Here is a 119,699-nt window from a genome sequence, read left to right as displayed (position 1 = left end):
AAAGAAACTGATTTTAACCCCATACACAAAACACTTAAGAATTTTTTTTCAGACATTACTGCTGTTAAAAATAAGAGCATACAATATAGATCTAAAATAAGTGCAATATTGTAATCACTTGTCTCAGTCCACGCCCTGTATATCAGTCTGCTTTTTCAGACTTTACACATCACACAGCCCCCCTTCCCCACACAATCACATTCTACAGGAGGGGGTCACACACTCACTCCTCACAGCTTCTATTCTCACAATCTTAACTTCAATGCCAGCAAAAATTCTCCCATACAATGAACCCTCAAGAGTCATACATCTATACAACACAAGATAACGTACATATCTGAAATCATTCATCACACTATTGTATAGGAATTATCTGCGTTTTAAAACATCAAACACATAATCTGTAACAGTGTCCAATCTGTTGGCCACTATCTCTATATTATGATGACGTGTCTTTTCACCAGTGCACAGCGTCCTGCACCCCTGGGATGGAATCTAGAATAGAAGAAAACACTGCAGCATGTGTTACGGTCAACTCTTTACTGAGGGGAAATGACAAAATTAACAAGGTTATCATTTCATACTGATTTGATTGGGCCGGGCGTGACCTTATCAGGGGTGGGGGGGGGGGCAGCCTCTCCCACAGGAAGCACATTGCTCAGCTGTGAGGGGGGGGTTTTGCTGCCCACAATGAGGACACTCAACATGAGGGACGGCTGCCATTACAGGGCGGCGGCTGGTCCTGTGGTTTCGAATACATATAACATACAATACCTTTCTTATTCCTAACTTCCCTTCGCTTCATACGAATCATACGAATAGGATAGTCCGGGTACGGGTGATCCTGAGGCTTTGAATATGGACCGTAAACCATCCATTCTAACCCATCTATACTCTTCACATAATTTATATAACAATGTTTGGTCTGAAACTCTCTGGTAACCGGTTTCACCGTAGTCTGGCCAACGTATTACAGTCTCCCAGTCTGTTATATTCCAGCGAGATTTTTAAAAAAATGCAATCTCCCAGTCTGCAACTCACAGGTCTTGCTGGAAAATTACTCACGACTTATCGTGCCCCTGTATAAAACAGGTTATATTTTCTATCTAGTCCCTAATTACCCAGAGGATGGTTAGTCGGGCGCGACTAATTTCTTACGGGTTCGTGACCACACAGCAGGGATGTCGCCTGAGATAATCCAGCCAACCGACCAGGGCTATACATATTCCCACAAAACCGTCCACTAACACAGATAAGTCGAAGATTAATAAAATCAACTGACTTACCGTGTTATTGTGGAGGTGATCAGGCTCCTTCAGTGGGCAGTCCTGGGTTGTCTGTTTCACCCTGTGATTGTCGGTTGTCCGGATTCAGAGATCCCCTCGAGTATGGCCCCACATTGGGCGCCAATTGTCAGGGTAGCTTTCTTCTCCCTGTTAACACACACCGAATAACCACCTTCGTAAGTTGGAATCTGAGGGCATGCATGGAGAAAAAATACCAGGCAGACAAGTTGGTACAGATCCTCCCTCAGTCAAGTAGGAAGTAAGAACTAAACTTTTTATTGAGCAAAGAAACAAACACAATCCCCCCCCACCCCCCTCCCAGAGATGTGGGACGTGCTTAAGCCCCATTGGCTCCTCAGCTGTAAGTTCTTCTGTACACTCCTCTTGCATTCCAGGGGCGGTGTCTTCCATAGGCGTGTCCCTCATGCAGGCTCCTTTGTGTTCCATAGATTCGATTTCTTTGTGAAATATACTGATATATATATGGATAATATTTTTGCAAACAATATACATGGTAATGATCCCCGACACCTTCAGCTGCAACACAGAGCGGTAGAATGGATTATGGGGACCCTGTTAGAGATAGGTGGGCCCCAGAGGATATCCTGTGGATATGTCAAATGTCCCTGATTAGGGGGCGGGGCTTAGCCATGGCGGAGTGAGCACGCGTTTCGGGGGAGCTCCGTGCAGTGGTGCCGCAGAATCCAGGCTTAGCCCGTCCTGAGTACCGGGAGATGCCAGGAAAACGTAGGGGACAAAGCTCTACACCCTCCCGCTCCTTGTCCCGATCTCAGACACGGAGTACAGGCATGGATCGCTTCCTCTCAGCGTCTCAGGCCGTTCCCGAAGTACTGGGTGTCATGGCGCCTGCAACACAGATAACAGACACGTGGAGAGCAGAGGATCGCATGAGCGCGGCTATGGCCGGGGCGCCTGGCATGCAGGGGCAGCTGGACAACCCACCGAGGCCTGCTTCACTCCTAGGACTCAGGAGTAATGAGGTACCGCCAGTATCCCCTATCACTTCCCTGTGTGCCTTGCCATCAACCACTGCCCCCAGGCCTGGTAGCTCTGAGGGCATCCCCCTTCAACCTGCCCTGCATGCAGACTTTCACTTACTAAGGGAACTAATACAAGCTCTCCCTACTAGACAAGACTTAGACTCCCTGGTGACCAGAATTGAACTATCCCACCAGCAAGATATAGCAGACTTGAGATGTGAGGTAGACAGGGTGGACACCAGGATTACAGCCACTGGCGGTGCGGTCGACGCTATTGACAGCAGGGTTCATGTATTGGAGCAGGCGGCCATTGTTAATAGAACACATATGCAGTCCCTTGCACTTCAACTGGATGATCAAGAAAACAGGGGCCGCAGAAATAATATTCGACTGAAGGGCCTCCCGGACTTAGGTCCCAGAGACGACCTCCCTAATAGAATTACTGCCATCTTTAACATAGTTACTGACAGACCCCTGGAAGCGATATTCCTATTGGACCGCGTGCACAGAGTCTCGAGACCCGGTCCGATCGACCCTTCAAACCCGCGGGATGTGCTGTGTCGGTTGCACTATTACTCTGACAAGGATTTGATAATTAGAGGAGCCTGGTCGCATGGTCCGGTTGCGGTTGATGGAGGCAGGGTTGCGATTTATCCGGATGTATCGCAGCGGACACTTTACATGAGACGTCTACTGCATCCGCTGCTAGAAAAAATCAAAGCGGCGGGAGCCACTTATAGATGGGGACACCCATTTCACGTGGTCGTCAGAAGGGATGCTGCCTCCTTTATCCTGCGCCATTCCTCGGATTTAGAAGCCCTATTTCGGTTTTTGCAAATTGCTCCGTTCCCGGTCCCGGATTGGCTGTCGTTGGAGCGGTCTGAACCGCCTCAACGTCGGCGTAATCGGCGCCCGAGTCAGCCGCTCAGCAGATCCTCATTACTGGAATCAATAGGAACTCAGCCTGATCTCTCACAACGTTTACCGCCCGAGGCCTGATTGGTCTCCGGATCTACGAGTTGTTATGCTGATGACATATCAATGGCTTCCTACGGCTATCGGGTTTCCTAAAGTACCAAATGGTTCTTCTTGTTTGCTCTTTATTTATCTTATTACCTACAGGTACTCTCTACATCCTACTGAAGAAGTGTCCATGCTCACGGGTCCTAGTGAGCAACTCCGTTACGTTTATTTCTCGCCCATGATTGATTGGACTTTCCTGGAAGAGGGTCGACACTTCTGATCCTTTGCTACCCACAGAACAGTAGATATACCCAGTCCTCTATATTGTCTACATCCTTTGTGCCTAACTTCTCCCTCCCCCCCCCCTTTACCCCTAACATGGTGGTTTGCTGTGGTATACATGCTCCCCCCATTTCATTACTTAGAGCCCGTTTACGGTCACGTACATGAGGACAATCAGGGGGCGGTGTGTGTATTACTATGCTAACGTGACAGTATTTTTGCCTAGGGTCCTATTATATTACATGTTATGTTATATGTGCACTGTAACACTAGTTAAGGGGCTAACCCCTTTCATTGTAGTTTTTCATGTGGTCTACCGTGTTGTATATCCATATAGCGGCTGTTTATTTGTCCGGGGGGATACCACATGTTCTAGCCTTCTATTCATATCTCATATGCATATCTTAATGTTCTTATGGAAGGGGTTTCTGGTGATTATAATGGGTATATGTACTGCGGTATCCCCTACTAATCTTATGGCTCACCTTTTGGCGGGCATCGACTGTATCTGTCTGCTCTTCCCTTGTGCCTGCTTCTCACATTCCTCCTCTTCCCTTCCATCCCCTTTCTCTCCCCTCCCTTCTTTTTAGTTACTACAGACGAGGCGGCGGGTATTTTCATGTGGCGGGGCATCCGGGCAGGGTTATTGTACTGGCTGGCAGGAAGCTACGTTAGGTCATGTGGTGCCAGACGAGGCCTGCTGGTTTATTGGCCCTCTATTAAGGACCCGGATAATATCTTGAGCTCGTAGTCCATCGGTGGCCCTGCCCTGGTGTCCCTCTATATCTCGCTCTTAGGTGTCTCAGTAAAAAGGGAGAGTACTGTTTGTTGGGCCTTTATTGTTGGGCCTGGTTATATGTGATGTTCCGGCCTCCCTTGTCCTCCCCCTGGGGGGCATTGGACGAAAGTTGTATTGTTCATTTAATATGCTGCTCACTGTGCGGGGCTCCCCCTCCGCTTTGCTTTGGTTTTCCTTGTTCCTGTTGTATCACTAACTTTTTCTCCACAGGTTTTCTTGCCACGTAGGAGTTGGCCTCGGGGCCACCTTTTCTGTATATTTTCTTTTTTTTTTTTCTGTCTGATCTTTCACTTCTTCCTTCCTTGTCCTCCCTTCCCTCTACCCATTCCCGCCGGGGACATGGCCCGTCATTCCCAGATAGACCTACGGATAGGCTCATTGAATGTTAAGGGCTTACATAGTCCTGGGAAGCGATCCATCCTGCTCAACATGCTGAAAGGCAGACAATTACATGTAGCTTTCCTGCAGGAAACGCATTTGAGTGAACAGAAACCCTTTAAGTTATCCAACTTATGGTTTCCTCACTCATATCATAGCTTTTCTCCCGACCCAAAATCCAGAGGGACAAGTATACTTCTTTCCCGCTCTATCCCTTGGGAATACCTGGACGCTCGCAGTGATGGAATGGGGCGAATGCTTTTGGTCAAGGGTAGCATCGACTCACAGATTTATACCTTCGCCTCCTTCTATTTGCCTAATATGGGTCAGGGTACAGCATTGAGTGGTTTTTTAGACACATTGGAGGAGTTTGGGGAGGGTACCATTGTCCTGGGAGGTGACTTCAATGTAGCATTGGACCCAACCATGGATGTTTCATCAGGTTCATCATCAATCCCCCACTCCCAATTGCGTCGCATTAAACGAGCCCTCCATGATCACAACTTTGTAGACACGTGGCGCCTTCTTCATCCATCGGATAGGGACTTTTCCTTTTATTCCTCAGTACACGACATTTATTCCAGACTTGATTTGTTATTTATCAAGCACAGCGCTCTACCATCGCTACAAGCGGCTGACATTGACTCGATCTCTTTCTCAGACCATGCTCTTGTCACAATGTCTATTTCATTGCAATCTCCGTTATTGTTCCAATCCCAGTGGAAACTCAATCCCTCGCTTCTTAATGACTCCCTCGTCTCATCAGACGTTCAGCGAACGCTTGATGACTATTTCATCACAAACACAGCCGTTGACACGAACCCGAGGGTGCTATGGGAGGCACATAAATGCGTTGTTCGCGGCACTTTCATCAAACATGGAGCGCGATTGAAAAAAGAGCGCGCCGTGACTATCGTTCGGCTATTGTCGGAGATCAAAGCTCTAGAAGTCACACATAAGCGTACCCATGAAGTTGAATGTAGATCTGCATTAATTCAGAAGCGGGAAGAGTTACGCACCATATTATTATCCAAAGCTAAAGCCACCCTCTCTAAATGTAAGCGTCATTTCTACGAGTATGGTAATAAATGCAGCAGATCGCTAGCTAGAGCCCTGCGGATCCAACAAGCGCGCACTTATGTCCCCTTTATTACATCCTCCCCCAACGTACGAGCCAACATGCCTCTGGATATAGCGGCACAGTTCCGTAACTTTTACGCTGCTCTTTACAACACCGACGCCACTAACCCGGCCACGGCATCAAACGACTTTCGTGCACATATCCAATCCTATATTGCGGACTCAGGTCTGCCATCCCTGACAGAGGAGGTACTCACTGCCTTGGAAGAACCGATTACCATGACCGAACTAACTGATGCGCTCAAAAACTCGGCTGCGGGGAAGGCCCCGGGGCCTGACGGCTTCACGTTACCCTACTATAAGAAATTTATCTCCTGCATTGGGCCGCACTTGCTGGCATCCCTGAATTCTCTATCCTCCTCCTCACGCGTTCCATCAGACGCTCTTAGAGCCCATATAGCGGTGATTCCCAAACCGGGAAAAGACCCTTCTCAGTGTGCTAGCTACAGACCAATCTCACTGCTTAACGCAGACATTAAACTCTTTGCCAAGATATTGTCCATGCGTCTGGCCCCTCTGCTTGGTGGGATAATCCATCTTGACCAGGCGGGGTTCATGTTGGGACGTGAGGCCCGGGATAACACCACAAAGGCGATCAATCTCATATATAAATCCCAATTGTCTCGTGTACCACTTATGCTCCTGTCCACTGATGCTGAAAAAGCATTTGACAGAGTCAATTGGACTTACATGGAGGAAACACTTCTCCGACTCGGTTTAGGTCCTCAAATGATGGGATGGTTAATGTCATTGTACTCCTGCCCATCTGCCAGAGTCAGGGTGAACGGTATCCTCTCGGATGATTTTACAATCCATAATGGGACACGACAGGGCTGCCCTTTGTCCCCCTTGATCTTTGTCCTTACCCTGGAACCCTTCCTCAGACATGTTCGTGCAAATCAGGATATTAAGGGAATAGGAGAGGGATCCCGGGTCACTAAGGTGGCAGCGTACGCAGACGACCTGCTATTCTTTCTTACTAACCCCACCGTCTCCCTCCCGAATCTAATGCAGGAGTTTAGTCGATTTTCCAACCTCTCTAACTTTAAAATAAATTTCTCCAAATCCGAGGCCATGAGTGTCTCCCTTCCCCCTTCCCTGCTGTCTTCATTGGAGCAATCTTTTAGTTTCAAATGGAACCCGGTGGCCCTTAAGTACCTGGGAGTGCGCATACCTGCGGACCTCAAGGAGCTCTACAACTTAAACTTTCCAGGATTTCTCGCGGATGTGAAAGCAGATTGCGCCAGATGGACGGGGGGCACATTTACTTGGATGGGACGTTGCACGATCTTTAAGATGAATATACTTCCTCGTCTGCTGTACCTCTTCCAAGCCCTTCCTATAGCGGTCCCCCCTTCATTTTTCAAAGCGATTAATACCATTCAAAAGTCCTTTGTTTGGAATGGCAAACACCCACGTCTCAGTCGTGCGCTCCTATGCCGCTCCCGGGAGACGGGGGGATTAGCACTCCCTGACATTCGCTCGTACTACATTTCAACGCATCTGACGCGAGTGGTTGACTGGTGTAGGCACGCCCCCTTTAAGGCCTGGATAGGCCTTGAGCAAGGTTTCTCGGAGATTCCTTTAGAGACGATTCCTTGGTTGAAACAGGGACTTCCCACGTCCCTACACCGTCATCCCACGATAGGCCCCACGCTCCGTTGTTGTGCACTTCCAGTGGCCCGATCGAATCTCCTCCCTCTCTGCTCTCCCATGACTCCGATTCTGGGAAACCCTTCCTTTCCCTCTGGAGTGACAGATCCGGTGTTCAAGTCTTGGTCGTCGGCAGGGGTATTTAGGGCAGAACACTTCTTGAAGAACTCCGAGTGGCTCTCTCTCGCAGAGTTGACACGGATGCCTGACCTCCCCCCATTGGGTTATTGGCGTGTATTCCAACTCCGTCACTTCTACTCTTCATTGCCCTCTTCGGCCCTATTCCACGCCCCTAAATCTCAGCTGGAAACGATATGTGCCGAGGATGGGTCGGCGCGCCATACTCTGTCCACAATTTACCGTCTTCTACTAAACCCGCCGGACCTACCGACGCCTGGGTACATTTCGGAATGGGAGGCTGACTTGGGAATCACATTTACCACAAGCCAATGTTCCCGAATTCTTACCCTAGCTCATAAAACATCAATTAGCTCACGATATCAGGAGGCTAGCTTTAAGTTGCTCTCACGATGGTATAGGACCCCGGTCCGCCTTCATCGCATCTTCCCGGCTGTCTCACCTCTCTGTTGGAGATGCGGTTTGGACAATGGTACCCTTCTACACACTTTCTGGTCATGCTCACGACTAACGGGATTTTGGGACGGGGTCAAAAGGGTGATCCTCAAGGTTACAGACGCTACCTGTAACATGGACGCGGCCTTCTTCCTCCTCCATCACTGTGACATTCCGGCTAACACATACAAACGCTCTCTCCTTCACTTTTTAGTGATGGCTGCACGACATTGTATCCCTTTACGCTGGAAGAAATCCTCTCCGCCGTCACTGTCTCTGTGGATCTCGAAGGTCAATGACCTTATGCATATGGAGGACCTAACCTCCTCCATTCACGATGCACACACTAGGTTCTGTCGCACGTGGGCCCCGTGGATCGTGTTTCAGGACTCCGACTTCTACACTGACATTCTTGGAAGTGTGGACACTGATGGATAGCTCGTGGGGTCCTGTTCGGGGGTGGTGGGGGTCTCCCCGGTGGGAGTTACTACTTCTCCTCCCCTTCTTGCTCTTTCACTTCATTCTGTACTTTTAACTAAATATGTCTTTCTTATGCATAGTGGGGAAGTTCATGTTTATACCTTAAAGATGACATATAATACTACCTCGTGGTAGGTTTACATTGTAAATTTCAAAAGCATACATCTTGGTTTTTTGCAAGTTGATATATTTTCCCACATGTAACTGCTGTATTGTGTATTCTGAAAATATGTGGCTGTTGTCACGAAAATAAAGAATTTCAAAAAAAAAAAAAAAATGTCCCTGATTAGAAAACCCCTTTGATGTATAAATGTAGGCCATGAAAGATTTATGTTTTTGACTCACGATTGGATCCAGTCTAATCGTAAGGAACCTCCCTCTGTGCGAGTTGGAATATTTTTTTCCCAGCTTCTAAATATTTCCACTCACTGACAGCAATCAGAGGTCTTATAAAGATATTGGAACCTTTAGTTTCTAGGAAAAAAAAACAAAACTTTTGGATACCGTATTACGATTAGTCCTATTGCCTGAATGGTGTCCACGCCGAAACGTATCACAAAATGCTTTTTAATATAGAAGAGCAGGAAACAGAACAAATATAAAACACAGAAAGGGCCGTGCACTTTGTGCGTATAAACACCCCCCAACCCCCTGCTTAAAACGCAGAGTCTGAAGGAATTCTCATCGCACATTCCTCGTCTCATTCCTCGGCCGCTGTCTGATCCGAGAAGCAATAAGCGGTGCTATTCAGCAGCTCCACCAGGATATACAGCAGCTGGGAATATTGTTCCTCCTCCTGGGAGGACGGTGGAGGGAGCTGATCCTGCAGATTCCGCTCCACCATCCGGGACAAGGCCAGGCGCAGGTCACCAAGAAGTGCGATGGTGCGGTGGTTACTTTCCAGCTTGAGGAGGTCGGTGTCAGAAAGAGCAACCACCATCTGTTCTCCATGATCTGGAAGAGATGAAATGCAGCACAAAAAAAAATCTGAGAAATTGGCATTTCAAATCATGCATTGGAGCAAAAAGAACAAAAAAACATGTTTTAGTTTTACCAGTAGCGGCCCCGTCATCGCCATTCGGACGATCTAAATCCCATAGTGTCTGGTGTAGGAACAGGATGTCCATCTACAAGACTCGCATTGAGCCCCTCAGACTTGCACTGGGCGACTGACGACCTGCTCCTACAGCAGACACCATAGGAATTAGATGGAGGTCACATGACCCCCAATAGTGGCCAGGAATGAGGCGGCTACCGGTAAAATACCACTACATTGCATTTAATCACGTATAATTTGGGGGGGGGGGGGGGGGGGGGGTAATTGCAGGACTGCTTTAATGTCAATTTATTTTTTGTCCAGTTGCAATTGTTAATGTAAGTGAAGTTATTGATGCAGTCAAATTATTAATTTTTTTGTAACCATTATTTATGTAATTTCTGTGTTATCTTCTCAGCTCCACGTTCCTTTACTTCACTCGGAGGTACGGACCGCCTGTTGGCTGTATTTCCCGGACTGACCACTACTCAGGCAGCCGGGCTCCTAGCATCATAGTTCTAGTCACTGCCTCCCCGTGAGAACACTGTCCTGTACAAAAACCGATGACTGTACCAGCCGGCAGGGACTCGCAGCATTATAGTGAACGACGATGCTAGGAGCCCAGCTCCCTAAACTGTGGTCGGCCTGGGGAAACGGCCAACATACGCTCCATATTTCAAGGACCGAACACGACCGTGTGAAACAGGCACCAGTCAGCGCTGAACTCCCCGTCACTCGAGCGCCGCGGATTTGAATGTGTGCACTCCCACATTGGGAAAGCCCAGCTAGGAGCTCGGCAGCCTCTACAGGGGAAATGAATCATTATATCGCAACTATTCACATAACACATAGACAGCTCGAGTCCACCAGTGCGGCTCTCCATTCTGGCACAAAGAGGGGGGCCTGGAGGAGAAAGCCCCCTTCTATAACAGTCCACGCTCTGAAATTTGTCCCTTCCCTCAATGTAGCCATTATGTTTTATAAGAGTGGTTCTGGCGGACTCGACCGGACCATATATTACATAATTGTCCATTGATTTGAATGGGTGCTATGTAATACTACATTCCCCCTGCAGTGGTGCCCACGGCTGATCTCTGGGGCAGCTTCAGTGTAAGGGTATGTTCACACTCGTTTTCAGACTTGTTCACCCATCAGTCCAGTAGGAGGCGACGTTTCAGCTGCTCAATGCAGCCTTTTTATGCACTGATGGGTGAATAAATGTATCCTTTTGACACGACTTTGAGTGCTGCCTCTTATCCTATTTTTTGTCTACAAACATTTCCCATTGAAATCAAATGGGGAAAAACTGCATCATGTTCAGACGGGGCATTTTTTTTTACGCTGCGGTTTTAAAAACACACCCCGTAAAAAGGAGCATGTCACTTCTTGAGCCGTTGTTTGGAGCAGTTTTTTCATAGAGAAACCGCTCCAAAAATGTCTGGAAAACGAAACAAAAAACGTTATCACTTTCAAAAACAGCTGAACATCAGAGGCAGATTTCTCTGAAAACAGCGCCATCATTTTCAGTCGTTCTTACTCGCACGTGTGAACATACGCTAGTGAATCCTGCACACGGCTGTATCGGTGTCTACGGTCCATAATTATGCCGGGCTGCCACAATCACGGACCGCGCACACACAAAATGTGCATTCATTTCAATGAGCCCGGACCGCGATTGCAGACCGTACAATAAGTCCTATTTTTTTTTAGGTCTGCGCTTCGGGCAACGGATACCACAGTTGTGCGCACTGGCCCATAGGTTAGCATGTGTTTTATATTATCCTCAATTGCGTATAGTATACGGCTGTAGAACTATGGTCGTGTGCATGACACCCAAAGAGGGTGTTAAGACCCTTTTACACGGGCCAATTATCAGGGCAACGAGCGTCTATCCGGACACTCGCTCCCGATCATTGCCCTGCGTAATCAGGGCAACGATCAGCCGATGAACAAGGAAACGTTCGCCCATCGGCTGATCATGTAGTTTACGCAGCATGAAATATTGTTGTCCGCAGCACATCTCCCTGTGTAACCAACGATGTGCTGTCAACATGATGGTAATGTATGGGGACGAGCGATCATAGCAACAATCGCTCATCCACATACATAAGTTCTCATTGCTGTGGTGGCAAACAAGCAGCGATCAATGAGTTGTCTCGACGATCGGCGCTTGTTTACACGGCCCATGTCAGGTTGTGTACGAGGACCCTTACAGTTACTAATAGACTGTCCCTTATCTTCTGTACTGAACATGTATTAACTTTATTACAAGCGGTCAGTGCTCCTCCCGCAGCTGTGAAGAGTCTGACGTACTCACCTCTCACAGTGACAGCGCTGGCTGTCATCAAGAGAACCGCCAATGGGTGAACCATGGAGCTGTCCCGTACAAACACCACACCAGTAGATTTCACCGCCTGGAAGTAGGTGAGCCACGGCATACTGAAATTCTTCACCTCCCTGTAAGACAAAGCATGTGGGTGACAGAGAGTCCTTCTACACCCACTAAGGAGCATGAATACATGTATGCGTCATACCGAGCTTGCTGCAAACACTACATCTCCCTAAATGCATCGCATCAGAGCATGCTGTGTCCAAAGGCTTTCTGTAGTAACTGCAGTAGGGAGTGACAACTATAGAAAGCCGAATACACATTATATTCGTCTACTGTGCCCCGGTCATACGTCTATGCATACGGTATGGAAGACGGTGACAGAAGCCAATAGACAGCCGTAGCGCTCAGCGCGGGTTGGTGATTTGCTCGGAGTGGAACATTTTTGACAGACTGGTTGCTATGGTTAACAGCTTCAGCCTATTCTGTGGGGTTAAAAAGTAGAAGTCCTTAGCAACCAATCTGTGAGATGTCGAGTTTTTACCCTCAGCTCATTGCGCTCGGCGTTCTTCACCATTTCAGTGGGGAACCTTTACATCTTCCAAGTCATTTTAATATCTTAAGAAAAAGGCAGTCACCTGTTTACGGTACTCTTGTGGAGAAGAACGGGTCCAGATTTGGTCTTGTACATGAGATTATTGGGCCGGAACTTCCCCCGGACGACATGTCCACGCCTCACCTAGGAAGGGATGAAGAGAAAAGAAGATGAATCACTTCATTGCGTTTGACTAAAGGGCCAGGATGGGGGCGACTGACCACTAGATTAAATATCTCCCCCTGTGCATATTCTGGAACCCCCCCGTTACCTGTATGAGTTTGGGGTACAGTCCAGCCAGTAGAACTCCTTTCACCAGCTCGTCATAGTCACTCAGCTGGTTGCACTGGGCGAATCTGTTCACGCATTCATTGGCTTCATACACCAGGGACGCATCTAACACATTTGAGGAAAACTGCGTGATGAGGCCTGGAGGATACAGATCCAGAGTGTGAGGTCAACGCTAGATCAGTCCTCACTGGGGTCATGATCTCTAGGACGTGGCTCACCTTGGATAAAGCGCATGGCAGATTTGGAGAGCATGTGATCTTCCATGAAGTCACCCCGAGAGGCGCTGTTCCCCATACTGAGAACCTCTTTCCAGGCTTGGTAGACCCGGGTGAACACCAGGTGGTCGCTACACGACTGCCCATTGAACATTGCCTTCACCTGGACACAAAAACGATTGCTGCTTAGGATTATGGTGACTGATTTCAGAGACCTGTCACCTGCTTTCCTGCAATGTCTCTCCCCTACCAGCAGAGGTCCTTACTGTGCAGCCTGCAGGCTCACCGATCTCAAGAGGTAAATGTATGTATGTTGTAGGTTTCTACAACTCAATGTCTACGTTATAAAGGACTTGGAGGACATTGGTATTTTTACTTACAAGAAGTCTGACCACATGGCGCGTTGTGAGGCTGGATTCACACGAGGATGTTCAGTCCGTAATGGACGAAACGTATTCCGGCCGCAAGTCCCGGACCGAACACACTGCAGGGAGCCGGGCATCATAGTTATGTACGATGCTAGGAGTCCCTGCCTCGCTGCGGGACAACTGTCCCGTACTGAAAACATGATTACAGTACGGGACAGTTGTCCCGCAGCGAGGCAGGGACTCCTAGCGTCGTACATAACTATGATGCTAGGAGCCCGGCTCCCTGCAGTGTGTTCGGTCCGGGACTTGCGGTCGAAATACGTTCCGTCCTTTACGAACCGAACATCCTCGTGTGAATCCAGCCTTAGAGGGGAAACCTTAGCAGGTGTAGTAGCCACCTAGTGGTAGAAAGGATTACTGCCGTATACTGCAATAGCCATGGACAAACAGTCTCTCTCTCACCTTATTGACCTCTGACCTGTTCATTATTCCACCATTAAACGGGTCCTTGGTCAGACAGGCCACAATAACCAGCATGGGGTGCAGGCAGCGGAATATAGAGGCCAGGACGATGGCTTTAGCTAGGCTGGGGTCAGTCGAGATGCTGGCAACTCGTTGGCCTAGTAACGTCAGTTCTTCCTTTTGATCCAGGACCTCTGAAGCAGAAACCAGTAATAAAGCTTGTCAGGTAATACGGAGACGCAGAGTGGCGGGGATGTGAGATTTGAGTCACAAGATTTCCTGCCCTTATATCGCACGTTTATAGAGATCTATGGTAACAGTCACAGAACATTTACTACTACTGTAGCGTTATCTGTACTGAACTAGAATACTGTCAAAACTGTTGAAAAAAAAACATGCTGCCCTGTCCTTCCTGTGCTTTATACTGCAGCTCTGCTCCATAAGGACACAGCTATGATCAGCAACTCCACCTTAGCTGCATTGTCTATTGAGAGTTCAAGAGAGCCGAAAATACAACTGCTGCCTGCCTCTCTAGAGACGCAGGTTGCCAGTCTGTTCATCCCCCATGCTTTACATTGCAGCTCTGCTTATAAGCGCAAGCTTAGCAGGGAGACAGTACAAGGAGAGATGATTTCCATTACAGCAAGGACAAAAGATTATGTGGAAAAAAAAATAAAAAAAAATAGGGAAATTGTTGCACATGTACGGAGGGGAGGAGCCTCAATAAGGGGTGGAGCCGGGATATTCGCTTTAGTGAAAAAGGAGAACAGAATGAGTATACAATCGGTCATTACATAGATACTACAAAACATCCCACTCCTCCTAAAAAGTCAGGTCCCTGAGGATAATCCGTTACATACTGATCTCCTGAAGGAATCGCACGGCGTCCGTGATAGCGCAGCGGTCGGGACTCTCCAGGGCTTGAGAGAGAAACTCTACAGCCTAAAATCAAGTGAAAACTAAAATTAAATCTTCTCCACAAAAAAAATATAAACAAGACAGGAAGCCGCACGGGGCAGGGACAACTCACCGTCATCTCCGGGGTGTGAATCTTGGCCTGAACCACCAGATTCTCTAATGGAGTCCGCAGAATCTCTGCCACCTGGAAGGTGGGCATGGCCCGGTGCTGCTCGCGGGTGAACAGGTGGTAGGAGAATCCTGGCTGGCAGCGGCCGGCTCGTCCACGTCTCTGGGTCACGTTGGATTTTGACACCCAGGTGGTCTCCAGACACGAGACCTGCAGGAGACGGCGGAGTCTCAATATATAACGGGACATCCATACATTGTTGTATATTATGAAGCAGAAGATCAGGGAGAACATGGAGCGACAATGCGGCCCAATGATCTGGAATCGGATCGTACGCAGGTCTGATTTAACCCCCTAAGTTCCGGTCTATTTTGTCTTGAAGACCGAGCAATTGTTCTCTTTTCATTCCGAAGTCATGACTATTTTAATTTTCCAGTGGACGTAGCCGTATAGGGGCTTATTTTTTTGCGGAACGAGTCGTTGCTTTTACTACACAATTTAGTAATTCACTTTTATGAAAATATTTTTTTAGGGAGAAAAAAAAAAGAAAAGAAAATCCGCCATGTTTTTTTACCCCGGGCACCGTATGGTATAAATATTTTAACTTTGTTCTACCGATCGTGGTGATAACCCATGTGTTATGTTTTTTATGGTTTACCATTTTTAAAAAACATTTTTATTTATTTTTTTATAACAAAAAACATTCGTTTTGTTATGAAAAAACTTTTGGTCATCCACACAGCCCCTCCTTGTAGATACTGCCATGACCCCCACCCCCTTGTAGATACTGCCATGACCCCCACCCCCTTGTAGATACTGCCATGACCCCCACCCCCTTGTAGATATTGCCATGACCCCCACCCCCTTGTAGATACTGCCATGACCCCCACCCCCTTGTAGATATTGCCATGACCCCCACCCCCTTGTAGATACTGCCATGACCCCCACCCCCTTGTAGATACTGCCATGACCCCCACCCCCTTGTAGATACTGCCATGACCCCCACCCCCTTGTAGATACTGCCATGACCCCCACCCCCTTGTAGATATTGCCATGACCCCCACCCCCTTGTAGATACTGCCATGACCCCCACCCCCTTGTAGATACTGCCATGACCCCCACCCCCTTGTAGATACTGCCATGACCCCCACCCCCTTGTAGATACTGCCATGACCCCCACCCCCTTGTAGATACTGCCATGACCCCCACCCGCTTGTAGATACTGCCATGACCCCCACCCCCTTGTAGATACTGCCATGACCCCCACCCCCTTGTAGATATTGCCATGACCCCCACCCCCTTGTAGATATTGCCATGACCCCCACCCCCTTGTAGATACTGCCATGACCCCCACCCCCTTGTAAATACTTGGTTTTTAATATACTCAGTTTTCTACTGACAGGCAATCTATTAAGCCATTCCTCTGGCAGACCTCGGGGCCTTTGTTAAGCCGCTGGTTGCCATAGTAACCCATCAGAATCCACAATTGCGCCAAGAGGTACTTAGATAACAAGTGATACCCCTTCACTGCCAAGCTCCTTAGATGCCACGGTCACTATTGATCACATCATCGGAGATAAAATGGTTTGGATCAGAGGTTTCTCTCATCCGGGCCATTAGGAGCTGCACATTTACGTCAAGGCGCCTTAAGGGGTTAATAGAGAATTTGACACATAATATTCCACGTTGTGCGCCGCACGGTCACCCATACAGGTCTATAGGCTGCGCTGTTCTGTATAGTCACCCCCGCAATCTCGTCACCAGAGCCTCTAAGCTGAAGAGCCGGCAGAGATTCGTGTCGTACCTTTGTCCGGAGGTCGTATCGCTGTTCTTTGTGCATTCCCGTGTCGACCACATGTACAATGTCATCGATGGTGACCGAGGTTTCCGCGATGTTTGTAGCCAGGACGATTTTACGGATGCTGGGAGGAGGGCGCTCGAAAATGGCCTGCTGGTTCGTCAAGGGGACGTTGGAGTGAACTGTGGGAAACAGAAGTGAATTTTTATACTGCAAAAAAATGTAAATGAAAAAAAAAATTTTTGCAGCCTACATAAAATTCTCCTATTCGGTGTATAAAGCTCCTATGCAATGCAATGTGTCTCCATGGTTATAGACAACCCCCTACGTCTTGAGGACTCTGTGGTCGCTGCAGGTTATATATCCCTGAGGAGACTTCTGAGCTGCATGGACTCCCAGAAATCCCAGCAGACATCTCTGGAGTATGGAGATCTGGCGTAGTCACACGCAGGACACTTACACTATTACCGTGGACGGCTCCGCTTTGGAGACCGCGCTTAATCCTATTGCACATGGTGCAATGTTCTGCAGAGCATTATTACCAATTTCCACTCACCTGGTAAGATCAAGTGCTGTCCGTTCCCAGCAGCCAGAACCTCCTGCAGAATCTCTTGAACGCGGCGGATCTCCTGCCATCCGGGAAGGAAGCAGAGGATTCCCCCTACAAAGAAGGCAATACAGAAATCCATAAACCCCTGTGAAATGTGGGATTACACGGTGAGAGCGAGAGTGTGTGCGCGAGAGCGAGAGCGAGAGTGTGTGCGCGAGAGTGTGCGCGAGAGCGCGAGTGTGTGTGCGCGAGAGCGCGAGTGTGTGCGCGCGAGAGCGCGAGTGTGTGCGCGCGAGAGCGCGAGTGTGTGCGCGCGAGAGCGCGAGTGTGCGAGTGTGCGCGAGAGCGCGAGTGTGCGCGAGCGCGAGTGAGAGCGTGCGCGAGAGAGAGCGCGCGCGAGAGAGAGCGAGCGCGAGAGAGAGCGAGCGCGAGAGAGAGCGAGCGCGAGAGAGAGCGAGCGCGAGAGAGAGCGCGCGCGAGAGAGAGCGAGCGCGAGAGAGAGCGAGCGCGAGCGTTTCAGTCCTGGCAAAAAACTCTGGGATGCAGGAAACCTGAAAAGTGTAATGAACTATTTATAGTCCTGACTGCAGTTGGAGTAGACTTGATCACCACATCCAAGGGTATGTTCACACGGCCTATTTACGGACATAATTTGGGCGTTTTAACCCCCGAATTACGTCCGAAATTACGGCTTTAAAGCATTGACAAACATCTGCCCATTGAAAGCAATGGGCTGACGTTTGTCTGTCCACACGAGGCGTATATTTACGCGTCGCTGTCAAAAGACGGCGCGTAAATAGACGCACGCGCCAAAAGAAGTGTCATGTCACTTCTTCAGACGTAAATGGAGCAGTTTTCCATGGACTCCATGGAAAACCAGCTCCAGTTACGTACGTAATGGACGCGGCGGCGTTCAAGCGCCTGCACATGCCGTTACGGCTGAAACGACGGGGCTGTTTTCTCCCGGAAACAGCCCCGTAATTTCGGCCGTTAAGGACGCTGCCGTGTGAACATACCCTAAGGGTATGTGCACACACACTAATTACGTCCGTAATTGACGGACGTATTTCGGCCGCAAGTCCCGGACCGAACACAGTGCAGGGAGCCGGGCTCCTAGCATCATACTTATGTACGATGCTAGGAGTCCCTGCCTCGCTGCAGGACAACTCCTAGCATCGTACATAAGTATGATGCTAGGAGCCCGGCTCCCTGCACTGTGTTCGGTCCGGGACTTGCGGCCGAAATACGTCCGTCAATTACGGACGTAATTAGTGTGTGTGCACATACCCTAAGAGTTAAGCAACCTGTCTTGCGCCTCATATCCCACTTCACCAGGGAAATGAGGGTCTCTCACCTGGAGGTCCATACTTGTCAATGTTAAGGATGACGTCACTGATCAGCTCCAGGTCCGGGGCACATTCATGAGTCTGAAAACAAATAAGGAGAAACACTAATAAAACTGATTCATATCCAAGTGATCAGAAACCTCAACAGGGTGACGGTGCCTGGCGAACAATAAACACCTAATGTGTCAGAGATCTACTGCAATACCACATACAACCAGCGGACAGGTGTGGCGCTCTTTTTGGTATAAAGCAGCCATGTTTTTATAATCCAGGACTACCCCTTTAAGGACTGTAGAAATGTAAGTTTTTGGGTACAAAACAAGTTAAGGTTTAAACTTTGCCATTTTAAAATTTGATATATATGATTTATTTTTGAAATACAGTTTTCGTCTATTTCAAATTGACTGAACAATAAATATTATTCTGACACCCAATTTTAAAAATGTTTTTTTACTGTCTTACAAGTTTATTTAAAAATAAAACTTTTTATAAATCGTGTTTATTGTATTTTTCATTTAGCGCTCTCTTTTAGAATCAATAATTTTACAATTTTTAAAAAAAATCCCATTAGGGGACTAATTGCCTCCATTAGAGCATCCCTAAAGTGTAGCCGGCATTAAGGCCTGTATGTATCCGCGTCGAACGCTCGGTCACAGATTCCGCCATATTTGACCAGAAAAATTGCGTTGCTTGCACTGCTATTTTTCCCGTCAAAACGATGGAGACCACGCTGGAACCAGACTGTCCCCATTAGTAGTCAACGGTATCGGACGGGTGCCAGATGTGTCCGTCGTACAACAGATCCAGGAAAGCGTTGTGGCATACGGCATTATTGGAAGCCTCAACGCAAATGTAAACAGAGCCGAATACGGTCGAGCTCCGGGCTGCGAATATAAAACCCTTAACCCAAGCGATTGCAACGCCAGAAGTGACGGGAAAGAGACAAAGGGAGCCGACCTACAGCTGAAGGGGTTAAACAGCTGGGATCAGAGTTCTCTCCGATTCCAGCCATTAAGGTGCCCATACATATTAGGTGAACCGACCAACCATCTAACGAAGTTCAGCTCAGTCATCAGAAGAGGGGCAGCGATGGGGTACACGAAATCTACGGCAAAGGCCATGAGGCAGGAAAGACGACAGAAAACAAATCATCGTTCCAGTCTCTTGTAAATAAAGTTCTGCCACTTTCTAATATACTTAAAGTCTCAAATTCTCACCATTTTCAAGACCACAGCTTGCTGTCAGTGAACAGAATTTCTCTTCCTTTCATCCAGAGGCAGAAAATGAATTCTGACCTAGTCCCGCTCACACAGTTGAAGATTTTGCTACAATTCTATCACATCTAGGGTATGTGCACACACACTAATTACGTCCGTAATTGACGGACGTATTTCGGCTGCAAGTCCCGGACCGAACACAGTGCAAGGAGCCGGGCTCCTAGCATCATACTTATGTACGATGCTAGAAGTCCCTGCCTCGCTGCAGGACAACTGTCCCGTACTGTAAACATGATTACAGTACGGGACAGTTGTCCTGCAGAGAGGCAGGGACTCCTAGCATCGTATATAACTATGATGCTAGGAGCCCGGCTCCCTGCACTGTGTTCGGTCCGGGACTTGCGGCCGAAATACGTCCGTCCATTACGGACGTAATTAGTGTGTGTGCACATACCCCTAGACAGACGTCTGGAGTCCAGGCTGTTTTAAACTAGACTAGTGTATTATCTAACCCAGATACAATTGTAGCAAACCCCCCCCCCGCTGTGAGGACAGTTTCAGGTCAGGGCAGGTTTTCAGTGTCTGAATGTTAACAAGATAGTTTCTATCCACCAAAAGCATGCAGAGATCTTGAAAATGATGAGGAATTTAGACACATGGAGCTTTTCAGGACACAATGATCAAACTGCATGACTCCTGGAGTCAGATGAATATCTCCGGTCTTTACCTGTGGTTTTTGGTAGGACGTCCGCCCCAGCATGGGTAAGATATCTTCTAAGTAATGCTCCTTCACAGGGTACATAAATCCCGGCACCCTCACAATCGGGCAGCACTTAAAATAGCTGGAGATGCGTTCGTTGTCGCCGGTAGCGCTCATCAGGACGACCTTAACGTCTGGGTTTAAGTGCAGCACCTGCTTGAGTAGAATCAGAAGGAAGTCGGTGTTCACATCCCGTTCGTGCACCTCGTCCACCACCACGTGGCTCACCCCCTCTAGGGCTGGGTTGGTCTGCAACTTCTTCAGCAGCACCCCAACAGTGCAGAAGAGGAGGGCGCCCCCACGTGGTGGCAGACGGCTCTCCAGTCTGACTTGATAGCCCACGTTACGTTGAAGGTTCGGCCCCAATTCTTGGCCCACGCGGTGAGCCACGGACACGGCACTGATCCTGCGGGGTTGGGTGATTAACATGTTACAGTGGGCGCCTTGCCCACTCAAGATGGCGTCCTCCATGATGTAGCGCGGGATACGGGTGGTTTTGCCACATCCTGTGTCTCCAGCGATCACAACCACTTGATTTTGTTTAATGGCGGACAGAATAACCTCACGATGACTGTCTGCGGGCAACTCCTGTAAGGCGATACTGTTGTCCCATCGTTCTTCCAGCGAGCGGCTCACATGGAAAGCTTCAGCCTCGGATAGGGAAGTGTACGGCCGACCCGTGATTGGATCAGAGAAATTGGAGGACATATAGGACTCATCTGGCGGCTCCATGTACGGGGCCTCATCGTACTCTTCTGCGTAGCGTGATCCAGTATAAGGTGCTAAAGGAAACTGAAACGCGTGGAATTCAGTATCAACCTAAAACAATCATTTTGTCTTAAACTCTAGTCACTCATAGAGCTGCTGTCACAATTCTGCTGGTTTACAGTTACCAGAGAGCAGTGCATTGTGGGGGCTCAGATAGCAGTAATATAGTTAATCTACACATAGTCATGTGACTAAAAACGCTAAACTACCAGTAGGATTCTAAAAGCAGCTCTGGATGTGACCGGAGTATAACAGATATCCCAGTGTGAAAGTCTGCATGGGGGGACCCGGTAACGCACCCCTCAAACTGGACTCTGCAGACTTACCCGGAAGAAATAATCCTCGATCCTCTGCAGCAGGGGCTCAGGGACCTGGAACCTTTTCGCATGTCTCTGCTGTTCCTGAAATCTCTGCACAGATGAGATGTTGTACATCACGTTGGTGAGGGGTCGGTTGTGCGTGTCCAGGAGTCCGAGATCCTAAATATAATAAGAAGGGATGAATACACCGTCAATTTTTTTCATATTACAAGAGGGGCTGGTTCTACTTAGGGAGAGCAAGCAGGAGGCTAACAGTGCATGCTGGGATAAATATGCAAATGAACGTTCCCTTAAAGGAACAAAAGTTGCATGAGTTTACTGACTTAAGTCAATGTCTCATCCCTTTGACACCGATTTTCAGGGTAAAGCATACATAGGTGGCGCTGTAGAGAGCTATTTATATATAAACAATCCTATCCCTGAGCTTTGCCGTCACTCCCTGTAAAGGACTAATCAATCTCAGCCTCGAACCTTTAGCTTCTGACAAGCAAGGGCAGCAGCTTTCCTCTCCGCTTCAACCCAGCGCTGACCCCTAGCAACAAAGGTCATAGATTCCGGCCAGTGGACGGTCAGGCGGCACGTCTTTATTCTTCCTCCAGAGCGCTGATAACGTACAGAATCCTGAAGGAGAGAAATAAGCAATGATAATTCATACAGTGCCGGAGTAGAGGTCGTGTCACGTTGCATCACACACTGCTGGTCAATGCTCCTGGGTAATTGCGGAGCTTGCATTGAATAACCTGGAATCTTTGGGGGGGGAGGGAGGCCAGAGGAAAAAATGTGAAGAGTCCAGTGTTAAGTAATATCCTGCTAATCCGGAACGGGATTATTTTCTTGCAGGATCTCTAAACCGCTGGGTGCCGGATTAATTGCATTTAACTGCAATGTGAATATTAAATACAAAAATAATAAGAACAACGCGCGTCGGCACGAGTGACCTACCTTAACGCTGGACGAGGAGGTGGCGGCTTGGATGACGGAGCACAGCAGGTGTTTGGGACTGGAGAATACACGCAGAGCCCTTGTAGCTTCAGCATCTTCAGCCGCCAATTCCGCAGGGACCATCCTGAAGGGACAAAGTGACATAAAAGTGATGCACCGACTACGGTCACTGACCAACATGAGAAGCGGAGGCAGGACGGTAAGAACGGCCAGTAGTGGCCTTATGGCAGGTAGAGCGGCTCTGGGTACACCTTTTCCACTGCTGGGGTGCACATGTAATATTAAAGGGGTGTCATGGCTTTGGGGATGCTCATTACCTGCACCGGGAAAACAGAATTAACCCGATTGGCTACTTATGAACCAATGATCTCATCTGATGTTTCTACGAGAGGAAGAGAACTAAAAAGGTGGGATACCTCTTTAAGGAGCTGTATACAGGATTACATGGTTTGACTATTACACCTCGTGCTGATGGAGCGGTTTAGTTGCACTGCGTAGTCAGGACAACACGGACCAGAGGTAAGGGCAGGGGTCACTGCAGTGTGATTGACATTTACTCCATATAAACCCTGCCGTTATACCTGGACTGGCTAGGGATCCTACAACTTTGGCGTGTCCGCGAGGCGACAGGTGCCGAATCAAACCGCTCCTGATCGCCCCTCTCCTCTAGATTACAATTTTGATCCTCTAACCACATCTGGTTCGACGTGTCCTTGGGTCTGAAATTGCTATTTGGCTCCAACAAGCCAAGATCCTGCAAAGAGAAACATGAAACAGGTGCTGGACTCGTCCTCTGACAAAGCTGGGTGACAAACATGAGGTCACTCCCACAAGGGTTTGCCACCCAGTTTTCTCAGATCACTGAAAGGCACATATACATCCTTAGCCGCCATAACTAGACAGGTCTGCCATTCAGGATCAATAAGAAATGTCCCCCAAGAAACAGCAGATCAAAATCCAAAACTGCAGATCAGGAAATGTGAGCGCTAGACATGATCCCGTCTTATTCTAGTGCTATTTAGCAACTTAAAAGGTCAACTCCAGGCAAAGCCGATAGACTGTTATGTCTAGTGCAGGGCCTGAAGGGGTAGAACATGACACAGATTCAAAGAACATCAAAAGAGAGAATCCTGAAGAAAAATCAGCAAATTCTCCCATAGGGAACAGCAGAAATTTTCATGCCATTTTTAGCTGCCTGTAGCCTAAGGGGCTCAGAATAAACATCATTTATTTACAAATGGTTAAAATATTTCTGCCTTTTAGAACTGCCACACAGTTTAGTGGAGATCCAGTTGCAGTCTCAGAATGACCACCAGATGGCAGTGTGCCGAGATCATCCATGAGCTGGGGATTTCTACATTGTTACATTTTGTATTTACCTGAAAGATCTTACACGCCATGGCCGCCGCCTGCCGCTCTGCGTCAATCTTTTTTGGTCCATAACCTTCTACTTCGATAGGTTTGGGCCAATTTAGGCGGAGAGTAACTCTCTAGAAAGAGCAGAAGATCAGAGTAATCCGTCAATAACTGAAAAGGTTCTCGAAAATGTTACCATGTCTTGTAATTATTCAAGATCCAAGAAATAACCTGAAAGCACTTCAATGATCCTCGAGAATAATTTTTCAAGATCATTTTATTATGTACAATTCGTAAGCGATTTTTCTTGACGTTTCGACCTAACCTAGGTCTTTATCACAATCGCTATAAATGAAGAAATAATAATAATCATCATCGCCCCTTCCTGACCATTTTGAGAAATTGAATCATAACCTTTATTCCAGGTCATCGAGCAGGTACACAGACCCAGAAGGGGTGGTAATCACATTAAATTATTAAAAATGAGAGCATCATATTGGATACACACACTCGAGACTCTCGCACCTAAAAGGTCTCAATAGGGAATATGATCTTCTTTTCTGACCTTTGTTTGCATTCCCGTTTATTCTCTACATTTCCGTATATAACACTTGTATTCATTTCTTTCAGGCACGCTAGGAAAACATCCTCTGGGATTGAGAAAGCTCTTTACCATCACAACAAGGTTATCTCAGCGTCACCGATCTCGTTCTGCGTAAATTCTCGATCACGTCCATATTGACATCCTGTACTTGATCTCGCTTGCGTTCCAATTACACAGCGTTGCGGTGTGTAGTGCGCTTGCACTAGATGCCGTGTGCGTTCCACACCCCGGATATCCGGTGGTGTCGCGCTTTATTTAAAGACCTCTTCGGGGACATTAGCCACAGACCATAATCGGAAGAGCGTCTGGTAGACGACGTTACAATACTATCCCTAAACTACAATCAGGTATGCTGACTCTTTAGATTCTCTTTTCTTCTTCCATTCGCCTCATTCTGTGCACAGTATATGTTTTACCGGTATTTTATGGTATGGTCGGAGGGGACATCATAGCTGTACCCCTTATTGATATTATCATTCTCTTTGGATACTTACCATCATGAATGCTTTTGCCACATTGTTTTCTTGAGTATCCTGTTATCTACATCACTGGTGAGGTAGTCCCACCTTATTACTAATTCGTATCTCTATGCCATAGCATCAATATACTGTATGGATCTTTACTTAGTATGACATATGTATGGTCAAAATACTTCCAGTTGACACATCGCAATATTGCTTTAATCTTATATGACGAATTACCGATCTGTATGCATGTTTTGTTGATAATGTCCGCTTTGTACACTATATATCATGCTTGGACATATTTTTTGTATTTTGTATTACTTTGGATATTTTGTTCAGTTTTCCATTATGTTACTACACATGATGTGTATGTCATATGAGGATTATTATTATTTCTTCATTTATAGCGATTGTGATAAAGACCTAGGTTAGGTCGAAACGTCAAGAAAAAAATCGCTTACGAATTGTACATAATAAAATTATCTTGAAAAATTATTCTCAAGGATCATTGAAGTGCTTTCAGGTTATTTCTTGGATCTTTATTGTGGGTTTCCAGCCCGAACCTCTACAGCACTACTATAGCGCTTATTTGAGGTGTGCATCCTTACATATTGGAAAATATTGTAATTATTCAAAACGAAAAACCACTGACAACATGCATTTAAAGGGTATGTTCACCTCTGATTTTACGGTTAATAGAATAGCCACAAAAAGTTCTGTGTACATACATTACATTACTTGTCCTGTACTGATCCTGAGTTACATCCTGTATTATTCTCCAGAGCTGCACTCACTATTCTGCTGGTGGAGTCACTGTGTACATACATTACTTATCCTGTACTGATCCTGAGTTACATCCTGTATTATACTCCAGAGCTGCACTCACTATTCTGCTGGTGGAGTCACTGTGTACATACATTACATTACTTATCCTGTACTGATCCTGAGTTACATCCTGTATTATACTCCAGAGCTGCACTCACTATTCTACTGGTGGAGTCACTGTGTACATACATTACATTACTTGTCCTGTACTGATCCGGAGTTATATCCTGTATTATTCTCCAGAGCTGTACTCACTATTCTGCTGGTGGAGTCACTGTGTACATACATTACATTACTTACCCTGTACTGATCCTGAGTTACATCCTGTATTATACTCCAGAGCTGCACTCACTATTCTGCTGGTGAAGTCACTGTGTACATACATTACATTACTTATCCTGTGCTGATCCGGAGTTATATCCTGTATTATACTCCAGAGCTGCACTCACTATTCTGCTGGTGGAGTCACTGTGTACATACATTACATTACTTATCCTGTACTGATCCTGAGTTACATCCTGTATTATACTCCAGAGCTGCACTCACTATTCTGCTGGTGGAGTCACTGTGTACATACATTACATTACTTCTCCTGTACTGATCCTGAGTTACATCCTGTATTATACTCCAGAGCTGCACTCACTATTCTGCTGGTGGAGTCACTGTGTACATACATTACATTACTTGTCCTGTACTGATCCTGAGTTATATCCTGTATTATTCTCCAGAGCTGTACTCACTATTCTGCTGGTGGAGTCACTGTGTACATACATTACATTACTTATCCTGTACTGATCCTGAGTTATATCCTGTATTATACTCCAGAGCTGCACTCACTATTCTGCTGGTGGAGTCACTGTGCACATACATTACATTACATGTCATGTACTGATCCTGAGTTACATCCTGTATTATACTCCAGAGCTGCACTCACTATTCTGCTGGTGAAGTCACTGTGTACATACATTACATTACTTATCCTGTGCTGATCCTGAGTTATATCCTGTATTATACTCCAGAGCTGCACTCACTATTCTGCTGGTGGAGTTACTGTGTACATACATTACATTACTTATCCTGTACTGATCCTGAGTTACATCCAGTATTATACTCCAGAGCTGCACTCACTATTCTGCTGGTGGAGCCACTATGTACATACATTACTTCTCCTGTACTGATCCGGAGTTACATCCTGTATTATACTCCAGAGCTGCACTCACTATTCTGCTGGTGGAGTCACTGTGTACATACATTACATGTCCTGTACTGATCCTGAGTTACATCCTGTATTATACTCCAGAGCTGCACTCACTATTCTGCTGGTGGAGTCACTGTGTACATACATTACATGTCCTGTACTGATCCTGAGTTATATCCTGTATTATACTCCAGAGATGCACTCACTATTCTGCTGGTGGAGTCACTGTGTACATACATTACATGTCCTGTACTGATCCTGAGTTACATCCTGTATTATACTCCAGAGCTGCACTCACTATTCTGCTGGTGGAGTCACTGTGTACATACATTACATTACTTGTTCTGTACCGATCCTGAGTTACATCCTGTATTATACTCCAGAGCTGAATTCACTATTCTGCTGGTGGAGTCACTGTGTACATACATTATATTACTTATCCTGTACTGATCCTGAGTTATATCCTGTATTATACTCCAGAGCTGCACTCACTATTCTGCTGGTGGAGTCACTGTGTACATACATTACATTACTTGTTCTGTACCGATCCTGAGTTACATCCTGTATTATACTCCAGAGCTGAATTCACTATTCTGCTGGTGGAGTCACTGTGTACATACATTATATTACTTATCCTGTACTGATCCTGAGTTATATCCTGTATTATACTCCAGAGCTGCACTCACTATTCTGCTGGTGGAGTCACTGTGTACATACATTACATTACTTATCCTGTACTGATCCTGAGTTACATCCTGTATTATACTCCAGAGCTGCACTCACTATTCTGCTGGTGGAGTTACTGTGTACATACATTACATTACTTATCCTGTACTGATCCTGAGTTACATCCAGTATTATACTCCAGAGCTGCACTCACTATTCTGCTGGTGGAGCCACTATGTACATACATTACTTCTCCTGTACTGATCCGGAGTTACATCCTGTATTATACTCCAGAGCTGAATTCACTATTCTGCTGGTGGAGTCACTGTGTACATACATGACATTACTGATCCTGCGTTACATCAGCAAGTTTGCGGACAAACGTCTCCAAGCTTAGATAAGCCCCTATAATTCAGGTCAGAGGGGGGGTAGTTAGTTTTCCCCAAACAACATCACTGTACAGGCTTTATACTTCTCACAGCGGAGGGTTTGTTACAATGTATCAGTGTAGACAATCTTTTGTAGCCTGCACTACAGAACAGATTAATTCTGTAGCTTCTGTATTGATATAATTCATGACATATTCAATGACAGCAAGCAGATATATTGAATAATGAGGAATGAAACAAATCAATCTTTATTGACATCAGACTAGACAAACCCTTTAAAGACATTTACGGGGGAGGTGCTGCAGCCACTGTTGTACTCACGTTTTTGCCGCCGCTGCCGCTGTGGGTATAGCTCAGCTGGTCCTTTATTTGTGACGTCCGCAGGGCTTGACTGATGACGCAGTACAGTAAGTTCTTTGGTGACGGGAACTGTTTTAGAAGATTTGGTTCTGAAGATGAAGAAAACAAGGATCAGTAAGGAGAGAACTACAACTCCTATCAGCCCCATCACATAGCAGCAGAGCAGGCACATTAATAAATCACCAACATGTTCTGCAGCGCTTCCCAAATGGGGAAGTAAAACAAAACAAGCCGCAATAAAAACGGTGAGAGGCCCTCGCCCCCGAGAGCCGCCACTCTACGGCGCCCCCGAGAGCCGCCACTCTACGGAAGAGAGAAGCGCCCCCGAGAGCCGACACTCTACGGAAGGAGAGGGCCCCCGCCTACGAGAGCCGACACTCTACGGAAGGAGAGGGCCCCCGCCTACGAGAGCCGACACTCTACGGAAGGAGAGGGCCCCCGCCTACGAGAGCCGACACTCTACGGAAGGAGAGGGCCCCCGCCTACGAGAGCCGACACTCTACAGAAGGAGAGGGCCCCCGCCTACGAGAGCCGACACTCTACAGAAGGAGAGGGCCCCCGCCTGCGAGAGCCGACACTCTACAGAAGGAGAGGCCCCCGCCTACGAGAGCCGACACTCTACAGAAGGAGAGGCCCCCGCCCACAAGAGCTGACACTCTACAGGAGAGATGATCTGGTTAGGTTGTGTATGGGCCATGGCTATGTGGAATTAGTCTTCTTGAAGAAATTACGTTTTCCAGGCCACACTTAAAACTGGGAATTTTAGGAGCAAGTCTGATTGTCCGGGGCAGTGAGTTTCACAGAATGGGTGCAGCACGGGAGAAGTTCTGGAGAGGGGGTGGGATTTAATACAGGAGGATGTAAGTCATTGGCTGAGGGAACTAAACACGAGTTGGTGCAGACATAAGAGCGGAGATGTAGGACGGTGCAGCGTTGTGGAGAACTTTGTAGACAAGGAGAGTCATGAATAAAATTCTACAAGAGACAGATGAGCAGCGTTACCGCAAGAGAGAGAAGCAACGGCGTCAGCGTAACCGCTAGAAAGAGAGAAGCAACGGCGAGCCTGCCAATACACTGTATGTGAGAAGCGGCAGAGGGCACACTCCTGTGGCAGAGCAGTTGCCACCTTAGCGGGTTTGTCCATTTTCAACAAATGAATTTCTAGTTACAGGGCCACACAGCTTGTTACAGGGTCATGTGATGGGCACACGGGCTGGAACCATTATAAGATACAGCTCTGATACACATACTGTAACGAGAAGTGCACCTGCGTGTCCATCACATGACCATGGAGAGAATTGTATCCACTGGAAGTGAACAATTAGATGTTACTACTAGACAACAAGCAGTGATCTTGAAAACCGTAAGGAATTATTACAGAAAGTATATTGGAAAATTATACAACTTTTAAATATATAAAGACATTTTTTTTTCACGAAGCTGGACAATCTCCTTAAAGCGGCTCTGTCACCAGATTTTGCAGCCCCTATCTGCTATTGCATGTGATCGGCGCTGCAATGTAGATTACAGTAACATTTTTATTTTTAAAAAACGAGCATTTTTGGCCAAGTTATGACCATTTTTGTAATTATGCAAATGAGGCTTGCAAAAGTACAAGTGGGCGTGTATTATGTGCGTACATCGGGGCGTGTTTACTACTTTTACTAGCTGGGCGTTGTGCATAGAAGTGTCATCCACTTCTGTTCGTTAACGCCCAGCTTCTGCCAGATCACGCTGTGACATCACTCACTTCCTGCCCCAGGTCCTGCATCGTGTCGGCCACATCGGCACCAGAGGCTACAGTTGATTCTGCAGCAGCATCAGCGTTTGCAGGTAAGTAGCTACATCGATTTACCTGCAAACGCCGATGCTGCTGCAGAATCATCTGTAGCCTCTGGTGCCGGTGTCCTCGCTCGTCTGACACGATGCAGGACCTGTGAGTGACGTCACAGCGTGATCTCTGGAGAACACGGCTGTGTGTCTGCACTGCCAGAAGCTGGGTGGTAACGAAGAGAAGTGGATGATACTTCTCATCAGAGCGCCCAGCTAGTAAAAGTAGTAAACACGCCCCGATGTACGCACATAATACACGCCCAGTTGGACTTTTACTTTTAAACACGCCCAGTTGTACTTTAGAAAGCCTCATTTGCATAACTACAAAAATGGTCATAACTTGGCCAAAAATGCTCGTTTTTAAAAAATAAAAACGTTACTGTAATCTACATTGCAGCGCCGATCTGCTGCAATAGCAGATAGGGGCTGCAAAATCTGGTGACAGAGCCTCTTTAAGGAGTGGTACCAGGGTGGTTACCCACTGGAGGAAGGGGGCATCTGATGATATCAAGTATCGGATAGGGGCATCTGTATCAGATGACCGGGGGGAAGTGGGGATCCACGGCGGATGATATTAGTGGGGGGGGGCAAAGTAGCTCCAAGGCAAGCAAAATTGGGAGGAGTTGTCTACAGGGACAGAGAGGGACACTGGACAAGGGGGGAGGGACGACATCCACATGGACCAGGAGGAGGCACTGCAGGCAGCGATGCGACCAGAGGTCATTACACGAAGGGCAGAGCTCACACATAACACTAGGACATCACACGGGAGGCTGTCAGCTCAGAGACATCATGGGAAGAGACAGCAGGGGGGACCGTGACTTGTAGGTCAAGGACTAGACAGCCGCCGGAGGTCACTCACCTGCCCCAATTTTCCCCGCAGACGACTGCTCCTGTTCCTCCTCCTCTGCCATGAACCGATTAACACGGTGTCTCCTGGAACAGAGCGGCCGAACAGGGTTCCGATGCACCCGGCATAACAGCCTGCAGAGCAGCGGCATGACTACCGAGGGCGCCGCCATCACTAATGAGCACTGAGATAGAATGACAGAAAGGGCAATAAACGAAGCAACAGCGACACTGGAGGACCAGCGGCGACCAGAGGAACTGCAGCTACAGATTTTATACACTGTTAATTATGTAGCTTTTGCCTTAGGCCTCAGTAAAGAGTATATATAAAAGTAGGTGTAGTATATATATATAGAGGTAGGTGCAGTATAGTAATATATAGAGAGGTAGGTGTGGTAAAGGTGTATAGAGGTAGGTGTAGTATAGTAATATATATAGAGGTAGGTGTAGTATAGTAATATATATAGAGGTAGGTGAAGTATAGTAATATATAGGTAGGTGTAGTATATATAGAGGTAGGTGGAGTATATATAGAGGTAGGTGTAGTATAAGAGTATATAGAGGTAGGTGTAGTATAGGAGTATATATATATATGTAGGTGTAGTATAGTAGTACATGTAGGTGTAGTATAGGAGTATATGTACAGGTAGGTGTAGTATAGGAGTATATATAGAGGTAGGTGTAGTATATGAGTATATCTAGAGGTAGGTGTAGTATAGGAGTACATATAGATGTAGGTGTAGTATAGGAGTACATATAGAGGTAGGTGTAGTATAAGAGTATATATAGAGGTAGGTGTAGTATAGGAGCATATATAGAGGTAGGTGTAGTACAAGAGTATATATATAGAGGTAGGTGTAGTATAGGAGCATATATAGAGGTAGGTGTAGTACAAGAGTATATATATAGAGGTAGGTGTAGTACATCAGTATATATAGAGGTAGGTGTAGTATAGGGGTGTATATATATATATATATATGTAGGTGTAGTATAGGAGTATATATATAGGTAGGTGTAGTATAGGAGTATATATAGAGGTAGGTGTAGTATAGGAGTATATATAGAGGTAGGTGTAGTATAGGAGTATATATAGAGGTAGGTGTAGTAGAGGAGTATATATAGAGGTAGGTGTAGTATAGGAGTATATATAGAGGTAGGTGTAGTAGAGGAGTATATATAGAGGTAGGTGTAGTATAGGAGTATATGTACAGGTAGGTGTAGTATAGGAGTATATATAGAGGTAGGTGTAGTATAGGAGTATATGTACAGGTAGGTGTAGTATAGGAGTATATATAGAGGTAGGTGTAGTATAGGAGTATATGTACAGGTAGGTGTAGTATAGGAGTATATATAGAGGTAGGTGTAGTATAGGAGTATATAGAGGTAGGTGTAGTATAGGAGTATATCTAGAGGTAGGTGTAGTATAGGAGTATATAGAGGTAGGTGTAGTATAGGAGTATATATAGAGGTGGGTGTAGTATAGGAGTATATCTAGAGGTAGGTGTAGTATAGGAGTATATAGAGGTAGGTGTAGTATAGGAGTATATCTAGAGGTAGGTGTAGTATAGGAGTATATAGAGGTAGGTGTAGTATAGGAGTATATCTAGAGGTAGGTGTAGTATAGGAGTATATAGAGGTAGGTGTAGTATAGGAGTATATCTAGAGGTAGGTGTAGTAGAGGAGTATATAGAGGTAGGTGTAGTATAGGAGCATATATAGAGGTAGGTGTAGTATAGGAGTATATATAGAGGTAGGTGTAGTATAGGAGCATATATAGAGGTAGGTGTAGTATAGGAGTATATATAGAGGTAGGTGTAGTATAGGAGCATATATAGAGGTAGGTGTAGTCTAGGAGTATATATAGAGGTAGGTGTAGTATAGGAGTATATCTAGAGGTAGGTGTAGTATAGGAGTATATAGAGGTAGGTGTAGTATAGGAGTATATCTAGAGGTAGGTGTAGTAGAGGAGTATATAGAGGTAGGTGTAGTATAGGAGCATATATAGAGGTAGGTGTAGTATAGGAGTATATATAGAGGTAGGTGTAGTATAGGAGTATATCTAGAGGTAGGTGTAGTAGAGGAGTATATAGAGGTAGGTGTAGTAGAGGAGTATATAGAGGTAGGTGTAGTATAGGAGCATATATAGAGGTAGGTGTAGTATAGGAGTATATATAGAGGTAGGTGTAGTATAGGAGTATATCTAGAGGTAGGTGTAGTATAGGAGTATATAGAGGTAGGTGTAGTATAGGAGTATATCTAGAGGTAGGTGTAGTAGAGGAGTATATAGAGGTAGGTGTAGTATAGGAGCATATATAGAGGTAGGTGTAGTATAGGAGTATATATAGAGGTAGGTGTAGTAGAGGAGTATATAGAGGTAGGTGTAGTATAGGAGCATATATAGAGGTAGGTGTAGTATAGGAGTATATATAGAGGTAGGTGTAGTATAGGAGTATATCTAGAGGTAGGTGTAGTATAGGAGTATATAGAGGTAGGTGTAGTATAGGAGTATATCTAGAGGTAGGTGTAGTAGAGGAGTATATAGAGGTAGGTGTAGTATAGGAGTATATATAGAGGTAGGTGTAGTATAGGAGTATATATAGAGGTAGGTGTAGTATAGGAGTATATATAGAGGTAGGTGTAGTATAGGAGTATATATAGAGGTAGGTGTAGTAGAGGAGTATATAGAGGTAGGTGTAGTATAGGAGCATATATAGAGGTAGGTGTAGTATAGGAGTATATATAGAGGTAGGTGTAGTATAGGAGTATATCTAGAGGTAGGTGTAGTATAGGAGTATATCTAGAGGTAGGTGTAGTATAGGAGTATATCTAGAGGTACACTACTGTTCAAAAGTTTAGGGTCACTTAGAAACGTCCTTATTTTTGAAAGAAAAGCACCGTTTTTTTCAATGAAGATAACATTAAATTAATCAGAAATCCACTCTATACATTGTTAATGTGCTAAATGACTATTCTAGCTGCAAACGTCTGGTTTTTAATGCAATATCTACATAGGTGTATAGAGGCCCATTTCCAGCAACCATCACTCCAGTGTTCTAATGGTACATTGTGTTTGCTAACTGTGTTAGAAGGCTAATGGATGATTAGAAAACACTTGAAAACCCTTGTGCAATTATGTTAGCACCGCTGTAAACAGTTTTGCTGTTTAGAGGAGCTATAAAACTGACCTTCCTTTGAGCTAGTTGAGAATCTGGAGCATTACATTTGTGGGTTTGATTAAACTCTCAAAATGGCTAGAAAAAGAGAGCTTTCATGGGAAACTCGACAGTCTATTCTTGTTCTTAGAAATGAAGGCTATTCCATGCGAGAAATTGCCAAGAAACTGAAGATTTCCTACAACGGTGTGTACTACTCCCTCCAGAGGACAGCACACACAGGCTCTAACCAGAGTAGAAAGAGAAGTGGCAGGCCCCGCTGCACAACTGAGCAACAAGACAAGTACATTAGAGTCTCTAGTTTGAGAAATAGACGCCTCACAGGTCCTCAACTGGCAGCTTCATTAAATAGTAGTCGCAAAACGCCAGTGTCAAGGTCTACAGTGAAGAGGCGACTCCGGGATGCTGGCCTTCAGGGCAGAGTGGCAAAGAAAAAGCCATATCTGAGACTGGCTAATAAAAGGAAAAGATTAATATGGGCAAAAGCTCAGACATTGGACAGAGGAAGATTGGAAAAAAGTGTTATGGACAGACGAATGGAAGTTTGAGGTGTTTGGATCACACAGAAGAACATTTGTGAGACGCAGAACAACTGAAAAGATGCTGGAAGAGTGCCTGACGCCATCTGTCAAGCATGGTGGAGGTCATGTGATGGTCTGGGGTTGCTTTGGTGCTGGTAAAGTGGGAGATTTGTACAAGGTAAAAGGGATTTTGAATAAGGAAGGCTATCACTCCGCAACGCCATGCCATACCCTGTGGACTGCGCTTGATTGGAGCCAATTTCATCCTACAACAGGACAATGATCCAAAGCACCTCCAAATGATGCAAGAACTATTTAGGGAAGAAGCCGGCAGCTGGTATTCTATCTGTAATGGAGTGGCCAGCGCAGTCACCAGATCTCAACCCCATAGAGCTGTTGTGGGAGCAGCTTGACCGTATGGTACGCAAGAAGTGCCCATCAAGCCAATCCAAATTGTGGGAGGGGCTTCTGGAAGCATGGGGGGAAATTTCTCCCGATTACCTCAGCAAATTAACAGCTCGAATGCCAAAGGTCTGCAATGCTGTAATTGCTGGAAATGGAGCATTCCAAGACGAAAGCAAAGTCTGAAGGAGAAAATTATTATTTCAAATAAAAATCATTATTTCTAACCTTGTCAATGTCTTGACTATATTTTCTAGTCATTTTGCAACTCATTTGATAAATATAAGTGTGAGTTTTCATGGAAAACACAAAATTGTCTGAGTGACCCCAAACTTTTGAACGGTAGTGTAGGTGTAGTATAGGAGCATATATAGAGGTAGGTGTAGTATAGGAGTATATGTACAGGTAGGTGTAGTATAGGAGTATATATAGAGGTAGGTGCAGTATAGGAGTATATATAGAGGTAGGTGTAGTATAGGAGTATATCTAGAGGTAGGTGTAGTATAGGAGTATATATAGAGGTAGGTGTAGTATAGCAGTATATATAGAGGTAGGTGCAGTATAGGAGTATATATAGAGGTAGGTGTAGTATAGGAGTATATATAGAGGTAGGTGTAGTATAGGAGTATATATAGAGGTAGGTGTAGTATAGGAGTATATATAGAGGTAGGTGTAGTATAGGAGTACATATAGAGGTAGGTGTAGTATAGGAGTATATATAGAGGTAGGTGTAGTATAGGAGTATATATAGAGGTAGGTGTAGTATAGGAGTACATATAGAGGTAGGTGTAGTATAGGAGTATATATAGAGGTAGGTGTAGTATAGGAGTATATATAGAGGTAGGTGTAGTATAGGAGTACATATAGAGGTAGGTGTAGTATAGGAGTATATATAGAGGTAGGTGTAGTATAGCAGTATATATAGAGGTAGGTGCAGTATAGGAGTATATATAGAGGTAGGTGCAGTATAGGCGTGTATATATAGAGGTAGGTGCAGTATAGGAGTATATATAGAGGTAAGTGCAGTATAGGAGTATATCTAGAGGTAGGTGTAGTATAGGAGTATGTCTAGAGGTAGGTGTAGTATAGGAGTATGTCTAGAGGTAGGTGTAGTATAGGAGTATGTCTAGAGGTAGGTGTAGTATAGGAGTATATATAGAGGTAGGTGTAGTATAGGAGTATATCTAGAGGTAGGTGTAGTATAGGAGTATATAGAGGTAGGTGTAGTATAGGAGCATATATAGAGGTAGGTGTAGTATAGGAGTATATATAGAGGTAGGTGTAGTATAGGAGTATGTCTAGAGGTAGGTGTAGTATAGGAGTATGTCTAGAGGTAGGTGTAGTATAGGAGTATATATAGAGGTAGGTGTAGTATAGGAGTACATATAGAGGTAGGTGTAGTATAGGAGCATATATAGAGGTAGGTGTAGTATAGGAGTATATATAGAGGTAGGTGTAGTATAGGAGTATATATAGAGGTAGGTGTAGTATAGGAGTATATATAGAGGTAGGTGTAGTATAGGAGTATATATAGAGGTAGGTGTAGTATAGGAGTATGTCTAGAGGTAGGTGTAGTATAGGAGTATGTCTAGAGGTAGGTGTAGTATAGGAGTATATATAGAGGTAGGTGTAGTATAGGAGTATATATAGAGGTAGGTGTAGTATAGGAGTATATATAGAGGTAGGTGTAGTATAGGAGTATATCTAGAGGTAGGTGTAGTATAGGAGTATGTCTAGAGATAGGTGTAGTATAGGAGTATATATAGAGGTAGGTGTAGTATAGGAGTATATATAGAGGTAGGTGTAGTATAGGAGTATATAGAGGTAGGTGTAGTATAGGAGCATATATAGAGGTAGGTGTAGTATAGGAGTATATATAGAGGTAGGTGTAGTATAGGAGTATATCTAGAGGTAGGTGTTGTATAGGAGTATGTCTAGAGGTAGGTGTAGTATAGGAGCATATATAGAGGTAGGTGTAGTATAGGAGCATGTCTAGAGGTAGGTGTAGTATAGGAGTATATATAGAGGTAGGTGTAGTATAGGAGTACATATAGAGGTAGGTGTAGTATAGGAGTATATCTAGAGGTAGGTGTAGTATAGGAGCATATATAGAGATAGGTGTAGTATAGGAGTATATATAGAGGTAGGTGTAGTATAGAAGTATATCTAGAGGTAGGTGTAGTATAGAAGTATATCTAGAGGTAGGTGTAGTATAGGAGCATATATAGAGGTAGGTGTAGTATAGGAGTATATATAGAGGTAGGTGTAGTATAGGAGTATATCTAGAGGTAGGTGTAGTATAGAAGTATATCTAGAGGTAGGTGTAGTATAGGAGCATATATAGAGGTAGGTGTAGTATAGGAGTATATATAGAGGTAGGTGTAGTATAGGAGTATATCTAGAGGTAGGTGTAGTATAGGAGTATGTCTAGAGATAGGTGTAGTATAGGAGTATATATAGAGGTAGGTGTAGTATAGGAGTATATATAGAGGTAGGTGTAGTATAGGAGTATATAGAGGTAGGTGTAGTATAGGAGCATATATAGAGGTAGGTGTAGTATAGGAGTATATATAGAGGTAGGTGTAGTATAGGAGTATATCTAGAGGTAGGTGTTGTATAGGAGTATGTCTAGAGGTAGGTGTAGTATAGGAGCATATATAGAGGTAGGTGTAGTATAGGAGCATGTCTAGAGGTAGGTGTAGTATAGGAGTATATATAGAGGTAGGTGTAGTATAGGAGTACATATAGAGGTAGGTGTAGTATAGGAGTATATCTAGAGGTAGGTGTAGTATAGGAGCATATATAGAGATAGGTGTAGTATAGGAGCATATATAGAGGTAGGTGTAGTATAGAAGTATATCTAGAGGTAGGTGTAGTATAGAAGTATATCTAGAGGTAGGTGTAGTATAGAAGTATATCTAGAGGTAGGTGTAGTATAGGAGCATATATAGAGGTAGGTGTAGTATAGGAGTATATATAGAGGTAGGTGTAGTATAGGAGTATATAGAGGTAGGTGTAGTATAGGAGCATATATAGAGGTAGGTGTAGTATAGGAGTATATCTAGAGGTAGGTGTAGTATAGGAGTATATATAGAGGTAGGTGTAGTGTAGGAGTATATATAGAGGTAGGTGGAGTATATCTAGAGGTAGGTGTAGTATAGGAGTATGTCTAGAGGTAGGTGTAGTATAGGAGTATATATAGAGGTAGGTGTAGTATAGGAGTATATAGAGGTAGGTGTAGTATAGGAGCATATATAGAGGTAGGTGTAGTATAGGAGTATATCTAGAGGTCGGTGTAATATAGGAGTATATCTAGAGGTAGGTGTAGTATAGGAGTATATGTACAGGTAGGTGTAGTATAGGAGTATATCTAGAGGTAGGTGTAGTATAGGAGCATATATAGAGGTAGGTGTAGTATAGGAGTATATATAGAGGTAGGTGTAGTATAGGAGTATATATAGAGGTAGGAGTATATAGAGGTAGGTGTAGTATAGGAGCATATATAGAGGTAGGTGTAGTATAGAAGTATATCTAGAGGTAGGAGTAGTATAGGAGCATATATAGAGGTAGGTGTAGTATAGGAGTATATATAGAGGTAGGTGTAGTATAGGAGTATATCTAGAGGTAGGTGTAGTATAGGAGTATATATAGAGGTAGGTGTAGTATAGGAGTACATATAGAGGTAGGTGTAGTATAGGAGTACATATAGAGGTAGGTGTAGTATAGGAGTATATATAGAGGTAGGTGTAGTATAGGAGTATATATAGAGGTAGGTGTAGTATAGGAGTACATATAGAGGTAGGTGTAGTATAGGAGTATATATAGAGGTAGGTGTAGTATAGGAGTATATAGAGGTAGGTGTAGTATAGGAGCATATATAGAGGTAGGTGTAGTATAGAAGTATATCTAGAGGTAGGAGTAGTATAGGAGCATATATAGAGGTAGGTGTAGTATAGGAGTATATATAGAGGTAGGTGTAGTATAGGAGTATATATAGAGGTAGGTGTAGTATAGGAGTATATATAGAGGTAGGTGTAGTATAGGAGCATGTATAGAGGTAGGTGTAGTATAGGAGTATATCTAGAGGTAGGTGTAGTATAGGAGCATATATAGAGGTAGGTGTAGTATAGGAGTATATAGAGGTAGGTGTAGTATAGGAGTATATATACAGGTAGGTGTAGTATAGGAGTATATATACAGGTAGGTACAGTATAGAAGTATATGTAAAAGTGGGTATAGTATGAGTAAATCTATAATTAAGTGTATTATATATCTATAGGTTGGTGTATGATAGGACAATATCTATAAGTAGGTGTAATGTTAGGCTGGGTTCACACGACCTATTTTCAGGCGTAATGGAGGCGTTTTACGCCTCGAATTACGCCTGAAAAGACGGCTCCAATACGTTGGCAAACATCTGCCCATTCATTTCAATGTGTTTGCCGATGTTCTGTGCCGACGACCTGTAATTTTACGCGTCGCTGTCAAAAGGCGGCGCGTAAAATAACAGCGTCGTCAAAGAAGTGCAGGACACTTCTTGGGACGTAATTGGAGCCGTTTTCCATTGAATCCAATGAAGAATAGCTCCAAATTACGGCCGTAATGGACGCCCCGCAAAACGGGAGTACGAGCAATTACGTCTGAAATTCAGGAGCTGTTTTCTCCTGAAAACAGCTCCGTAATTTCAGACGTAAATGCAGTTATCGTGTGTACATACCCTTAGGAATACATCTAGAGATGTGGGTGTAAGATGTGTTACACATAGCAGTACCGCACACTATGTCCTTGTATCAGTAGGGCTCCGATATAATTGACAGCGCCGGCGAGGCAAGGAGAAAATCAGTTCCCTTCCCCGCCATTGAGCATTTTTCTTTTGATGCAGGTGGCGCGATGACATCATTATGCAGCTTGCGTCATTCCTCTGGAGCAGGCCTGCATCGCTGGAAGATGACGTGGGGACGGGGACAGGTAAGTGTGGGGCTTCCTACATCTGTGGCTTTATCTACAGGGGCACTGTGGCACTATTTAAGGGGGCAGCGTGTGGCAATATAAAATGATACGCCTCCTGAGGAATACTTAGTGAAACGTGCGTTGAGGCGCAGTACACCTGCAGAAACCACCGTGTTATACTGATCAAGTAAGTTGCAGACTGACTCCTGGTCATAGCTGAAAAGCACTATTTGCTGTATTTGACTTATTTGTGATGCTTTATTTTGATTTTCGATAATCCATACTGATGTCATTACCTTTGACACTTAGGGCAAAGCCACACGTGGCGGAATTGCTCTTGAATTCCGCTGCGGACACTCCGCAGCGTTAATCCGCAGCGGACCCGTTTCTCCATTGCCTTCCACTTCTTTTTAGTAGGCTTCGTTTAGACGAGGCTGAAAATTCCCCTGCGGAGCATAGGCTGCGGTGCGGAATTTGGTGTCCGCAGCATGCAATGGCTGTTGCGGAGTTGTGGCGGACTGGTTGCGGACTCATTGCGGAAGTTCTCCATTGACTTCAATGGAGATTCTAAATTCCGCAATGAAGTCCGCAGCTGTCATGCACATGTTATGTGTGCTGCGGATGCGTCTTGCTTTTTTGACATGACATTTCTTCATTCTGGCTGGACCTATGTATTTCTAGGTCTACAGCCAGACTGAGGAAGTCAATGGGGCTCCCGTAATTATGGGAGCGTTGCTAGGAGACGTCAGTAAATAGTCACTGTCCAGGGTGCTGAAAGAGTTAAGCGATCGGCAGTAACTGTTTCTGCACCCTGGACAGTGACTACCGATCACAATATACAGCAACCTGTAAAAAAATAGAAGTTCATACTTACCGAGAACTCCCTGCTTCTGTCTCCAGTCCGGCCTCCCAGGATGACGTTTCAGTCTAAGTGACGGCTGCAGCCAATCACAGGCTAATAACAGGCTGCAGCGGTCACATGGACTGCCGCATCATCCAGGGAGGTCGGGCTGGATGCCGAAAGAGGGACGCGTCACCAAGACAACGGCCGGTAAGTATGAAATTCGTTTACTTTCACTAGGGAAAGTGCTGTCCCTTCTCTCTATCCTGCACTGATAGGGAGAAGGGAAGCACTTTTCCCGCAGTCCGCAGCAGCTAGTCCGCATCAATTTACTGCACGTTTTGGGCAGATCCGCCGCAGAATCTGCAACGCAGATTCTGTGCGGCATTGATGCGGACAGTTGCGGAGGAAATCCGCCACGTGTGGGCATGCCCTTAGGGTATGTGCACACGATAGCAGGCATTTACGTCTGAAAAGACAGACTGTTTTCAGGAGAAAACAGCTGCCTCGTTTCAGACGTAAAAGCTCCTCCTCGCATTTTGCGAGGCTTGTCTGACAGCCGTAAATTTTGAGCTGTGCTTCATTGAGTTCAATGAAGAACAGCTCAAATTACGTCTGAAAGAAGTGTCCTGCGTATAATGTATAGAAGTGTCCCGCATATAATGTATATAAGTGTCCCGCATATAATGTATATAAGTGTCCCGCATATAATGTATATAAGTGTCCTGCATATAATGTATATAAGTGTCCCGCATATAATGTATATAAGTGTCCCGCATATAATGTATATAAGTGTCCCGCATATAATGTATAGAAGTGTCCCGCATATAATGTATATAAGTGTCCTGCATATAATGTATATAAGTGTCCTGCATATAATGTATATAAGTGTCCTGCATATAATGTATATAAGTGTCCCGCATATAATGTATATAAGTGTCCCGCATATAATGTATATAAGTGTCCCGCATATAATGTATATAAGTGTCCCGCATATAATGTATATAAGTGTCCCGCATATAATGTATATAAGTGTCCCGCATATAATGTATATAAGTGTCCCGCATATAATGTATATAAGTGTCCCGCATATAATGTATATAAGTGTCCCGCATATAATGTATATAAGTGTCCCGCATATAATGTATATAAGTGTCCCGCATATAATGTATATAAGTGTCCCGCATATAATGTATATAAGTGTCCCGCGTATAATGTATATAAGTGTCCCGCATATAATGTATAGAAGTGTCCCGCTTGTCTTGCTCTTTCTGAGCTTGGTGGTTTAAGTGGCTTGTGAACTAAGTGGAGTTCTAAAACCGGATTGTGTTGCTGTACTTCTGTATTGTGTTGCTGTATTTCTGTGTTTGTGAATCTGTTTTGATTGCTAGCAAATAGAAGATAGCAAAAACTCACACAATTTAAAAAAAAAAAATTTGTAAATTTTTTTTTTTTTTTTCCCTTGCAGATTCGTTCCAGCTGAACAGCTGACGAGGGGGAAGGGGTTAACTGGACACAGATTCGTTCCAGCTGAACAGCTGACGAGGGGGAAGGGGTTAACTGGACACAGGTGGTATAAATTAGTCAGCAGACCTCATTTTGAGCTTGCTCTTTCTGAGCTTGGTGGTTTAAGTGGCTTGTGAACTAAGTGGAGTTCTAAAACCGGAGTTGAATAGAGGAGTTGAAGCCCCAGTAAGTACTCTTCTTTTTCTTTGACAATTGTTCGCTGTTTTGGTGTAACTTGGATAATGGATAGCAAGATTGGAGGTTTTCTTCAGTGCACAGTTTGTCATATGTATACACGACTGGAGCCGGAGTTCCAGGGTGAATATCTCTGTGGCAGATGTGAGCATGTTGTTCACCTGGAAGCTCGTATTAGAGATCTGGAGGAGCAGAATGCAACACTGAGGAGGATAGACAATTTTGAGCGGAGCTTGCTGCTCACAGAGCATGCAGTTAGTGGGTTAGAACTGGAGGGTGAAGACATGGGTGAGCAGGATCAGGTAAGTAGCTGGGTTAATGTAGTTAGGGGCAGTAGAAAGGGGTCAAAGACAAGGAAGGCCGATCCGGTTTCTGGCATTCCAAGCAAAATTGCCAGGTTGGGTGATGATGCGAGGGTGTCAGTCTCAGAAAAGGCAGCCCTAGTGGATACTGATCTCCCTAACAGCCGGGAGAACAGCCCAGCTAGTAGTCGGCGGGATGGTAATGCAGGTAAGCCAAGACAATTGATAGTTGTAGGGGATTCTATAATCAGGAAGACGGATAGAATAATTTGTCGCCAAGACCGCCTCAACCGAATGGTTTGCTGTCTCCCTGGTGCCAGGGTTCGGCATGTGGTGGAACGGGTGGACAAATTGCTGGGAGGGGCTGGTGATGATCCAGCTGTCGTGGTCCATGTCGGTACCAACGACAGAATAAATGGTAGGTGGAGGAGCCTTAAGAATAATTTTAAAGAACTAGGCTACAAGCTGAAGGGAAGGACCTCCAAGGTTGTATTCTCAGGAATACTGCCTGTGCCATGCGCATCACAGGAAAGACAGCGGGAGCTTAGGGAGTTAAATGCATGGCTGAAGTCTTGGTGTAGAGGAGAAGGATTTGGGTTCCTAGAGCACTGGGCTGACTTTTCATTGGGGTACAAACTGTATTCTGCAGATGATTTGCACCTAAATGGAAGGGGGTCCGCTGTGCTGGGGGAGAGAATTCTAGCTGGGGTGGCGGAGTTTTTAAACTAGGGCTGAGGAGGGAGGTCAATGTAGAAAAAAAAGGGGTAGCCAGGTTAGAGAGGGGTCAGACTATATTGGTGGGGGGAGAAACAGAATGTGGGGAGAGGACTAGACAACAAGATAAGGAGATCCTTTCGTTACAAAACATCAGTGTAAATAAAAAGGACCGATTAATGTCAAATCACATTTCTGATAATAAAAGTGAAAAACTGACAGGCAAGTTAAAGTGTATGTTCACAAATGCCAGAAGTCTAGCAAGCAAAATGGGGGAGCTGGAGGCCTTGATAGTGGAAGAAACTATAGATATAGTTGGTGTTGCTGAAACATGGCTGGACTCTTCACATGACTGGGCTGTAAATCTACAGGGTTTTACACTTTTTCGTAAAGACAGGACAAATAGGAAAGGTGGTGGTGTATGTCTGTATGTGAGAAGTGATATGAAGGCGAGTGTGAAAGAGACAATAGTGGGTGAAGACTGTGAGGAGGTTGAAACCTTGTGGGTGGAACTAGAAAGGGAGGTAAACACTGAAAAAATTACTTTTGGTGTAATCTATAGACCCCCCAATATAACTGAGGAGATGGAAGGTCAGATATATAAACAGATGGAGCGGGCTGCACAGGCGGGTACTGTAGTGATAATGGGAGATTTTAATTTCCGGGATATTAATTGGTGTCATGGTTCGGCTTCAACTGCAAAGGGGAGACATTTCCTCAACCTGTTGCAGGAAAATTTTATGGGCCAGTTTGTGGAAGACCCGACTAGAGGTGAAGCTCTGTTGGATCTGGTCATTTCTAATAATGCAGATCTTGTTGGGAATGTCAATGTTCGTGAAAACCTCGGTAACAGTGATCATAATATAGTTACATTTTACCTATACTGTAAAAAACAAACGCAGGCTGGGAGGGCAAAAACATTTAATTTTAAGAAAGCCAATTTCCCCAGGATGAGGGCTGCAATTCAGGATATAGACTGGGAAGAACGAATGTCAAATAATGGAACAAATGATAAATGGGAGATTTTCAAATCTACTTTGAGTTATTATAGTGCAAAATTTATTCCTACAGGTAACAAGTATAAACGACTCAAATTAAACCCCACATGGCTTACACCTTCTGTGAAAGGGGCAATACATGACAAAAAAAGGGCATTTAAAAAATACAAATCTGAGGGTACAGCTGTAGCCTTTGTAAAATATAAAGAGCTTAATAAAATCTGTAAAAATGTAATAAAATTAGCAAAAATACAAAATGAAAGGCAGGTGGCCAAGGATAGTAAAACAAATCCTAAAAAATTCTTCAAGCATATAAATGCAAAAAAGCCAAGGTCTGAACATGTAGGACCCCTAGATAATGGTAATGGGGAGTTGATCACAGGGGATCAAGAGAAGGCAGAGTTACTAAATGGGTTCTTCAGCTCTGTATATACAACAGAAGAAAGAGCAGCTGATGTAGCCGGTGCCAGTGATGTTAATATATCAGTTGATATACTGAATTGGATGAATGTAGAGATGGTCCAAGCTAAATTAAATAAAATAAATGTGCACAAGGCTCCGGGACCAGATGGGTTACACCCTAGAATTCTTAAAGAGCTTAGTTCAGTTATTTCTGTCCCCCTTTTCATAATATTCAGAGAATCTCTAGTGACTGGTATAGTGCCAAGGGACTGGCGCAGGGCAAATGTGGTGCCTATTTTCAAAAAGGGCTCTAGGTCTTCCCCGGGTAATTATAGACCAGTAAGCTTAACATCCATCGTGGGGAAAATGTTTGAGGGGCTATTGAGGGACTATATACAGGATTATGTGACAATAAATAGCATTATAAGTGACAGCCAGCACGGTTTTACGAAGGACAGAAGTTGTCAAACTAACCTAATCTGTTTTTATGAAGAGGTGAGCAGACGCCTAGACAGAGGGGCCGCTGTGGATTTAGTGTTTTTAGACTTTGCAAAGGCATTTGACACTGTCCCCCATAGACGCCTAATGGGTAAATTAAGGACTATAGGTTTAGAAAATATAGTTTGTAATTGGATTGAGAATTGGCTCAAGGACCGTATCCAGAGAGTTGTGGTCAATGATTCCTTCTCTGAATGGTCCCCGGTTATAAGTGGTGTACCCCAGGGTTCAGTGCTGGGACCACTATTATTCAACTTATTTATTAATGATATAGAGGAAGGGATTAATAGCACTATTTCTATTTTTGCAGATGACACCAAGCTATGTAATATAGTTCAGACTATGGAAGATGTTCATGAATTACAGGCAGATTTAAACAAACTAAGTGTTTGGGCGTCCACTTGGCAAATGAAGTTTAATGTAGATAAATGTAAAGTTATGCATCTTGGTACCAACAACCTGCATGCATCATATGTCCTAGGGGGCGCTACACTGGCGGATTCACTTGTTGAGAAGGATCTGGGTGTACTTGTAAATCATAAACTCAATAATAGCATGCAGTGTCAATCAGCTGCTTCAAAGGCCAGCAGGATATTGTCGTGTATTAAAAGAGGCATGGACTCGCGGGACAGGGATGTAATAATGCCACTTTACAAAGCATTAGTGAGGCCTCATCTAGAATATGCAGTTCAGTTCTGGGCTCCAGTTCATAGAAAGGATGCCCTGGAGTTGGAAAAAATACAAAGAAGAGCAACGAAGCTAATAAGGGGCATGGAGAATTTAAGTTATGAGGAAAGATTGAAAGAATTAAACCTATTTAGCCTTGAAAAAAGACGACTAAGGGGGGACATGATTAACTTATATAAATATATTAATGGCACATACAAAAAATATGGTGAAATCCTGTTCCTTGTAAAACCCCCTCAAAAAACAAGGGGGCACTCCCTCCGTCTGGAGAAAAAAAGGTTCAACCTGCAGAGGCGACAAGGCTTCTTTACAGTAAGAACGGTGAATTTATGGAATAGCCTACCGCAGGAGCTGGTCACAGCAGGGACAGTAGATGGCTTTAAAAAAGGGTTAGATAATTTCCTAGAACAAAAAAATATTAGCTCCTATGTGTAGAAATTTTTCCTTCCCTTTTCCCTTCCCTTGGTTGAACTTGATGGACATGTGTCTTTTTTCAGCCGTACTAACTATGTAACTATGTATATAAGTGTCCCGCATATAATGTATATAAGCGTCCCGCATATAATGTATATAAGTGTCCCGCATATAATGTATAGAAGTGTCCCGCATATAATGTATATAAGTGTCCTGCATATAATGTATATAAGTGTCCTTCATATAATGTATATAAGTGTCCTGCATATAATGTATATAAGTGTCCCGCATATAATGTATATAAGTGTCCCGCGTATAATGTATATAAGTGTCCCGCGTATAATGTATATAAGTGTCCTGCATATAATGTATATAAGTGTCCCGCATATAATGTATATAAGTGTCCTGCATATAATGTATATAAGTGTCCCGCATATAATGTATATAAGTGTCCCGCGTATAATGTATATAAGTGTCCCGCATATAATGTATATAAGTGTCCTGCATATAATGTATATAAGTGTCCTTCATATAATGTATATAAGTGTCCCGCATATAATGTATATAAGTGTCCCGCATATAATGTATATAAGTGCCCCGCATATAATGTATATAAGTGTCCCGCATATAATGTATATAAGTGTCCTGCACTTCTTTTGACGAGGCTGTATTTTTACGCGTCGTAGTTTGACAGCTGTCAAACGACGACGCGTAAATGACAGGTCGTCTGCACAGTACGTCGGCAAACCCATTCAAATGAATGGGCAGATGTTTGCCGATGTATTGTAGCCCTATTTTCAGACGTAAAACGAGGCATAATACGTAGTCTGTGTTTGGAAACAATGTTTTTCACGTCTTTATCCCGTTAGCGACGGCCAATACGCTTTTTAACGGCGGCCACTAACGGGCTTTATTCTGATGCATATGCCTTTTTACGGCACTGCATCAGGATGAGTAAACAGAGCAGGGAGCCGTCAAATCTCCCTGCTCTCGGCTGCCAGAGGCAGCTGAGGGCTGGGAGCGTCCCTGCTCTGCCGTGTGAGTTCGATATAAGTATCGATCTCACATGTTTAACCCCTCAGATGCGGTGCGTAATAGCGAGCACCGCATCTGAGTGGTTTTGGAGAGAGGGACGGAGCTCCCTCTCTCTCCCACCGACACCCGGCGATACGATCGCCGAGTGTCAGTGTCTTCTATGGCAGCCGGGGGCCTAATAAAGGCCCCCAGGTCTGCCTGTCATGAATGCCTGCTAGATCATGCCTCTGGCATGACCTAGCAGATGCCTGTCCGTTTTAAACGGACAGGCAGTAATACACTGCAATACAAAAGTATTGCAGTGTATTATAATAGCGATCGGAGAATCGCATATTAAAGTCCCCTAGTGGGACTAGTAAAAAAGTAAAAAAAAAGTTTAATAAAGTTAATTTAAAAAAAAATTTGAAAAAAAATGAAAAACCCAGCTTTTCCCCTTACAAAATGCTTTACTATTAAAAAACCAAAATAAATTTAAAAAGTTACGCATATTTGGTATCGCCGCGTCCGTAACGACCCCCACTATAAATCTATTACATTATTTAACCCGCACGGTGAACGCCGTAAAAAAATAGAATAAAAAACTATGGAAAAATTGCTGTTTTCTGTGAATCCTGACTTAAAAAAAATGTTATAAAAAGTGATCAAAAAGTCGCATCTACTCCAAAATGGTACCAATAAAAACGACAAGTCGTCCCGCAAAAAAAAAGCCCTCATACAGCTGCATCGGCGAAAAAATAAAACCGTTACGGCTCTTCAAATATAGAGAAAAAAAACAAATAATTTTGAAAAAAAAGCGTTTTTACTGTGTAAGTAGTAAAACATACAAAAACTATACACATTTGGTATCGTTGCAATCGTAACAACCCGCTGAATAAAGTTATTGTGTTATTTATACCACACGGTAAACGGCGTAGACTTAAGACGTGAAAAAGTGTGCCGCAATTTCAGGGTTTTTTCTATTCCCCCCCCCAAAAAAGTTAATAAAAGTTAATCAATAAATAATATGTACCTCAAAATGGTGCTATTAAAAAATACAACTTGTCCCGCAAAAAACAAGACCTTATACAGCGATGTCGACGCAAAAATAAAAGAGTTATAGCTCTTGGAATGCGACGATGGAAAAACGTAAAAAATAGCCTGGTCATTAAGGTCTAAAATAGGCTGGTCATTAAGGGGTTAAAACACATGTAGCTTTACTTTTTGAAACAGACCATTGGTATTGTTTATCACAATATTGGAGACATATCTTTTCCTTTCCCTATTTTTGGGCGGTGACATTACTTGATCTTTTGCATCGACTAGGATTTATCTGCTGGACTTGAGTCTTGTTTTATTTACCCAACTTACAACTGCGATTGTACCTTGTTTATTGTTGACTCTTTTTTGACACATTCTTTTATATTTATACACATATTTGACATTCTATTGCGGTTTATAAGAAATTGAAATAAAATAAATTTTTTATATATGAAAACTACTTTCATGGTCACTATACTCTCATTTGGGTCTTTTTTAATATATATTGGGGAGTTGAAACCTATGGATCCTATAGGAGTGTTCCCACCATCTACTAACCTCCCTAAACCTGATGTCTCCATCTCTGTGTGTGGCACTATCATCACTCCTAAGCAGCACGCCCGCTGTCTCTATCACTACCATCACTCCTAAGCAGCACGCCCGCTGTCTCTATCACTACCATCACTCCTAAGCAGCACGCCCGCTGTCTCTATCACTGCCATAACTCCTAAGCAGCATGCCCGCTGTCTCTATCACTACCATAACTCCTAAGCAGCATGCCCGCTGTCTCTATCACTACCATAACTCCTAAGCAGCATGCCCGCTGTCTCTATCACTACTATCACTCCTAAGCAGCATGCCAGCTGTCTCTATCACTACCATCACTCCTAAGCTGCACGCCCGCTGTCTCTATCACTACCATCACTCCTAAGCAGCACGCCCGCTGTCTCTATCACTACCATCACTCCTAAGCAGCACGCCCGCTGTCTCTACCATCACTCCTAAGCAGCACGCACGCTGTCTCTATCACTGCCATAACTCCTAAGCAGCATGCCCGCTGTCTCTATCACTGCCATAACTCCTAAGCAGCATGCCCGCTGTCTCTATCACTACTATCACTCCTAAGCAGCATGCCAGCTGTCTCTATCACTACCATCACTCCTAAGCTGCACGCCCGCTGTTTCTATCACTACCATAACTCCTAAGCAGCATGCCCGCTGTCTCTATCACTACTATCACTCCTAAGCAGCATGCCAGCTGTCTCTATCACTACCATCACTCCTAAGCAGCACGCCCGCTGTCTCTATCACTACCATCACTCCTAAGCAGCACGCCCGCTGTCTCTATCACTACCATCACTCCTAAGCAGCACGCCCGCTGTCTCTATCACTACCATCACTCCTAAGCAGCACGCCCGCTGTCTCTACCATCACTCCTAAGCAGCACGCCCGCTGTCTCTATCACTGCCATAACTCCTAAGCAGCATGCCCGCTGTCTCTATCACTACCATAACTCCTAAGCAGCACGCCCGCTGTCTCTATCACTGCCATAACTCCTAAGCAGCACGCCCGCTGTCTCTATCACTGCCATAACTCCTAAGCAGCATGCCCGCTGTCTCTATCACTACCATCACTCCTAAGCAGCACGCCCGCTGTCTCTATCACTACTATAACTCCTAAGCAGCGTGCCTGCTGTCTCTATCACTACCATAACTCCTAAGCAGCATGCCCGCTGTCTCTATCACTACTATAACTCCTAAGCAGCACGCCCGCTGTCTCTATCACTACTATAACTCCTAAGCAGCACGCCCGCTGTCTCTATCACTGCCATAACTCCTAAGCAGCATGCCCGCTGTCTCTATCACTACCATAACTCCTAAGCAGCATGCCCGCTGTCTCTATCACTACCATAACTCCTAAGCAGCACGCCCGCTGTCTCTATCACTGCCATAACTCCTAAGCAGCACGCCCGCTGTCTCTATCACTGCCATAACTCCTAAGCAGCATGCCCGCTGTCTCTATCACTACCATCACTCCTAAGCAGCACGCCCGCTGTCTCTATCACTACTATAACTCCTAAGCAGCGTGCCTGCTGTCTCTATCACTACCATAACTCCTAAGCAGCATGCCCGCTGTCTCTATCACTACCATCACTCCTAAGCAGCACGCCCGCTGTCTCTATCACTACTATAACTCCTAAGCAGCACGCCCGCTGTCTCTATCACTACCATAACTCCTAAGCAGCACGCCCGCTGTCTCTATCACTACCATAACTCCTAAGCAGCATGCCCGCTGTCTCTATCACTACCATAACTCCTATCACACAGGACGAGTATGCTCGTCCTAATGCGCGAAGTGCTCGCCGCTGAGGACGAGCATACTCGTCCTGTGTCGGCAACCAGTTAAAGGGGTTTTCTCACTGAGCACATGGATCACATCCTCTGCTGTCTTCGTCAGCCCCGTAGACAGTAAATGGAGCAGCAGCAGCACACGTGCACCAGCCCTGCTCCACTCAAAATCCTCCTTCCTGCGATCGTGCATTTAAGTCCTGTAAATTGTGAGGTGCGGCCTCCATGGATTGGACGTTTCTCCAGCACATCCCACAGGTGATCGATCGGATTGAGATCTGGAGAATTTGGAGACGACGGGTTGAAGTCTTTGTCATGTTTCTCATCATCCCTGGACAATGTCTGCAGTGTGGCGGGGGGGCATTCTCCTGCAGTGTGGCGGGCGGGCATTCTCCTGCAGTGTGGCGGGGGGGGGGCGGTCTCCTGTAGTGTGGCGGGGGGCATTCTCCTGCAGTGTGGCTGGGGGGCATTCTCCTGCGGTGTGGCGGGGGGCATTCTCCTGCAGTGTGGCGGGGGGGCATTCTCCCGCAGTGTGGCGGGGGGGCATTCTCCTGCAGTGTGGCGGGGGCATTCTCCTGCAGTGTGGCGGGAGCATTCTCCTGCAGTGTGGCGGGGGCACTGCCATTAGGGTATAGCGCTGCCATGGAGGGGGGTCTGCAGCAATGTTTAGGTTGGGGGTACGTGTCACATCCACATGAATCTCAGGACACAAGGTTTCCCAGATCATCACACTGCCCCGCCAGCATGTCTTCCTCCCATAATGCATCCTGGTGCCATCTCTCCCCCATGTAAGTGACACACACGGCCGTCCACATGATGTAACACATGATCCATCAGACCAGACGCCTTCTTCCATTGCTGCAGTTCTGATGCTTATGTGCCCAGTGTTGGCGATTTCGGTGGTGGACAGGGGTCAGCATGGGCACTCTGACTGGTCTGCGATGCTCTGCATGTTCTGACTCCTTTCTATCATCGCCAGCAGTAACTTTATCAGTAATTTGTACTACAGTATCTGTTCTGTGGGTTTGACCAGACGGGCTAGCCTTCACTCTAACATGCATCAATAAACTTGGGTGTTTGTCCCTGTCACAGTTGTCCTTCCTCGGACCACTTTTGAGCGGTACTAACCAATGCAAACCAGAAACACCCCACAAGACCGGGAAAACTCCACAAGACCGGGAACACCCCACAAGATTGGGAACATTCGACAAGACCTGTTGTTTTGGAGATGCTTTGACACCTTCGTCTAGACATCACAATTTGTCCCTTGTTACAGTTGCTCAGATCCTTACGCTTGCCTAACTTTTCCTGCTTCTAAGTCCTAATTCACATGACCGTGTTCGGTCCGTGATATACGGTCTGCATGTCAGCAGCATTTCCTGGACGGAACACAGTGCAGGGAGGAATGTACGATGTCAGGAGTCACTGCCTCCCCGCAGGAAAGCTGTCCCGGACTGTAATCATGTTTTCAGTACGGGACAGTAGTTCCGCGGGGAGGCAGGGACACATAACTATGATGCTAGGAGCCCGGCTCCCTGCAGTGTATTTGGTCCGGGAAATACTGCCAACACGCGGACCGTATATCACGGACCCAACAAGGTCGCGTGAATTAGGCCTAACACATTAACTTCAAGAACTGACTGTTCACTTGCTGATATATCCGACCCATTCTCAGGCGCCATTGTAACCAAATAATCTGTGTTATAGGGGGCCCATGGTCACTTTAACACCTAATTCACAGAACCGGGTGTGCCGTCCGAGTCCCGTCCGTGATCCATGGAAAGATAGGACATGTCCTATCTTTCCACGGATTGGAGATTTGGGTCCGTTTTCACGGACTCCATTCACCCGCTAAAGTGAATGGGTCTGTAAAAATTATCGGGTGCCACTCAGATGCCGTGAAAAACGGTCCAAGTGGCACTCGGTTGTTTGCAACTGGCATAAAAGCAGCTACCTACGATCCATTACATTGCATTTAAGGGACCTAGCTTATGAATTTCGCGGCTCACAATTACCGTTGGATTGTTAGGTAGACCTAAGGGGGATTATCTATGATGAGCTATTTGACAGTGAGGGGCTCATATACTATTCTTGCTTGGGGGCTTCAGCTGTCTCCCCCTGGATTATTTATATACCTTTCCACCAGTTCATCTTCGGTTGGTTCTCGGACAGGCTAGACCGCGGTGCTGTCTTATCCTGGCACCTGTTGCATCAAAAATGTAAGGAGCCTTATGGCCCTTCAACTGACAGCTCTTGATGCTGGATCGGTTATAGCATGTGACAGGATGCAGTAACTGTTTTCTGTCCCATGCTCTGAACTGTCGAGTGTCTGGAGCCATCAGTGACTGGTGACACAAATGCAATATGTTGGAGACCAGGATGGGAAAGCTAGGCAGATTATATAGTTGGATACCTACCTTAGAGTGGCTTATGACTGCTATGGTGCCCCTGATGATGGGGGCAGGGGAGATACTAAACTACTTCCCCTGATTGCTGTGACACTGTCATAGTAGCTGCCTGTGGTGGCCACTAGGGGGAGCGCACTGCATAGATTTATACAGCTCCTATTATATTAATTATATTAACTGTATAAATCTATATGCAGTGAGCTCCCCCTAGTGGTAGCTACAGGCAGCCTGTATTATATATATCAAGTCAAATAAACAGATCTCCCCTATACAAATATATTATGTTACCAATCAGAACAACATTTTACTTAAAAACGTAATAGTAGACGATGATTTTAATAAAGGAGTAGTACATTTGGCAAAGTATACAGTGGGTAATAAGACCCATTCTGAATTATACTATAGGGCCCTATGAATTCTGTGTATGCCACTTATATAGCATGAGTATATTTAAAGGTAGTTGTATTACTTGAGTACAACTAGAGGTTTGTATCGCAGTACATATAGAGGTAGGTGTAGTATAGGAGTATATATAGAGGTAGGTGTAGTATAGGAGTATATATAGAGGTAGGTGTAGTATAGGAGTATATATATGTACAGGTAGGTGTAGTATAGGAGTATGTCTAGAGGTAGGTGTAGTATAGGAGTATATATAGAGGTAGGTGTAGTATAGGAGTATATATAGAGGTAGGTGTAGTATAGTAATATATATAGAGGCAGGTGTAGTATAGGAGTATATATAGAGGTAGGTGTAGTATAGCAGTATATATAGAGGTAGGTGTAGTATAGGAGTATATATAGAGGTAGGTGTAGTATAGGAGTACATATAGAGGTAGGTGTAGTATAGAAGTATATCTAGAGGTAGGTGTAGTATAGGAGTATATATAGAGGTAGGTGTAGTATAGGAGTATATATAGAGGTAGGTGTAGTATAGGAGTACATATAGAGGTAGGTGTAGTATAGGAGTATATATAGAGGTAGGTGTAGTATAGGAGTACATATAGAGGTAGGTGTAGTATAGAAGTATATCTAGAGGTAGGTGTAGTATAGGAGTATATATAGAGGTAGGTGTAGTATAGGAGTATATCTAGAGGTAGGTGTAGTATAGGAGTATATATAGAGGTAGGTGTAGTATAGGAGTATATATAGAGGTAGGTGTAGTATAGGAGTATATATAGAGGTAGGTGTAGTATAGGAGTATATCTAGAGGTAGGTGTAGTATAGGAGTATATATAGAGGTAGGTGTAGTATAGGAGTATATATAGAGGTAGGTGTAGTATAGGAGTATATATAGAGGTAGGTGTAGTATAGGAGTATATATAGAGGTAGGTGTAGTATAGGAGTACATATAGAGGTAGGTGTAGTATAGGAGTATATATAGAGGTAGGTGTAGTATAGGAGTACATATAGAGGTAGGTGTAGTATAGAAGTATATCTAGAGGTAGGTGTAGTATAGGAGTATATATAGAGGTAGGTGTAGTATAGGAGTATATCTAGAGGTAGGTGTAGTATAGGAGTATATATAGAGGTAGGTGTAGTATAGGAGTATATATAGAGGTAGGTGTAGTATAGGAGTATATCTAGAGGTAGGTGTAGTATAGGAGTACATATAGAGGTAGGTGTAGTATAGGAGTATATATAGAGGTAGGTGTAGTATAGGAGTATATCTAGAGGTAGGTGTAGTATAGGAGTACATATAGAGGTAGGTGTAGTATAGGAGTATATATAGAGGTAGGTGTAGTATAGGAGTACATATAGAGGTAGGTGTAGTATAGGAGTATATCTAGAGGTAGGTGTAGTATAGGAGTATATATAGAGGTAGGATTATTATATTAGTATACGTGGAGGTAGGTGTATTGTATTATAGTAGTATATGTTTAGGTAGTTGTATTATAGCAGTAGATGTAGAGCCAGGATTCGCATCTATCAGACATTTATGGCATATCTTGTGAATATATTATGAATGTTTAGGTTGGTAATAACCCTCTAAGGAGTCAGAAATCACTCGGTAAGGCCCCATGCACACGACCATAACATTGATCCGCAATTACGGATCAGGGTACACATTTCTATGGCCCACGGACACCTGGCCGTATATTTACGGGAATGTGTCCGTGCTGTAGAAAGGATCCGCAAAAAATAGGACATGTAATATTTTTTTATTTACGGACTGTGCTCCCATTCTTTATAATGGGAGCACGGCGCACAAATACGGTTGACTGTCCGCGGCCATAATCACGGGCCGTGTGCAGGGGGCCGAGGACGTGACCACAATACTACGGGACATCTTGGAAGAGGGGCGGCTACTTTTGCACAGGACTGTATGTCATTCTATACCATTAAAATGGTTTTGATTTAGTGGTAATGTGTACATGGCTCTATGATCAGAGCTCGTCGTCCCGCTATCTGCTCCCAGCATCAAAGACCAGCGGGACTATGCGGATCTTATATAATTACCGGCCACATCTAACCCCGTCTCGGCTTTTGCAAATGAAGCAATACATTCTCTTTTATCTTTCGGGATCTTTATGAAGTGTAATTCCTTCAGCTTATTCATCCAAACATTTCCTTCAACCTCCGATATATCCTTTGCCCAGAAAAATAAATGGAAATCTCTGGGTTATTGTGGAGATTGGAGGACAATCAAAGGAGATCTTTCCTCTTCTGCTCCGTGGATTTAGCGCAAAAATCTCCCGCAGGGATTTGTATCTGATTTCACAATGGCAGAGACAGGTCAGCGCAGTTTACCGCAGTCTCGCAAAAATCTCTTCTACATAAGTCATATGGACCTGAGACCCCCCCCCCCTCTATGAGCCAGAAAAAAAGAGCCGCTCCGGCACTCGAGACCATTAGCCATTAGTTTGAATGGCTGCCATGTAATACTACGTTTGCCCTGCAGTGGCCGCTGCAGGGGAAATGCCTGGCTGGCCATGGCTTCCCAGGCTAAACCCAGGAGCCAAACCCACATCTACTGCCATCCGTTGCATTGGCACTTTTGATGTGTGTTCCTCCCAGGTGGTTGGGGTTTTGAAAAGACACTGGTCCATCCTTACTGCTGACCTGATTTAAAAGATGTCATTCCTGCTAACCCTGCTATCACCTACCGTAGAGGGAAGAATCTACGTGACCTTCTGGTACATAGCCATTATTCGTCAACCTCTTCCAATACTTCATCCACCTGGTTGAAATCACCTGTCACGGGTTTTCATCCCTGTGGTAGGTGCTCTTTTTGCCCTTTGATGCCCAGGGTAAAGAGCTTCACTAATCCTGTGGATGGGAGATCGTATGACATTAAGCAGTTTCTTAACTGTCAAAGTACTGGCGTTGTGTATCTAGCCAGATGTTCTTGCCCGAAGCTATATGTGGGTAAGGGGAGATTCACACGAACGTTGCGTTTTTGCGCGCGCAAACAACGCAGCGTTTTGCGAGCGCAAAAACCATTTGACAGCTGCGTGTGTCATGCGTGTCTGATGCGCGGCTGCGTGATTTTCGCGCAGCCGGCATCATAGAGATGAGGCTTGTCAACGCCCGTCACTGTCCAAGGTGCTGAAAGAGCTAAATCTTTCAGCACCCTCGACAGTGAATGCCGAACACAACAGCGAAAAACCTGTAAAAAAAAAAGATAAAGTTCCTACTTACCGAGAACTTCCCGGCCGTTGCCTTGGTGACGCGTCCTTGGTGACGCGTCCTTGGTGACGCGCCTCTCTTGACATCGGGCCCCACCTCCCTGGATGACGCAGCAGTCCAAGTGACCGCTGCAGCCTGTGCTTGGCCTGTGATTGGCTGGAGCTGTCACTTGAACTGAAGTGTCATCCCGGGAGGTCGGACTGCAGGAAGGAGACAGGAGTAATCGGTAAGTTAGAACTTCGTTTTTTTTTTACAGGTTAATGTATTTTGGGATCGCAAGTCACTGTCCATGGTGCTGAAACAGTTTAACTCTTTCAGCACCATGGACAGTGACTATCTCCTGACGTCGCGTACCGATAATTTTTTTGCCGGGATCGGCCAAAACGAGTTTGGCCGAACCCGGTGAAGTTCGGTACGCTTGTCCGGCTTCGCTCATCGCAAAGACACTCCGTTTGGATGTTCGGAAACAGAAAAGCACGTGGTGCTTTTCGGTTTTCATTCATCCTTTTCACTGCTGTTGCGCGAATCACGCTCGTCCCACGGAAGTGCTTCCGTGTGGTGCGCGTGATTTTCACGCACCCATTGACTTCAATGGGTGCGTGATGCGCGAAATACGCAGAGTTATTGAACCTGTCGCGCTTTTTGCGCAGCAGACAAACGCTGCGCAAAAAGCACGGACTGTCTGTACTGCCCCATAGACTTGTATTGGTCCATGCGTGCCGCGTGAAAACCACGCGGCCCGCACGGACCGAATACACGCTCGTGTGAATCCCCCCTAAGACTCTGCAGGAATTAAGGAGGAGAGTGTCTAGACACCTGAGTACCATAAATCTTAAGGATACCACCCTCTCTAGACACATGCATAGGTTTCATCCCGATAGCCCCAAGTCGCTCCAATTCTGGGCCATTGTACAGCTAAGGTTGGAACCTAGGGCTGGTAACCTGGATCGTAGGCTCCTACAGGAGGAAGCACGATGGATCCACCGTCTTGGCTCTATGACTCCTCAGGGACTTAACGAGGGATTCACATATAGTGCTTTTTTGTGATTTAGCTGTCCCCTTTCCCTGCATTCCGTATGGATGTCTCTATTTTTCACTTCAACAATGTATGATGCGTCGGTTTCTGGCATTTTTAACCGCTTTATACATACCCATCTGGCCTCTCTTAGGGTATGTTCACACGTAGTCAACAAAAACGTCTGAAAATCCAGAGCTGTTTTCAAAGGAAAACAGACCCTGCTTTTCAGACGTTTTTTTACCAACTCGCATTTTTCGCGGCGTTTTCACACCGTTTTTTACGTCCGTTTTTGGAGCTGTTTTCATTGGAGTCTATGAGAAAACAGCTCCAAAAACGTCCAAAGAAGTGTCCTGCATATAATGTATATAAGTGTCCTGCACTTCTTTTGACGAGGCTGTATTTTTACGCGTCGTCGTTTGACAGCTGTCAAACGACGATGAGTAAATAACAGGTCGTCTGCACAGTACGTCGGCAAACCCATTCAAATGAATGGGCAGATGTTTGCCGACGTATTGTAGCCCTATTTTCAGACGTAAAACGAGGCACAATACGCCTCGTTTACGTCTGAAATTTGGCCGTGTGAACATACCCTTAATGGAGCGGCTGTGTTCTGATATATTGGTTATTTGAATTACTGTCCTAATATCTGACCATGTATACTCCCTTAATATGGCGGCTTTTATTATCTGTTGTATTGTAATAGATTTCCTTTATAGTGTTGTACTGGTGAAAATGGTTTTTTTTTTCTGTGTGCGGCTTTATATCTGGGCCATGTATGCAGGCATTTACTGCCTTACCAGAGTGGGGGGCAGATGTTGTGCTTCTTGTGCTGGTTGTAAAAAGGAGGGACACCAACGATGTTTGCGCATATTTGACATTGTCCCTGCAGTCTGGGTTTAATCCTGTTCTCATGGCTCAGGTGCTTTATTCTCAATAACTACTGTGAGATTGGCTGTGCGTCCGCTGTCACACACTGACGGGGGATGCACATCAATCCCTGCACTGAGTCCAGGGGGACGCCTACGGCGCTTGCGCCGAGTATCTGTGTCCTCCCTGTACTCTCTAAGTTCTAATCTTGCCCTACTGCGCAGATGCAGGCACTTTGCCCTGAATCGATGTTGATGTCAGGCTTGACATCACCTTATGCGCTAAGGCCAGATGGACATCTATTGCGCCTGCGCTGATCTGTCACTTTTTCTCCCTTCTCGGCATTGCTCTAAGTTCTTTCCCTGCGCCACTGCGCAGGCGCCTACATTTTAACAGTCTCCGCAGTTTGCACATATTTGGTTCTGTCCGTGGGGTCTGGGTTCGTTCCTGTTCCCATGGCTCAGGCGCTCTGTTCTCATTTCTACCGAGGGGTTGGTTGTGCGTCCGCTGTCATACATTGGCGGGGGATGCACATCAATCCCCGCACTGAGTCCAGGCGGACACCCACGGCGCTTGCGCCGAGTCTCTGTGTCCTCCCTGTGCTCGATGTACTTTTTGGGACACTAAGTCCATGGGGACTTCTACTGCGCCTGCGCCGATCTGTCACTTTCTCTCCCCACTCGGCACTGCTCTGAATTCCTTTCTTGCGTTACTGCGCAGGCGCCCACATTCTGACAGTCTCTGCAGTTTCGGATGTGCGCCTGCGCCGCCTTGACATCTACTATTGGCTCCTTGATACATAGCCGATCATTGGCTGTGGCCTCCTCTCCGGCGCCTGTTGTGTCCTGCTTTCCCCCATTGGTTGTCTGCTCTCACACCCAAGTCCCATCCACGTCACTTTACACTCCCTTAAGAGGAGTAGTTTCTCGCCGCGCCGCCATTAGCCCCGTGTAACCCTGAGGACGCTACAAGTTAGCGAAACATGTCGGGGGGGGGGGGGCTCTAAGTGTTTTTTAATTCCTGCCTAACCGAATCTATTGCCCTACTTTAAGTGTGGCACGCTGCCTCCTGACTGACTGTCAGCCGGCATTTACTCTTGGCTGTCTAATACCTTGCTGGCTCCTCCAGCTGGTTGCCTTCACTATAACTTCGGTCCTTGGCAGTGATAATTTTAAACTGTTATATGTGGTCTGTTTCTTGCTATACGTAGCTTAATAAAATTTGATAATAAAATTTACTCTCTATTAACTTTTGGGTGGTCAGGAAAATGGTTCTGTCTGCCTGCAGGCATTCCTTCTATAAACCCACGGCGATCACTCGGCTCCCAAATGAAAGGGGTTGTCTCTAATGAGCTTTAATTCCTTCCCGCCGCAGCCAGATTTAGTTTTTTCGCTTCCGAGCGAAAAAAAAACCTCACGGGAAAAAGAAGCGACATGTCCTATCTTGAGGTGTTTTCCGCCTCAAAAACCCTATTGAAATCAAGGGGAGATGGAGATATAGGCGTTTTGTGACAGGTTTTTTTGGTAAAAAAACGCTCGCGTTTAATTGTGTTTCTGTTGAAAAGATAGCTAAAAAGAAAGCCTAATAAAATGCAACGAAAAAAAGCGTAAAAAATTGCGGCAAAAAACGCGTGTGGTACAAAACCACTTCAAATAAAACGGAGCTGATTTTTCCAGGCAGAATTTTCTGCCTGCAAAAATCTCTGTGTGAACATACACGGGTATGTTCACACGCTGTGTTTTCAGGGCTTATTTCAGGGCGTAAACGCCTCAAAAAACACCTGAAAAACCGAAGCCGAACACCTCAAAACATCTGCCCATTGATTTCAATGGGAAAAACGGCGTTTCGTTCAAACGCCCTGTAAAAAGAAGCGCGCGTCACTTCTTGAGCCGATTTTCATTGTGTCAATAGAAAAACAGCTCCAAAAACGGCTCAAGAAATGACATGCGTTTCTTTTTTTACGGGGCGCCGTTGTTACAAACGGTCGCTTAAAAAACACCCTGTGGGAACGAAACGCCGTTTTTCCCATTGAAATCAATGGACAGATGTTTGGAGGCGTTCAGCCCACGTATTTTCAGCCGTTTTTCAGGGCGTTTACGCCGTGTGAACATACCATTAAAAATGGCTGAAAAACAGAGGCTGTTTTCCCTTAACCAGCTCCATATTTTACAGCCATTTTTACTTTAGCGTGTGAACATAGCCTAATATTCATATCTGTGTAGACATCGGACACGTGACTGGAGCCATTTTGTTTGTTTGGGTTGTCTTTTGGGTGTTGCAAATCTTAAATTACACGGGACCCCAAAATAGTTGTGTGACCTCAAGTCGCAGATAAATCGCACACATTTTTTTGTCATGCGACTTGTACGTGGCCAAAGTCGCCAAATATACAACCAAATTCTTTCGGCCCTGTACCACATTGAAGTCTGACGTAATCCCATAAAATGTGCAACTCACTTCATTCTTATGGCAGAAGCCGTTCGTTTACGCACGCCTAAAGTTACGTCCAGGCTGGCCCCCTTAAGCCACACCCCTTTTACTACGAAGGCAGTACTAAAACTTTTTAAATGGAGAATATTCCAAATTCCTTATCATTTAAAAAGGAAGATGTGAATAAAAATCAAAAATAACCTGAAAATTCTATGTGGTTTTGAGGGCTTTTTCACAAAGTCGCCTCTTCACTCTCCAGAGATGTGACAACCCTATGTGTGAAATAAAGGCGGGAATTGTGTTCTTTCACCGGATTGGTTGATACTAGTGTCAATCATCTTGATGGAAGGCGGGAAGCGTGCTACGCCTATTGACGGCCAAGCAGCCAACCTAGAAGAAACATGTAAAGGGATAAAAACAAGCCCTGAGACAAAGGAGTCCAAGGCTCATCCAATCAGAACGAGGGGCGGGCGTTCTGTCAGGAGAGGGAGGCGGAAAAGGGAGATTAGCCAGCTGCGCAATAGAACGTCGCCTCAGATATGGTGGATTGTACCAACTACTTGCCGAGAAGGGGTGTATTTTTTTTTGTCTATCCCCTCCACTTTTCTTGTACATGTCGGTCTAAACCGTAATGAGTAGACAATAGAGTAAACGACGATCTGCAGACGGATTAGGGTCAGAAACTTTGTTCTTTCAGAAATCCGTGTCTTCCGGTAGTGGTTCGTCCCGGGGCGCGGGAGTGACAGGCACGGCACAAGATGGCGGCGGGCGGGGTAAGCGCGCAATGGAGGAGGTGGGGGGAGGAGTAAAGAAGCTTTGTTCCCCTGGCTGCCCGGGTGGCGAGGAGGCCTTCGCCGCCGCGCTTCGCGCCTTCTAAAGAGACGCGGCTGTGAGTTGTCGCTTCGAGTGCCGGGGGTTTGGGAAGCGTGACCCCCCGGCGGCCGGGCCATGAAGAGCCCGGGGCCCCCGGAACCGTGACGCGTGTGCCGCCGCCCCCCTCCACCGCCGGAGCTCCCTGTATGGCGGACATGGCCCCGGCGCTGACTGGAGCAGCACAAGAAGCTCCTCACAGGCTGAAGTTAAGCGCTTCGTCTCCTGCCACCGAGCGCGGCCTTCCAGCCTGGAAACCGGAGCTGAACGGGGCGGGCCGAGCTCAGAGGAGCAGCCTTTTCCTTCTGAACGGAGGAAGCGCGGACTATACCCCGGAGCGGCCGGGGAAGAGCAGGGGGGCGCCGGAGGTGGAGACCGTAGACAAAGATAGGACTAGAGTAGAGGAGAAGCCGGAGAATGTTTCTGACTCTGGGGCTTGTCCTGTGGAGCGGCCGGTGGAGGACAGGCCGGAGAAGGGAGTGGAGCCCGGGACCGTGTGTGAACTAAAGACCGCTCACATGTCCAGCCGGCAGCAGGAGCTCGGAGCTCGGGCACGCAGGCTTTGCCGGAGGCTGCAAGTGATTCAGGCCAAACAGGTAGAGCGGCACGTCAGGCAGCAGCTGGCCGGGTTAGTGGAGCTGCTGTCGGAGCGGGGAGCCGCTGGATTGCCGGGCTCCCCGCACATGGAACTGGACAGGTTGGCGAGTAGCTCCACGGCGCGGCTGCGGGCGGCACAGGGAGGATTTGACTCGGACGCTACTGAGAGCAGCTCAGGGGGAGAGAGCGACAGCGAGGAGGCGGCAGCGGCTGGAAGCCCAGAACGGGAGGAGGAGGAGCAGCGCCCAGCCCCGGGGTGAGTGACTGCACGTGTAACCCCGGAGGATGGGACCATGCGGGTGTACGGGAGAGGCTGCACCTACACATACAGGCTGTGTACATACTGACTGCCTCCTATATACTGCCTCCATGCAGGAGAGGCTGTGTACATACTGACTGCCTCCATGCAGGAGCTGTGTACATACTAGCTGCCTCCTATATAAGGACACCATGCAGGAGAAGCTGTGTACATACAGGCTGCCTCCTCTATAAGGACACCATGCAGGAGAAGCTGTGTATATACTGACTGCCTCCATGAAGGAGAAGCTGTGTACATACTGACTGCCTCCTATATACTGACACCATGCAGGAGAAGCTGTGTACATACTGACTGCCTCCTCTATACTGCCTCCATGCAGGAGAGGCTGTGTACATGCTGACTGCCTCCTATATAAGGACACCATGCAGGAGAAGCTGTGTATATATACTGACTGCCTCCATGCAGGAGAAGCTGCATACATACTACCTCCTATATAGTGACACCATGCAGGAGAATCTGTGTATATATACTGACTGCCTCCATGCAGGAGAAGCTGTGTATATACTGACACCATGCAGGAGAAGCTGTGTACATACTGACTGTCTCCATGCAGGAGAAGCTGCATACATACTACCTCCTATATAGTGACACCATGCAGGAGAATCTGTGTATATGCTGACTGCCTCCTATATACAGACACTTATATACGGGTACGTACACAGCTTCTCCTGCATGGTGTCGGTATATAGGAGGCAGTCAGTATGTACATACTGACTGCCTCCAATATACGTACACCATACAGGGGAAGCTGTGTATATACTGACACCATGCAGGATAGGCGGTGTATATACTGACTCCATGCAGGAGAAGCTGTGTACATACTGACTGCCTCCATGCAGGAGAAGCTGTGTACATACTGACTGCCTCCATGCAGGAGAAGCTGTGTACATACTGACTGCCTCCTATATACTGCCTCCATGCAGGAGAAGCTGCGTACATACTGACTGCCTCCTATATACAGACACTTATATACGGGTACGTACACAGCTTCTCCTGCATGGTGTCAGTATATAGGAGGCAGTCAGTATGTACATACTGACTGCCTCCAATATATGTACACCATACAGGGGAAGCGGTGTATATACTGACACCATGCAGGATAGGCTGTGTATATACTGACTGTCTCCTATATACTGACACCATGCAGGAGAAGCTGTGTACATACTGACTGTCTCCTATATACTGACACCATGCAGGAGAAGCTGCGTACATACTGACTGCCTTCTATATACGGACACCATGTAGGAGAAGCTGCGTACATACTGACTGCCTCCTATACACTGACAACATGTAGGAGAAGCTTTGTACATACTGACTGCCTCCTATATACTGACACCATGCAGGAGAAGCTGCGTACGTACTGACTGCCTCCTATATACTGACACCATGCAGGAGAAGCTGTGTACATACTGACTGCCTCCTATATACTGACACCATGCAGGAGAAGCTGTGTACATACTGACTGCCTCCTATATACTGACTCCGTGCAGGAGAAGCTGCGTACATACTGACTGCCTCCTATATACTTACACCATGCAGGAGAAGCTGTGTACATACTGACTGCCTCCTATATACGGACACCATGCAGGAGAAGCTGTGTACGTACTGACTGCCTCCTATATACTGATACCGTGCAGGAGAAGCTGTGTACATACTGACTGCCTCCTATATACTGACAACATGTAGGAGAAGCTTTGTACATACTGACGGCCTCCTATATACTCACACCATGCAGGAGAAGCTGTGTACATACTGACTGCCTCCATGCAGAAGAAGCTGTGTACATACTGACTGCCTCCATGCAGGAGAAGCTGTGTGCGTACATACTGACTGCCTCCTATATACTCTCACATGCAGGTTTTATAGTGGAGGCTGTATATCTAGTGATCCCCCCCCCTCCCCCTCCCCGTTCCTATATATGGACACCATGGGGGAAGCGCAGAGCAGGCTGTGTATATACTGACCACCCTGTAACTACATACTGAGACCATGGAAGATTTGTTGGGCAGAGTTTCTCAAGTCTGTCCTCAAATGCTCCCTACGAGTCGTGTGTTCAGGGTTATCTCAGTGTTGCGCAGGTGATAGAATTGTTAGTACATCTGGCACTGACGCAGGCCTTGTTTCCCTCCAAACATAGTGACCGCTGAGGGCTAAACTGGTTTTTTTTTTCTGCTGCAACGCACAGACATTAATGGCCCATTCACACATTGCAGATGAGGTGCGGTTAGAAAAACGCATCCGAAAACCGCATGAGTTTTGCTTCAATGCAATTGCGTTTAAAAATGTAACCAATTGCGGTAAAAACACATGCATTTTTGATGCTGTTCTAACTACACCAACCGCAGCGTGTGAATGGACCCCAAGGGTAAGTTCTCACGTTGTGTAAACACTGGATTTTTCGCAACTGATTTCAGTGTGGAAAATCTGCATCATAAAACAGTAGCAGCAGAGGGGATGAGGTGTGAACAAATGCCACCCACACGCTCCATACAAAATCCACTAAAAAGACGTTCAGAAATTGATCTGCGGTGCGTTTGTTGCATAGACTGACATGGTAATAATAATGACGCTTTTGTTGCGGGTATTTGAAATTTGAATTCAATGGGAAGGTAAAGCCTCCTGCAAATAGCAGATGTTGCGATTTTTGCATCCGAAAAGCTGCGATTCCACCGCAAAAAAAGCTTTATATCTACCACACGGGCGTTGTCATAGCAATGGGTTCGTCTGTTGTCTGCCCAGGCCGGCCTCTTGGTTTGACCTTTTTATCCCATGTGACTTGCTACAGCGTCATCCCAGGAGGCCGGACTGCACGGACAGCAGAGAGAAGCGTCGCCATGACTACGGAGAACGGGGTAAGTGTAAACTTTTTTTTTTTTTCTTTTTCCCCATCTGCCTTGGTGCGGGTTTTCGGCTCGGATTCCCTGCGGGTTCCAGGGCGGATACGATTATGCAGGTTATCCGCTCTGTGTGCACGTGGCCTATCAGTTGGTTAAAAAACTTAATGCACTTTTCCACGGGCCAATGTTTGGGCATTAAACGCTCGTTTGGTTGACACCACGCCCTGTTTAAACGGCAGCGAGTACCCGGCAAACCAGCAATCTCAATTGAATGGAACTTTTATGCAGCCTCAAAAAAATGCTTCCTGTGCTGCCGACAAGATGCAAAATGTATGGGATTAACTATTGTTCGTCCCCACACATTCAGATCACTGCTTCGTCTAAGAGGAGCAAACTTGAGCCGGTCGTTATGCTGTATCGGCGCTCGTTTACTGGGTGGAATTTGCCCGTGTAAAAACACTTTAGGCCTTATTCACACGAACGTTGTACGGCCTTTCAACAACGGCCATCACACGGACGCATGTATTTCAATGGGGCCGTTTCAACGGACCGCGTGAAGAGTCCTTTGAAAAATAGAACGTCCTATTTTCTTCCGTTTTCACGGAACCCTTTATAGACCCAAGACTGAGGGATCCATGAAAACCGGTCCCACACGGGCGCAACTCGGACTTGAAAAACGCCAGTTTTTCACGTCCGTTTGTGTTTTTTCGTGTGAATAATCCCTTAGAGTTGAGAAGCTAGGTATACACAGGCACCCAACTTCCATATACTGGCACCACGGCAATATATATGGGTAGGAGAGGAAGGCACGTCTCTTTGGCATCTTGTGCTTTTACCGCCATGGCGTTTCTCCAGCAAAAATTGTGATTACAACGATCATTAAAAAAACGTTTCCTTCGTACAGCACATTTTATATATTTAGCACAAACCCTAGAACCCCAGATAACCGCTTTCGTTCTTATTCCATATGTGATTAGTGCGGTGTCTGTGTATACATTCTGCCCACTCCTTTCCTCGTGCTATAGGATCTATATGCTGCTCACCGGCTGTCACGAGGTTCCCATCATTCACTTACATGACAGTGTTTGTGTTGTGGATTCTCGTTGCTTGTAAACTTTGACCTGTCGGCGCTGAGTCACGGCTGTAAATGTAAGTTACTTGTCCTTCGCTTCCACATAGTCGCTTGTAATCACTGGCCTACGCGATCACTCCAGTTGTACAATACACGTATCCTCTATGCAATGCACCGTGGAACCTGGCACACGTATCGACCGCCTCACTGCAATACAACCCATGGAGAACCCAGGCATTTAAAGGGCTTTTCCTGTTCACTTCTATTCCTCAAGAAAGGAAACGTTGCGTGCCTTGAATGGCACAATAGTTACACTATGGGAATGGGTCTCGCTGGCACCAACCAACTAGAGTTTATAGGAACACGCTAGAGTGGAGTGCAGCATGCGGCGAATGCGTTGCAACTACTGAACTCTGGTTTACTTTGTTGCTCTCTACATGGAAAAGTGTCGTAAAACCATTGTTAGGCTATGTTCACACGGAGTATTTTGGGGGAGGAATATCTGCCTCAAAATTCCGTTTGGAACTTTGAGGCAGATTTTCCTCTCCCTGCACGCCGATTTTCGTGCCGTTTTTCGCCCGCGGCCATTGAGAGCCGCGGGCATAAAACAGCGCGAAATACGCTTTCTCTGCCTCCCGTTGAAGTCAATGGGAGGTCAGAGGCGGAAGCGCCCGAAGATAGGGCATGTCGCTTCTTTATCCCGCGAGGCAGTTTTACTGCTCGCGGGGAAAAAGACGCCTACGCCTCCCATTGAAATCAATGGGAGGCGTTCTCGGGCCGTTTTTGCCGAGTTTTGGGACGCGGTCTCCGCGTCAAAAAACTCGGCAAAATACTCCGTGTGAACATAGCCTTAAAAGGGTTAAAAGATTATGGCCCCCCCTGCACACGACCGTGCCTGTAATCACTGTCCATAAATACGGAATGCCAACCTCTATATAGAGTTTGGGAGCACGGTCCGTAAAAAGCAAATGATAGGCCATGTCCTATCTTTTGCGGAGGTTTCTACGCCTTGGACACCTTCCCGAAAATATACGGGAAGGTGTCCGTGGTCAATATAAGTGAATCGGTCTGTATTCGCGGACTGTAATTACCGTCCGCAATTACGGACATGTTCTACGGTTGCATGCATGGGGCCTTTAGTTATCTCCTAACCACAGGATAGGTGATAATGTGCTGATCGGTGGGGGCCGAGCGTTGGGATCCAAACAGATTACAAAACCGGAGGTACCGTTCTTCCAAAAGAACTGAGCGGCAGGTCGCACATGCGCACGGTCTATGGGACTGCTGGATATAGAGTACAGCGCTCAGCTATCTCCGCCACTGCCATAGAGAATGAATGGGGCAGCAGGGCACATGCGCGACCTGCTGCTCCATTCGGTGGAACGGGACCCCCAATCTTGTGATCGGTGGGGGTCCCAGCAGTCAGACCCCCACCAATCAGCACGTCATCACCTATCATGTGGTTGGGAGATAACTTTTCATCTTGACACAACCCCTTTTATTAGATGCACACACAATGTGACTTAAGCCACTATTTCTTTTTTGGGGCCACGTTGAATTTGGCGCTCGACATGAAAACTGACGTCACTGCTGTGATAAGTCCTGTAGTGGTCACATGACATATCAGGGGTGAAGAGAAGATTGGCATTGGGTGGGGAAAAAGTCGAGGCTGAAGGAAGTCCCATAACTAGACTTGTCACACAATTCTGCTACATAAAGTTGTAGCAGAAGGTTGTGCTGCAGAAGTCTGACTTGCTCTTCAAGTCATCGACCGACATCAATGCTCCAAATCAGCGATGCTTTTTATGTCCGCCTTCATTATCCATAGTCACCATCACGCTGCCGGACTTTCAGAACTCTGCCTTTTCCCTGAACATAAGATTTTCTTTTGGTGACGGTTTACATTTAGGTGGTCAGAGGCATAATGATTGTTTACACTAGAGCCATGGCTTCTCTTAGTCACGAGCCATGACTGCTATGATGCATCATCGTGAAACAGATGGTAACAAATCTTCACGGATCCCATTGACTTATAACGGGTCCGTCAGGCCTCCTGTTTTTGTTTTTAACGTAAAAATGCAGCGAAAACCATGAGGAAAGGAGGCCAGCGGCAACATGAGCAGACTGACGCTGACTGTAGATGACGATCTTTCCTAATAATTACGTTTGTTACACTAAAAGCATCGTCCCGGCTATCGGCCCGATTCCACGCTGCCGTAATACAAGTGCATGTTTTAGCGTCTCTATTACGAACCAAACTAATATCGCCATGAAGGGTTCTGCGTATAATAACTGGACGTATAATTGTTAGCAGGAACCACTGGATGTCCCACTGATCACTGGTTAGGCTTGTGCACACGACCGTAAAAATCGTCCATAATTGCGGACCGCAATTATGGACACCGTCCTGTTTTATTTACATCAAGGTGTCCGGGCTGTGGAAGTGTACTGCAAAACATGGGACATGTCCTATGTTCATCTCTTGCTTTTTAAGGTCCATGCTCACATACTTTGAAAATGTCAGCGGCCGGCCATGCCCACAATGGCGGACTGTGATTATGGGCCCGGCCATGTTCATAGGGCATTAGAAGAACTATTTCGACATATAATATCGCTTGTGTGGAAACATTATCAACTGAACTGAAGGCAAACTGGTTTTTCAGGAATACGTGTTGATAGTCTACGCTGGGGATGCGCCATCATTGCTGCACCTCTCCTCTACCTGCGCAGGTGCCAGGTCCTGCAGCTCAGCCCTGTTCTAGTGAACTCGCTCTATATTCATCTCCGCACAACCAAATCTCTCTCTGCAATTATTATTATTATTTTTTTATTTTATTTTTTTAAACCATTTTTCCTGCAGGTTAAATAACGTTATGTTGTAATGTTTGAACTATTACGAACGTGGCGGTACGAATTGTTTCTTACTTTATAGGAGTAGGTTTTTGAAGTCTTAGTTTAGTAATCTACATAATCTACATAAACATATCTGTTTTTATATTCCCAACTGGTAACACCTAGTTGTCAATTTCTAGGAGGATTAACAGAGGAGTAGATTTGTTCCACGGTAATAAGGGTATGTTCATACGGGCTATTTTCAGACCTTTTTTCGGGCCTAAAAAATGCACGGGCTGAACGCCTCCAAACATCTGCCCGTTGTTTTCAAAAACTGGTCCGTAAAAAGAAGTGCATGTCACTTCTTGAGCTGTTTTTGGAGCAGTTTTTCATTGACTCAATAGAAAAACCGCTCCAATAACGGCCGTAAAAAATGCAGCAAAAAACGCTAGCTGCTTAAAAAACGGCCGAAAAATCCGTGTTTTCCCTTGATAACAGCTCTGTATTTTCAGCCGTTTTGATATAACCTGAATGTGGTGAATGTTATGTCTGAGGCTGAATACACCAGAGACGGACACGTCGCACGTTCTGCTCCATTCATTGATTTCATTAATTGCTTGGCAACGCTGCGCTAATGGCAGAACACGTAAACATCACCTCGTTCCGTGTGACTGGGCTTGTTGTGTAACGCGGGTTCTCTGGTTGTTTTTCCAGTGGCGGACTCTTGCTGCTTCCCATTATTATACCATTTCTTTTTTATTCTAGTCCAGCGGTCAACGTAGTAAACGCTGTTACCGAGCTGTCACTACTGAAATGAACAGTCACAAGATGCTGCTTATTAATGTAGTTGTGGTTAACCACTCGACAACCACAATCTATACGTTTTATGTTCAGGCTGCCGATCCCCCTGTGCGGCTATAACTTAAATACAACTGGCCGACTTCACCGGCATTTCACCTATCGAACGCTCCTCCCCCCTCGGTGGCCGCCGCGGGTAAAAGTTCCTTGCCGTTATCCCCTCTCCTCCGACCGTAAATAACGGGCTGCAAACGGTTTGCACCTTTTATGGTAATAATCCAGCAGTCTCGTTCGTTCCTCTTACGGGCGATTATCATCAAACAAAACCGGCCGCCCTGAATGCCTAAGTCTCGTCTGAGATTGCACGCCTGTCCTGTTTTGTCCGACACCCTTCTTTGTCCGGTCCTCAAATCTAGTTACTGTGCATGCGCCGCTATGGTGTCCCGTTGTGCGCACACACCAGAACAGGACATCGATGCGCAGGATATCGTGTGTGCTGGGGGGGGGGGGGGGAGGTTGAGGAGCGGTCGGTCAAAAGTGGGGTTCACTCGGGCTTAAAGAATTAACCGGTTCAGGACCGGGCTATTTTGAGCCTTCAGGACCAGACACCGTTTAGCAATTTTTAGCACACGGTCGTTAAACGGCTATAACTTTTTTATTTGTTGGGCTAACGACGTGATTTTTTTTTGCGATGTTTTTTCCGTAGATAATGCAGGTTTCTTTTTTTTAATTTTTATACACATCCTTTTTGCTATTTTTAGAATTTATAGTCTTAGGCCTCATGCACACGACCGTGTTTTTGCGTCCGCAATTCAACCGCAAATCCACGGGTTAATTGCGGACCCATTCATTTCTATGTGGCCATACCCACTATCCGTGTTTTCACGGCTCTCCGCATGTCCGCACATCCGTGCCGCAGAAACTCCGGACATGTCCTATTATGGGCCGCAAATGCGGTGCGGACATGCCAATAGAAGTCAATGGGCCCGTGGTAATTGCGGATACACCGCCGTGTGTCATCCGCAGTTTGCGGATTTGCGGATCATGTGACCTTCTAAAGGGGGTTTGACCAAGCTTTTGGCATCCTGTTTAAAAGTCCTTTTTTTTTTTTTTTTTTTCATCCGCATTTTTGCGGATTACATACGGATGAACTGCGGATGACATTCCACGGAACACGGTCCTGGAATTTGCGGACCAGAAAAACACCACGGTCGTGTGCATGAGGCCTTAAAGTTTGAAAATAATAGTAAAAAAAATAAGCTTTTTTACGTTTCAGCTTTTTTTTTTGTTTTTTTTGGGAATATAGTTTTACCTTCAAAATAGATCTTTTTATTTGTGATCATCATTGTCTACCGTAAATTTTAATATATTACATGTCTATATTGGGGTAATTGGGTCTGGGCTAGCGTTATGACCATGATTGGTGGGGGAAAGATTTTTTTGGGGTGGGTATTTTATGTGTATTTATAAAAAAAATGTTTTTGTTGCACTTTACGTTACTTTTATTTTTTTTATTACGCTTTTCTGTCTCTCAAAAGACAAACAAGACCTTTGGGGAAATATATATATATTTTTTTTTTTTTTTCTTTCTTTTACACCATGCTTTTCCACCTGAGCTGAAATCAGCCCTCTCATAGTGACGATTGTCACTAATAGGGCTGTGCTGGGTCTAGTAAGACCCAGCAGCAGTCTGTTACTAACGGCATCCCGCCGATCATGTGACCCAGTCACATGAACCGCGGGACCAATAGGGACAGCGGCGCGGCACTCTACCATTGAAAGGATCAGGTTGACACAGATATGATCAGCCAACGGAATTGCAAGCTGCGTCGCTGATGGTGTTATGTCACCTCTTGACGTAACGCTTCCGTATTCTTTGCAAAAACAAACACTGGCATATTCTTCACAGAAAAACAAACTCTTCATGTAGCTACATTGAATGGGACTTCTCTGCGTGCCGGAACTTTACTGCAAAACTGCAGATAAAATCAAAAGGTGTGTGGAATCTGGGCCAAATCCATGTTGGACTTTTCCTCAGGGAAAAAATTCTTTGGATATTGCCTAAATGTTTATCTCCTATAAGTTCACACGGGGCAGATAAAAGCATGCAGCGTATCCGCCCTGTGCGCTGCAGGGAATTCTGGGGGAAAAACCATACAAACTGTGGTGCAGTTCGTCGCCCTCAACGTCCGCTGTGGAAAACTGAGGCACTTGGCCCGGGCTGGCTTCCAGTGATGACGTTTCATCCCAGGAGACCGCTGCAGCCTGTGATTGGCTACAGTGGTCACATGGGATGAAACGTCCTCTCAGGAGGGAGGAACACAGACTTCTGGGTAAGTATGTTATTTTTTTTCTGAGTAGCGTTTTTGCTGCGGAATCGCGAACCCCCCCCCCATACAAAACGCAACAAAGCAGCAGCGTTTACGCAAATACAATTGACATGCTGCGGAATAAAATTCCACGATTCAGGTCAATTTAAACAGCGTGTGGATGAGGTTTTTTTTAATTTTTTATTACATCCACTTTATTGCTACTGTATACGTGTAAACTGAGCCTAAATGTGCTGAATGGACAGGCTTTTCCTGATGTGATGTACGGGTCATGCTTGTTCTGAATAAACGCTCCTCTTGCAGCTGCATCGCCTCCTCCCCTTCCTCCTCTTGCAGCTGCATCGCCTCCTCCCCTTCCTCTTGCCGGCAGCTGCATCCCCTGCAGTCCAGTTTTGTAGTAACTAAAGAGGTTTAGGCCATATTCACACGGCACAGATTTTTGTCACTTATCCATCGTAACCTAATGCAGCTAGTCCATGGCAATAACTACGTGCTGTGGATTTTAAAATCCACAGCGCAATTATTTCGCACGGTTATTTTCCTTCTCACCCGCCCCATCTTGCCTGTCGTCTTAGGTTACTGAGGATCCAGTTTTTTAGTAACTAGAGTATTGTGAATGTTTTGCCATAGAAAATCCAACACCTATTTACTTCTGGATCAGCGCTAAAAATCCGTGGCTTATCTCTGATTTCTAAAGCAGATGTGCTGAGAATCTGTGTGCGGAAATCCGCCGACTTTTCCACGTGGAATTGCAGCGCTATGCTTGCAGGTTTTTTTTTTTTTTAAATGCATCCAATGCAAATTCCATTCACGTGCATTGGATGTATATTGTCTGGTTTGACGCAGATTTCAGCACAAACATCCTGCAGGTAAGGGGGGGGAACTACAGGCTGCTGGTGAGGAAGATGAGACTTCCCCTTAATAACGTATAATAATTTATATTTTCACAGGTAATACTGATAAATGCAAAATACATGATCTAACCACAGGTCTGGTTTAATGTTTGGCCAACTTGGTGTAAGGTGACTTTAGGCCCCATGCACACGAATATTATTGCGGCCCCATTCATTGCAATGGGCCCATGCACTTGACCATGGTTTCCACGGTCTGTGCATTGCCCGGGAGCCTGGACCTCGAAAAGATAGGACATGTCTTATTACGGCCGCATTTTGCGGTCCAGGCTCATTGCAATGTGCATGGCCCGTGATTTGCGGGCGGCCGCGGGTGACACTCCGCGGCCGTCCGAGCCACAAATCACGGCCCGTGCACACCACTACAGTAGTGTGCATGAGGCCTTACTCACCCGGCGGTGTGTACACTATATACTCTTGATTGAGCTCCCTAGTAATGACTGCACTGTGTATAGGGAGTTGGAGAAGTTTGTAGTAAAGGTCAGGTGAAGTGAGGGACGGTCAGATTTACTGTGTCTGTATCTACATGTATCCACGATTTCACTGCAGGGCTGGGAGTCCAGGATCACGTTTCATGTAATTATTTGATGAGTAGTCATCATTGCAGTGACACGTATTTTGCTATTTAACACACAAGTTGTCATTCTGAAGATCTTTATATTCTATTGATGACCAGGGCCCCATCCAAACGTTACAAGCCGAGAGGCTATCTCCATCAACTGGGTCACTGACGAGCGTAGGCAGAGAGCACCGGTGGTCATGTTGTACACTAAACAAAAGGCTGAAGTTATTGTTTTGCCGAAAACAAAAGGTGAGCGAGACTAACCCAGGGACCAAAAGTGAAGAGGGAAAAATTAGACGTGGGGTTAAATAAACACCATCGACAGTGGCGTGCCTGCGGGTCATTGGTACTTGTGTGCTGAATTAAGGATTTGGGCGTAGCTTCAGGGTTATCCTCTCACTCTGTAAATGGTGTCTGCTGCATAGTCTTAAAGGGGTTTTCCACTTTGAACAATCCCTACTTGTTAGAAGGGTCCCCCTGCTGGGACCCCCCAGCAACCAGCTGTTACCTGTGGAGAATCTTGGCAGTGTGTTCAATTTCCCTGCAGTGCCACCACAGGGGATATGAAGTATTACAGTGTCCATATTAATGTGTTTGTGTAGTACAGGACAGGTCCTCCAGAGAGAGCCGCTCTCCACTCTGACCAACCGATGAGGACCCTGAACAGAATGTCCTAATAGGGTGTATGACTAAGTTTTCTAAACTGGACAATCCCTCTAACCAAACTAATTGATGGTGTGGTAGAAATGGTTTAGGTGATCTAATACTCAGAAATTCTGACCCAGGAAGTTGTATATAGTGTTTTTTTGGGCCTATGTGGTTCAGTCTTAACCTGTCTAAAGGCCCTTTTATGCGGGGCCAGTTATCGGGCAAACGCTCGTTCGTCGGTTGATTGTATTGTTTATGCAGCTGAAAATATCGTTGTTGGCAGCACGTTTACCGGTGTAAGCAGAGACGTGCTGCCGACATGATAGATGTAGTAACGATCGCTCGTCCACGTGCGTATCTCCTTGCGAAAGGAGCAAACCAGTGCCGAGCGGTCTCATTGATTGGTGCTCGTTTAAACAGGCTGTGTAAGAGGACCATGACTTTAGATAGATTTGATAACACCCACCCCCCATTTACCTTTACTGATTGTCTCCTCGTGACCAAGTACTTAAACGTGACTAGTCAATTTCATTGGCGACTTAGTTGACTGTCAAAAAGTATCGCGGGACAATATTGAAAGGGCTAGACATCGAGGCGGTGAAGGTGGTCAGAGTTTCTGGAAACAGCTGAGCTACACGGTTTCTGTAACTCCCATTGAAATTAATAGGAGTTATGGAAACTGCGTAGCACAGCGAGCTCTGCAGTTTCCAGAATCCCAAACAACTTCACCACTTCGATGCAGCGGCCGCCTCGCCAGGCGGTGACTGGGTTGAGGGACCCACGTTCTTCAGCTAGATGCAGGTCCCATATCCTGTGGAAATGCATGATGTCTGTTGTGAGACAATCCCTTTAAACGTGTTATTGTAGCATGGGGTTTTCAAAAAATTGAATTCTACTACGAAGGCCGGGTTCCACGCAGCTTATCCAACCTGGAACCCACAGTACATTCCGTCCGAAAACCGCACCACCACGTTGCGTTTTTTTTTTGGGCAGTTTCCACTGCCCAAACGGCTCATACTTGCGTAGGTTGTTTAATCGCAACGCTTTCCTCCGTCGCAGTCCGGTACAGCCGACTGCATCACATGGGATGCACAGTCCTCCCAGGAGGCTGGACTGCAGGAAGGAGGGCGTTCTGGGTAAGTATGTTTTTGGTTTTTTTCCGCAGTTGATTTGCGGCGTAATCGCCGCGAATATGTCGCAACAGTTAACTTTCTGTTGCAGATTTTGCATCATAAAATTCAATGGGGAAAATCCGCAGCAGAAAAGCAACTAAAACGTGGCTTAAATTCACATGCTAAGGATTTAAATTCCACACCGCATGTCAGTTTATCAACGTTTTCCGCAGTGTGAGCGTACGATTTCCGGAATCTCATCCACTTTGCTGCTACTGTAAATGCTGCGGAATTTCCGCACAGAATTCCGCAGTGTTTACGTTATGTGGAATTACATGTAAAGCTCCCCTTAAGCCTTCTGTCCACAAACGTATTTGGTATCACACCGATCCAGAATAGGCCCTGTTCACACGTTGGCTTTGAAGCGGTTGTGCAGCAGATCCGAACGAGGATTAGCCCTATTGTCTTTCAGTGGGGCCACTCCTGTTTCGGTCTAAAATAGTAGCATCCTACTTATTTCCGTGATGGAAAAAACTCTGCGGAAATTTTCCGTAGTCTATAAACAGGGTTGCGAAAACACCATTTATATGCGTATAATGCGGCTGGTCAAATTTGAATTCACATGGAATCTACAGGGGGGGGGGGCTGTGTGCCACTACCTACAGGGGGGGGGGGCTGTGTGCCACTACCTACAGGGGGGGGGGGCTGTGTGCCACTACCTACAGGGGGGGGGGCTGTGTGCCACTACCTACAGGGGGGGGGGCTGTGTGCCACTACCTACAGGGGGGGGGGCTGTGTGCCACTACCTACAGGGGGGTGGGCTGTGTGCCACTACCTACAGGGGGGGGGCTGTGTGCCACTACCTACAGGGGGGGGGGGCTGTGTGCCACTACCTACAGGGGGGGGGGGCTGTGTGCCACTACCTACAGGGGGGGGGGGGGCTGTGTGCCACTACCTACAGGGGGGGGGGGGCTGTGTGCCACTACCTACAGGGGGCGCTGTGTGCCACTACCTACAGGGGGGGGGGGCTGTGTGCCACTACCTACAGGGGGGGGGGGCTGTGTGCCACTACCTACAGGGGGGCTGTGGCAGTATCTAGAGGGCAGTGTGTGGTAAAAATTTACAAATGAAATGCATCAGATTTTAAAACGGACTGTGAAAAAAAACCTGATACAAAATGGGTTAAAATCGGCAACACGGCCCCAATCGGAACGGATGCAAACCGGCCGGGAAAAACGTCCGATTTTATCAGCCGACACTCGGACCCTGTTGTGTGAAGACCTTAGGGGGGGGGGACACGACATGATTAATTTGTATAAATATATGAACAATGGCACATACAAAAAATATGGTGAGATCCTGTTCCATGTAAACCCCCTCAAAAAACAAGGGTGTGCTCCCTCCGACTGGAGAAAAAAAGGTTCAATCTCCAGAGGCGACAATCGTTCACTGTGAGCCGGCCGCAGGATAATTTTTCATTCTAGGAAATTAGATAATTTACTAGAATGAAAAAAATATCCGCTCCTATGTCAATGTGTAGAAATGTTTCATCCCGTCCCTTTTTCCTATCCCTTGGTTGAACTTGATGGACATATGCATTTTTTCGACCGTACCAACTACGTAACTATATAAGTTATGAGTTTTTTTTCTCTATGCAAATGAGTCTATACTAGCGAAATGGGTGTCACCGCCAGCGATTCTGCTGAGGTGGAGCTCCGCTGTCCAATCAGCATGAAGCTGCTTCACACAGTGTGAGAGACTGAGGCTGGAGGGAAGGGGGCATCACTTCAAATAGCCAGATCTCTGGCTGTGGACCACCTACAACAGCGGTTCTGGGGGCATATGAAAGATGAGATTCTAATATTTCATGTAACAGGATCACAGCTCTAGCTGTGACACAACCGGAGGTATCAGTACTTGAAAACAGTTGGGAATGGAAGCTGTATACTATATGATCACGCTGTGTTGCTGGGCAGGGAAGGGGGAGACCTGAATTATGCTGATTGGACAGGGTCATACAGAAAACATTACCCTGCCCAGAGTAAAGTCACCTCCCTTTTGGCAAGTATAGCAAATTAGCATATTTAGACAAATTACGCCGTAGATATCGGCATCATAGCGCCTATTAGATTAGTTAGGAGATAGGGAATTAATAAACTAGTGACAGATCCTCTCTAAGGCTTTGTTCGCACCTGCGTCAGGGCTCCGTTCCGACATTCCGTCGGAGCTTCCCGTTGGAACGGAGCCCTGACGGACACAAATGGAAACCATAGGTTTCCGTTTCCATCACCATTTATTTCAATGGTGACGGATCCGGTGCCAATGGTTTCCGTTTGTCTGTTGTGCAGGGGTTCCGTCGTTTTGATGCAATCTATGCCGTAGTCGACTGCGTTATTCATTCCGTCAAAACGGCGGAACCCCTGCACAACGGAGACAAACGGAAACCTTTTGCACCGGATCAGTCACCATTGAAATCTATGGTGATTGAAACGGAAACCTATGGTTTCCGCTTGTCTATCGGGCTCCGTCGGCACGGAGCCCTAGTGCAGATGTGACTGAAGCCTTAAAGAGGCTCTGTCACCAGATTTTGCAACCCCTATCTGCTATTGCATGTGATCGGCGCTGCAATGTAGATTACAGCAACGTTTTTATTTTTAAAAAACGAGCATTTTTGGCCAAGTTATGACCATTTTTGTATTTATGCAAATGAGGCTTGCAAAAGTCCAACCGGGCGTGTTTAAAGTAAAAGTCCAACTGGGCGTGTATTATGTGCGTACATCGGGGCGTGTATTATGTGCGTACATCGGGGCGTGTTTACTTCTTGTACTAGCTGGGCGTTCTGATGAGAAGTAACATCCTCTTCTCTTCACAACGCCCAGCTTCTGGCAGTGCAGATCTGTGACGTCACTCACAGGTCCTGCATCGTGTCAGACGAGCGAGGACACATCGGCACCAGAGGCTACAGTTGATTCTGCAGCAGCATCAGCGTTTGCAGGTAAGTAGCTACATCGATTTACCTGCAAACGCTGATGCTGCTGCAGAATCATCTGTAGCCTCTGGTGCCGATGTGTCCTCGCTCGTCTGACACGATGCAGGACCTGTGAGTGACGTCACAGATCTGCACTGCCAGAAGCTGGGCGTTGTGAAGAGAAGAGGATGTTACTTCTCATCAGAACGCCCAGCTAGTACAAGAAGTAAACACGCCCCGATGTACGCACATAATACACGCCCCGATGTACGCACATAATACACGCCCAGTTGGACTTTTACTTTTAAATACGCCCACTTGGACTTTTGCAAGCCTCATTTGCATAACTACAAAAATGGTCATAACTTGGCCAAAAATGCTCGTTTTTTAAAAATAAAAACGTTACTGTAATCTACATTGCAGCGCCGATCTGCTGCAATAGCAGATAGGGGTTGCAAAATCTGGTGACAGAGCCTCTTTAAGGCTGGGTTCACACTGAGTTTTTTTTGCAGGCGGAAAATCTGCCTCAAAATTCCGTTTGGAGGCAGATGCTTGTAGGCAAAAAAAAGCAGCGAAATACGCTCTCCCTTCCTCCCATTGATGTCAATGGGAGGTCAGAGGCGTAAACGCGTCTAAAAACGGTGTGAACTCCCCTTAACGGGTTTTTACATTTTATGCAAGTGAAGATGAACTCCCTGCGTGTTTATACAATGATTAGTCACCTTTCTTATATACATTGTGTTTCTATTCCTTACCATTTCAAGATCTGTACTTGCTGTCAGTGTGTGAGAACATTTTGTTTTTAGGCTTAGGGGGAAATGCAGTAAAATCGTTGTCCTGTTCTCCGCTGAGGGTTTGCTACAATCGTATCCAGTGACGGCAAACAAAAATCTTTACAGTTGAGGGGAATTCTAAGTATATTAGAAAACTGGACAACATTAACTAAGTGAGATTTATTTTCTTAAAATCAGAAAACCCCTGTGTAGCTTAAGGCTCTGAATACTGGGGGGTGCAGTGGATGTGTAACATATAAAGCTCCCGGCGTATTTATAGGCCAAAAGTATCTCTCTTCGGTCTGTCAGGGTGGTAAATGTCCGTACACCACCAAAAATAAGGTATGGATTAGCGTAGTAGACTGCGGAGACCAGTAAAAAAAACAAAACTACTGCCCCGTATCTCCCAACATATACCTCCGACGTACGCTGCAAAATGCAGTGTGCACAGAGCCTAAGACATATTGTTTTTAAAGGGAAACGAGGAGTGTTTTATTTTATTTATGTCTGTATAGGAAAGCAGATTTGACTACATTTCTCTATCCCGCAAAAAAACATATACCGCGGGGTGTACGGTTTTTAACATTGGAGCCTGTGAGTGACCTGGCGCGGTATGCCTATATAGTGCCATACGTCGGACCATACTATCGACATAAACATCTGGCACCAGGCTCAGACGTGATTTGAACAGAGCTGCCTTAATGGTCAGATATATCTACGCTGTGCCGATGTGTCGCACCGTTCTTTACCCCCCTCTGTTAATTGTGTCGTTTTATTTATAACGCACCCTCTGTTCTCGTCGCACTTTCCGGGAAATAGAGCGGTGGAGCTTCGTGCTGTAATTTCACCCTGCACTGAGCTGCCGTATTACCTTCCCGCAAAACTGTAGGACAATGAATTTATCACAACGGTACGAAGATAATCGTCCTTTACTGTGAAGATGCAGACATTGGGGAGCCGGCGTGTGGCGGTGTTAACTCCTAGTTTCTCTAGGCTGATTACTATTCTTACTTGTGTCGTCTGAATCACGTTCATAAGGGTTCTGAGACTCTCTGCATTGAGCGATGATTTTACAGGTCAGCAGATATTAAGTCTAAGGCCCAGTTCACACCGTTTTTTGACGCAGAAACAGTGTCGGAAAACGCACCAAAAAACGTCCGAAAATGCCTTATTGATTGAAGGTGGAGATGGTTTTTTTCCCCGCTCGTGGGAACAAGTGACCTGCCCTATCTTTGGGCGTGTTATGTCTCTGACCTCGCATTGATATCAATCGGAGGCAGAGAGAGCATATTTCACTACGTTTTTGCCCGTGGCGCTTCAATGGGCATGAAAAACGTGGCAAACGGCGTGCAGGCAGATCAAAATTCCAAACAGAATTTTCTGCCTCCAAAAAAACTGTGTGAACAGTGGCTAAAGTGGTTAGCGGAGATTTACTGCAAGTTTATATTCCAGTTCATTCTGTCGTATTTTACAGGTAAAATAGGGCTAGTTTTCCTGTCGCAACAGCGGACAACGCGCCGGAGCCCAATAAATCCCGTTATAAGTCATTGTGGTTCGTTGGGTGCCAGGCTATCCGTTGTGTGACGGAGCCAACAGAGCTTTGTCCAGTTTTTGAATGGAAGCGAGGGAGAACATAGCGTTGTGTGTATGGACCGTGCTGACAACTGCTGTAAGACCTATCTTAGACCCCACACACCCGACCGTATTTTTCATCCGTAATTCACTTCTATGGGTTATGGGCACCTTTTCCATATTTGTATGAATGGGTGCCTGTTCCATAGAAAGGATCAGTAAAATATAGAACATGTCCTATTGTCCGTAATTACGGCACAAACTCCCCATAGTCTATGTGCGCATCTGTAATTAGACTGCAACGTATGTACCCCCGTAGCAGTCTGTAATTACGGAAGCATAGCTAGGTGACGCCAGGCTTGCAGATGTTGCACATCATCTGGTTGTCTTTTTGCGGATCCGTATACACAGATACACTACGGGCCATATTTGCAGACACTGTTCCGTATTTGCGGATAAGTTGTGGATGGCTACGGATTCGTATTTATGGATGGATGAAAAACTGTCGTACCTTCGTAATTACGGGACTTGTTCCTTTTTTCTGAGCATGTTTGGCGTTGGTTGTACCCGTGGGGTTTATGCTGCTTCTGTTCCGGATATCTCTTTTCCCCTGTTAGACACAATGTTAATTATAATGAACCACTGGCGTATAACAGAATGATCAGGAATGTCGTGTTTCTCCGCAGGTCTAATCCGCATGCAGAATGGAGGTGGGCGATGGAGCGGGCGGCTATTATTTGTCGGTGGACATGGTTACAGGCTCAGGTTTCTGACCTAGAATTTCGGATAAGGCAACAGACGGAGATCTACAAACAGATCCGATGTACTAAGGTAACGAGCATTACTGCCTTCGTCTGTTTCGGTAATGCTGTGATAGGGGGCAGTAAATGTAATGTGCAGTGTCAGATACGAGTGACACTAGAAGATTGTCAGAACTGGGTGATGTAGAAGACTTCAGATGAGAATTATTCAACCTGTCTCTACAGACCTGAAATTGTCAGCAGTAAATCCTAAAAAAAAAATTTGTGCGGCTTAAATGTTCCTAGTTGGATGCCTTTTCTGTGGCCTTTATTTGGTATAAGGGATCGCTTGTTTTGCACATGCATGATTTTTATTCTCGACATCTATCTGATCCACCTGAGCCTTGCATGCATCTACTAGGTGAAACGCGTGGGAGGCTTGCTTCAGAAGTCTGTAGACGCTCTCCTCTAGTAGCCAGACTCCACAGGTTGGATTCTATGGAGATAAGTTGGCATATATATGGCAGCCACTTATCTCCCATGCTTTGTTGAAAACGTAGAAGACCTGGACCATCCATTCATAAGACGGTCAGACATTTATGGGAAGTTTATAGCAAAATGCGGCTTCTGCAGCAAAAAACGGCTCATCGCTGGGGTTATAGAAGCCAGACCTGCAGCGATCCGATGACTACCACAACTGCTTTTATTGCAAATAGGGTCTAGTCCCTGTGCCCTTTGGCACCAACATAGGGAAGGGTCTCAGACTACTGCTTCACCCATATTACCACTGAGGGGAGTCTGAAGTCTAAGCTACATCTGTCACCACCATAGTCGGCTTTGTCGCTAGCACGGTCTTTTGGAAGAAAAATACCAAAAGTTCAACAAGCTCCAAGGGCTCGTTCTCTGTTATGAATTTACCCTCCGTATAGCGTAGGTCCTAGGTATGGAGGAGTGTTAGTCACGGACCTACTCGCTCAGCTGTATCTTTATATGGCTGTATTTCTATATTGTCTACATGCTAAGTGCGTCCTGCTCTTTTGGAGATTATATTGTGTCCTCCTTCTAAACCTGCATTGTCAGTTGTATATGTGATGAGGGATGCCACAAAGGTGACGTAAGACCTAAATACAGACAAAAACAGATCTTCCAAACCCAACCAATAAACACAAATCCAAATCTTTTATGCATATTTCAATACGCTTGTGTGAATACAGCCCAATGTTGGAATGATTAAATCAAAAACAATCCGATGCATGAGCAACATTGTTACAGTATTAGATCATTGATGGGGTTGGCGGGGGCACAGGACATTATTAATAAGCTCTTAAGGGGCGATCGTTACATTTACACCCAGCTTAGTACCATATAACAGATCTATGTGCATTTAGTTTACTGTAGCACTGACCAATAATCGATCACTGAAGATCATATAAGACTCTGCCCCCCTTTCTGACTAAGCAGCGGCATGTCGCACTTATGACACCGGACTGTTCTGAGAAGACTTTCTTTTTTCTAGAGCTTTCATTTGCATTTCAGGCTATTCCCCTGTTGACAGGCTCTGTATTGATCGTGGTACTTCACATACTAGTAAGTTGTGTCTGGCATTGGTTTCTGAGAAATGGAGATGCTGTATAATCGGGCTCGGGGTGCTAGTGAGGTGATTCAGCAGCAATCTATCTTATTACACGGAGCGGTCAGAGCATCTAAATATAGAGCGCGAGTTTCTTGTAGACGGCAGTGGCTGATGCTCTGCCCAGCTTATTACATGGGAACGTCTGCAGCCTCTTGAGTCTCCGTGGTGAGTGCATCCTCATAATTGGCTTCCGTTTTGCAGAGTAAGGGGCCCATACATATGCTAAGCATAGAAAGCGAACTGTTCACCGTGCACGCTTCGTAACACATTTACAGCCCGGGGGTCAGAGTCGTCTGCAGCTGACTCACATTTGCCTTCATTAGGTGCAAATGTACAACCGCATGATTTAAAGGGGTCCTTCAGAAGAAAGTCAAATGTTCTTGTCTTTTACCCAGGTGCAAGTCTGTATACACATTCTTCATCCGTAGACCAGCTGCATGTAAACACACGATAAGCTCTCTAAGATCAAAGCTCTGCGGATAGGATTGAGGCTCTGCTCACATCACGTCAGAGGTATAGGTCACGTATTTCCCAGTGTATACCTCTGACGGAAGGCTGTCCTGTATGCCACTGCAAAAACTTACGTCTCCTATAGGGTTCCACTGTGAACACTCGATCCCTCTGTATGGTATAGCGTACTCTACTTTGCGATTACAGTAAAAAAAACAGAACCCTCCTTTGGCATCTGTTGGGTCAATGGAGCCCCCCCCCCGTGGGTACCTTTTTAGTCTGTCAGGACTTTTCCAAGCGCATACACCGAACGTAGTGTTTAAATGTGATTTGTAGGCAGAGCTTTAGGCTGTGTTCACATTTTAGGTTACAGGCTCTGATTAGAGCGTCGGTCGCAGCTTGAACAATAGCGCTGCATTTGTCATAATGTCAGACTCAAAAATAAGTCAATAGGCTACGTCTGGCACCAGTGGTTTCCGTCGTATGACTCGTCCAACACTGCATCATGGTGTCGTTTATGATGAAAACCACGATGCAGATGTGAACAGAGCCTAAGGGCCCATTCACACAAACGCTAAACTCGTGCGTGGATATCACGCACAGCACACGGACCCATTGATTTCAATGGGGCCGTTCACACGAGAGCCAGAGTCCGCTGCGTGAAACTCACTGCATGACCTATATTGGTGCGTATTCGTGCACCTGAGCGCCCATTAAAGTCAATGGGTACGTGGACACCATGCACTGCGCACGGATGCACATCTGTTCGCGATTTGCACATAAATTCCATTAAAAAAAGTGCTTTGCGAGTGCGTGAAAATGCATGCCACTATATAGCGATCACTTTCGGCTTAGGGTATATTACATATTGAGCACTGACGACCCTTTTATTTCCGCCGTGGTAAGATTGTTACATCCCGTATGTGGAGGAAATGACGAAACATTGATGCGTGCCCATGATCTCTGCCTGTCTGTCCTCACACTGGAGGTTGCTGCTGGATCATATACATTGTTTTATGTACGTAAGATTGTTAGGATACATTCAGGCGAGCGTGGGAAACCTCGGACGTGAAAAACGGCCATCTATCACGTCCGAGGTGCCCCCATGCGGGACGCGTCATCACAAATCCCTCATACGAGTCTACGGAGGGGGGAGTGAAAACGCAGGGACGATTCATGCTCTCCGATGAAACAGCCGTGTGAACGGCCCCATTGAAATACATGAGTCCGTGTGACGGCTGTTTTAATGGCCGTTTTACGGACGAGTTACACGCTTGTCTGAATAAGCCCTTAATCAGAGACCATAACTAATATGCTAATGTGGTGATTAAGTATCATAAAACTCAAGCTCCTCATCCTTTTGGTTCTGACAACTTTTCTACCCAAGGTCCTTTTTTCTGTTCTCTATTTTGCTTGGCGGTGCCCACGTCCGTTCAGACAGCTGCCTAGTATTCATGCCCATCTCTAGCTGTTGAGTGTTCCTGTAGAGATTTAGCAATGTATTTTTCTGCAGAGCAGACACCCCAGTCGGGTGCATTAGGGACGGTGAGATGGTACGTAGCTACGATTATGTGTTGTGACATTACATTATGTTGTTTCAGGGAAGTGTTGTCCTCGGGGACCCCCCACAGAGTGAAGACCCGATGCCGCGCCAGTCAGCAGGACCCTCCGCAGTGCTGAATAGTAGGGGCAGCCGGTTGCCTTCTTCCTCGTGTTACCCGTCTGTCATCAAAGCCCTAACTGGGGGCAATCCACGTGCAGCCTCCTCTAGCACTCCCACCCCGGCTCCGCACAGTTCAGACAAACAGGTTGGTGTCTTGTAGTATTTCTGGTAGGATTTTAGTTTGTTGTTTTTCTACCCACAGTGTGTTCTGCCATAAATGTGTCTCGTGAGAGAATCCCTTTTAACCCTTTCAGGACCAGACAAATATCAGCTTTTATGTTTTTTTTTTTTTTTTCCCTCCTCGCCTTCAAAAGGTCATGACTTTATTTATTTTATATTTTTTTACTTTTTCGTTGCCACGGCCTTATGAGGGCTTTAATTTTTACGGGACAAGTTGTACTTTCTAATGGTACTATTTAGGGTATGTGCACACACTAGTTACGTCCGTAATTAACGGACGTATTTCGGCTGCAAGTCCCGGACCGAACACAGTGCAGGGAGCCGGGCTCCTAGCATCATACTTATCTACGATGCTAGGAGTCCCTGCCTCGCTGCAGGACAACTGTCCCGTACTGTAATCATGTTTTCAGTATGGGACAGTAGTTCCACGGAGAGGCAGGGACTCCTAGCATCGTACATAAGTATGATGCTAGGAGCCCGGCTCCCTGCACTGTGTTCGGTCCGGTACTCGCGGCCGAAATACGTCCGTCAATTACGGACGTAATTAGTGTGTGTGCACATACCCTAAATATTATGTGATGTCTTGGGAAGCTGGAAAAAAAAATCTGTGAAACTGGGAAAAAACAGCAGTTCCTCCATTTTCTTATGGATTTCGTTTGTACAGCGTTCACTGTACGGTGAAAATGACACGTTATCTTTATTCTGCGGGTCAGTACGATCTTTTTGTACGTGGGAAGATGTTTTTATGAATATAATTTTGGGGAATGTCGGCCATTTGGATCACTTTTTATGAAATTTTTTTTGGGCGGGTTGAAGTGGCAAAAAAAATCTGTTCACCGTATTGGATAAATATTTTTACAGTTCGGGCATTTTCGGACCAGGTGATACCTAAAATGTTTGTTTATTATTGTTTGTTTTTATATCTGATCTATGGAAAGGGGGGCGATTTTAAAGGGTTTATATTTTTCTAAAAAAAACGTTTTTTGTTTTTTTTACTACTTTTTTTCCCATATACTCTAGCCCCCCGAGGGGGCGCGAACCTGCGATCCTTAAGATTATGCCATAGACTGCAATATCACAATATTGCAGTCTATGGCAAAATCCGTGCATTGCTATTGAGAACTGCCACAGGCCGGTCTCAATAGCATTTTCCTATAGCAGGGCTGGGAGCGTTCACAGGACTCCCCAGCTGCTAGAGGAGTACACCGGCCCCCGAAGCCAAAGGGACAGTAAAAACCCTTCAGAATGCCGGTGGTCACATCTGGCACCGGCATCTGAGGGGTTAAGTGCTCGCGATCAAAAGATTTTTTTTGATCACAGTCATTGCCACTGTGTAACAGAGCAAAGACCTGGCAGATATTGCGCCCACTCTGCTTCTGAGCGGGCGCCATATTTAAATGCCCTTTCCCAACGTAAATTGCCGGTGAAGCGACGGGAAAGGGTTAAAGCCCGCAGCGTTATGATGGCATAGCGGTGTTACAAGGTATAGGTCGGAAGATAATGTCAAATTTCCGGTTTTCACAAAGTAGATTATCTTTTTAAATGCCATGTAAACCTGCACATGGACTAGATGAGCTCCGCTCTGGTGTATAAGGAAGGGTTAACGTTGCCTGCATGCGATCATTGGCCTCATTTGTAGTTGCTTTATTGGAACCGCCAGGTGTTTTCCGAGCTTACGACAAATGCTCACAAGATGCCTCCGTAGCTCTGAAGTAATTATTTTTCATTCTGTTGCTCCGCTCTGTGCACGGTTGTTTTGATGATGGCAGGATTACCATGTAAAGAACTACAGTTCCCATGATTCTTCTCCCCTCAAACAGACATTGCCTGTATTTACAGCTGCCTGCATGCTCCTCTATTACAAGATATAAGGTAGTGCTGTAATTACTCACTGTCTGCTAGGGTAGTGCAGAATCTAACAACATCTGCTGCCCAGCATGTGAAACCTCATCCCTCCAGAGACATCCTATACACTTCAGGAAGGGGCAGAGGGGAGAGAAGCCACGTGTTCAGTGTACACAAGCAGGGGAGTAAATACCGGGAACATAGTTATTTGACTGAATGTCAGACTTTGAGGCATTTCCGCTACGATAGTGACAATTCTTACTGCTGTTACATAATCTGCAAAAATAAAATAGGACATTTGTACACTGACCCAGATTTAGGTGTGTGGAATATTTAAGCTGGGCTCCCACGTAGCGTAAATACTGCAGAATTTCCACATTGGAGTTCTGTGCGGAAGTTCTGCATCATTTTCAGTAGCAACAGTGTAAATGAGATTTTGCAACTCAGCCACATGCTGCGGGGGGGGGGGGGGGGGGGGGAAGATGCAGAAAAGCTGTGCAAAATGCGTTCTGCAGTAAAACTTCTTCAAATCCACAGCACGTCAATTTATTCTACGTATTCTGATCGTAGATTGTGTGTTTGGCCCATAGACCTACTAAAATATGTAAGTTGAGTTTTGTGCAGCAGGAATGGAGCAAAAACCGCTGGATATCCACAGGTGGCCATGAAGTGTGCTATAATCAAATGTTTGTGCTGTTCAGTAACGGTGTCTAACAAAGCTGCGCTCAATCAAGAAAGAAGAAAAGGTAACGCGGAAAACATAATCCTTAGTTTATGGTAAAGTCCAAATATGCGCCTTACATGCGTGGTAAGTATCGTGAGCTCCAAGGTCTCTGAGACATGCACATTAGTCCCATTGCTTTCAATAAGTTCCCAGCCAGCGGCGCTCTTCTACACCTCACCAGTGGCTGTCTCATATCATGTACCCTCACCGGGGCTGTCTCATATCATGTACCCTCACCGGGGCTGTCTCATATCATGTACCCTCACCGGGGCTGTCTCATATCATGTACCCTCACCGGGGCTGTCTCATATCATGTACCCTCACCGGGGCTGTCTCATATCATGTACCCTCACCGGGGCTGTCTCATATCATGTACCCTCACCGGGGCTGTCTCATATCATGTACCCTCACCGGGGCTGTCTCATATCATGTACCCTCACCGGGGCTGTCTCATATCATGTACCCTCACCGGGGCTGTCTCATATCATGTACCCTCACCGGGGCTGTCTCATATCATGTACCCTCACCGGGGCTGTCTCATATCATGTACCCTCACCGGGGCTGTCTCATATCATGTACCCTCACCGGGGCTGTCTCATATCATGTACCCTCACCGGGGCTGTCTCATATCATGTACCCTCACCGGGGCTGTCTGTCAACTCCATGACCTGTCAGACTGCGTAACACTCCAGACATTACTGATACTGTGTTATACCTTGTACATGCCCTGAGGGGTTGATAGAGCGGCCCCAACTCCACCCTACTTTTAAGCAACCAGACGCCCCCTCTTTGGCTCTTGTCTTCAGGCGCTGCCCTCCTCCTCGTCATGGCCGGCAGCATCAGATTACAGGGCCAACCGGCGCTCCACGTCACGGCTGGTGATCTATGTAGGGACTTGAGCCTTCACTCCTCGCCTGCATATCCAGGTATATCCTTGTTCTGATTGCTATTTTACATGATTGATCTGGAACTCGGCCTTGTTCTTGGATTACGTTTGTCTTGCCTTTTTGGATTTGTCACTTGGTTCGTGTGTTTTTACTTCTGGTATCTACTATCGGCCTGCCCACTATCGGCCTGCCCACTATCGGCCTGCCCACTATCGGCCTGCCCACTATCGGCCTGCCTCCTGTTTTTTCTCATCCTCCCTCTTGCTGCTTTCTTGCTACTAATCCATTGACGACCCCTGGCTACATTGCTGGCCCTTTGGCAACTGGTGCGCTGTAGCAATCAGTGACTATTCCAGTGTTAGCGACCTGGGAATCTGACCAGGAAAGACAGTACAACTTTGCGGGCGTTGAGGGTGAAGAACGGGGCGTTTCCCCACGCTCCACACCCCAGTCCTGCCAGCGCACAACAGATTGTGGTTTTGTCTGGAATTTTCCTTCAATTGAAGGTTCTCATGCCTCGCTCTGTTTCTCATCTACTTTAATAGTCTGATATTTGAGGTATTGAGTAAAATGCATAGACAAGCAAGAGTATGATCAAACGCTACAGACTATTGCAGGATCCGTGTTTGTGCGCAGTCAGATGTGAGGGTCCCGCATGTCAACTTCTTCGTTCCTGAACAGGATAGAGGGATAGAATCTTACAATAAACTAAGAAATTCAGCAGAAATAAGATTGTCCCATTTAACAGACCCAAACGGTGGACCTTGTAGATGTGGTGCTCGTTCTCCTATATAAACCCCAATAAGGAAGCTGCAGTAAATCCTAAACTGCTGAGTCACACTAAAGTCTACTGCTGCATCGGTGACGTCTGTTATGTAAGGACTGCTCCGCAGTGGGTTGTTTTCTGTGACTGGATCAGTCATAGTGATGTTTTTATTTTGTATCCGGTACTGACTTAGCGAGTCCGTCAAGTTACTGTTCATTTACTAGGTAGAATAATGCAGCAGAAACCTGACGGAAGTGCAAATAGAGCCTGAAGCAGAAAAGTGACCACCGGATCTCTGCTGCATTGGTTGTTTCTATATTACGATCTACTGGGGATGGGTCATTAACGTGTGATAGATGGAGTCTGAACTCCGGGACCCTCATCCATCATCACAGAGGGGGGGGGGGGTGATGCAGCCACTTGAAGGCGTCGCTCTGCCTATTTAGACGGTGAAGTGGACGCTGCACTTACACGGGCGCAGCCGCCTCTTTACACCTCTGATCGGTGGGGTTTTGGAGGTCGGGCTCCCACCTGTAAGTCATTGATGACCAGTCCAAAGGATACGTCCACAATGTCCTGGTGTACCCCTTTAACGTAGGATCCCGGTGACATTAGATTGTATGATGAGTTGTAGTAAAGATATTATTAATCCTTTATTGAAGGTCTCCGGTGACTCGCAGAATGACCTTTTTTTGGTTTCATTATCCTCAGACTTTATTCTGCGTGCTGCGCTTCTCTGTACGGTGGCGTCCTCATCCCTGTCGGGGGGGGGGGGGGGGTCTATGTAGGCTGACTGTCTGTCTCCTCACCTTAGGTTACCCCTGGGTATTAGACCCACATCTTGGCATTAGTCTCGTCACAATTGTTTATCCTGCAGCCCGGCAGTAACCCGCTGACGTCTGACTGTCACACGGCTGGAGTCATGAGGGGATGGTTGTAGTTTAAAGTTCACTACAGGACTTTACGCTGTTTTCCAGGTTTTTGTTTAATGATCTTTCTGATGGCATTTCAAGCCGTTCACATAATTGTTAGGGGAGGGATGTGTTTTATGCTACTCGGATGGGAAAGTTATCAGGAGTGGGGTCTGACTTTAATTTTTGCTTATCGCGGTACTTTCTCTCATCCCCTATTAAAGTACATTCACACGTTGCTGTAATGACGGTGCAGACTAAATACATGAAGGTTTTTTTTTAACATGGTTTACAAAACCAGCCTACAGATAGCAACCATTTATATAAGAACAGAAAAGTATTATGAGTCCTTAGTATTATTTAGACATGTGGCGGACCAATGCATTCACGAGTAACGAAGCGTTCAACAAACTTCTGACCTGTTATAGGGACATGTCAGAAGTTTTGGTGGGGGTCCAAGCTCTGAGACCCCCACCAATCGTTAAAACGAAGCGGCAGAAGTGAGCGCTGAGCCGCTTAGTTTCTGATCGGCTCTTTCTGGAAAGCCGATGTATCGGAGGACGGGCTCATAGACTTACTATTGCGTCCGTACTCCGATACATTGGTTTCCGGAAAAAGCCGAACAGAAGCGAAGCGGCTCAGCGCTCGGGCCCCCACCAAACCCAACTTCTGACATGTCACTATAACATGTCAGAAGTTTGAACGTTTAGTTACTACCCTTTAACAATCGACTATCAGGACTGCCCATACTAGGAGGACCATAGCATGTCCAAACTTATAACCACACAGGTGTATGTGTGTGTATGTGTGTGTGTATATGCATATATATGTGTGTGTGTGTGTGTATATGCATATATATGTGTGTGTGTGTATATGCATATATATGTGTGTGTGTGTATATGCATATATATATGTGTGTGTGTGTGTGTGTGTGTATATGCATGTGTGTGTGTGTGTGTGTGTGTATATGCATGTGTGTGTGGTGTGTGTGTATATGCATATATATGTGTGTGTGTGTGTATATGCATATGTGTGTGTGTGTGTATATGCATGTGTGTGTGGTGTGTGTGTATATGCATATATATGTGTGTGTGTGTGTGTGTGTGTGTATATGCATATATATATATATATATATATATATATATGTGTGTGTATGTGTGTGTGTGTGTGTGTGTGTGTGTATATGCATATATGTGTGTGTGTGTGTATATGCATATATATATGTGTGTGTGTGTGTGTATATGCATATATGTGTGTGTGTGTGTATATGCATATATATATATATATATATATATATATATGTGTGTGTATATGCATATGTGTGTGTGTGTATATGCGTGTGTGTGTGTGTGTGTGTGTATATGCATATATGTGTGTGTGTGTGTGTGTGTATATGCATATATATGTGTGTGTGTGTGTGTGTGTGTTTGTGTCCTACAAATCAAGTAATAACTAGACCTTACATCCTGCAACAAAGCAGATATTTTATACCCCATTTTCCAACCTGATGTTGATGATAATCACTTTGACTATAAGTTCAGTTACTGTAGGAGGAGGTTTGATCCAGTGAATGGCTAAGCTTTTCCTAGCTTGACAGCATGCGGGATATAGACACGTTTGACGGTAATCTACGGTGTCCCCTAAAATACTGAAAAAAACATGCACATTTTCAGGTCATCCAGCAGGGTAACACCGTACACCCCTCCAATACGGTCCTATAGATAAGCATCCTACATCTAGGACAAGCAGAGTCCTCCTGAATCCCTGACCTATGCAGTAGACCTGGCATTTTATAGACTTAGGCCCCATGCACACGACAGCAAAAAACCTCCGTTTTTGCGGACCGCAATTGCGATCCGCAAAAACTGAGCCATTCACTTTCATTGAACACTGACACCTTTCCGTAGCACTACGGAAGGATGTCAGTGCCGTGGAAATGTTCCGGGAATTATGGAACATGTCCGTTCTTTCGCATTTTGCGGGCCGTGCTCCCATACTTTGTAAGGGAGCACGGCCCGAAAATGCGGCTGTCAGTCAGCGGCTGGCCGTGCCCGCAATCGCGGGCCGTGATTGCGGGCACGGTCGTGTGCATGGGGCCTTAATCAATGAGAAACAAGAGTGAGACCCCCTGAGCCTCACATTATGATAAAACTGCTCCTCTAATGAGAAGTCCCATGTCCCCCTCCCACTTCCCATGTCCCCCTCCCACTTCCCATGTCCCCCTCCCACTTCTGTTAAACCAAAATTGGAAAAGCAAATATATGCAATATTAAAAAACCACTATCTGGATAAAGCCGCAGACAGAACCTTTATGTATTTCCATGCAGCTTTGTCAATGTGCACTTCTGTACTAGCCCAAATCGAATCCAGTGGCATAAGAAAAGCACTTGAGGTTAGTGAATGAACGGATCCACCCGAGCAGCATCCCACCATTTAAGAGGCATTTGGTGAATTCCTTTATGTGGCACTGTATGTGGTTGTAATAATGCAGAACAAGCGGATAGTTTCCTCTGTACTATGCGCTGGCTGGAGTGACCCGGGGGTTTACAGGCTTCCGGGTAGAACCAGAGGGACTGCTGCAATACAGGGACCATCTGGTCAGTTTGTTTATTTGAAGCTGGCTTGCCGGCTGCTTACGGTATTCAGACAGTGAGTCATTCCACGGATTAAATAGTGGACACAGGGTCGTGGCCCTTCAGCGTCACTTGTTTCCTGTGGCTCCTATTGCCTATCTGTAGTATTGTCCAGTTTACACAGCTGTAAAAGCAACCTATGCGTTGGACTGCTGGTCATGAGTCCTATAAATGGTGTCGGGCCACTTTTCAGTTATCTGGGGTGCATTGTGTAGTTTCACCTTATGAGCGCCAGTTTAGATGTAGCTGCATTCAGAATTCTGCTATTTTCCAGTTGGCTTGCATGCTGCTGAACTCGCGTCTCGTGGTAACTCCCTACTGGGGTACTGAAAGTGCAAAGAATGCTGTTCTGTAAGGAGGCGGGGGCTGGGTTATTTAAACTATAACCCTGTACTTAATTTGGGGGGAGGAAGAAAAATTACAACTCCTTTTTAATGAAAGTAATGCTGAACAGTATAGTGGATGATATATTCGCTGCAGCTCTGAGAGAGACTAGAATGTCACACCTCTTGTATTGATTCCATACTCCAGAGCTGCGCTCACTATTCTGCTGGTGGAGTCACCTGTGTACATACATTACATTACTTATCCTGAGTTATATCCTGTATTATACTCCAGAGCTGCGCTCACTATTCTGCTGGTGGAGTCACTGTGTACATACATACATTACTTATCCTGTACTGATCCTGAGTTACATCCTGTATTATACTCCAGAGCTGCACTCACTATTCTGCTGGTGGAGTCACTGTGTACATACATGACATTACTGTTCCTGAGTTACATCCTGTATTATACTCCAGAGCAGTACTCACTATTCTGCTGGTGGAGTCACTGTGTACATACATTACATTACTTATCCTGTACTGATCCAGAGTTACAGCCTGTATTATACTCCAGAGCTGCACTCACTATTCTGCTGGTGGAGTCACTGTGTACTTACATTACTTATCCTGTACTGATCCTGAGTTATATCCTGTATTATACTCCAGAGCTGCACTCACTATTCTGCTGGAGGAGTCACTGTGTACATACATTACATTACTTATCCTGTACTGATCCTGAGTTATAGCCTGTATTATACTCCAGAGCTGCATTCACTATTCTGCTGGTGGAGTCACTGTGTACATACATTACATTACTTATCCTGTATTGATCCTGAGTTACATTCTGTATTATACTCCAGAGCTGCATTCACTATTCTGCTGGTGGAGTCACTGTGTACATACATTACATTACTTATCCTGTACTGATCCTGAGTTATAGCCTGTATTATACTCGAGCTGCACTCACTATTCTGCTGATTATTGTAAATGGTCAGCAAGTTTATGGACAGACTTCTCCCCCCCCCCCAGCAGCTTAGCTGAGCACCTATGATGTAAGGAAATGTTCCCCTGCATTATGAATGTGAATATCCTGGTTTAAAGACTGTACTTCCCAGAATGCAACTCCGATTTCTGCTCTGAAGCCTACAGAATGGAGACTGCTGCTCTGGAGTAATATACACGCTGTAACTTGGGATCTGTAATGTATTTACAGCAGGATTCCACTGTCCATTCTTTTTAACCACTTCAGGACTGAGCCTGTTTTGGCCTTCAGGACGAAGCCGATTTTTCAAATCTGACGTGTCCCTTTATGTGGTAATAACTCCGGAATGCTTTTACCTATCCAAGCGATTCTGAGATTGTTTTCTCGTGAGATGTTGTACTTTATGTTAGTGAAAAAATTTGGTTGATAAATTCAATATTTATTTGTAAAAAAACACCAAGATTTGGAGAAAATGTGCAAAAATTAGCATTTTTCTCAATTTAAATGTATCTGCTTGTAAAACAGATAGTAATACCACACAAAATAGTCACTAGTTCACATCCCCCATATGTCTACTTTATGTTTGCATCGTTTTTTGAACATTCTTTTATTTTTCTAGGAAGTTACAAGACTTAGACCCTTAGCAGCAATTTCTCATATTTTCAAGAATTTCAAAAGGCGATTTTTACAAGGACCAATTCAGTTCTGAAGTGACTTTGAGGGCCTTCTATATTAGAAAGTCCCCATAAATCACCCCATTTTGAAACCGGCACCCCTCAAAGTATTCAAAACCGCATTCAGAAAGTGTATTAACCCTTTAGGCGTTTCACAGGAATTAAAGCAAAGTAGAGGTGAAGGTTACAAATTTCATTTTTTTTTTATTTATTTTTTTTTTTTACAAAATTCATTTCTAATTTTTTCTATACCACAGGAGGTTTTACCCGAGAAATGTAACTTATTATTTATTGCCCAGATTCAGCAGTTTTTAGAAATACCCCACATGTGGCCCTAGTGCGGTCATGGACTGAAACATCGGCCTCAGAAGCAAAGGAGCACCCGGTGGATTTTGGGGCCTTCTTTTTTAAGCATATATTTTAGGTACCATGTCAGGTTTGAGGAGGTCTTGTGGGGCCAAAACAATAAAGACCCCCAAAAGTGACCTCATTTTGGAAACTACACCCCTCAGGGAATTTATCTAGGGGTATAATTAGCATTTTGAACCCACAGTTTTTTTGCTAAATTTATTTGAATTAGTTTGTGAAGATGAAAATCTACTTTTTTTTCCTGAAAAAAACGTAGAAATTTTATATTTTTTCAAGGAATAAAAGAGAAAAAACACCCCAACATTTGTAAAGCAATTTCTCCCGAGTACGGCTGTACCCCACGTGTGGTCATAAATGGTTTTTCATTAGAAAGTAATTAACCCTTTCTGGACTGATTCATTTTTTTTCTTTTCCTTTTTAGTTTTTTCCTCCCCGCGTTCCAAGAGCCACAACTTTTTTATTTTTCAGTCAATAGAGCGGTATGAGGGCTTATTTATTGAGGGACGAGCGGTCGTTTTTATTGGTACCATTTTTTGGTACATACAACTTTTTGAGCACTTTTTATTAAATTTTTAGGTAGAGCCAAGGTGACCAAAAAAACAGCGATTTTTGCCGTTTTAAATTCTTGCACGCTGCAGGGCTCAGAAGGGAGGGAGCGGCATTTGGCTTTTGGGGCGCAGATGTTGATTGGTAGTAATTCTGTTTGGGGTTTTACTGTTTCAGTTTATAATGTGGGGGCATATGTTATCTGTGCGGGGTACATCAGGGTATAATAAGAGGGTATAATAATGCAATAAATAATAATCCGCAGATATGTGGCCGGTGTCGCACTGGTAAATGGCGCCCGATCTTATCTGCTTTTGGACACTGCACATTTTGCATCGCCATATTCTGAGAACCAGAACTTTTTTATTTTTTCTCCGCCGGAGCCGTGTGAGGGTTTATTCTTTGCGGGACAATCTGTAGGTTTTCATTGGTACCATTTTGGGGTACCAGATATTTTTTTGATCACGTTTTATTCCATTTTTTGGCAAGCAAGGTGACCAAAAACCATCAATTCTGACAAAGTTTTTTTTATTCGTTTTTTTTTATGGCCTTCACCCTGCGCTATAGATGAAAATTTTACTTTATTCTGCGGGTCGGTACGATTACGGCGATACCAGATGTGTATAATTTTTTTTATGTTTTGCAGCGTTTGTGCAATAAAATCACTTATTTATAAAATAAATTATTTTTTGTGTCACCGTATTCTGAGAGCCATAACTTTTTTATTTTTCAGTCAAAGCGGTGTAAGGGCTTGTTTTTTGCGGGACGGGGTGTAGTTTGTATTGGTACCATTTTGGCGTACATGCGACTTTTTGATCACTTTTTATTGTATATTTTGGGAGGGTTGGTAACCAAAAAATTGTGATTCGGGCACTGTTTTTCGTTTATTTTTTTCGCAGTGTTCACCGTGCGGGAAAAATAATATTACAGTTTTATAGTTGGGGTCGTTACGAACGCGGCGATACCAAATATGTGTACTTTTTTTAACGTCTTAATTTTGTTTCCTATAATAAAAGACTAATTATAGGGAAAAAAAGCATTCTTTGTTTGTCACTTAACTCTAATTTTTACACTTTTTTTAAAAACATTTTTATTTTTTTTAAACTTTTTTTACTTGTCCCACTAGGGGACACTTAGACTTGCAGCTCTGATCGCTGCTGGAACACATTACACTACACACGTAGTGTAATGTGTTCTAACTGTCATTGTGACGTGACAGTCACACTGACAGGAAGCCTCGGAGGACCGGCCGGAGGCTGTTCCTCCGAGGCTTCCGTACATGGCAACCCGGAGGTCATTGTCTGGCCTCTGGTTGCCATGATAAGCATCGCCAGCCCCCACAAATACATGTGGGGGGCTGCCAATCCGCTGTAAACCTCTTCGATGTGGTGATCGCAATCGACCACCGCATCGAAGGGGTTAATTGCTGATTTCAGCGGCGACAGGTAAATATAGAACATGTCCTATTCTTGTCCACAATTACGGCACGAATTCGCCCATAGAAATGCAAATACGAGATGTGCATCGGTATTTGCGGACAGTAAAAACCCTTAGTCGTGTGCATGAGGCCTTATACAGATCTCCAAATTCCCTTCATAGACTGAGATGGAATGTATGCAGAGTGCTCCCTCTAGTGGTGTTGGCGGGCAGAAAGTTGTCTTACAAGAAAATCTTTGCAGGGAGAAACTATTTAGATTAGCCCCTTAACACCCCAGCCGTTCGCTTTTACGGTTTCATTTTTCACTCCAACTTCCAAGAGCCAGAACGTTTTTATTTTTCAGTCGGAGTGCTGTGAGGGTTTATTTTTTGCGGGAGGAGTTGTAGTTTCTACTAGCACCTTTTAGGCTATGGAAACCGCGCCGTAAAACTCGTCAAAAACGGCCCGAAAATGCCTCCCATTGATTTCAATGGGAGGCCGGAGTGGTTTTCTCCCGCGAGCGGTAAAACCGCCTCACGGGAGAAAGAAGCGACATGCCCTATCTTCGGGCGTTTACGCCTCTGACCTCCCGTATTTTGCAGCGTTTTATGCCCGCTGTGCTCAATGGCCGCGGGCGAAAAACGCTGCGTAAATCGGCGTGCAGGGAGAGGAAAATCTGCCTCAGACTTCTGAACCGAATTTTGAGGCAGAAATTCCGCCTGCAAAAAAAACTGTGTGAACAGGGCCTTTAAAGTCCATATAATGTAGTGGGAAACAGGGGAAAAAATGGTGTTTTGGAATTAGAAAACTGAATCCCTCATTATTATTTTTTTACGGTGTTCCCCGTGCGGTAAAAACGACAACTTAACTTTATTCTGCGTCTCAGTACGATTACGGTGATGCCAATTTATATTGTGTTTTTATATTTTACTACTTTTACCCAAAAGTGTTTTTTTTTTTGTATTTTGTTTTCCCACTGAGCGATGTGAGGGCTTCTTTTTTTTTGTGGGACGAGCTGTAGTTTTTATTGGAACCATTTTTTGGTACATACAAATTTGTTTTTATCTCTTTTTGAATAATTTTTTTAGCGCAAAGTGACCAAAAAATAGCAATTTGGATTTTTTCATTATTATATATTTTTTCTTTTACGGATGCGGAGATGCCAATTTTTTTTCTTTGTGCTTGGGGAAAAAATGGGAAACGTGTGTGTGTGTGGGGGGGGTTTAAAACTTGTAGCAATTTTGTATTCCTCTTTCTTTTTTTTTTTTTTTTGTTAAAAAAAAAGCAATAGTTTTTTTTGGGTGTAACACATTTTATTAGTCCCCCTAGGGGACTCGAACCAGCGATCGCTTGATCCCTGGTATAATATATTGTCATTTTTACAGGCTCCTAAGCCCATGGCTTAGCAGAGGCAGACCTGGGGGCCTTTATTAGGACCTGGCAACCAGCAAACCCCCCCCCCCCCCCCCAATCACATTGTGGGGGGGGGGGGGGGATTGGACTGTCAGAGGGTATAAATGATGCGGTCACTATTGACCACGGCATCTAACAAGTTAAACGGCCAGGGATCGTGCCATCGCTGTTCCAGCCCGCTCCAAACGTCATCGACCCCCCCCCCCACTGCGCTCCATGACGTTCATTTTCATCATGGGTTGAATGGGCTAAAAGAACAAAATTGTATTGAGTTGGGGGACATCAATTTTAAAGCACTCCATGCCCTCTCTTTTTATGGGGTCTTCTCGATGCCGGCACTGTGTATCGGAAGCATATTCTGTATTTTTTATAAGGAGTATTTGATATAAATTCATCTTATTTCATGCTGCATTATGAGATTTTTTTTATTTTTTTTTGCCTCCTTTCTTAGTGTTCCCGCCTTACACAGTCTGTTGAAAATGTCGCGTGTCAAAATCCTCCCACCACACCAGTGTGTGAATCCCCCGGATCCCAAAAAACATCTCGTCAAGTCAACGGACTCGTAAATTGGTTAGTGTTTTCCGGTTGCTTCTCATGAATGTGGATGATAATTGGGACCAGTAGATTAGTGACGGTCTCTTGTAATCACTTTCCGGTGTAGCCGCCTGGAGGATGGGACGCTCCCCTCAATCCTGTTTAAGGAAGGAAAAAGTTGTCTCCCCACCCAACAAAAATAAGTAACGGTCAACTTTAATCTAGATTACAGCAAGCGATGACGCCCTTCTAGTCTGCAGGTTGGACTGCAATAACCTTTCCAGAGCCACAGGATCAGGGACACTTCAATCTGGGTAGACGTCGTCCGCCGTGGTTATGGCCGGTGGGCAGATCTGTCCATATACACAACACGAGAAATCAGTATATAGTGAGAACGAGCTTTGAGGCTACTTGCACATGTTGCTTATTTTGCTGTGGAAATTGCACAAAAAAAAGCACCTGATGGTGCAATTTTTGATGCCTTTTCGGTGCAGTTTTTGCGTTTTGCTACGGAAATCGCGGCATTTTAATGCTGTGGGTTTTGCTGTGTCTGTAGAATTAGAGAGAGAATTCGCAAGCGGAATCGCGGGCTAGATTGACATTCTGCGGTTTCCAAAATACGCATCACTGGTCAACTTACGTCATGAAAAATACTGCAGCGTGGACATGAAATTCCCTGGAATCTTTGTGCATGCGGGTACTGTATTATGCTGCGGGTTTGCTGCATGCAAAACCGCATGATCACTTTTTAAATATTGGATGTCGGTTCCACTCCCCCTTAAAGGGGTTCACACTACGAACCCCTGTAATAACTCTCTAGGAGGCGCTTAGCAGGCTTTGCGGCGGCGTATGCTAATTATAATGCCGAAGGTCACCATGTGGCTGCGACTCCTTCAGGCAGGACTGTCATGGCTGCCATCACATGTTGCCTCTCCACTAATCAGGCCGGGAGGAGCAGTAATTAGCATAAGGCGTGCACTTCTGAATGTTCACACACTTTGCATGTTCATGCTCTTTATAAAGTGATCACTTTAAGGCCATGTTCACACGGCACTGTTTTTGAAGCTCTGACTCGTGCTGTGGAACGGCCGGCAGGTTCTCGTGCAAATTAACCCCATTGCAATTCAATAGAGATAAACCGCGGCCTTACACGGCGGAGTCCGCTGCAATGATTATGTTGTGGATCTTATAATGGACTTGATACTGTAGACATTTGGGGCCCCCCTGCAGCCTTCTAGTAACTCATGTGAATGTTTTTCTTGGGTCCCATTTTGCCATCCTAGTAGAAAGCCACTACAATGAGCACTCTCCATCTGAAGGGTGGTAGACGCTGGTGAACATTGATTTCAATCCGCCCCATGTAATCTTAGGACGATGCGCCTCGTTACACTCGTCTGAATGATGGGGTACTTAAGATCTCCTGCTTTTCTTGACCATACAGTTAGGACACCCCCCTATCCATCTGAAGCCGGCCCCGATAATAAGATGCCATGACGCATAGCTGGCAAGAGCTCACGGCAGGAAAAATGAAGCCTTACACGGCGCCCATAGAAATGACCGCAGAGCTTCTATTCTCCCGGAGGGAAGTTGCTCCTTGCAGCGTCTCTGAATTGGAGGAGCCTGACTGGAGGGGCAGCCTGTATTACAGCAATTTACCCGAATAGGTCACTTGAAAGTATTTGTCATGGTCACCAGTGATCCGTTTCCACTTGTTGTACCCCCTGCTGCAAAATTGCATCCCCACGATGTATGACTGAGACCTGTGGAAATCTTCACCAGTGTTCTGACTGTACAGTGTAGCTTCTTGATCCGTTCGACCTCTTAAGAATAGTGTGGCCGTTACGTCATTGTACGTGTGCGCAGCAATATGTCGTCCCATATAAAACCGCACATACTATACTATTCAGCTGTGCCAGGGCCTCTTCACATAGGTGTCGGCTTTCCGTTTATCTCTTTAGTCAGAGGAAAGATGGAAAGTATTGTTTGCATTACCATTGATTTTTTTTGGGGGTTTTAGTTTGCCCGTTTCACTAGGTTTCCGGGTGTTTGTTTTTTTTCGTGAAAAAACAAGGAACTAGCGGATCGGAGGCAAATTGAAACGATCACCATCGAAATCAATGGTAATGCAAACGGAAACTATACTTTCCGTTCGTCTTTCCGCTGACTGAACAGATTAACGGAAGCCCGACGTAGATGTGAACCGGCCCTCAGTGGTTTGCTGTAATGTGAGTGTTTCATCCGTTCAGGTGTGCGGGGTGATCACTGATTTGTAGTCCTCTCTGCCACAATGCATGCGGTCCTGGTAAGTAGCACATTGGCTCTGTTCACACTTTCACCAGGGGTTTCATGAGATCAGAGAAATGTGGCCACTTTATTTATTTTTGCATCTGGCGTTGCGGCTCCGCTCCATTATTACCAGACACCGCTGATGGACGAGAATGGACAAACACCTCTCATTGTTTACAACCATGAGCTGATTGTCTTTGATGTGGTCACCCCCCCCCCCCCCCCCCAAAAAAAAATATATAATCTCCCTGTCTTATGTTTGCAGCTTCACCCTAACTGGACGCGTGAACGTTTACGTATGCTGAGGTTAAGTTAAAAAACTCTCCGATGTTCCACGTGTAAAATCTACGTATAGTTGAGTAATTGTGTGACTACTTATCTTGTGCTGACATTGCTCTGGCCTTATCTTTCATGCCCAAAGTAAAAGTAAAAACGGTGCTGACTTGTGTATGAGGTTTATCTTCCCTCCAGACAGTCATGTGGTCTGTGTAAAGGCTCGTCTGACCCCACCACGCCCCGGATTCTACTCCGGATAGCAGAGAGAAGTTTTATTCTCTGTTTAACGATTGTCAAACGTTTAAGGCGATGTTCACACTGCGTTTTGCTTGTACGGTTGACGTGTGTGTCAGATAAGTTCCTGGCACGTATGTCAAATGTACCAATAGGCTCTGATTATACCGACTGAGGCCGAAACGGCGTTCTGTTCGCCTCTATTGGGTGGTATACGTTGTGGGATATACAGTCTTTTTGCATAGCTTGGTTGAATAGGCTATTCTATGTAGAGGCAGGAAATGGTCACGCTGCGCACACTGGTACCTGCCCAGCCCTCCGGGGAGTGCGCCTGGGAACGCACTCACCACCTCTGCCGTCCTCCTTTGCTCGACCTATTGTCTTAGCTTATCTCGGCTCACAACATAGCGATCAGTACCCAACCTTCTCCCTACTAACAAATGAAGTGACAAGTTTCACTGCAGGTTGTAAAATGGGAGTATTTTCGCCTCCCCCTTTTTGGCTCAGTCTGGCTTGTAGCTTCTACATAGGGGCTCATGTAAATATTTTTGGCTAAATTATGAATCATTATTAAATTCAAACTGGATAGGTCATACGTATATGATTTGTGGGGGTTCGACACCCGGATCCCGCACTGTTAAGCTGCTCTGGCTGCCCCCGACCATCGGACCTCCGGCCACTGAATAGCCGCGAGCTGCCGCTCTTCTCCTGTTCAAGTGAATAGCTCGCTGCTGTTCAGTGGCCGGAGCCAACTGCTCCGTACATAGGATAACGGCCCATAACATCCGGTGCCCGGAGATGGCTGGAGCGGCTTAACGGTGCGGCGTCCAGGTGTCGGACCAGCACTGATGATATACTGATGACCTGTCCGGTGGAAAGGTCATCCGTTTTTCAATAGTGGACAACCCCTTTAACACAGCCCACAAATTAAATGCAACACAATAGATTTGTTCCTAACGATGCGTGTTGTGCACCACCTGGTCTTGGCATATTTCCGGACAACCATGTAGAGGATGTTGATAGCCATTCACTGCGTATTCTTCATCGGGAGGTCACATCTGACTGGGATCAGGGCAGGGTCATTGCTTAGTTTGGGCGTTGAGCCCTGTGATCTAGTTCTATAAGATGTGGGAAGATGTTAACGTCTCTTTTACGTCATGAAAATTGGATCTATTGCATAGGTGCTTCATGTATGGGAGCTTCAGCGACTTGTATGTTTTTATTTCCTCTATAAATGTTGGCGTTGCCAGCGCTGTGAGTTGCTCTAGAGCTGCCGAGTCGCTGCTTCTCCCCCTATTGAAATGACCTGTGTGATTTTTGTTAGCGGTTATTGACTTCTGGCTGTGTCTTCATTCGTGGCTCTCCTCCTTTTTGCAGTGTGCGTTCCAGTGCGTCTTGTAATGGTTCCACAGAGGATCGAGATCCTGAAGAGGTGCTGGGAAAAAAACGATGCGTAGAAGGCCTGTCTGCAGCACCAGCGCTCCCCGACTCCACCTGCGTGGCGGCCAGGACACGACCCTTGCGTGGGCACAAGAAACGCCGATTGGTCAGGTCCAGCGAGGTGGCGTCTCTCAGTAGGAAGGTAAAATTCACTTTTGGTTTCCCATAACAAGAGCAGCGAGTGAAGGAGTGCAATGTATTCCAGAACACGGGTTGTCCTTGAAGAATCCAATGACGCTTCGTGTACAAGGATAAAATTTCTACTTCAGCGCTCATTTATATAACACATAAATTGACGGAGAACTTGCCTGCTTTTATTTGTGAACCCTGTAAATTGACATTACCACATAAAGTAGTGGTCATGGGGGAGGGAAAGTTTCTGCACTTCTCATCCCACTGAACACTACGGGCAGCCTCGCTAGCTGAAATGGCTGATAGCAGAGTGCAATAGACTGTTTTTACACTAAATAGCGGCGCTCTTTCCAGATCTTGCGCTGATGGGATATTTCGTTTGCTGTGTTTTGGCACCGAAATTACTTCTGGAAATGTTGGTCTGGATTTGCAGGACTTGTTGTTTTGCTCGTCGTCCATCTATGATCTTTTGTTACTGGGGAAATTTGCGTTCCTGATAATGTGTGAATTTATAAACAATGGTTACCCTTGTAAATGCTGGACCCTCGTTATATTGGTTTCCATGCCCTTAACCCACGACAAGCTCTGACCGCAGCACAAACATGGCGCCTGCTCTTCTTCTATTACTTGTGACTAATAGAGGTCGGGTAAGGCCAGACATTATACATGTACTTGACCATGTTTTGTTTTCTTGTGTTTAGCCGCAGAAGCAGCCGTCCGCAAAGTGTGGCTGTGAGCCGCCGACTACTTGTATTCTTTGTGGATGCAAGACCTATGTGAAGAGCGCACATCCCAGCACCATGACCCTGAGTGAGCGCGTAGCACTAGTAGATCCATGCTACCACCCCATCCTCTCCTTCACCTACGGTAAGTTATCAGGTGGGCACAGTGTCCCCATTACTGTATGTGAACCACCAAAACGAAAAGCTGCTGTCATAATAAAGCCTCTGTTTACTGCTGGAGTCGCTTCCTGCTGATGGGACCTGAGCACGGCCCATTCATTCATTCATTCTGCACTGTTCCCATAGAAATCTGTTTCCTCTGTGACAGTTCTTGCCTATGTTATCTTGTGTTCTCCACCTGACGCTGCCGGTTCACGTAGCGGTAGTATGCCACGTGGCTAAGAACCCCGCAGCAAAACTAAAATTTGGTTTTCTGCACAAATTGCCACAGGTTTGCATCATCTTTTTTTTTTTTTTTTTTGACCCTGCGGCTTGTCCAGGTGAAACGCACGGTTTCATTACGTTTTATTTATAAAACACGTCACCGCTCTTTGCCGTATGAAATTTGGTTCCGCTGGACAATGCTGTGGGTTAGTTTTTTTATTTTTACAAATTGATATGTGGGACCTCCCAAATCTCTCCTGCTCCTAATGCAAATTCTGCTTTATGGAGTTGTGTATATACCGGTCATATGCAGATCCTCATCCAGGTTCACGGTACCCGGAGTAGATTACTGGTCATGTGACTTGTATAAAAGCAGCACATGACCAGTACGCACGCAAAATTAGTATGCATTGGCAACCCGAAACCGTTTGGGGCACTGATCTAAACTTCTAATGTGGTGACGGAGCCTCTAAGTGCCTCCTACATAATGTGATCGGCGCTGTAATGTAATATTTCGACATTTTCACCCAGTTCTGACCTATTTTAGCTTTATGCTAATGACTTTCTTAGGCGTGTTTTGACTTTTGACCAAGTGAAATGGAGCTTAATATGCCATCCGAGTTGGTACTGGTGGGGGGTTGGGATATGCTTGCAATACTGTACGTTTTTGGGTTTGGTCGTAATTAGCGAGTCACATAGTTGGGGGTCAGTAGCTGCATGTGGGGACCACGGGTGTAAGGGATGTGTGTTTAACCGTAGACCGTGGTGCCGCGCCTCTAATTGTGTCGCAATGATTGATTTTGTATTTGTGAAAACTGACTTGTGTATGAAGCCTGATTTGATCCGATCCCTAACCATGCTTTCATTGGCCGCTTGGGTTTTTAGATACACCCCTTAATTTGCACTTTGAAGCGTTGCTGAAGGAAGACAGGCAGTTCCGGTTTTCTCACAAACTCAAAGCTCTTAAGTTTTCTCAGCATAGCAAGAAACCCTCAGAGAAGTTGCGAAGAGACTGTTCTAGTCCGACGCCGGATTTCACAGGCAGTAAGTGCCACAGGATCCCGCTTTCTGGAAAATACTTCTCTACCTGGTGGCAGCTTTCTATGGATGTTTCAAACCCTTTAAGTGTCATTTGTTCTTCCTCTGAGACTTGTTTTTTTTTTTATATTGTGGTTACTTACCCATAAAAACCTCTAGCTTTTATACATTACAAGGATGCTACATAGAATGGTGCGTGGCTCTTTTCTCATCTTTTGCCCGTGTTTGTGAAATGCTTGTAGTTCCCTGCTTTCACCACTAGGGGCACCTGTAACAAATTATCCTCTTTGTGCAACAGGTAGCTATTATGGTAGAAGTGATGTAGAGAGGCTAAACCCACATCGAACTGAAACCTGGCAGAGGAATGTTAGAATAACCCCAGACTCAGCAGCAGAGAGAACAAAATCGCAGCTACGTAGAATGCCTCCAAATCCATCACATTCAGGTGAGCCCAGATTACATCTTTCAGGGACTAAAATTCTAGCGATTTATCCTAAAAAAAGAAAAACAACCCTTCCTGACGTTTGACGTACATATACGTCCTAGTTGGGTGGGGGGTGTGGAAGTAGCTCAGGAGCTGAGCCGGTTCCATGCATGGCGGGTGTCCGCTGTCTATAACCGCTGCGACCTCATAACGGCTGGGATCAGAGATCATTTCAATCGCAGACGTTTCACCACTTGGATGCCGTGGTCCATAGTGACTGCGTCATCTAAGCCATTAGTCAGAGGGACCGATGCTCCCTCAGTGACGCGATCGCGTGGTGTCGATGGGTTGTCACTGCAGCCGAGGGGCCTAATGAAGGTCTCTGTCTGCCATCTTGCGGCAGGGTTTAGTAGAATGCTAAAGTCACAATACACTGCAATACATTAAAAAAAAGTGTAAAAAAAATAAAGTTTGAATAAAAAAAAAATGTTCTAAACACCCCTTTCCCAGTCTTACATTTCTTAAAGTGAATGTGTTGCCAGCAAAACAGGTTTTTTTTTTCTTTTAGTTAAACAGTGTGTGGGTGATTAAACATTGTTCAAATTTTTTTAATTTTTTTCACGAGTCAGGAAATATTATAAATTGGATTCAATTGGATTCAATTTATAATATTTCCCATTGCTGGTCACTAGATGGAGCTATTCCCAAAATTGCAGCATTGCATGTGGTAAAGCAACCTCATTGCTTTATGCTGCAAAATTGGGTAAAAATCCCTCGCTCTAGTGAGCTCTGAGAATCCCCCCCTCCTTTATCCTGGCTAGTGCCGGGAGAAACGAGGGGATTGAACGGTCTAACCTCCTACACTGTGTGTCTCCATTTTTTTTGCTAACACACAGTGTAGAAGGTTTACATACAGTAGTAAACACACACAAACACGAACATACATAGAAATCTCTTACCTGCTCCAGTCGCCGCCGCTCCCTCCGGTCCGTCCGCTCCGTCTGCTGCCGCTGCTCCATGTGCACAAGTCAATCTTACTGTCCGGCCGCGACTTCCGGTCTACAGGAAAATGGCGCCGGACGGCGCGCATTTCAAATCGGACTGTGTGGGAGCGGCACATGCGCAGTTCCCACACACGGCGTACACCAAAGTGGATGGAACGGGCCCCGTTCGCAGTCCCTATGGGACTGGAGCTGCCGTATTCCATGTCTGTATGTGTCGTTAATCGACACATACAGAAATGGAAAAAAAAATTGCAGCCCCCATAGGGAAGAAAGTGTAAAAATAAAAAAAAGTAACACACAAATAAATATAAACGTTTTTAATAAAACACTAACATAAAACTGATATAAAAAAAAAAATGTTGGTGACACTGTTCCTTTAAGGATTACATAAATATACGGAACATAATCGCTATCGCCACGTCCGTAACTAACTGAACTATAAAAATATAATGCATGCTGAAGGCTGTGAAAAGAAGTGATCAAAAAGTTGTACTCGGACCAAAATGATATCCATAAAAAACATACAAAATTGTAATTGTACTGATCTGCAGGATTCGGTTAACCCGTCATGTTACTGTCCGGTCAAATGCCATAAAATCAATACCCAAACAGGAATTTATGGTGTCCCCCCCCCCCCCCCCCCCCCCCCGTTCCACTGCACTAAATAAAGTTTTAGAAGTACATTAGATGGTGCCATACTATAACTCGGAAGGGGTTAAAACGTGAAGTGCACCTCGCCAGGCGCTGATAGATTTATATATTTACACACACTAACCCGTTTCTCCTGGAATCCTCATGTTTGATATCACTGGGGGAAGCGTTACACCCGGATCATGGGTTGTCCTTGTAATCATAGCCACTCCACCTCCAGATTAAGTCCGTCCCCCCCCCCCTTTTTACTTTTAGAATTCCCTAATGGATAAATGTTATTGGTTATCAGTGTAAAAAAAAATAAAAAAATTCACCCATTACATCCCCTGCCGCTCCAGCACCGATGCTGCACTTATTCCCGCTCCTGCACGTTCCATATTGGCACGTGATCGCTGCAGCCAATCACTGGCCTCAACGATCATGTGCTGTACTTGCAGGCATTACCCATTCGTCCAGTGATTACATTCCAGCAGCGAGGGTGGTGCTATACAGGCCCTGAGTGTCAGTGATTGGCTGCACCAAAGTGCTAATGCCGGTACGTATAGCACCTCATCACTGCTGGAATGTAAACTTAGACCATTGGGGGGGACCATCGGATTATGAGCAGAGGATGTAAGGGCCGGTTCACACCTGCATCTGTGTTTCCATTCTGCTCTGTCAGAAGAACAGACCAATGAAAATACCGGAAGCGTCGGTTCTGTTGCACACCATTGGCACCCGACGGAGCCCTCAGGGTGTCCAGGGTTGTACTGGAAATATCGCAGCTCGCTCCACTGTTTCTGGTATTTACGTCTGGCTCTGTGATGGAGCCTCCAACACAGGTGTGAACAGGCCCTAACTAAGGTGGTGGTTTTTGTTTTGGTTGTTTTTACAGCTGGGAGACTCTTTTGAACACTTTTTTTTTTTATAAAGGGTCAAAGATTGGTAAAAGGTGTTGTCTCATCAAGCACTCCTAAAGTACGCTAGAAGGTTTCTTGATGGGGGCTGCCGATCTGTGCTGCTGCTATGGAAGTGGTGCCCACATTTTGCCCCACTCATAGCAATATGTAATGAGTGTTTTGTGAGTATGACACAGTGGGCCAAGCTGTGGGCAGTCATTTTGCTTGGGATTAAAAACACATGGCCTTTGAGGGAATACTCGGTGTATTGATAATCTTTTGCCACGTTATTAGTCAAGAAGTTCTGTACTGTGAGGTAGAGGGTCAGCGCTAAGATTGCACTAGGGTGGGATGAAAAACTGGTGTCCTTGTGTTCTGCCATGGGTAGTGATCAGAAAGAGCGAGCCAAGACACCGCAAGCAATAGAGCAGCCTGGAGCACCGCAGCTGAGACCTGAGCAGTCAAATGTAAGATTTGTAATCTGAAAGTTTCAACGCCAATCTCTACTCAAAACCTGAAAATAAAGCTGTTTATCCAGGAAGCTGAGGTATGGGGAGCTGTTTGACGGGGTCCTCACGCTTTACCACCAGTGACATGAGTCGCTCTGCAGGGTCCAGGAGTGGAAAGCACCAGGACCAACTGCTTACAAGACTGATAACACATTTCTGAATGTTATGAGGACATTTTTGAGGGAAAGGATCCAATTTTAAGTTTTGAGACTGTAGTCAAACCTGGTGAACAGTAGCCGTAATCACAGACATGCATGAAGCTGTTTGTCTAGTAAGTTGTAGGACATCCTGTAGGTGGCGCTGGTTCGGTCAGGAAGCTGATCCTTAAGTCTTCGCACTTTTTCCATACATGTTGGGGTCTAGTTTTTGGCTCGGTGAGTGAGATCCTGTGTTCTTTGTAGGGTTGTCTACTCTCGCTGGCACTGTTGGCTAGTAAACATCTTGTTACTGACTAAGCCTTCTCCCGCTGCTGCTTGCTCACAGTGGTGACTTTGTACAGCCGTCCATGCTGCAGACCCGGAGCTCCTCTGTTCTGTCACACGCTTATTATGTAGTTTCAGTAACTAACGACTCTCATATCTACCTGATGCATATATCTGCGACCTATATCCTCCAGCTGATCATGTAATGGATTTGTCTCTTTTTGGCTGACAGGGTCTCTGTTTCGGGAGGACAGACTGTACAAAGGAACGCCCAACTCCAGCATACACCCATCCAGCCCTCTTACTCCAAGACCAAGCAATGCAACCCAGCATCTCTCATCCTTCACAGAAACTCCCCCTTCATCCAACTCCGCGGTACGTATGTGGTAATAATGCTACATAAACTTCTGAATACAGGAGGTAAAAATAAGTAGCACTTCGGATGTATTCTAGGATATCTTGGCTTACCATATTTAGATTTAGACATACCCCGTTATTAAAGGGCTTGTCTGGTAAAATAAAATTGATGCCCTTTAATATCTAATCGATTGGGGTCTGACTGTCGGGACCCCCGCCGATCAGCTATTTGGAGGGGCCCCTTCGTTTCTTACACTGCTCCATACTGCACCTAGTGGCAGAGCACGGTGTTACGTCTACCTCTGAATGGGAGAAAGCAGTGGCCCCTTCAAATGACTGACGCACCCCACTATCCTGAGGACAGGCCACCAATTCTATTTCACCAGACAATGGATATTAACGTGTGTGTCTTAAACTATGAGATTACGCTCCAATAAATGCGCACAACGTTTTGGATTCAACAAATCGGTGCTACTTTTACATAGCGGTGTTCTATACTGCCGGGGGTCCTAAGAGAAGAATATCCGGTCAGTCATGTCATGTATTTATTTTATTTGAAGGCTCTCAAGCGGAAAAGGTTTGAAAATTCATATGACATCGATAACATTGTCATTCCAATGTCTATGGCGGCAGCAGCTCGAGTGGAGAAGCTTCAGTACAAGGAGATCCTGACCCCTAGGTACGTTTTTACCTCTGCACCAGCATTAATGACTGCAAAGGACTTGACCTTGGTGCTAATAAGTCATTTATCAAGGTCTCTGCGCATGGAGTCTTATTAGCTCATTAGGACTATTTGGTAAATTGTAAAATATGCTTAAGGCCTTGTTCACATCTGGGTCAGGGCTCCGTTCTGGCGGAATCCCTAACTGAGATAAACGGAAACCAGAGTTTTCCGTTTGCATCACCGTTGATTTCAATGGTGACGGATCCGGTGCCAATGGTTTCCGTTTGTCTCTGTTGTGCAGGGGTTCTGTCGTTTTGACGGAATCGATACCGTTATTCATTCCGTCAAAACGACACAACCCCTGCACAACAGATACAAACGGAAACCATTGGCACCGGATCCGTCACCATTGAAATCAAAGGGGATGCAAACGGAAGCCTATAGTTTCCGTTTGTTTGTCAGAGTTATGTTCTGCCGGGAAGCTCCGACAGAACATCCGAACGATGCCCTGACGCAGATGTGAACGAAGCCAAACTCTAAATTTATTGGGATTATCACCTCTTCTCTCCTCAGCTGGCGAGAGTTGGACCCTTCAGAGCAATCCACCCTGGAAGAAGATCCACAGGTGAGTGTCCATACGAGAACTTACAGATTCTGTAGGGTTTATTACAAGGTGCATGATGAGTAAATACAGAAAATGTCCTAAAAGGTACGTTAAAGTTCAGCGCTATATCAACTACTGATAAACCATTCCTACATGTAACAGAATGACGCAGCTTTCCTGAAGGTTTTATCAGAAGCTCTTTTTAAAGTGCGCTGTATTGGATATATATTTTACAAAAGACAAATGTGATGTTTCCAGTAGGCCGGTAGTTGGTGCTCACGTCTATACATATTCGGCAGGCAGGAGTCCCCAAAACCATCACGTATCCAGCTGGTAGAGCCAAGACATTACCCTGCCCAGGACCACTCCATGCATAAGAGACGGGTACAATGCGGAACTGATTCAACCCCATTGTCCAACTCTGGTATAGAAAATATTAAAGAAAACGGACAAGTTAACCCCTTTAGCACTGCAATAAATTGTGCCTGCGATTCTGACAAACCACATCCTATTGTGATCCCTGTGACTCGCTGCCAAGGCATATCATTTTTTGATATTGCCAGTTTGTTGAAATATGCTGGTAAAAGTACACAAAGGACTAACAAAAAAAAAGGGAAAATATGTCACTACTTTTAAGGACATTTTCGTTATGACATGCACTTAAAATGACTGATAGCGGCTCCCTTTAATGTATGCATCGGTAATGCTGCCTCCCCATCTTTACCTGTAAATGTGGGCACGGTCGCTGACATCCATATAGTTTGAGACAACCCCTTTAATGAGCAGAATTATGGGGGACGCTGTTTTCTAGCATTTGGATTGCTTAGATGACCTGCACGCTCCGCCATTTCTTCCCCCTTAGGCCGGGTTCCCACGGGTCTGGTAAGCTGCGTAAAAATCACGAAGCGTGTATGACCTGGAACCTGCAGTACATTCTGTCCAACAAACCGTAGCACATTGTGGTGCGGTTTCTCGAACGGAATTTCCGCTGCCGAAGAAAGCGCTCGCACTTACCCCCTCCGTCTTCTCTGCGTGTAGTCCGGCCTCCTACAATGACTGCAGGCCATGTGATGCTGCAGCTTGTGATTGGCCGCAGCTTCACATGGGATAAAACGTCATCCCAGGAGGCCAGACTGCAGGAAGGAGGGCATTGTGGGGTTTTTAATTATTATTTTTTTTTCCAGAGTTGCGACTTTTGCGACGTAATCGCTGCTGTTATGCTGCAAAAGTCGCAACACTTTACTTTCTGTTGCGGGGTTTGGGGAAAACCTGCAACAGAAAAAAAAATTAAAAAAAATTTCACACCGCTGGTCAATTAACGTTTGCGCTGCATTTTTTTCCGCAGAGTGGGCTTGATGTTTTCTACATCTCATCCACTTTGCTGCTACTGTAAATGCTGCGGATTTTCCCTCACACTATTCCGTTGCTGAAATTCTGCTGCGTTTACGCTACGTGGGAACCCGGCCTTATGGGATATATTTCCAATGCATTGTTACAGTATGCGCACGGTTTTGTCTGACGTTGCGGCTGTAGGTGTTGCTGAGTTTTTTTTCCTCTGGTTAGGAGAGAAGCCATCTCGGACGGTAGTTCTCCCAGACCCGGAGCTGTATCTCTCCGAGCACAACGCTCCCTTCTGGCTTTGTTCTTTAGTTCTGTTTATTTCACTCTTTCTGCAGCTCGAAGACCTGTCTGACGACTCCTATCTGACCCGTCACAGCGCAAACGAGGATCTGGAACGCTCCCGCTGGGATTCCTGGTCTACAGCCGTTCCACAGAGGCGAGGGAGCAGGTACTTAAATATTTCATCTTGTAGAGCAAAGCAGACAATCCGACGTGACTGCTCTGTCTACAGGTCCCCTTTATTATAGACTACACCCTGAAGAACTGCTCGACCAAAATATATTGCACTCTGGTCCTCCATAGACGAGAGACAAATCCTGGTGTTTGCAATGTGTGTTCTAGTCCAGACTTGGTCAAAATCCCAAATATCTGTTTTCTTAAAGAAATAGTCACAGGGGCAGAACGTAATTTACTGTACATAGTGTGACCTGGGAGCTCATTGTGCAACATCGAATATCATCCAAATCGTTTTGATCTTCCCTCAGTCCGGTGTTTGTCCTTTGCTCCAGTGTGGCTGCTTGTGCCTTGCAGGATGGAGCTAAGGCTTCGTTCACACCTGTGCTAGGGCTCCTTTCTGTAGTCGACTACGCTATTGATTCCGTCAAAACGATGGAACCCTTGCACAACTGGGACAAACGGAAACCGATTGCACCAGATCCGTCACCATTGAAGTCAATGGTGATGGAAACGGAAATTACGGTTTCCGTTTTGTGTCTGACAGGGCTCCGCTACGAAGGAACGGAGTCGTAGCGCAGATGTGAACGAAGCCTAAGACGAGTTGTTGAATTGATTTAGAGGTCGGACCAACGCCATGATCGGTGACATTATTTCTTTTTAAGGATGACCTAATTTTTCCAGACATTAAGTTGCACCCTGTCATTTCCTCTATTACTAGTTATGCAGGACTTGTGGAACTTCTTATACTGGCGTATTGCTATGTCTCAGAGCAGTAGTGGCCAACCTTATAGGGGCTCAAAAGCAGCCCTCCCGAGCGCTGCACGTCACGTTTGTCTTATGTTCCCCATTTCTAGCAGGGAAGCGGCTGCCGATGTCCGTTTACTGTTAGTCTATGGGAAATATGCTGATTTACATATCCCGTTACTGTGCAGGGTCCGTGCACAGGGAGAAGTGGTCAAACCTACACAAATGGCACGCATGGGACCACCATTCTGTGATCTAGTGCAGTGTACAGTGTGTGGTCCTGCTGCAGACCTCATGCATGGAGTTTTGTATTGTACATAGATGGAATAGTGGTCCTGCTGCAGACCTCATGCATGGAGCTTTGTACTGTACATAGATGGAATAGTGGTCCTGCTGCAGACCTCATGCATGGAGTTTTGTATTGTACATAGATGGAATAGTGGTCCTGCTGCAGACCTCATGCATGGAGCTTTGTACTGTACATAGATGGAATAGTGGTCCTGCTGCAGACCTCATGCATGGAGCTTTGTACTGTACATAGATGGCATAGTGGTCCTGCTGCAGACCTCATGCATGGAGCTTTGTACCGTACATAGATGGAATAGTGGTCCAGGGACTGCAGATTTGGCATCTAAGTGGTCCCTATTGCCTGCCACGGTCTTAGAGGAAGCCTAAGAATGATGGTGCTCCGGTTTCAGAGTACTTTTACTTTTCTTGTGTAAAATATTTTTTCATTATCTCGGGATCAGTGTGTGCTTGTGGGGGTGCAATGCATGAACTTAAATAAACGGCCATAAACGTGATGGCCCACGTTGGACTCGGTTTTTGTTAATACTCAACGGTATGTAACGAAGTACGAGATGCTGATTCATTCATCTGACCTCTAGATTGATGTGACCTCAACCCCTTCTTTAGATCCTCCAACAAATCTGATGGTCGATGGACACCACAACCTTCATCCAATAGCCAAGGGTCTTTCCAGCAGCCCCCCTCTCCGGACATTGGATTCCAGAGCCTTAATGATGTCCCGCTAAATCTGTCATCTGCTGCAACCGACAACCAGGAGCCTTACAGCGCTGTCCAATGCCTCTCTGACCACAGCCGCACCCGGGTGCTATCCTGGAGCGAAGACACCAGATCTTCTACCCCTGAGATTCCCGATGAAGAAGAACAGGTTGGTTTCGTCTTTATTTCTGTAAACTGCATTTAACCATTTCAACAAAATACAGGACTAAATAATACACGGTTAGGGGTGTGTTGGCAAAGCTTCAGCTTTGGAAGTGACTAGAGTATAAGACCTAAAGCATCTCGAGCTCCATACCAGATAAATAAATCCGTGTTTGTAAAGTTACTCAATGTCAAGATGTAAATTTAAAAAAAAATGCTGCTCTAAAACTTACCGGCGACTTTCTTCTCGTTTTGCAGACTGTTCCGCCCTGGGAATCTCGCTCGTTTCCTCTCTCTGACCGAGACCGTCACGATCTTCAGGACTTGCCAGTAACAGCACCGAGCAGGGGCAAGATCAAGCTTCAGCCGGATGTCCCGTGGAACGCAGAGGGGAAGTCTGGCCCCCGGACTGAGCGCATAGACTTTGGCATGTCAACAGAAAACCTCGCCCCCGCCTCCAAAGACCCCCCTCTACCCAATAGCATTTCAGTAGTTCGATTTCGTGCCCACAGTGGTGAAAAAATCGCAAGCCTGGAATATTTTCCTGCCAGGCCGGTGAACAAGAGATGAAAGATCCTTCTCTTCACGAGACGTGTACGACCAGAGAATGCAAACCCCATATACTTAATTTCAGTATGAAGTGCTTGGCTGACATGCAGGCCCGAGCAGAGGAGTAGGAGCCACCAGTAATGGTCAGGGGGTCCTGGGCTCAGCCGCACGCTGAAGTAAAAGGCCTGCCATGAGGTTACAGCAAAGGCCACCGGCTGAACCTCGCCCGTCACGTGGACCGCGGGAAAGTCTCCAGACGTGGACGACTGTCATTTCCTGCGTGTTCCGGAGGTGCAGACGGCAGTGTTAGGTACATGGAGCAGGCTGGAGGCAGAGGAGAGGGGGAGGATTTCTAGGCATTTTTATATGGGGGAAGTTGCACGGGAGGGGGGGATATGAATCAGGTTTAGTTCATCGGCCGCCATAAGGAGTTGACGTCGGCTACGGGCGGCGGGAAGGCGCTCTTTAGGCGTCAGTTTCACGTCACTAGTTCTTAGTTTCTGTTCTACTCTTCATCACCGTGTCACGTTACAGCAGGAGTAGTAGATTCTCCTCACGTCCGGCACCTCATGCACAGAACGCACCGTGATGAACGGCCGCAGTTGGAGTAGAATTCTGCTGTTTTTCCGTGCTAAAGAAGGAGAGAACTGTAAAGCGCAACGACCGGACTGAGATTCCTTTCCCTGGGAACAAAATTGTGTAATTATTGAATGAGTGGGAAGAGTCGACTCCTGTCTGAGAAATAGCCGGGTGTATATGGATATATGGAGTTAGATTAAAAAATAATAATAAATTCTAAATCTTATTAGACCGGTTTTCATCTTTCAATTCTTGTGTCCGGGGCCGTACAATTCTTTTAATCTGCCGGATTACCAGAGATTCTGTGGATGGCCATACAAGTGTTATGGACTTTTCTACTTGAGAAGCTTCAGGAAGACCAAATAAAATATTATTCATTGTTCCTTACTCAGCGGAGTCTCCTTATTGGTCCCCCTCCCCCACTGGCACTGGGAAGCTGTAGGTTGAGTGCAGTTGTTCCCAGTAGTTGACCATTATGGTGACTGTTCCCCTTTGAGACATGTAATGGGTCGTGTAAAGCCGTTCTGACAATCCGATCACACGTGAACGATTCAGGCCGAGCATGACTGCAGTGGAGGACGGGCAGTGTCATTGACTTCAGTGGGTTCTGTCCAATGTATCACCACAGGGAAACCAGCGAGGATCTAGTGAAGGGCCCTTAAAGGAACAATCCAGGAAAGCCTGATATGATGGTCTTCTACGTAGTGCTCTGAAGGGCTGGAGATTGAACATGTGATTCCTATGTTGGGGAGGGGGAGACATGAGAACCTGCACTGACCAGCCTGGGGGTACAATAGATAAATGTGGGATAATTTCTGGGACGGGCAGCATCTACATGGGGAGGGGGTCCAATGTTTAACATGTGAGAGCCAAATATCTGTGCTTTAAAGGTTTGTCATTTCATCACCAGCGGTGTAGCTATAGGGGGTGCAGAAGTAGCAGTCACACCCGGACCCTGGTGCCGGAGGGAGCCCCATAAGGAGACAGTATTATAAATGGCACATGGTAGGTGCCATTTTGAAGCTCCAGAGTCCCTCTGTATACAACTTCTGACATGTATCTCTGACTCTTGTTGTACAGGTGTAATGTTCATGTTAGGGCAGGGGGGAGAATATACGGGGGAACCTCACATGTAAGGCCTTGTTCACGGCCGTGATATGCGTGTGAAAAATCACGCGGGTCGCATGGACCTGTGTAGCTCAATGGGGCTGTTCAGACAGTCCGTCATTTTCACGCAGCGTAAAACTCACGACGTCCTATAGTTGGGTGTTTTTCGCGCATCACGCACCCATTGAAGTCAATGGCTGCGTGAAAATCGAGCGCGGCACACGGACACACTTCCGTGTGCTGCGCGTGATTCACGCAACAGTTGTTAGAGAAATGAAGGGACAAATAAAACGATCTCTATTTCTGTTAACAAAAACAGTGTCCTAACTATGTCATATGCGTGAAAATCACGCAGCCACGCACCAACTACTGATGACACACGGCACTGCAACGCACAAAAACGCTGCGGTTTTTGAGTGGGCAAAACTCACAGGTTCATGTGAGTAAGGCCTAAAGCACAGGAAATACAGCCGGGATATACAATCAATGCAGAAGAATATATCACAAATAACCAGCATGACTTCCCATAATCCACGTCTGGAGAAGTGCTCAGGTCCAGTAACATCCAATACAACTAGTGAACCACTAGGGGGCAGCACAGTGCAAGTTTGCCTCATTACACTGAATACAGTGAGTATTTGGGAGATGATTGTCTCTGTTCTCCCAAATGTCCCATCTTATTATCAGCGCCTATCCTGTGATAGATATTAGACATAAAAATTATGAACTTTCACCTCCATTTATCTGGAAACACGATTTTACTTAAAAGGTAAGTAGTAATACTGCCCAAATAATGCCCCCAAGCAATGCCCTAATCCATCTCATACTGCCATACAATGCCAAATACCACCACCATACAGTGCCCTCATCCATCTCATTATACTGCCCTACAATGCCAAATATCACCACCATACAGCACCCTCATCCATCTCATCATACTGCCATGCAATGCCAAATATCACCACCATACAGCACCCTCATTCATCTCATTATACTGCCATACAATGCCAAATACCACCACCATACAGTGCCCTCATCCATCTCATCATTCTGCCATACAATGCCAAATATCACCACCATACAGCACCCTCATCCATCTCATTATACTGACATACAATGCCAAATATCACCACCATACAGTACCCTCATCCATCTCCTCATACTGCCATACAATGCCAAATATCACCACCATACAGTGCCCTCATCCAGCTCATCATAGTGTCATACAATGCCAAATATAACCACCATACAGCACCCTCATCCATCTCATTATACTGCCCTACAATGCCAAATATCACCACCATACAGCACCCTCATTCATCTCATTATACTGCCATACAATGCCAAATACCACCACCATACAGT

At 45.6% G+C, this 119,699-nt stretch overlaps 2 protein-coding genes across 6 annotated transcripts; one reads left to right on the top strand and one right to left on the bottom strand.

Annotated features, from left to right (window-relative positions):
• Nucleotides 1–9,106: 9,106 nt before the first annotated feature.
• DHX30 (DExH-box helicase 30) lies at nt 9,107–61,747 on the bottom strand. 3 transcript variants are annotated; one of them, XM_075827834.1, is made up of 20 exons: nt 61,677–61,747; nt 56,638–56,800; nt 28,403–28,530; nt 23,959–24,069; nt 23,161–23,333; nt 22,580–22,703; nt 22,109–22,258; nt 21,644–21,796; nt 20,517–21,341; nt 18,581–18,653; nt 17,233–17,337; nt 16,683–16,858; nt 14,882–15,088; nt 14,712–14,793; nt 13,852–14,045; nt 13,025–13,184; nt 12,787–12,944; nt 12,559–12,659; nt 11,909–12,048; nt 9,107–9,509 (listed from the first exon to the last, which is right to left on the bottom strand). In XM_075827834.1, the coding sequence occupies exons 2-20, from the start codon at nt 56,705–56,707 to the stop codon at nt 9,256–9,258; spliced, it is 3,384 nt and encodes a 1,127-aa protein (XP_075683949.1). In that variant the 5' UTR covers nt 56,708–56,800; nt 61,677–61,747; the 3' UTR covers nt 9,107–9,255. The 3 variants fall into 3 exon arrangements, with proteins under 3 accessions (XP_075683949.1, XP_075683948.1, XP_075683951.1); XM_075827833.1 differs by lacking the exons at nt 56,638–56,800; nt 61,677–61,747 and adding exons at nt 31,137–31,308; nt 53,261–53,380; XM_075827836.1 differs by lacking the exons at nt 56,638–56,800; nt 61,677–61,747 and adding an exon at nt 53,261–53,380.
• A 507-nt stretch (nt 61,748–62,254) lies between these two features.
• LOC142652228 (KAT8 regulatory NSL complex subunit 1-like) lies at nt 62,255–117,453 on the top strand. Of its 3 annotated transcripts, XM_075827830.1 has the most exons (14): nt 62,255–63,198; nt 82,363–82,507; nt 86,101–86,307; nt 100,284–100,402; nt 104,540–104,744; nt 105,436–105,601; nt 106,726–106,884; nt 107,177–107,323; nt 110,999–111,141; nt 111,684–111,802; nt 112,361–112,412; nt 114,068–114,180; nt 115,848–116,106; nt 116,358–117,453. In XM_075827830.1, the coding sequence occupies exons 1-14, from the start codon at nt 62,495–62,497 to the stop codon at nt 116,667–116,669; spliced, it is 2,850 nt and encodes a 949-aa protein (XP_075683945.1). In that variant the 5' UTR covers nt 62,255–62,494; the 3' UTR covers nt 116,670–117,453. The 3 variants fall into 3 exon arrangements, with proteins under 3 accessions (XP_075683945.1, XP_075683946.1, XP_075683947.1); XM_075827831.1 differs by lacking the exon at nt 107,177–107,323; XM_075827832.1 differs by lacking the exons at nt 106,726–106,884; nt 107,177–107,323.
• The last annotated feature ends 2,246 nt before the right edge of the window (nt 117,454–119,699 follow it).

Source organism: Rhinoderma darwinii, chromosome 5 (genome assembly GCF_050947455.1).
Source record: "Rhinoderma darwinii isolate aRhiDar2 chromosome 5, aRhiDar2.hap1, whole genome shotgun sequence".
Classification (NCBI taxonomy): domain Eukaryota; kingdom Metazoa; phylum Chordata; class Amphibia; order Anura; family Rhinodermatidae; genus Rhinoderma; species Rhinoderma darwinii.
This window is presented reverse-complemented; position numbering and strand designations above follow the sequence as displayed.

Excerpts from the sequence above, each read along its gene's own strand:
- DHX30 (XM_075827833.1), bottom strand. The coding sequence starts at position 31,296 with ATGGCGGCGCCCTCGGTAGTCATGCCGCTGCTCTGCAGGCTGTTATGC. Across the intron at positions 21,797-22,108 it reads TTGCTTGTCAGAAGCTAAAG|GATCTCGGACTCCTGGACAC; the intron begins GTTCGAGGCTGA and ends TATTATATTTAG. Across the intron at positions 21,342-21,643 it reads TCGAGGATTATTTCTTCCGG|TTTCCTTTAGCACCTTATAC; the intron begins GTAAGTCTGCAG and ends CACGCGTTTCAG.
- LOC142652228 (XM_075827830.1), top strand. The coding sequence starts at position 62,495 with ATGGCGGACATGGCCCCGGCGCTGACTGGAGCAGCACAAGAAGCTCCT. Across the intron at positions 63,199-82,362 it reads GAGCAGCGCCCAGCCCCGGG|GTCTAATCCGCATGCAGAAT; the intron begins GTGAGTGACTGC and ends GTTTCTCCGCAG. Across the intron at positions 105,602-106,725 it reads CATCCTCTCCTTCACCTACG|ATACACCCCTTAATTTGCAC; the intron begins GTAAGTTATCAG and ends TTGGGTTTTTAG.